The 144,179-nt window shown below is 45.6% G+C and overlaps 1 protein-coding gene across 9 annotated transcripts; it reads right to left on the minus strand.

Moving 5' to 3' along the window:
* Positions 1–416: 416 nt before the first annotated feature.
* On the minus strand, positions 417–113,503 carry KLHL13 (kelch like family member 13). Of its 9 annotated transcripts, XM_074278363.1 has the most exons (10): positions 113,073–113,198; positions 112,374–112,618; positions 107,971–108,145; positions 77,602–77,673; positions 28,245–28,386; positions 21,057–21,189; positions 20,442–20,638; positions 13,011–13,806; positions 6,290–6,403; positions 417–2,002 (listed from the first exon to the last, which is right to left on the minus strand). In XM_074278363.1, the coding sequence occupies exons 4-10, from the start codon at positions 77,649–77,651 to the stop codon at positions 1,515–1,517; spliced, it is 1,920 nt and encodes a 639-aa protein (XP_074134464.1). In that variant the 5' UTR covers positions 77,652–77,673; positions 107,971–108,145; positions 112,374–112,618; positions 113,073–113,198; the 3' UTR covers positions 417–1,514. The 9 variants fall into 9 exon arrangements, with proteins under 9 accessions (XP_074134464.1, XP_074134463.1, XP_074134456.1 ...); XM_074278362.1 differs by lacking the exon at positions 112,374–112,618 and having other exon boundaries at positions 113,073–113,503; XM_074278355.1 differs by lacking the exon at positions 107,971–108,145 and having other exon boundaries at positions 113,073–113,503.
* Between the last annotated feature and the right edge of the window lie 30,676 nt (positions 113,504–144,179).

A 144,179-nucleotide genomic window follows, 5' to 3' on the forward strand; every position in this document is an offset into this window, starting at 1 on the left:
CCCTCCTTGATGGCAGGAAGGTACTTAAAGGACCCCAGAATAACGGGCTCCTGTTTGGTTCTGCAAAATGCCTCCAACTTTAAGGCCTGTATGAGGGGAAGTGTTTTCTGCTGTCTCAATTTCCTCTTCCTGCTAGCTGGGATTTCTTCTGTAGGACCAGAGAACAGGCTATCTGCCAAATGTCTACCCTGAACAGCCACGGAGTGGTGCGTCCTGGATCCTTCTCTAGAGTGGGCTGGGACTCATTTTCTTTGCCCGAATGAATATCCCAAATATGCCCTCCTCCATGATGAACTCTCAATTACTTCAGCTCCTACCACCATTCTCAGCCCCCAACATCCACACACACACTCACACACATGTGCACAAATCTATGATGATGCCATCAGGAAGTAATGATGTGCCTGAGACCACAGTGACATTAAAAGTTTTATTGAACAAAAGATAAAACATGGAAGTCCAAGTTCACAGAGAAAAGCAGCTCTCTTGCTCACAATGTATCTTGTGCTAAATAACCTTATTAATAGTGACCATGGAAAGGATACAGAATATGTAAAGTTACGTCAACAGTCGAGGAGAACAAGGAGGATCTGCGAGGGTTGGAGGGACAAGGCCAAGATGAATCTATCTGCTTAGGATGAATATGTTTCTGTCCCTTATCCCCTAAAATCCAATCCAGCCACATTGACTGCCCATGAATTATCAATTGGTCTAAATGGAAATTGGTTTTTGGCAGATTTTTAAAAATCTTGCTATTGATTTGAAGTGTTAAGCCAATGTTTAAAACTTAAAATGTCTTATATTTGTGCCAACATGAAGGAAGGTGGGCACTGACATTTGGGGTGGCAGCCCAGAGCCTGGCCGTTGGGATGAGGCCGAGCTGCTTTCTGGAAGCGTGTTTTGGCAAGTTCACTTCCAGTAGTTGGAATATACCTCACCCAGCTGAGCAAGAGAGCGAGAGCGAAAGAGAGAGAGAGAGAGAGAGAACAAGAGAGAAAGAGAGAAATGGCCAAAGTACTTTACGGACAAAAGGAGGCAGCATGAGAGGATGGCCTCCCTTGCGGTCAAAAAACCAGAAGCAAATATGTTTCCGTCTTAAAGCACAGAATACGTGGGGACACGTGAATGGCGACATCCCACTGCCAAAGGGACTGGTTGGGCTTCTTTCCCCGAGCTGACCCCATGCCGCCCGCCCACCCCACTGATGTACAAAGCAGGGGTCCACAGAAGCAAAACGGTTGCGAGACAATACCTTGCTTTTTCATTGGTTAAACATTTGGCTCTGATGAATACATGTTCAGGATGCTTTTGTTAACCACAGATAAACATTCTACAATAAACAAAGGTCACAAATAACATCAACGCTGGTTGTTTGCCAGTTATGGGACTGAGTGCTGGAGGAGAGCCCTAACAAATACTACTTAAGAACACCAAGAGTAACGAGAAAAGGAAGAGCATCCCCAGCCTCAGATTCAGAGAGGATGGCAGCAGCCCGTAAGCCCACAGAGTGGAAGTTAAGGGGCTGACAGAGGTGACTCGCGAGAAGGGGACCCTGCAGTGTCTTCTGGAGGAAAAACAGTGAGGGTGCAAGCTCGGATGCCACCAAGAGACTCGGGAAGGTCAAAAACTTTATGCCACTCATCTTTCTCTGGATCGTATTTCTGGACTATCTCTACCATACAGCGGTTGTTCCAAGAGTACCCGCCCACCACATAGATTTTATTTTCAAACACGGCAACCCCAACATCACTCTGGCCTCGTAACATAGCAGCGATTGGAGTCCACTGATCGAGGGCTGGAGAGTAGTATTCACAGCTGAGCACATCGTCATAATCACTGGTTCCTCTAAAGTGGTTGCCACCGATCACGTAAAGCTTTTCTCCGACGGTGCACATGCAGTGGAGGCCTCTGACTGTGGTCATGGGAGCTTTCTGAATCCACTTGTCTGTGTCTGGGTCAAAGCACATGAGCTCTTTTTGGAAAGTGTCGTGAGTGATTCCTCCTGAAGAGTGAAAAAAAGAGGCATTGAATGCTCCCTGTGTGAACACTAACATTCATTTCTGAATCGCCCTAAGGTGCTCGACGGGAGGCGTCAGCATCTGACTGGCTGGGAGAAGGGGAGAGGGCCTTGCAACTGGGACATGTGGGGGCTAGCAAAGCCAGAGATCTTTGCACCTCGTACTTCATTTGCAGAAGGGGCTGACTGCCACCAAAGCAAGCCACCAGCAGAAACGTCACACTCGTGGAACTGCTGCCAGAGCCACTGGCCACTAAGCTACTTATCCCACCCCCTCACGGAGAGAGATCTAGGAGAGACGCAAGCTGTGGTCACAGCTTACCCGGTCGTAAGAGCGTATGAAAGGAGGTCCTTGAATCCCCGTGGATGTTTCGACATTCACAAATGGATGAAATGAATATTTTTTTCCTTGGGAAAGCAGACTGACATGCTCCTTTTCCAGCAGTTTCTTGACAGCTATTTCCAAGGCTCCCGCCAAAGGAAGTTGAGCCAACAACAAAGACCCTCTGTACCTTCTCCTATCCTGAGCACCATCCGCAGTGCAAACCTGCTTCCATCAATGGTCAGAGGGGAGTGGGTTATTTCGGCACACCCTCCTCCACCCCCATACTGCACATGAATTCACAGAGGGAAACTGCTCTGAGTGATCTCCAGACAGGGGGGCAGTGGGGAGGCTACAGCAGTAGCCTACTTCTGAGTGCTGGCATGGGCCACGAGAGGCCAAGAAACACTCAGAAAGGCTGTGTTTCTACACCATCACGAACAGCATTGTGAGGAGGAGACTGGAATCTTGGCCAATCAGACTGGAGAAGGAGATTTTCACAACACTCACTTGTCTCCCTTAGATTTGCAACAAAACCGCTCATAAAACGCGACCCACCCTGGCAATCTCTAAATGGTGACAACAGCCAGGAAAGGACATGAAGGTACATAGCCAAGAGATCCTCAATTAACCAGACTCCAACTAACAAGCACCCTGCTTTGATATTCTTCCCTTGGCAGAGACTTTGGGCTCTCAGGGGGCCACTACGCTAAATGGCATTTGTGAATTAAAATGTGTGCTTAGCCCTTAGTCATAAAGACTCTGGAAGGGACCCCCACCTGAGAAGTGTGAGGCGGCCCAATGCACCACTGCTACGTGAAAGAGACCAGCAGACGGCAGTTTTCATTGAGCTTGGCCTGCACTGGCTCTGTGAGCTACCCCTGTGCATGTAAAGTCTTCTAAGGTGTTTATTAGTATTTTTTATTATCTACCTAATTAATGTACGCTCTCTAGATCCTGCCCACAATGCACCTGGCCTAAGCAAGTCTCCAGTTAGTCATTCCTTTGCACCTCGTACTTCATTTGCAGAAGGGGCTGACTGCCACCAAAGCAAGCCACCAGCAGAAACGTCACACTCATGGAACTGCTGCCAGAGCCACACAACAACAGCAGAGGCTTAGGCCCCATTCAGACCAAACTCCTAGTCCTTTACCATTTCCCTTGCCTGTATGGTGATCAGGGGTGCACAGAATGACAGTGATCCAGAGGCCCCGCTCGATTGCCAGGCACCCAAGAACTTCCTGGTGGTCCATGAGAATAAAGTGGGTTCGGCTTAAACCCGGGTTTCTACAAACTCTCACATCTTATTGTCCCTAAGCGCTGCTGACCATCAAGGCTGTCCTAGTCTGTGCTTTCTGAATGACAACTGAGGACGATTCACTAGCAGTCCCAACTGAGCATCACATGGAGGTCAGGGATGATCCCTTTGGATCCAGCACGCAGACAGTGTTCATGAACAGCTAGAGACCGACAGCCATGGAAACTTCTCACATCCATTGATTATTTCTGCTGTGCTTGACACAATTGTCAGGATGCCACCTAAATTACAAGAGGCTCCTGGGGAAGAGAAGACACTGCCCTCACAGGTTTCCCATTTCACTTAGACAACTCAGCCCCAAATATAAGGCGCAGAGATACCAAGACACATTATGGGTGATGCACACATCCGGAGACCAAAGAGCTCCATCGCAAAGACACCAGCCCAAGACCCCGCAGACAAATGTCTCAGTGCAGCTTCTTTAGGAAGGCTGGGGCAGGAAGGACAGCCACGCTCAGAGTAGCCGAGTTTATCGGCCCCAATACCGTTATTTTGCCTTTATTTGCCATTTTCCTATTATTGTGCATGCCCTTCAGTGAGTGCTCCTATCTCATCCCTACCGCGGGCCCAGCCCAATCAGTCTGTCCAGAAAAACTCATCTCAACTCCCAAGTCATTCACCCAAATATCAGCCAACAAGGTCAGGCCAGGGGGTAGGAAAAAGCGCGGCTGGGCTGTGTCTGGATGGGTCCCCTTTCTCTGTCATATCTGTTTTTGGGGTCGGAGAAGGGGTCAGCACTATTCTATGCCCTACTCCTGTAGACTGGGCACTCAATCCCTAACAGTGTACTTACTGGAACAAAACCACCTACCAAAACAACCCGAGGTGCTGCTTCAATGAGTTAATGCTGACGGACATGGAGCACTTGGATTCTCGTACCTAGACCTGATTAAGTCCACTTGGGGCTAAACATGAGCTGAGCACAGTGAGCAGTGGATTTCTCGGGGACTCTTTAAGAGAACAATTCAATCTTTAACTCCCCCAGTAAGTCCTAGAGAGCCCCAATTTTCACAAGCGCACAGGGCCGGCCACGTCCTGTTGTCTCCTTCGAGGGCACTGTGGATACTAAGTGCTCTACCTGCCCCGCCTGCCTAATGACACAACCAGATGCAGCTCAGTATCAGTGAGGCTCATCTCCTGACCTGACTGACAACAGCTTTCATCCAGGGGAAGAAAACCTGGCCAAAGGAGGCCACCCTAAAGGTCTGGGCCTTGGAGGCCCCAACGGGACTTTTCAACCCATCAGAATGGAGAGAAGAGAGCCCTCCCCAAAGAGCTTTGCTTCCCAAAGACATGAAGGGAAAATAAGATATCCCAAGCACAGCAAGTGCACCAGTCAGGGCTTGGCAGAGGGCTGGTTGCAAGAGTCTAGCCCGGACAAAATGAGCAGGCTGCCTCTATGAAGTCGCTTAATCGAGCATCAACATGGGACCCTATTGTTATAATGCTGGTGTCAGAGTCCAGGCTGGGCAGAGGGATGGCCCATGTTTCTCTGGCCTTGCAGTACAGTGTGCCCCAAGGCAAGTCATGGAGCAGAGGATTTCAAGACTCAAGGAAACTCAGCTAAGCCAATGTGACTGGGAAATGGGAGAAGGCAATCCCACACAGCTAACGGGAACGGGTGGTTTCCCAAGGCAAAATACTTGAATGTTTGAGCTTGACATCCCTGACCTAAAGCAACTCTTTCATTTTATAGGTGCAGAAGGGAAGTCACTCACTTAGGGTCTCTTGGGTAGGAAGAAGTGTGGACCAGATCCCAGGCTAGGGCTTCTGCCTACACTGTACCACAGTGGAGCCTGTCAGGCTATTCTGGAAGGCAGCTGCCCATTCACCACCCCCTGCCCCATTTTTCCTTTCCTCTCAGTTGAGTCCTCTCTCCCTCTATCCCCTTCCCTTTGGGCTAAGCAGACATTAGCAGAGCTCATTTGTGATGATGTTCAAGGCTAAGAGCATCCCCGCCAGCTCCTGCTCCACTTACTTAGTGGTTTCAATGACTAGATAACCTCTTTGAGGGATGTTCTCCCTGGTCCACAGCATTTGAAATGGAGTTGAAATTGTCCACTTTCATTTACACTGCTAAACAGGGGAAACCTCTACTGTCAACGCTTGATCATCGAAGAGTGAAACATCTCCAAAAAGTTTTATTTCCAGATCCTTAACAGATCCCTTCCCTCACACACGAATTCTCACTGACACAAGAGAGAGAGAGCTTCGTTTGCTGCCATTTCAGTAGGGGCCTAATCAGCAGATCAAAGAAAGCCCTCTCTGGCCCAATGAAGAAAAGTACCCCTTTCCTGGTGTATGGCATGTATCAGTCTGGGAGGAGACGCTGTCCAATGGTGGTAAGCAATAGTCATCTGGGAAATGGCGAACTGCAAAACTCTGAGCTTTCTTCTCAGATATTTATATAGAAAATAATTTGCTTCCAGCATTAGCAAATCCCAGGCGACTGTATTCAAAAGTGAAGATGAGATACTTTCCCAAACTACAGATACATTATCGAGGCTTATCCAACTGCTCTAGCTTGGGCAAACAAACACTCCTGTCTACGAGCAGGGAGAACGGAGACGTCACCTTCTTCAGAGCCTCTAGAGTGGGCAAAACACTCCCGGATGAGTACCGTTGACCTTACCTGAAATATACATCGTCCCTCCATACACAGTACCGGCATGACCATAGTGGGGCTCGTTCATCTTGGCCACATAGTTCCATTCATTCATCCTTGGGTTGTAACACTCCACTGTGGCTGGTGTGACAAGAATACAAGATCTTTTTAAAACCTCAACTCGTACCATTGAGTCATTTCTTCCAAGAATAAGTTTCTCTCACATACACATGCATAGGTGCGCACGCACACACACACACACACACACACACACACACACACACACCCAGAAACACATCCATTATGCATGAGGGGTCCCTTGAAAAAGATCTTCTGATAATGCCAGAAATGACATGAATAATTTAGATAGCCTCACTAAATTGGGAGAGTCCCTGGAGATCATCTGGTCCCCTAGGCCAACCTCCTCCTTTCCAGCTGAGGCCAAGAGAGATTGAGTGACTGGTTTGGGCTCAAAGAGCTGCTCAGTGCAAGCGCTGGACCTGAAAGAGAGTTCTCAGTATCCTATTAAGTCAGTGCTAAACCAGAGCAGGGAAGGCCACATTGGTTCATTTACTCATCATTCCCAGTATCAAATCTGGTATCATTTGGATACTGGGTATCAAAAGCTATGAGGGGTATGGGAGACCCTAAAAAAAATACCCGAATTTCAAAGAGCTTCAACTCTATGCCCTCCACTTGGACAATCTCTACCCAATCTAGTAGTGGAGACTAAGCCCCACAAAACAGGCTTTCAAGGTGGCCAGAGAGGATGTCTCCTCATGTGGCTCTCACCTATCGTCTTCCATCTTCAAAAGCCTCTTGGAGCAATCCAAATTTAAGTTAAATGGATGCCAGGGACACATGGCCTCGAGTGCTTTGTCCACGGGCATCTCCAACATCACTGACACTACTTTATATGCTCATGACTTGAAGATGCTTAGAGGCAAAACCTGAAAGGCCAAAGCCAAAAACGTGAGAGTGGAGTGCACTCTCTCACAATAACGGATTTGAGAGAAGTGGCCAACAACTCATTCAAAAATCTCTACGCCATGGAAAGCAGATGAACAACTCTAAAGGAGAGATGGGACTGGCACCATCTAAACCAAAGCAGTGAGATGTCACCTGCACATAAGGGGGAGGGGGGCCACAGTCATTTCAGGCCCAAATCTGAGGTAAAAGGCTGTTATGTGTCTGGATGGCAGAGGCGCGCACCCTCTTGTCATCTGCCAAAGGCAGCATGTGCTAATTTCCCTCTCCTTTTCAGACTGTGCCCATCAGAAACATGATGCTCCGGGGACACTGAGAAAAGCTGTACTATTATCCTTTGGAACTCTGATAGCCATCCAGTTGTTGCGGTCTCTTTTGGCCTTGACTCAACTACCCTCACTGGCTTCATTTTTCTTGGTTAAGAGATTTGAAATCCTTGTCCAGGTGTTCACAGATCATCTCTCACACACACAAACACACACACACACACACACACACACACACACACACACGTACACGCACGTTCGCACGCACACACACACATCACAGAACCATCCATTGGAACGTCAATAAGAATTTTCTAGAGAGCAGAATCTGCCCGCCCCCCCGTCCCACATGGAATGGTTTAGTTAGGAGTCACTCAATCCAATTTCAGATCTAAACATCCCATTTTAAGGCAGGCCGCATGGACATCCAGAGCAACACCAGTCAAGGCTGCACTGCTGACTTACAAACTGCCTCCAAGGCCCCCACCCCACCTGACCTGCCCAGCCCGGCCAGCCCCACCTGACCCTCCCTCCAACCCTTGCTGCTTCACTAAACTGCAGCATTTTCATGCCCATCTACCCAACAATAGAAGGTGTTACCAAGACCAATGCCAAGTACAAACTGCCATCTCCTTGAAGACCGAATCGCCAATGTTACTGTCATCAACCCCTGTTTCTTCAGTCTATCTCCCAACTGTCTTTACACAGCTGAACTCTGGGTTATCTAATAAACACAAATGCCAGTGAGTTATAGGAGCATAGACTTAAGAGCTGGATGGTCCTTTAGTGGCCACAAAGTCCAGCCTTTAATTTTACAGACGAGGCAACTGAGGCCCAGAGAGGTAGAGCAACTTGCCCAGAGTCACACAGCTGGTAAATATCTGAGGCAATATTGCAAACTTCAGTGCATTCTCTCCTCTCCCTATACTTATGGCAGGGCCCAGTAGATTGATGACTATGTGGTACCAGCAAAGAAATGAATGGGATTGCTTTGGACAAGTGAAAAAGCAGTTTGAGCAGAAAGACCAACTCCCGAGAAAAGGAAGAAAGGGAATCCCAGACAGGTTGTCTCCACATGTGGCTCTCACCTATCCTCTTCCAGATGCCTGCTGCTGTCGCCATTTCTAAGAGGAGAAATGCCACACAATTTGATAACCTATACCAGCACATGAAAGCCCCTCCTTATGTCTAATCACCAGCAAGCTCGCTATAAGGTAGACGTTTGTATGCTCAGTCAGTTTTTAGCAGGGACGAAGGCTGCCAAGCCAGCTGCTCCGTACCTCTCTCAGCATCGCTGGAGGCACCTTGATGAATGACATATTGATACCAGAGAGAGAGGCAAGATGGCCTCGTGGAGAGAGAATGGAAGTGAGAGTCTGGAAAACCTGGCTTCAAATGCAGTCTGTCCAGGTCTCCCTCTCACCATAGGAAAGGCACTCCTTGAGGCTCAGGTACCTTGGAGAGTTCTCTTTTAGGCCAGTTACACATCAGTAATACCCAGAATGCCAGTGACTCAAGGGACGAGAACCGAGCCACTGTTCGGACAAGTCTTCTTGTTTTGTTTACGGGCTCTATATGCTCTCCCCAAGTCCTTGCTCTCAGGAAGGGTGGCTGACTTTTCAACTCTATAAGAAAACCGTAGGGGGTGAGTCACCCCTAGCCTTACCTTCCTCCAATTATCCAACTCCTATCATTCTCATTAACTTCCTTTGGCTGTTTTCTACAGAAGATTCCCTTGACTAATTCTCTACTGAACTCCCTAGAGCCATGTACTTGAAGCAAAGGTGACTCACACTCTTGCCTGGCATGTTACTTACCGGTCATCTCAATGTAGGGCGCCTAGTGACGGCAGTGAGACGAAGGGGGAGGAGCGAAGGGGGCCCACTGCCAAGCATGCATAAGGGAGCGGGCACAATGTGGCTCTCCAGATTAGCTTCAGAGCTAGCATGGCACTGAGGTACCTGCATACCCACCACCTCCAATAGCCAGAGAGGGCAATCTACATGAGTGATCCAACAGTCTGACTAGGCTGCCTAGCGCAGGGGATAATTAGAGTGTCTCATTTACCCGGTCCCTCCAAGTGAATGGGGTCTCCTTGGGGGAAATGGAAGACACCAAGGACTGTCTGACCCTATGATTCCAAGCAGACTTAAAGCAGGGTTCAAGGGGGTGGCGAGAAGGGCTGGCAAAATATGAGGGGCTTGCACCCCATTTGAAGGCACTATGTCACCCAGAGAGCCCAAAGCCATAAAGGAGATTGGAGCACTTCCTATGTTCTGGTGGGAATTTCAGGAGCAATCTATTTGCAAAGCCAAAGGAATTCACTCAACTACTTCCTGTCTTCAAAGCCTGACATAATAACAGCTAATGTGAAGTACCAGAGATCTCAGCTGTCACCTCTGGTCTACAACAGAAACTGGATCTCTTATGCTACACAATCGAAAGAGATTGCAGTGAGCAAGCAGTTCCTCCTCCACGGGAGCGATGGCTACCATGAGCCGCTCTAAGCTTCCCAGTGTGTTCTCAAAGGACAAGAACCATTTCCAGGAGTTCCTGGGACTTCCAGCTAGGAAGCCAGACTCCTGCATGGAAGCCAGGGCCTTTCTGAGTGACATGGCTCTGGCCTTTCCTAATCCTTTGCAGAGACCTGGTGAAGAGAGAAAATGACATACACCTGGAGAAACATGAGTAAAAAAAAAAACACAAAAAGGGGCATCAAAATGTAGCTACAACAGAGCTAAGGGAAAGCTCAAGTTAGCAGGAGGCATTATTATTTCTGGAGTGCTTGGAGAGGGCAGGGAGGGTTCTGTGCTTGGCACTGGCCATGTCATGAGGCTCAAGCCCTGGGCTCTTAAGCTCAGTTGGAGCTTCTGGCCTACTCAACATCTCCAAACACAGCCTCCACCAAAGTACCACAGAGAGCTTGGGACAGGCAGGAAGAGACATGACCATAACCCAGCCAAGGAAAAACTCACAAAGAAGCCTAACTGTCCCAAAGGCCTGAGCTTCAAATGCTTGCAGGCGCACAAACATCATGGACACGGAAAGCTTTTGAAGGTAACTCAGCTAAACCACGTAAACGTAGGCCTGACATGAGGAAAAGCTTCCTGACAGTCAAAATTATCTCATGGCAGAGAGGGCCGCATCAAAAATGGAAGTGTGCTCCGCCCCCTCACTGAAGGCCTTCGTGTGGCAGCTGGATGAATGCCCGCTCATCAGGGACACTGCACAAGGGAATGCGGGGGCAAATTTCACCTGGATGAGGTGGCCTAGCAGGCTGCTCCAAATTCTGAAATTCTGCAGGTGACTGTGTCTGTGTATGTGGGGGGGGGGAAGGGGGAGAGGAGGGAGGGAGGGAGGGGGAGGGGGACAGAGGGAGGGAAGGAGCCAAAAAAGGAGAGGGAGAGGGGAGAATACTACCTGATTATACAAATAAGTTTAAAAGTAGGTAGAAAATGAATGGTAAATGAAACCCTCAAGTTCAGAATCTTGCTTATCTACATCTAAGAAAGGCAGTTGGAGATGGGATACAGACTGTTAGAGGGAAGACCTGGATTCACATCTGATCCCTAACACAAACTCGTTGGGTGACAAGTAAGACATCTGATGTCCCTGAGTTAAGCATCCTCAGCTACAAAATGGGGACAGTAACACTCACCATATTGACTTCACAAGGCTGGCATGGGGCCAAACAGCCAAATGTATGTAAAGTGGTTTGCAGGTTATTAAATGCTATTTGCATATCAACTATCATTCTGATTCAAAATAAGCAGCCCAAGGAGGGTACCTGGACAAAGGTTTAATGATGCCTTTTTGAATCCTTCAGGAGAAAATCAAAATTCTGAGCCCACCCAAAGACCCCGGTCCTATTAGTAGGCTCCAAGCTGGGACACGTATTTCCGTGGTGCCATGAGAGGAACGTTGCCGCTAGCAGAAGCATCATCACTCTTCTCACAGAGTAAGAGCTTACTAACGGTTTGTTGACTTGAACTAGGTGAGGCATGCAGTCTTCATCTTGTTTTTAGAGATAGGGAAGCACTAAATGAGTAATTAAAGGCTTCCGCCAAAGGAGTTACTTACTCTGTCAAGTTCTTGAATTTGCTCTAATACTTTAGACCAACTGTACAGATTGCTCTGTAGGAAAGGGCACTGGCACTGTTAATAACAAGTGGGCTTTCACCAAATGAACTGATGCTGATTTCAAAGGGCTTTGGAGAGGACACCCAAGGGAGGAGGGAGCCAGCACTTATGGCCAAAACACGCCTACTCACCTTAAGAGGTAAATCCACTAACACACTTCTCTCATGAAACTAATCAAGACAAGATGGCGCTGCTGAGCATCCATCTACACAAGCCTGATTTTTTTCTAGCATGGCAGTACCAATGACAGTCCCAGGGCCTTTTCAAACAAAGGCATTTGTGAAGCAAGAAGTTGGGACTCAGACCACAATCTAGGGTATGACACTGGTTTCCCTGGGATCCCAATCTGACTCACTAGGCCCAACAAAATGACCTTATCAGTACCACATTCTAACCCAGTTCACTAATCATAATGCTTAAGACAAAATTAGTTCTTCATTTACAGGCATTAACTACTAAAAATGCTCAAGCTGGTATTGACGATATACTTTTACACCTGTCATTGATCCTTTTTCTTTTTTTTAAAGAGATATAATATCAATAATTAAGTGTTTTATAGGGTCAGGCTTTTAATTTACCAAAGGGGAACAATGGTCTTCCTGATTTCCCTTTTGTAAAGCCTTCTTACTCCAATTTGATTTAGAATAAGAAAATTACACCTTGTATAGTTAATTACAGGCAGCCAAAGCACCAATACATTAAACTGTAATCGCGAGCAATCAGGGCTTAGGAAGAAAAAAAAAATAACTTAGCAACATAATCAGCCCAAGTTTTCATCAAGAGAAAATGTTCTCCAAGCATCAGGTAGACAGAGTCTTTCAGAAGGCTAGGAATTACATGAAGTAAATCACAGAACATGGCCAACTCTTCTACTTCAGCTATTCAGGAGCTTACCTTTATCTTATTGTAATGTTTCTAAAAGGTAACAGAGAGGGAAAACAGTCATCATTAATCTACTAGAATGACTCGCTTTGCCTATTCAACAATATATTTGCTAAATATGGGGGGGGGGGCAATATCAATACGGGAACTGAGGGTCTGATCCAACTTCCTGCCAAGTTACTATTACAATTAAAATTGCAATCATGGAATGATTCTGCCATTCAAGTTATAACTGCCCTATGAGACAAATCAAGTCATATGGAATCTAGTGGTTGATTTTCAAACTATATCTGAAATGGAGCCAGGGGCACAAAGACAGGTAAGGTACAGAGATGATCTCTGGCAACTTCTTAAAGAGAAGAATTTTCCATGAGAAAAATAGATCCCTGTTTTGGCTTCTCATTTTAGAGAGCTGCTTACTTTTGAACTAGACAGCAAGATCCAAAGAGAAACAAGTCCTCCTCCAAACTTACCCAGTTCCCCAGCTGCATTGCGGCCACCCACGGCGTACAGATGGCCCTTGAGAGCACTCAGGTGGAAGAAGGTGCGCTTCTCATTCAGCGATGCGACTTGCATCCATTTATTGTATCGAGGATCAAATCTGAACACGGTGTCAACTGCCGTTTTGCCTTTTGTGTCATAATTACTCTGGCCTCCAACGACATAGAGGAAGTTTCCGATGACCGCGATTCCATGCTGATATCGTGGGGCGTCCATGGGGGCTAACGATTTCCATTCTTGGGACTTCTCATCATACATTCTCAACTCCTTGCTGACCACCAGCTGCTGTCTCAGGACGCCTCCCAGGGTGACAAGGTGAGTGCTGTCGGAGCGGATGGCGGTCCTCTCCGACTGCATCACAGGCTGCATGTAGGGCATCATTTGGTAGTTGCTGGCTTCCAGAAGCAAGTTTACACAAGTATTGTCCGTTCTCATAAAGTCCACAGCTTGCACGTAATTAATGAGATCTTGTGGTGACATCATAGGGAAGCGAATATTCTTCATCAGCTTGGAAGCGAACTCCATCCGCAGATCATCCGAGCGGAGCCAGCGACAGGCGGCCTTGAAGAGATCGAGCTCACTGCAGTGTTTTAGGCTGTTACTGGAAAGCACAAAAGCTAGCCGTTCAAAAGGGAGTTTGACAAATTCACCACTGTTTAGTATGGAAAGGAAGTTCTTCAAGATGAAGTTGTTCACGTATTTGTCCACTTCTGTAAGATTGTAGGTATTAGCGATGCGCCCCACTTCAACACAGTTGTCTAAAGAAACCTGTTAAGGAAGACAAAAGGGACCGTGAGGCTTTGGGGGCGGGTGTGCACAGACATATGGACGTGCATGGTATGTGTCGGGACAGCAGAAACTGCATCAGAGCACCCAAAACAAAATAAGAGCATCAGTAAAATGTTCATATGTCAGTAGAATGATGGGCAGAGATTTCAAATCACTTTTTTGGTTTTATTTGGGAAAATATTGGGAAAAAAGAAAGCTACTAGGTAATCAATGAAGGCAGAAGAATGCTGAAACTCAGTAGGACTTGACAACTCAAGCTATTATTTTTCCTCACTCAAACATCTAGAGCCTAGAATGTTTGAAAATCTGGTCAAATTCAAGTTCTGAATATATTCAGAAGAGTTAGAATTTTCTTCTCAAGCACAAGTCCGATTCCCCCATTTTTAAAAACCAAAAGCAACAGCATCTTACACCAAGGTGATTTCCAACACTGGCAGAAGCTCAGCAGCAGCCTCCCTTCCATCTACCTCCACCCCTTCCTCCTGGTTTCCCTAAAAGGTCACGTTTCCCTTGGGAGCACCATTAGGCAACGGCCAATACAAAAGTGATGCTATTCGTGGACCCAAAAGTGTCACTACTCAAACCCCAAGAAAGAATCCAGGGTTCCTCCATCTGTAAAAAACAAACTATCTGGGCAATAATCTCCACGCTCAACAATTAATACGTTGGTATAGTAAAGGCAATGGAATCTTTTGGGGCCATAGAAGTAGGAAGTATGGAAAGTCGATGGATATGAAATGGTACTTATTGACTATATCACTTCTTTAGAAATAAGTTTTAAGGGGAAAACCAAATCCAATCAATTATCCAGTCCCACTGCTTCTCCCTTGCTGACATCTCATGCACATGCCCCCTTCTTTCTCAGACACTGTCACTACCCTGGGTCCATGCCTGCACTATCACCAGAGCCTTACACTTGGCTTTCCTGCCTCAAGCTGCTCCCCACTCCAGTTCATCCTCTGATGAGCTGTCAAATGGACCTGCCTAAGTAAATGCCAGTCTGGCCACGCCATCCTTTTACTCAAAACTCCACCGGCTCCTGATCTCCTCCAAGAGCAAATACAAAAGCCTTGCAACTCCTCCTGAAGTGCTCGGCCCTTTCCTGTCTTCCCAGTCTTCTGGCACTTCGCTGCAATTCAGAGATCTCCACTCTTCCTCACGCACAACACTCCACCTCCTGTGCATTTGCACGGGCTATCTCCCATGGCTGGAAGCACTCCCTCCTCATGTTTGTGTCCTGCCTGCCTTCTCATCTCAGAATCACACCTCTGCTTTATCCTGTCTGTATCCTGTTTGAACCTGCCTGCTCACATCCCATCTCCCCCATTAGGCTGCCAGGTTCTACAGCTTTTTCCACACCTTTGTCTTCATCTAGGCTAGTAAAAGAAAATAGGGTATGAGCCGTTATTTGTAATTATCAGTACTGCTGTCTGCTTCCATTAGCATGTCAGCAATCTTACTATCATTGGTTTCATTTTGCTTTATCTACAACAGGTTCTACCTTCTAGCAGATCGTAATGGGCCACTGGGGTAGAGTCAGTTTCCTGTCCCTGGCAGTAGTTGGCAGACCAACTCAAGGGGACGGTGCAAGGAGCTTTTTGGCCAGCCAAAGACGGCTTGAAGGTCCCTTCCAACTTGAATATTCTGGGATTCGAAGAGAACACAAAGTGTAGGCCAGCCTGGGTTTCCCTGAGGGGAGGAACTTGCAGTGTGGAAACTCTTTCCACCAATGCAGCTCATCAATTCCTCTTCAAGAGACAAGTTTTCTCAGATACTCAGAGGCCAGTTGATTCTCCCAGTCATAAAAGGTCATGAGCCATCTCTCTTTTTTCTCTCTTTGCTGATTTTCTACATCTCAGCTTAATTCTGTGAAAGCTGTTTTGCCTCCTCAGAGTTTAGGATCTCCCATGAACAAATACACTATTTTAGTTGGAGGGAGAGAGGGAAACTCTGTGTAGGCTGGCTATTTCTGAGTTCTGAATGGCAGGGATGGCAAGGAGTTGGGCAGAGGGGGTAGATTTGACTGATCCCTGGCTCCTCCTGTGCAAGACCCTTCCCAAAGGAGCTTTGTTGTTCTGTTCAGAAATCTCAGGACCCAGTAAATACAAATAGCAAATTGATGCAAAAATTCGATCCCAAAGCCTCACAGTTTGGCTCAGTTTTCTTTGACAGGTGGAGAAAATCGGGCATACCAAAGCCCAAGCCACAGCCCACCTCAGAACCAAAGCAGGACAAAACAAACCAGTATTGGCTACAAATTTCGAGTACAAGAGAATCTGCCAAGTCCCTTGACTTCAGTGTAACTGGATTTGGTCTAGAGCTGTCTGGAATGAATGTGTGTGTATGTATGTGAGTGAGTGCATGTGTGTGTGTGTGTGAGAGAGAGAGAGAGCGAGAGAGAGCGAGAGCGAGAGAGAGCGAGAGCGAGAGCGAGAGAGAGAGAGAGAGAGAGAGAGAGAGAGAGAGAGAGAGAGAGAGCACGTGTGTATTCACCACAGTTGGTGACAGAAGAAATGGAAGCTTTGTAGATACTCAGAGTCTGCCAAGAAAATGGGCCTCTTTCTCACTGCCCTTGGGAGTTGATCTTTCAAAAGTGGAAATATAGCCCAACAGAGATTTCAACTTTAGAGTTTCTGTGAGCAGCCCTGGTTCACTAGTCCCCTCATTTCTTCCATTTCCCCTCTCCACCTTCCCTCCTCCTCTTCCCCAGTCATTTGCATACTAAATCTCTACTTGAAGAAATGAAATGCATCGGCAAATGTCATGCTGGGGATAAAGTCGGCGAACAAGGCCAGCATACAAATATGCCTATTAAAAACTAAGCCATGAGTAATTGAGTCAGGGCCCTCTTTACTCTGATATTGTGTGTCTTCATAATGTCACACAAATCTTAGATGCAAATATCATAGGAGATTGGCAGATGGCTAAGACAGCAGCAGCATGGTGGACAGTCAGGCTTTTCCTCCTGTTAAAAAACTAAGAGGAGGCGAATGACAATGGATAGTATACCGACTAAGGCCCTCCACAAAGCACAAAAGCACTATTTTGTAAAAAGAACGTCATCATAAACAATGTTCAAAGAATGTTTATGCAAAAAAACGAGTTCAATTCTGGGTAACAGCTCAGCAAACATTTTCCCTTACTCAGAGTCAGGCTTCTGCCCTCCTTCTTGGCAATCAATGCTGCCCAGGGGAGAAGGAGCACCCCACAGCCAGAAGCAGGGAATTCCCAAGCGTAATCCAGCAGTTACCTAGCCCTACCATACACTGGATGGCAGATTTGTTTGCTAGACTCATCCCCAGAAAGGAGGCTTACACCTGCTATTCTGATGTCTCATTATTTTCGGAATCGTTCTGATTTTAGTTATAGGAAGATCTCCATGGCCATGCACTTGGCTTGCTAAGTGGCAGAGAGAGGGCCATGGCAGAATCCTAATCCTACTGCAGCAGCAGTCTGTGTCAAGGCTCCCTTCCTTTTTGCATACTCGGAGCTTAGGATCCCCACTCAACAAATACACATATGGACACAAGCAAACACACATACGGACAACATGCTTGTCAGGGAAGATTTCTAGATTTTCTCATAGGATTGAGAAAAAAAATGAAGTGATGATGGTTAGTTTCAAAAGGCACATAACTACCCCACCGGTTGTTAATCACAGATTTTGACAGCTACATTGGGATGGAAAATAAACAAATCAAAATCCAAGAGGAAAATAAAAATAAAGGAAACTCAGACTATATAATTTAGAAATGAGAATTTAAAAATAAGATCCTAGCACTTTTAACTCCTTCCCTTCCATTTCAACTTCTTTGGATTAAAAAAGGGCAAAAAAAAATAAAAAGAGAGAATAAAGGAAATTACATAATAATTAAAGGTGCTCAGAAAAGTACTTGTACATGTCAGTATCCTCCAGATACAAGGACCTGGCAACAACCAGGACAAAGACAGCCAATTCACAAAGACAGCTGCCGTAATGTGCGAACTCCCAGAATGCTCCCTTCCTGATGGCAAGGACTGAGCCTTTCAAGAGCTCATATACAACAGCAAGTGTGCTGTGGGAGGACAATGAGCATTCATTCGTGCTACTTCTAGCAATAAAGAAATCCAAAGATGCAAAGAAGGGACAACTAAAAATAAAAGGCCCATATTATTAATATTCAACAGTTAATAATTGGTAGTTATTCATTTGAAACCATCACCCAGGTAACATGAGATAAAAAGAAAAGTTCCTAAATCTAGTTCTCTTATATAGAGAGCCTTTCAGCTACAAGAGTTCATGTTGGTGCAGGAAGACTAAAGTAACACCAAGATAAAAGAAAAGCAGCAGGCTGATGGGGGTGGGGAGGGGGGGAGGAGTCCAAGAATGAGCCATGGCAGTAGCTGACCTGTTCTAGATACCAGACCACATGGTAGAACATTAAAATGTTAGAAAAAGCAATGTTCAACAGCATATGTGGCACTCAGTTGAAGTGTCAGTCAGCTTTGCTAGCATGCTTCTGTTGTCATTATAAGGGATGGCTCCATGACGAGAGAGAGAGAGATTGCTAAATCAGAGTTATGTAGGAAGGTGAAGTTAAAACTAAAGCTGGCATTGAAAATAAATTTAATAAAAAATAAACTTTATGTACTCGGGGGGGAAAAAGGCAAGTTTAGATAATGTGAAGATGGAGAACACTAATTCCCTGTGGACATGACATTCTGGTCATGAAAACTGGCCAAGATAACTAGAAAATAGAGATTTGACAATGGAGGTCAAACAAGGTTTGGAGGCAAAGAAATAGGACCAGACATAATGCCTTGCCAAAGAAAAATAATGAGGTCATCTCCAAACATCTGAATGGATATTCCCATTTCCTTGGGGTTCTTCTGTCTTTAAGCCTGGTTGGAACCCAGCTAGAATACTTCTGGGTAGCCCATTTTAGGAAGGACACCATTAAACTGCATCATATCCAAAGGAGGATGATAAGGCTGGCGAGGATACTTAAAACCATTCTACATAAACGTAGGCCGAAAGAATTGGAGGCCTTTTGACTAGAGAAGGTGAATAGGTCAGGAGAAGGGAAGGAACTCAGTTATTAATTGTTCCAATTTAATGCCAGAGAGCTTTGATTATCTAAGTTGTGTGGGGCCTCATCCTGTGGCTGGGGGTACAAAAAGGAATAAAAAGAAAAACTGTTTCTAGTCCTCAAGGGAATTGGAATTAAAGGACTATCACATGGGAAAGGATCAGACTTATTGTGGTCAGCCTGAAAGGCTAGAAGGGGCACCAGCAGGCCTCGAGGCAAGGAAAAACTTCCTAAAACCAGAGTTCTCTGAAAAGGGAGGGAGGGAGTAGATTATCACTTAAGACCTTCAAAGACTGGTCACCACTGGGTGGGGCCATTCAGGAGCAGACTCATGTTTATGGCACAGATCTGAAAGAAGAACCTTTTAGGATCTCTCAATGGGAGAGCTCAGGATCGTTCCCATTATTTTATCTGAAGGGATGATATAAGCTACCAGATTGTATTCCTTTCAAAGCATAAAAATATAATCCAAATGCAAATATAAATGTTTTGAAAGAATGAAGAAGAGCATTTGTTAGGTACTGACTGTGCCAAAAGCACAGTACTTGGTGCATTCTTTGATACTCGACACTGTCTTTGCCATAGTTGCTCTCCAAAAGCACGGCGCGGCAAGAATCAACCCGTAGAGCTCTCTGGGGCATGCAAATTGTACTGCTTCTGGGGGGCAGGGGCAGTGAGCTCCCGACGCTTTAATGTCCTGCTTCATTATAAATAAATGAATGCTGTTCTGCTGCCCAAAGTTTTGCACTACAGCCCACAGCTACATGCCAACAGGACCAAAAGTAGTCATTTCTGAAAAGAATATGAGGGAAATGCTAGCCAACATGAAGACTGGGTTCTTTCATACTTTCAGTTTTCTAGAGCAGCTCAAGAAAGAGCCTTAATCCTAAATGTGATGATTTAAGATTGGACTTTCCTATTGGATCTTTGATTTGAAAAAATATTGTTATTATTTTTTAATCTTCCTTTGAAACATATCATTGGCAACTTGAAGCATGCAGCTCTTATCAGCAAGGAAAGCAAGCAAAGGGACCGGTTTGAAATTGCACCGGTTAGCTGAGATGATCCGGAGAAATGAGCAGATTTACAACTGACACTGCCCTTTGAAAGAAGAGAAAAAATGCCTGGAAGAAAGACAAAGGAAAAGATGGGCAAGAGAGGCAGAAGTATAATGAGATAATTTCACAAATGGGATTTGGTCTTCTAGGGAAAGATAGCCATCGCAGGGGTCATCATGCAGAAAAAAGAAGGGAAGCCTGTGGGGTTGGCTTTAGGCAGAAACTGGAGTCCCCTCCCCTATATGGTGAGGGTACGAGACAAGATGGTCTCTGTGCTCTGTGATAGGTCTACATTCCACAATTCCCTCTCTTCAGAGGAGTGCTGAGTACACAAGAGTCTTTATTCAAAGTACACATATAAAGAGAAAAATCAGAAAAAACAGCAAAATCATGGGATGACGGGCTGTTCGCAGGCCCCATAGAGGAGAGTCTGGAACTAGAAGTGAACATGTAAACCACAACAGCAACAACACGCCAGAATTCTTACCCCAGATATCAGAAACACTTTGCAGAAGTCCAGGATGGGCAGAATCTGGAGGAAGCTTGCAGCTTCCAGTGTGTCTTGAAGGTTGTCCATGTTGAGAGAGAGTTTTGCAGTGTAAATGAAATCAATTATCTTCTTCAGCCCTACTTTATTCACCCCATGGAGTTTAATGCACATCAAATCTTGTTCTTTCATGCCACCTGGAGAAAAAAACAATGGGATAAAGGGAAGGGGCTATTTTAATGAAGGCAGAACTCACTTCTACCAATAACATCAAGGAAAAGCCTTCCAGGGTACAAGCACGAGTATCCAAGTTATCTTTAGTAATTGCCAAAGGATGCCTATGGTACCACCAAAAGAAGACAGAGCCAGCATTTCCCAAAGGATCCCACTTAGCCCAAGCAGCTTTTGTCTGGGGAAAATGCTTGTAAGCCAATATGAGAACAAATGGAAAATCAGCTTACATCTAGTTAGTTGCCAGGTGAAATCAGGTCTCCCTCAATCTTACCTGATGATTTATTCTCTTCCCCAAAGAGCATCACTGTCCTAAAGAATGATCTTTCACATTCAGGAAACAATAACTTGAAATTAAGACAGAAAATTCAAAGAGCACTCTACCTGTGAACATAGCCTTGAAGTAATCACTAGCAGACGCCATCATGGCCCTGTGAACAGGGAAGGCTTCATCTCCATCTCCAGGGACGAGGCTCACATCACAAAGCAATCCTTCAACACGGAGTTGGTCAAAGCCCTATCACGAGATCATAATGTCAGCCATTCAATCCTCAAGAAACAAGTGGAATAAGCTTTAATAAGAAAGAGAGAGAGGGGAGAGAGAGGGAGGAGAGAGAGAGAGAGAGAGAGAGAGAGAGAGAGAGAGAGAGAGAGAGAGAGAGAGAGTGTGTGTGTGTGAGAGAGAGAGAGAGAGAGAGAGAGAGAGAAAGAAAGAAAGAAGAAAGAAAGAAAGAAAGAAGAAAGAAAGAAAGAAAGAAAGAAAGAAAGAAAGAAAGAAAGAAAGAAAGAAAGAAAGAAAGAAAGAAAGAAAGAAAGAAAAGAAAAGAAAGAAGGAAAGAAAGAAGGAAAGAAAGAGACAGAAAGGAAAGGAAAAGAAAAGGAAAGGAAAAGGAAAAAAAAGAAGGGAAAGGGAAAGGGAAAGGGAAAGGGAAAGGGAAAGGGAAAGGGAAAGGGAAAGGGAAAGGGAAAGGGAAAGGGAAAGGGAAAGGAAAGGAAAGGAAAGGAAAGGAAAGGAAAGGAAAGGAAAGGAAAGGAAAGGAAAGGAAAGGAAAGGAAAGGAAAGGAAAGGAAAGGAAAGGAAAGGAAAGGAAAGGAAAGGAAAGGAAAGGAAAGGAAAGGGAGAAAAGGAAAGGAAAGGAAAAGAAAAGAAAAAAAGAAAAAAAGAAAAGAAAGAGAGAGAGAAAAGAGAGAGAGAGAAGAGAGAGAGAGAGGAGAGAGAGGAGAGAGAGAGAGAGAGAGAGAGAGAGAGAGAGAGAGAGAGAGAGAGAGAGAGAGAGAGAGAGAGAGAAGAACCAAGTAGAGTGCGGGTGACCTCAGCAGCCTCCTGTTCATTTTGCTGCTACGTGGGTAGATGAGGGATCAGGCTCACAGCAGAGAGGATGCTTCAGACTCCAAGAGGCTAGTTAATAGCAGCAAAGGTGCATTTGGGATTACCAAAAAGACCCACAGAATCAAAGCAATTTCAGAATCCAGAATAACTAAGGGATATTGAATAGCTCCCCAAGCTAACTATAAACAGTAATAAAACTAGACTAGTTGTTTTAGGGGGAAGAAATAATATTGTGTCAAGCTTCAGTTTTGTGCTCTATGAAATATGTGTGTGGACATGTATTTATGTATATATGTATACATCATTTCTGGGAGGAAGGGGAAGACGGTCCAGACCCATAATTTCATTAAGCAGGGGAATACTTAGTATGCAAACTCCTCCCGCTGATACAGAACAACTACATAGTAAAAGTTACTCTCAGAAAGCTGTCGGGTACTGAGAAGGTAAGGGATTGGCTCATGCGCACACAGGTAAGATACACACTCATCTACAGATGTATGTGTGTGAAAATCTACAGCTCTAGGGTTCCCCGGAGACCTACTCAGATACCCCATGGCGATATGGCAGCAACCCAATGAAACACCAATTCTGGTAGGGTCATGGTGAAAAGGTTGCCTACTCCTCTGGCCCCAAGTCTAGGCAGAGAGGTCAGCTGACCATTACATGATGGAGAGCTATCTGCTATGACACAGCATGGGGCTAGATGGGAAGGCCTGGGGCTTAGATCTGAATCCTGGCTCTTCCACTCAGGAGCTGCTGTGTGACATTTAGTAGCTCCCTCCCTCCCTCTAAAATTCAGGTTATTCTGATGCACTGAAGGAGAGAGGGCGGTCTTCATCAATGGGTAGGGTAATAGCCACGCTGTTGAAATCCCTAATTTTGTTTTGGCATTCTGAATCATCTCTATTGATATCCCATAGTGGGGAAAAAGGAGAAAGAAGCCTAAAAAAAAGGCATACCCCATTTAAGGTAAATTTGTTCCCAGCCTTCTGAGGTTAGAACAGACATAGCACAGAATGCAAGGACCTTAGAGAGCATTTAGTCCAACCCTGTTTCACTGAGATACAGAAAGTTAAGGCCACGTAGCAAGCAAAGGCCATGTAGGATGACAATTTAATCTCTAAAATCAGAAGCCTTCAACTTGCAAATTCTTCAGGCAGGTAGAAGGGAAGCCAGGTGGTGCCAGAATGACTGGAACCCCAAGGGCCAAGGCCTGGCCAACTGAGGATCCCAAAGGGGTCTGGGCTCTCTCTATTCCCTTCTGTCATTTTGAAATGCCATTCCTCTTGAGCTCACCCATCTTTCCTCTGAGAAGATTCCAAGACCCCATCCACACATACAGAGGGCTGGCTTCTCTTCAGTCCCCTCAGCACTTGAGGCCCCCACCCTACCCCAATCTTCTCACATTACTACGTGGCCTTCTCTTTTTCTAAACTGCTCTCTTTGGTGAGAGATTTCTGGTGCCCTTCTTCCACAGCCGACCCTCACCCAAGTTTACCAAGCAGCCCCTCTGCCCTTGACACACCTAGAGATGCTTATTCTTGTAACCTATGGGCTACCTTTCTCCCAAACCTGAGTTTTCAATCCATCTCATTTGCTGTTCCCCTATCCCTGTCATCACATGCCCCCTGCGCCATACCCCAAGATCTTTTCATTGCTATTAAATGTCAGTGGCTTCTAGGGTCAACTAATCATGTCAGCAAACATGTATTAAGCACCCGGTAAAGAAGAGCATAGTGTTCCGGAGCCAAATGGATGAATGGCTGGGACCAGAGTCCTTGCTTCTGTGGTAGAGGCCTTCACATCTTTAGGTGCCCCAGGTCCCAAGGGCCACAGTCTGCTCAAGTGCATGGACCCTGCCTCCCCACCTCAGAATCATGGTTTTCATGGCATCAAATAGAATGGGCCTCCCAGTGAGGTGACAGGATCCCTTTCTCTCACTAAAAGGTCTATGAGCTGAAGCTGCACAATCATGGGGCACTGCTCTTCAGGTATGGCCTCTGCGGTCCCTTCTCGTGCTAAGAGTCCATGGCAGGAAGAACACGTCAGCCATAGGAAAGCACAAGCAGACAGCTAGATATATTATACCAGTTTGGCTCAGGATCTAGGAGGGAATAAAGAAAGAGCTAAGACTGGAAAAGCGGGGCAGGGTCAGATTGGGGAAGGCCCTGAATGCCAGACTAAAGAGTCTGAACGTTAGGTAGAAGGTGGTAGAGTCCTTGGAGAGTTCTGAGTAGAGGGTTGCCCCAACCAGCTCCTTGGATAAGCTGGGGAAGAATGACCTAGGGGCAGCAGACTGTCAAACTTAAGCGACAAGGTAGGAAATGACTGCAAGCAACCAAGCGAGTGGCAGTAAGGGTCTGGGCCATTCTTGGCACCCACAGTGTCCCTCCCTCTATCTGGATGGGAATCCTACTTGTCCTCCACAGCTCAGCTCCAGGCCAGCTAGCTCCCCTGCTGACTTTAGGCCTTCCTGTCCCCTACATCAAAAAGCACCCGGACAGGGAAAAGACAGAGACAGGAGGCTGTCACATCTCATATCTCCCCAGCTCCAAGCCTGGAGGGCAGCAACCCCACCCCACCCTTCTGGACTGCCCTAGTGCCCAGCTACTTCCCATCACAATGTTGTCTCCTTTCTCTCCCTCTGTATTCCCCCTTCCACCATCTACCCCAACTAAAGGCTCTTACTTGCTGCTGACTGCTGCTGCTATGGAGTCTGACCTATACAATGCAGAACCAGTAGGGGTTGGGGAATATTTTTTTTTCAATTTTGTCTAGGTTCTTGGCCCAAGATGGGGACAGCACATTGCCGATTCCTGCACCAAATGGAACCCTATTTTGGCCTCCTCACTAAAGGTGGCTGGCAGAAAAAAGTGGCTGGCACCTGTACAGCATGGCTTACCGAGTCCTTTACGTACATCGTTTCACCATAACCCCATCAGTGAAATAGGAAGGGTATTCTCATTCCCATTTCACAGATGAACAAAGTAAAGTTCTGAAAGGTAAATAAATGGATCTGGCCAGAGCCCTAAAGGTGAAATCTGAAGCCAAGTCTCTTCTGTATCCAAGACCAATACTCCTTCCACTTCACCATGCAATCTTAGAACTCATCTAATGTATGACTTATGAAGATCACATAGCTACATAGTGTGCCAACAGTCTAAAACCCAACTTCTTTTTCTATATGACTCCCAGTTCCTTCACCAAACCAGTCTGGCACATTCGCCATTTCCTGTGGCCAAATCAACCATTCCTCAAAAGAGGAAGATTTTCGACTGAGTCATTTCAGACCAGGCCTCTCCCCGATGTCGCTAGGTTTCGGAATGGACGGGGAGCGGCTCTCCAACTCCTGCTGGCCAGACTTTACAGCTTTCAAAGGATGCCGAAGCCCATCAGTTTGGGGCCACTTAGAGACCCATCACACACTTCCTTGATTTTTGGTTTGGGGGTTAAGTTCTATTTCTTCATGGACCTGAAACAGAATTGAAATCTTTGCTCACTGGATTGTGAGTTACTTTAATTTTCCGCCCATGAGTGTCCTCATCCTTAGGGGGCAGTCACTCATCTCTATGGGACCCCAAGGATTCTCAGTCCTCTTCACCTTACTTGGGCTCCACCATTCTCTATTATTTACAGATAATGTGACTGAAAGCTTGGCAACAGCCACCATATCCCATTTACTTCCTTTCTCTTCTTGGCCCTTTCTCCCTCACCTCTTTCACCAACCTGCTCAGCATCATTAATGCTCAGGCGATCCTTGGGCAGAGCCCTGCCCCTTACAAGTCAGACTCTCCCCCAAATGCTCCAGGTCTATAACCTGGTCCCGCAGCAACTCTGGCATCTCCTGAAGCTACTATAAGGGCTCCCAGTGTCCTCTACCTCTTTGCCTTCTTTGCTCCTTCCTCTACAGGTCCTACTGCCACATGAGCAAAGTAAACTTTTGCTTCATATCCTGTGTGAGTTTTTAAATCATCTGAGGAATTGAAAATTTCCTCTTCGGCTTAATTGGGTCCCCCTGAGCTGGCCACACAGGCTCATTTCCCCCTGTTCTGAACTCCGGGGGAAGGTACAGATCGTCCCAGGCTCCCTCTACAATATCAATTTAAGCCACTCCTCAGCCTTTCTTTTTTCAGCTCAAGTTAATTTCGTTTCTTTAACCTTTCCTCATTAGGCCAATTTTCCAAACGGTGAAAAATTTGGCTGCTTGTCTTTAGATGTTAGCATATTTCTCGACGGAGACATCTCGGATGACATAGACCAAAAGTGGACCTGATAACAGTGGCTTTTCGAGCTCCAACGACCTAGCTTAGGGACAAATAAATGGAAAGTATTTCTTTGCCCACCGAATAGTAAACACATGGAGCTCATTATCCTGAGGGAGACCATAGAAGCTGAAAATACGATGTCATCTAGACTCGTAAAGCCCTCTGGCAACCAGCCAGCATGTCCCAACGATCAGTAATTGAGAAGATTGTGCCTGATTGACTGTTCTGTTCCCAACCAAATGCTTTAACTGATAGCTCCTATTTGTATTTGGGGTCCATTAGCACATCAAAATAGTGTTTATTGAGCCTGGCAAAGGGCTGATCATTGTCAGACAACAAAAAATGAATGGTTCAGGGAGTTGGCCCAGGAGAGCTAGTAAACTCTCCAGAATATAATTCTCAAGACACAAAGGGAAACTGTTCTAGTGAGGAGAGAAAATGGTAGCTGGGTGAAAACACTGAAGGGAACTCACTAGATGACTGAGATAAGCAAGAACAGGTGAGAGGATGAAGTGAAGAGCAGAGTACAGTCCTGCAAAAATGGTAGTGGGAACACAAGAGAGTGGTGAGGGTAATTACAGACAGCCAACAGGGTACTCTGGGAAGGGGCAACTCTACTGGAGGCAAAAGGAAGATGGTGGAATGGAATGGAGAGGACCACTGCCTGCAAGCTGATGGAATGATAATGCCCTTCTCCTCCACTGAAGGGAACAGACTTTGCCCTGGAAAAGACAGAACAAACAGGCCAGCAGAGAGATAAGTAAGGAGAGAGCAAGCTCCCAATCTCAGGATGCGAACAACAGCCCAGGCAGCATCATTTAAGGGGAAACTAGAAATTAACTGGAGTGTTTGCAATCACTGCATGGTGGATGTGCATTTGCAATGGTGGTGATTTCTTCCTAGGTCATGTGCCATCAATTAGGACCCAAGACCATCAGTGAAGACCTTGGTGGTGGCCTTGGGGACAAAGACACAAACTTCCTAATACCATCACAGAGTAAGAAGAGCAGCCTGTACCACGCAATTATGTCTCGTCTTTAAAAGCAAATTTTATTAAAATAGCTAAGCAGAAATGTTAGGTAGTGCTACTAAAAGCGTATTTAAACAGAATATGCAACTTAAAGCAAGATTTAACGAAGTACACTTACCTTAGTCATTAACAATTCTTCCTCCTTAATCCAACTGTGGGTCCCATTCTAGGCTCTACTCCCTCATCTCCAATCCAACATCTCTGGATCTGAAAGCTTGTTATGCCCTCTCAGGACAAGCTAAGGGCTACAGGAGCACATTTTGGCTCCAGTTATATCAAGAGATCCATCTCAGAAAATCTAGTGGGCACATACAGCCTGCCATTCCCCCACCATCCCTGATTCCAGCTTGCAGAGCGTTCTTTGTCATTTACTATTACTTATCATTTGTAACATTTATGAAATATTGAGCAAAGAAGTATTTGATTGTAAGGGAAAGATTAGATATCATATATTAGAGGACTTAACTGGGAAACAAAATGGGCTAAAACAGCATTTTACATAAACACAGTGTGGGAAGTTTCACTTAGCTATTCCGAATAAAGGAGGAGCAGCTCATTGGTTGGGTACTCGGAGGAAACGGGTACCGTATAGAATTAACTCTGCAGATGACTGAAGTCATCGATACCCGTGAGGGCCAAAATTTCGTTCAGCTAATTTCAATGGAAACCTTTCCAAAATGCATTATGTATTCCCTTCCTCTACATGCACCCACAAAGAAATGGACTTTTCAAGCTAGGGCCCTACACATATGGCCTAGGGCCCATGCATCTAAGTAATTGCAAAGCCCAAAGTAGCTCCCACAGTCCCAAGATGCCACGTAACGTATCTTTCCCCAACGTTAATTTGGAGGCATTGCTAAGATGGCTATAGTGGCCCATTACAAACATTTCTCAAGCTTGGTATTTCAGAAGTGAGAGAAAGATGGAGAAAGGAGAGGCAACATTACCTGTAACACCACAGAACTGTGGGTGTTGCTTGAGAAAAACCGTGTGGTTCCTGTCTTGGATGACTGCAGGTGGGCAGACATGCCTATATCGCTGTTAACAAGAGATACCTTCATGTGAGGATCCTCCTCTTCTACCAGAGATCTAAAGAATGGGAGGGAAAAGCCACAAATTTATTTATTTTTTTATTTTATTTATAATTTTTGACAGTATATATGCATGAGTAATTTTTTAAATAACATTATCCCTTGTATTCATTTTTCCACTGGTGCTCCTTCTTGCTTCTCTCCCCCTTGCTTTTGGGCCACTGGGCTCATCTTGTTCCCTCCAGCACCACCAGCCTCTTGCAAGAATCGCCAGAGACCCCCTTAAATTTCAAGGGATGTGTCTGAACTTCTGCCTCATCGTAAAACAACCTGCTTGTCTACTGCTTCAGATTGGATGATTCTAAGTCAGCGGGTATCAGCAAACCATCAATTGTACAAAAGCCCTGGGCCAAAGCGAGGGGCCCAAAGCGAGGGGCCCAAAGCGAGAATCCCATGCTTTTGGAACTTTCCGAGGAAACTCAGAGAGGTTATTGCGGGTAGAAAGAGAAGTTAACAAATGCAGAGGACTGTGACGAATGCAATGGCAAAGTCCAAAGGGGAGCCATTCCTGGATGGGGTAAAGAGAAGAAGGCTTCATGGAGGAAGCAGCTGTGAATTCAGGGGCCAAAGGGGAGGAGAGCTATAGCTCAGATACACAAGGACAGAACAAAGAAAGAGGTGGGAAAGCACAGGGGGTTGGGGAGACACAGAGCTGTTCATTTGGTCTACAACCCAGACTGCTTAAAGGAGACTAATAGCAGTTAAGGCTAGAAAGGTAGGAGAGAGCCGGACTGTGAAAGGGCCTTGAATGTCACTCAAAAAAAAAAAAAAAAAAAAGAAAAAAAAATTTCACTCAAAAAAAAAAAAAAAAGAAAAAAAGAAAAAAAAAGAAAGCTCAGCATCATCAATGGACCTGGTTTTATCAATGAAGGAGGTGCATTGCCATCTCTCTTGCTGCTGTACCCTAAGGATCCCTGGGCTTTTCCACTTATACTGCAGCGGAACCCCCTTAGGGTATAACCTCCTCCAAAAGGGTGAGCTCCTAGAGAGTAAGCAATATCTTGCTGTCTTTGTATAGCCCGTGTCTGGCAGAGAGCTCAGCACCTAGAAAGAGCTTAATAAATGCTTTTTATTCATTCATGCATTTCTCTGACAAGAGGTCTTTGAACTAAGAAACATTTAATGATCAAAGAGGAAGCAATCTCTAATTGAAGAAACATGTCACTTAGGCAAGATTACTTAACAATGAGGAACTGAATTTTCCAGATAAAACGAAATCTGATCCTTAAAGCACTAACTAGTTTTGATGGGGGAAAAATGCACGGCTCATGCTTCCCTGCCCTCATACTCGAGTATCCTGATGACTCAGGGCCAGCTTTAGGAGTCTCAATTATTGGGCACAGTGAGGCATACAGGGAAGTCTGCTCCATGATCCTGGCTCCTCTGCCTCTCCTTTCGCTCCCCTTCCGAGGCTTTCAGCACCTAGCTTTTGGCCCTTCCAGTCCCCGTGGCTGTCAGAGCCTCTTCCATTTTTAAGGACATTTCATTGTCCACCCAAGGGCAAGTGAATGGGCTGGAGCCAGTCCTTCTCCGGTGGCCTCTCCTATTCACGCCTGTGTCAGAGGTGGCCTTGAGCCTGAGCAACAGGATGCGGGATGGGGGGTGGGGGGTGGGTTCGGACCAAGGACTCTTGCCCTACTCAAGAAATCTTAATCATTGGCTCAAAACAGAGGGAGACAAAGGAAGGTACATTTTTCTTCATCAGAAATCCGCTGGAAAGAAGCATCAGTGTCTTGTGTGCCTGCTCAGACTTTCCAAACGAATTTGCAATTTAAAAGAGAAAGGAAAAATACTCATCAAAGGGGTAGCCTTTTTTCCCTCATTACAAGAACACTATTACAATCCAGGGTTGTCCCTCAAATAGTTAGTTCCTTGTCCTAGCAGAGGGCCCTTAGTAACAGTGCTCTGTTGATCTGGTTACAACACACATTTTCTATAATGAATAATTCTGGACAACTAAATGCTTTCTTTCTCTGACCATTATCTATGCAGCATGTAGCCACCATCAGGAAAGTACAGAGGGGAGGGGAAGTCACCTCACACAAGTCCTCAGTTTGGATTTCAGTTGCTTTTCCCTGCCCCTGCCCCGGCCTTGCCCCTGCCCCTGCCCCTGCCGCCATCTTCCGCACATCCCAATCCACTGTTATGAGCAAAAAAAAGCCCTGGGAGCTTGGAGGGGGCCCAACATTACGGTATGTGAGGCAGGTTCAGGGTTCTTTTTTTTGACTCCAAAACAAGATGACCAAGTGGCTCCAGCAGCATCCGAACCACACCATCAGACAATTCCACAATGGAGAACGAATTAGCGCTCTCCTTGGACTTTCTCATGAAGAGAATTAACGGAAGAGTCCTCCCTAGCCGTTTCTTCACCAGGGCACACTACAAGCAAGCCAGGACGTCTGTGCACAGAGGCCCCAGCCACCAAGTCTGGGGGCAGGGGTGGGAGGGGTTGTGACAGTAGTCTGGCATGTGGGAGTCCCTCCTAGGAGGCACAGGCTTCCCCTATTGACCTCTGCTTCCTACAGCTGGGCTCCAGGGGCCCTGTTCCTGCTGCTGTCAAGAGTCTTTGTTCAGGTTTTCAGCCCAAGAGCCAGCCAGAGAGCTGGGGGAAACAGTCCCTTAATGAGCTCAGGTGCTGAGAATAATGGGTCAAACAATGAGAATGGGCTCTGTGTGGGGAAGAGGAAGGGGAGAGAGGAAGAAGAGACTCCACATCCCTGTGAGGCAGACTCATGAACTTAAGATTATAGTTTGAGTAAGGCTGTTGCTGAATTGGGGAGCAGAAATGTGGGAGGGGTCGCTTCAGCAGGAAGGGGAGGGGATGCTCCAGCACACCCTTCTGAGAATGGGGTTCTCAAGCCCTGATTTTGGCTCCTTGGAGCTCGATGATCTGTATATCAGGGATCAAAACAAAATATTATGTGGACGTTTGCCAACAGGGAGAAAAAAACAAACTGGTAGTAGACAACATTATTGGGGGGGAGGGCACACTAACCTTAGAAAAATATCATTGTCAGTATTTTTCCACAAGTATGTTCTATAAGCTTACAGCCTCAGGCCTGATCTAACACTGGTTTTCATGAACAGATTCTATAAGCTACAGCCTCCCCTTAATGAGGAACTGTCATGATGGTCTTAAAACTATCAGGATCAACATTTGGTTCTAGAGAAAAATTTGGTGCCTTAGTAGCTTCCTATCTATTCTTCTTGCTAACTAGATGCTAAACTGTTCTAATTTTTCCATTTAAGAACTGCAAAAGCTTTTAGCCCCCTCTAAATTCCCCATCCTGGGACAAAGCTCCAATCACCCTACCCTGGTTACACAGTTCTGTCCTTACCATACAGCAAGCTGATAAAAGACAAAATGTTTCTCTTTCAAAAACACTCGGGAATGTTACAAATGAAATGTTCTAATATATAAAACGAACCCAATCCTAAGCATCAAGAAGCCAGAAAGCCTTAGTCAAAAATTCGGACTTCTTTTTTCACTCAGTTATTAGCCCCTTGCAAAATGTTGACTATTCCTAAAAAAAAATTTAAGATTTTTTGCCCCTCACCCAAGTCCTCCCCTGCAAACAAAGAAAACTCTGCCGGCAGCTGGACAGCTCCATTTGCTCAAGGGGCAGCCACACAAATGGAGAGAGGGAGCTGTCTTTTCCCCTGGAGCTCTGAAGAGATAGGAAGCCCGTCAGGAGCTACATTTTACCCCAAGATCCATATGAAGCCTAGGATAGCTAAGGGTCAAAGGACGTGAAAATTCCATCCATACCTAAGCAAGTGTGCTTGTGCGTCTGTGTCTCTCTAGCTCTTCCTCTGCCTTCCTCTCCTTCTCCCTCCCTCCCTCTCTCATGCTTTCACTCTCTATCTCCTATCTCTCTACCTCTCACCCCCAGGGAAAGAAGCCCTAGCAAAACAGATGAAATAAGTATATCCAGCATGCCCCTCTCTCCTGAGCTTCAGTTCCGGATCTGTATCATCAACTGCCTACCGGCTAGCTCCTCCTGCATGTTCCACGGACACCTCAGACTTAACGGGGCCAAAACACAACTCATCAGCTTTCCTCCTGAGCCTCCATCTTTCCCACCTTTCTTTCTAACGGGTCACCATCACCTGCATGACCTCGGAATCGATCCCAACTCTTCCCCTCTCCTTGTACCCAATTTCCCGATCCTGCAATGGCTAATTCCTCAATGTATCTGCCAGCTGTCACCTTCTGCTCACTCACATGATCCCGCACCAGTTCTCACCTAGCCCTGTCTACCTTTAAGGTAGCCCCTAGCCCATCCATCCTCCAGGCATGTCCCCAGCTGATCTTCTCCTTGGGGCCCAGGTCTGTCTTTGTCAGTCACAGCTTAAGAAGCTTCAGTGTTCTCTCTCGCTTCTGGGATAAAAGATAAAGTCCCCAGTTAGCTATGTCAAGTCCCTTGCAGCTGGATCTAATTCATCTTTTTGACTTTTTATACCAGATTCCCCCTCCCCCCTACCTTATATTCCAGCAGAACCTGTAGAAATGTCAACATTTTCTGCATGGATTTCACAGTCCTCCCCAAAGCAGAGCCATCCCACCTGGCTAATCTCCTGTGAGCCCCTTTCATCATAACCCCCCAACTTTCTTCACAGACAAGAGGTTGCAACATCGACCGGTAATTGTGTGTTTTCCAATAAGAAATGCTGATGACTATTAGAGACCACGTTGTAGTGATTCCTAACACTGGAGACGATCCAGCTTTACTTGAAACAGCTTATAAGACTAATGAGATAAATGGCAAATAAAAAATAAATCTTCTACACCCAAACTGATCAACTCACCCTCGTCATACAATTCCAAATCATCTAAGTTACTTGAAATCATCTAAGTTGAATTAAAATTAAAATTGTAAGTAACAAACTATTCAATGAAATCTTCACATTTTATCATTCGTCTATTATTACCGTTTACCAGCTAATGCATTCTTAGACCCCTAAGTGGAATTCTATTAGAGAAAGCTACATTTCATAACAATCTCCTCGCCCTCTCCAAAGAGCACTTGCTTTTCTTTCTTTTTTTATTGGGGTCTGGTGTAGCGGGTAGGCCAGAGGACCATGGAATTGTAGTGCCAGCTTCCCTAAGGTTACCTCCCTAAATTGTAAAGGGATTGTCATCTGCGTTGGAGAGGGAAGAATCACAGAACTGTATGAAGACCCCAAAGTCAGCATGGGACAAAGGCAGAGCCTGCATTCGGGTCCTCCCGGTTATAAGGCCAGCCCTCTCTCTGCCTTGTCATATTGCCTCTCCAAGAATTGTCAAGTACGACAGACTAATAATAGTTAAGAAAAGGAGACATGATGTTTGAACCTAAGGATCCATCATAGTAGTTTATACTTAGTGAACAATGAAAGTACTTCTTGGTATTCTAGTATCTGCCTCATGGACACCATCCCAGCCTTGAGGTTTTAAACAAAACTCATTTGTAAAGTAAAAGGGGATATGGATTCAGGTACTGCCATCTTCTTCTTTAGTCCCCAGAGGCTCATCTGTTACGCCACAGTTCTCTTTATTCTCCTGATTCAGTTCCTCTAATTATCCTAACTCAGTCCAGCCTTAGTTTCCCTGCTTCTCAGTTCTGCAAAACCTCCCCTCCCTCTTTATCAGAATACTTGATAAGGATAAAAGATTTTAGAATATCAGAATGCCTCTTCCCATCCCAAGCTACAGGAAAGTCAGATACCATCTTATCAAGATGCCTCTCCCCAAGTCCAGGGTGCCTCCCCCTGATTATGAGATGACATGTGGTTCACTGTGCTTCACTCCATCCTGTCAGAGTCCCTTTCCAGCAATCAGTACCGTGACTCCGCCCCTGCCTCAGTCTACCCTCTGCTTCTGAGCCACTTGTATATATGTCATTGAGAACTCTGATTGAGTCTTGGAGACCATAGTCTCATTCAGCCCTGGGACCAAACCATGAATCCATTTGATCCCAGTATATCTCTCCATTTAATGAATTAAAATACTCTCTAATCTTGCTCAGTTTCTCCGGCATTACACATCTTAAAGCAAAGCTCTCTCTACACCCTCTTTCCAAGTTAGAAGTCTTTAGTGTGGTCCTATAGCTATAGAATAACACACCAACTCCCCTGTTTAGTGCTAAAAGTCTTCTACAATATGCGGCTACCTTTCCAAGCTTACTCCATTGGATCCAATGGATCCCTCCATTCCACCCAACCGGCATGCTAGTAGCACTACGCTATTTCCCGTTGTCACAACTTTGCACATGTGAATCGATGACTAAGTATTACGTGGTCTCCATGTCAGTAATGAATTCTCTCTTCCTCTTTGACTTTTAGGATAATAATAATAATAATAGCAGCTCATATTTAGATAGGACTTTAAGGCTTGCAAAGTGCTTTGCAAATACTATGTCATATTTTATCCTCACAACAATACTGAGAGACGGGGGTTGAGGAAATTAACGAGCGGTAGTTGGAATTGAGTGGACCACATTGATTGAAGCCTCCCGCTCTGCTGCTTGGAGACCCTTAATCAAGGGTCTCGGTTATGCTGAGCAGAAACCCACCGAAACCCAATGCTTGATGCCAAAGAATTCTCTCACAACTGGCCAGCTCCAGAAATTTCAATGTCTTAGCCTAAAACTGCCCCACATTCATCCATCAGGCTCTATTTCCATGTGCCTTTGTCAATACAGACACCTCTGTTTACTCGTTTAGCATTCTAAGACTAGGAAATGTACCATTCCAAAATAAAAGCCATCAATGTTTACGGAAGGAGAGAACTTTCCCTGTGATAGACTGGAGAACACAGTGACCCCATAGGGCAGTCAGAGCAGCTCTTATTTTTATTTTATAGATAAGAATGCTGAGGTTGCTGGCCCAAGTCATGTGACATAACTGACATCAGAGAGCTGTACAGCTAGTGTCTGGAGTTGGATTTGAACTCAGGTCCTCCTGACTCCTGGCTTCTATCAGCCACACCATCTACCTGGCCCTGCACTGTCCAGCTTCCTTCCGAGGCCAGTTCAGGCACCAATTCCCATGAGGTTGCCCTGTGCCCCCACCTCAAGCCATCAGTGCTCTCCCACTCTCGAAACCACTCTGGATGACTTTACATGCACTTTGCCTTCCCTTCTCTTTGTACCTGTTCTTTCTACCAGTAGAACTTAAGGATCAAGAGGAGAGGAACTGCTTCTTTTGTGTCTTTGCTTCCCCACCACCAAGCATAGTACCAGGCACAAAGGAGGCTTTTAATGAGTATTTGTCAAATTGAACTGGCCAAACTGGCAGAGCTTCAGAGAGCTGGAGGCAGGAGGATGAAGGGCTCAAAATGCCTCATCAAGGTTGGCTGAAGGGATTTTAGACCAGAGAAGCCTCAGAAAGACCGTGAGAGCAGTCTTCCAGGGCGTGAAGGGCTGTCACTCCATTTGCAGTCTCTCCCCCCTCCCCCCCAAGGCAGAATGAAGAGCAAGGACAAGTGGCAAAGAGGCAGATCTGGTCTTCGTGGAAGGAAGAACTTGTCATCAGTTGGCACTAACCAAGAGGGCCAAGCTGCCTCAGAAGGCAGGGGCTCCCCTTCACTAGAGGTCTTCCAGTAAAGGTGATATGGCCACCTGTTGGGAACTCCACTGGGGGCATTCATGGTAAGCCTGTAAAGTCCTTCCAATGCTGATCTTAGTTATGTCACATGACCTGGGCCAAGCCATTTGAACCCTAGAGCCTCCTTCTTATTTATAAAATGGAGATACGAGCTGCTCTGACTGCCCTATGGAGTCATTATGTTCTCCAGTCTATCACAAGGAAGGTCCTTTTCCTCTGTAAAGGTTCATGCCTCTTATTTGGGGATAGCAGATTTCCTAGTCTTAGAATGCTAAATGGGTACTCAAATGTGGTCAAATTCATGGCTGCTGACTGTTACTTCATGGCAGAAGGTAAACGTCATGCTCCCTGTAATTAAAAACTCCAGGTACTTCTATTTTTACCCACGCTCCTATCACATATGCTAGTACCAAACTCTTGGTTCCTCGAAGGTGAGAGCCATGCACTCCTGTACCACATATAATGCACTCCGACAACCTCCAATTGCTCCAAGGACACTGGTAAATTGAGCTTCGATAGTATGATTTTTTTATCCTTTGTAACACCATCAGCCACACTTGAAAACCTAATGCTTCTCTCCAACCATCCGACTCGCCTGATCCATTTAGCCCAGACCCATTTCTCCACCATATTTTCACAATGCTCCTAATTCCATTATCAACACTGCCAATGTACAGGAAATAGAATGCTGCTTTACTAGAGACCTTTCTGCTTCATTTTCATAGCAATTAATTAAACACCTCGATTTTCTCCGAGTTAACAGTACGACTCTGGAATGTGGATGGAGCCTCTGACAATGCGCAATCCCCCTACCACACTTGAATGTGTTTGGCCAAGTATTGATGATCTAGCTACATGCATGTGTTTAGCCTGCTGCCCGTCACATATGCCTGAAAGATTAAAAGGCAGACATGGGACCATCTTGAAAATATACATGCAGTAACCGGACTTTCAGATGCTCCCATATCCCCTCTTTTCTCAGTTTGGTCATCAAAGGCTATAATCAGACATGAGAAACCCAGGGTCAGAAATTGGCATCAGACAGTTGGGCTAGGGGCAGGCCTGGCCCAGGTACCATGCTCCTTGAGTGCTCAGCCAACTTCTGTTAGGAAACTTCGAGAAGGGGAATGCTCTGCTTCCTGAAGCAGTCCCTTCCACTGTGGGAGAGCTATGGTCACCAGGAAGCACTATCAGTCAAAACAAGTTACTTCTCAATCTTCAACTCACTGGTCCCAGTTCTGGCCCCATATACTCAACATATACTAAATCTAAGGCCTCTTAGACCTGACAAACTTGCAAGTATTTCTTTGAAGTGAGCCTAAACATAAAGAAAAATGAGCTAGCACCGACTACCTTGAACACCCATCTCGGAAGCTAAGTCCCACCAGCTTTAGGTGTGGCAAAGTGAAGGGATGGAGTAACTTGGATTGGAAGCAGACTGGGCTGCTGGGAGTCAACTCCAGGAGGAGCAAAATTCATTCACAAACTGTCAAGCGCTTGCCATTGACATTTTAAAGATCCAGCAGATAACTCATCCTATCCTGACTACTAGGAAAACATTTCAAATCTGCCTAAAATGCCATACATTTACTTCTCAATAAACTCTCAAATTAACCATCCTCTGGTTTTTTGCCCCTAAGTAACTTGGGAAAAACAAGTTAAAATCAATTGTCTCCATCTTTGAGACTCTCAAATCCTTAATGGCCATGATGGTCCAGGATGGGAGAGACACCAGGGAATCCCAGGAGTCTTCTTCCCCCTTGGGGCAAATCTCCCTTTGAAGTAACCAGAAGCCACATTCAAGAAAGAAAACCAATCAATCCAGAGAAAAAGCTGGTTGGTGTTTTTTTTTTAATCTGAAGGTCTCAAAAACACTCAGTTTTCTTTTTCACAAATGACAACTTCAAGAAGCCTGAACACTCAGGGACACACAGCTGGTATTATTTTCTATCCCATTATATTCCAGGGCTTCAGTTCGAAGAGTTTTTCAAAAACCTACAAATTTGGATTGTTTGAGAATGGTTCAGTTTTGAAAGTTTGCAAATAGCAAGAGCATCCACTTGGGACGAGATGGCAACAAGCAATTTCTGCAGTGAGGAAACCTAGGTCCCACATGCAACTCTACCACTGGGCACATGTGTGCTCAAGGGAACATGCACCTTCTCCATGTCTCCATTTGCTTACCTAGAATAAATGAAAAGGATCTCCTTCCCCTAAGATATTCAAGAGACCGAAAGATAACTTAATATAACAATGACAGTTGTGAGGATGAGAACAGTAAGTCCTCTGGAAGGAACCATTTATCCTTAAATGATCTCTAGACCCAAGCATGAAGCACTAAAAATATTCATGTATATGTACATTTTTTTAAAAATTTCATTCTACCATGTCTGTTCAGGTGCAGGATGGGGGAAGATAACCCCAGAAAGGAGTTTATGTGGGAAAAGACCAAAGGGTCCAAGGGGACCACAAGCTAGACTTAAGGCAACTGTAGCTGCTAGAAAAATTACTGGTACCTTTCGCTGTAGGATTCCAAACAAGAGAGATACTAGTCTCCCTATACTCTGTACTAGTCAGATTACATTTGGAATATCACTTTCATTTCCAGGTATCATGTTGAAGGGGTGAGCCTGACAAACTGATGCTCATCCCAACAGTGACAAGCCGGCACATATCCAGAACCCGTGACCAGGAAGAATCTAGACCACACAATGATAGATTCAGATAACTAAGAATGTTTATCTTGGGGAAGAAAAAACTTAGTGAAATCTCAAAATCATTATCAGTTTTACAAAATGTTTAGGATTTGGCTAACATGAAGTTTCGGGGGACAAACCAAGGCCCACGTGTGTTCATTTCAGGGTTTGACTAAAGGGCTACAGCCTTATATTCAAAAAGAGGAAAAAACTTTCCAACAATTACTGGGTATCCACAAAACAGGGAGCTGCTTTGAGAGGTAGTAAGCTCCCCCTCACTAGAGCTATTCAGCCAGAGGATAGATGGTCACGGATCGGAAGCAAAAGGACAGATCTTTGAGGGCGAGGGGGTGCTGCAGAGGTTGGAGTAGATCAGCATTTCCCCAACAATGGGAATTTTGACTCTCCGTAAAACCTTTATGAAAACCTCTTCAAATTTAAAAAAATGACTCCTCCCCCAGCTCTGGCTCCCTGAGGTGCCCAAGAGGAAAAGTGAAGGGAGGAGGTCAGCTGCCCCCTGGGATGAAGCTGCCTGGGTCAGAGCTATTTGCACATCCCAAGGATGGTTTGGCTTAGAAAATGCTGGACTACACAATCTCAAATCCTTTCTGGTTCTGAGTGTCCAGGTCTTACCACACACCAAAATCTGGGCCAAAAATGGCTGCAAACTTGGGCTTGATGACTTATATTAGTCGGTGATTTTCCCACATAATATAAGCATCCCCACCGGTACATGTGAAAAGAGTTAAAGCCAACCAAAGTAAGCCTGCTCCCAAGCTTCCAAATACCTAGCATTGTTGGGAAAATACCCATCCCTTAAAGCTCAGAATGATGTTTTGTCTCTCCACCCCGCCCCCATACTTGTATGTACAACTGCACATCTTCAAGGAGGATTTGGCGTCGCTCCTTTGCCATCATTGTGAAATGTTTTACTAAATGTGTTAGTAAAGGGGGTAATACTAGAAAAGGCTTCTAAAATTATGCAAAGCAAAGCAAAAAGGCTTTGGGGACAAAACACAGGGAAGCCAACATTTTAAAATCTATTTTTTAGTTGTTGTTGTTGTTTTTTTTAATGCCCACCCAAGTAATAAGAAACATGTCTGCAGACAGTAGAGTTCTCCTCTTCCCAGGAACAAGTTGGCAGGCAAAGAGAAGCACTGAGTTCTACCAACTCAATCACAGCAACTTTCTCAATATTCATCTACGGGGTAAGCTGGGTCTCAGGACACAATCCGGGCCTCAGTTGGTAACTGTTAATGCCACAAGCCTTTCCAAAAGGAAATCAACTGAACACTGGGGATCAAAGCAGACAATGTTTTCTTTAATGACATTCATTAAACCCGTGGTCACAAACAGAAACTGCTTTCATAATCATTGTTTTAGAAAAGTTACACTGGAAGAGAGGCTATCTTGCTTCAATCTTCCATTTTGTCATTTCCAGGACATTGTTTCAGGCTGGGAAAAAGTGGCCACCTTCCTCATCCTCATCCTCATCCTGCTCTTTAATGTTCGCCAAGCCCTTTGCATGCCTCATCTCATTCTGTCACTGTTTCTCCCCCACCTTTCTCTTCGGAACCTAAAAGGTAAAGCCGTGATGACTGCAAAGAACTCACAGTTTACAATACATGTCCTCCATTTCCCAGGATAGCCAGTATTAGCCATTGTTAGCCCAATGTTCAGTGGAAGCTGCCAAGGAACCGGGAAGGAACCACTTAATGTGTGAACACACTTTCAATTTCCTGAGTGGACCTTTCTTGACTGACCTGAGAAGTCCAACTGTTCTCACCTGCGGAACAAAGCCTCTCCTCTGGGGATCTCTTTACACAGAACAGAAGCCAGCTCCACAGGGTAAAGCTGGATACCAATTAATCTGCTGGTGGGCACTAGCTGTCAACAGATGACCGACCCCTCCTTTTCAGGTGGACTGCCCTACGCTGCCTGATTTGGGGAACAGAAGTGAAAGGCAGGGCCATAACTCCCAAGATCCAAATTGAGCCCTTACGGATGCATCCCCCCCAGAGCTCCCTGTCTTGTCTCCCCAGAATTTGAGACATTCAACGACGTCCCCGTCGACCATCCCAACAATTTGTTGAGCAGGCATTTATTTCCCTTCTTTTCAGTTCTCGGCGAGGCAGAAGTCATTTAGCAGGGCCCACACAAACTCCTGAAAGGGTAGAAAACTGACTGAAAAGCTGCAACCCAGAAAACAAGCACAAAGCAGTCAGACTCTCAAGTCCAAAGGCCTGAAGAGGCTTTCCGTTTTCTTTCCAGGCTTCAGTAATTATTCTATCATTGCAACCGACTTTTAATGAAGCTAAGAAACCTTCACACTGACATCTGCAGAGCGCAACTGTTGAGAACACGGCAAGATGTACCTTGAGTAAGAATTGGAGAAACATCGAGACCTGCAGCCAAACATTTCCCCCCACCCCTACTCCCACCCCCAATGAAGGAACTCTGCTCAAGAAGATGCTAACGTCTGAGGGGGGGAGGTACAGAACAAATGGGTTTTCTTCTGCCGTGCTTTGCCGAAGAACACCAACATATCCAACTTTATATGGACCCTTATGTACAGGTGATTACTGCAACTATTATTTCACAACCTGTCAGTGTATTCTCCTTGGGGCCAAAGGGCCATCTTTTCAATTGGATTGCAAAATCTTCAGACCCTATAGATCCAAAGATGGGGGCGGCTTCCCATCGCCCTTTTATTCCCCCCCCCATAATGGGGTGGAGCACTCCCAGCATCACGCTGGGCCTACGATGATAGCCAAGGTAATCCATCTGTACTCTGCCTAAGAAAGGAAAGCCTGCTACCACACTGTTTTCTCCAACGAGCTCATGGGCTTCAAAGTGGCTGTGGACACACAATCGCTAAGTAGGAAGAGAATTCTGTCGGGGCATCGCAATAAACTTTGCTCAATAAGTCTCTGTGACCAAAACCCTGGAATTCCCGAGTCCCAAGGGGAGCGTCAGGCTCCACGTCCCAGGCTTTCCACACTGTGCCTGCAAATATACAAGCCTTTTCTGTCCATTTCTGTGCAAAGAAGCCAGATGTGCCAACTGACTAAGAGAGTCCACTACCATGGCCAAGTGCTCTTGGGGTAACAGGAGACATGCAATTGCATTTGATATTCTACAGATGTGCTCCCCCTGTGCAGCGATCGGCACACAGGAGCCGGACTATTTCTCTCAGCTCGGCGGTCCAAGCCAATTCGCTGCCTTCCTGGGGTCAGAGAAGCTGACGCTTAAGCAAACCAGGGAATTCACAGGGAGATGCTGAATCTGGTCAGACCCGACTGGACAAATAATACAAAGAGAGCAGTACAATTTTTTAAACTGCTTAATTTTTCTCAAATCTGGCAAGAGTGTTTAAAAAAAAATAAGCTGCCCATTTCATTTTGAGGGTAGCAATGCAAGAATCAGAAATCAGGACTCTGAGATGAAATGAGAATTACTGATTTTCATGCCCTCTGGAGAAGTTTGTCTTTGGCCTGCCTGGCCACTTTGGAAGAGTCACATCTGATTAGCTCAGGGGCGTCTTGTACATTGGAGCAAGCACACACACACACACACACACACACACACACACACACACACACACACGCCCTGTTGAGGACATTTCAAACCCTTACCAACCTGTCACTTTCCTCTTTTCCCACCACACTGCAATAATTCTAGGGCTTATTTTTCCATCAACGAAGCTCATCATTTTAAGGAGAAAGCAAAATCATTTTCACATATGTTCAAGTGGAATACCTTGAAATATCTCTGAGAGAAAATATGAATAATAATCTGCTAAGGAAAAGATGGGAGAAGCTGGGGCCAGAAAGCCTGCCAAGTTACCCCAATTCCCTGCTTCCAGGACCCCAAGAGAGGACCTGCAAAGCTGAAAATCTCAAGCTGAGCCGAGCCTCGGCGGCGGCAACGGCAGCAACGGCGGCAGTGGCAGCTTTGGGGCTTCGGAGCATCCCTCACAATCAAGATGTGGCCGGCCATCCACGCCCGAGAAGAGGGGAAGCAGCAAGAGGAGGCCGCCAAGCAGAAGCCCCGGCTCCTCAAGCTGCTCCTCTCCCTTGATCGTCAGCGGGCACGGCCATCTGAAACGGCAGCCGCAAACATAACTGAGTTTTGATTCCAAAGCCATCTTTGGAAGCAAAGGGAGAAAAAGAGGAAAAGGTCAGGTTTCTCCTCCCCTCTCCACCATGGACAGGACAGAAAAAGGACAGTTGATTACGTTTCCTGTATTTTCTTTTTTGCAGGCAGAGCTTTGTGCATGAAACCCACCAGACAAATGTTTTAATAATAAAAACAAACAACCTCCAGTAAGCTATCCCCAAACCCTCAGGACACGTTTAGTTCCGATCAGCCGGGTGGCAAAGCAACATTTGTATGGCAGGCATGTGGACCCAGCACAAGCACACCTCTGGGTAGACAGGGCATAAATGCCCCAGCCTTACCCCTCGAGGCTCTCGGCATGGTGATTGCAAATTGAGCAAACTTTGAGAGCTGCACCACAGCAGAGCCGTGCAACTGCGTCTGCTCTGCCAGAGCGATACCACCCGGCAGGGGAAGGCTCACTCGCTCCCAGCCCCTCTATACGTTTGCCAGACACCGTTAAAGGCACCGAAGCCAGGAGGCATCTGGAAAGCCAAGCGCCGGGCGATGGGCCCCGAAAGGCCCCCAGGGACGCCCGGACCCTGGGAACCCGAGCGCAGCTTTACAAATCACTGAGAAATATTCGAGGTTGGCTCGCCACAAAAGCGTCTCCCGAGCCGCCGTCTTTGCATTCGACTATCCTGAGAAAACCTTCGGCGCCCGGAAAGTTGAAGGCGTTGGGAGGCAAAGCCACCCTCGGGAGAAGGTGCCCGTGCCCGGGTCTCTGGAGAGAGCGAGCGGGGCTCTCGCGAAAGCCATCCCACCGGAAGACCCTGTTTGCTCACACTTACATGTACGCCGGCGAAAGTGGCGATGACCTGGAGGTTTTAAGCACAGGAACGGGGAATTTCCAGATAGCAGGAGAGCTGGTTTTCCATTTCAAAGGCATGTTGTCACCACGGTACTACAATAACAGTAAACAGCGTTTCCATAACACACCAACTAGCGCCTGGTTCCCCCGCCAGAGCAGGGCTGCCGCCGCCGCCGCCGCCGCTGCTGCTCCGAAGCAGCCCAAGGTGCTGCCGGCACCCTCGCCCGCGCCTCCCCGCCGCCCGAGGAGACTAGCCTCCTCCTGCTGCCGCCGCCGCCGCGGCCGGGGAGCCGCCTTTTGGGGAGCTCACAAGGAAGCTTCAGTTCCGAAAGGCGGCTCGGCCGTGCCCGGCTGTGCCCCGGCAGGAGGGCTCGGGCTGCGCTCCCTCTTAACCTGATTTCTGACCAATAGAGGCAGGAAAAAAGCAGGGCAGACAGGGGACCGTGGCCAAGGGAAGCCACACACCTACCTACTCAGAATGCACTTGTCATCCTCTGAACAATCTTCCTGCGAGCTGCAACAATACAAGTGGGCTAGTAAGCTCAGCATAGCCTTGGGCCACCGTCCGACGGCCGAGCCGGGCAGAGCTGGGCAGAGCTGGGCTGAGCTGGGCAGAGCCGGGCTACCAAATGCAGCAGCGGCCGCCGGGGCGCCTCGTATGTGAGCTCTGAACAAGCACCCCGCCTGGCTGTGCCATTAAGGAGAGCGCCCAGCGCCCCGGCGCCCGTCCTCCGCATCCATTGTGCGACCGAGGCCAAGTGCGGGCTGCCCGCCCCACCGCATGCCCAGCTCTGGGCTGCTCCGGCCGGGGGCTCTCCTGTGCCCGGGCTGATCCCCGAGCGCGATGAGCCCCCGCGCCCGCATCTGACAACATCTGGGCCGGTCCCGCGGACCTCCCTCCCCCGCTCCCTCCCTCCCCCTCCCTAGCTCCCTCCCCCCTTCCCCACCTGCCTGTCTACCTCCCGCAGCACAGCAGCAGCAGCAGCAGCAGCAGCCCCGGGGCTCTGCTCTAATACCTTAACCCTGCCCCATCCTAGGGCAATCCCCCCTGCTCCTCGCCAGGGAGCCCACCCCCACCCCACCCCAAAACACCGTACCCTGCCCGGGGGAGAGGGGAAGGGGAGGCGGGGGAGCCCACCCGACAGGCAGCCGCTGCCCTCGAGCAGGTGTCTACCAGGCTGGGAGGGCGGGGGGCAGGGATGGACACGGGGTGGGAGGCAGGCGGGGCAGGGGGGCAGGGAGGCAGTCAGGGAGCAGGGATGGTGAGAGGGCAGGAGGCAGGCAGGGCAAGAGGGATGGAGGAAGGGAGGGAGGGGAGCGGGAGGGAAGGAGGGGCGGGGGAGGGGGCAGGAGCCAGCTGCTGACCTCCGAGGCAGGCTGGGCAGGGCGGCGGCGGCAGCGGGCGGCGGGCAGGGCGGGGGCAGCACAAAGAACAGCTCCTCCGGGGGCGGCTCCGCTCACTCGCTCCTTCCAGGCTCCGGCTGCGCTCAGCGCAGCTCCCGAGGAGGGGAGCCGGGGTGCAAGGAGCGGGCCGCTGCTGTGGCGGCTGCCCGGCGGCCTGGGCCACGGCCTCGGCACACAGCTGCCCCAGGAGAGCCGCCCGCCCGCCCCGCGCCTGCCGCCGCTGCCCCCTCCGGCGGTGCCGCCTGTGCCTGTGCCTCCGCCGCCGCTGCCGCCGCCCCCTCTCGCGGTGCCGCCTGTGCCGCCTCTGCCGGTGCCGCCTCTGCCAACGCCGCAGCGGCCGTGCCGGCAGGCGAGCGCAGCCCTCCCCTCCCTGGGCCTCAGTTTCCTTCACTGGGCTCCAGCTCCAGCTGGGAGAGGCCAGGGACCTGGCCACACCTTTAGGACTCTGGGGTCCTAGGTATCGGCGTCCATTGGAGCCGGGAGGAAACTGAGGCTGCTAGTGCAGGCGCAGCTCGCAGGGGATGGAGTCTGACCCCGCCATTACAGAGGAGGAAACTGAGGCCCAGGGCTGCCCAAGGCGGGCTGGCCAGTAAGTGGCAGAGGAAGCCTGAGCCGGGGCCTGCCCGTCCTCCCCACCCTCCCAGCCAGCAAGTACCGTGGGAGCCGCCACAGGGGCAGGTTCAAGTTGGTAGCCAAAGGTCAAGGTGGGCTTCCAGCTAAAATGGGCTTCCACTTACTTTCTCCAATTATTTATGAGCTGAACATGGAGCTAATTAGAGGGGGGAGGAGGAAGGGGAGGGGAAACGGTTTTCTCATACACATTTTAAAGACACAGTGGAAGAGCTGGCTCAGCACACACCCGCTGGCGACTCCCAGAAAGGGCCGAGGGCTCCTTCCCAATTCCGAAGCGGCCCCCACAAGGGCTCCGGGAAAAACCAGAGTGGACCCCAAGCCGGCCCGCAGGAGGAGAGGCAGGAGCTGGCCCGCAGGGCCCCATTCAAATTCATCTTAACCCAATCCACACAGCCCGGCTTCCAGCCCCCTCCCAGGAGGAGGAGAGCTCCTCCCAGCAGCGCCCCCTCCTCTCCCCAGAAAAGCCTGGAAGGAACGGGAGGGGAGGCCAGAAGCCCCAGTGGGACTCCCAGGTGCCTCTTACTGCGCAAAAGCAGTTACAGGATGAGGGAGGGCCCAAGGCACAGGTGACCCAGCCTAAGGCAGGAGGAACAGCATTAGGGGGGACCTCCCAGGTTCCTCTGGGGCAGAACCGCCTAGCTGTTCACAATGTTCCCCACAATAAATCTCACTCATTTGCTGCTCAGGCCTGTTTTGGGCACACGATGAGGCAAACTCCGGGGAAGAAAAGCCAGTGCTAAGTGCTCTCTCTGATGGAGCTCTTCCTTTGCCACAGGAGGAAACTGAGGTGCCAGCCGTGCCCGCCTGCCAGGGCTGTCCAGCCCCCTTTCCCAAGCGTGCCACAGAACGCTGGTCTCCTCTTCGGCAGGGCAGTGATCACAAACAGCCACCGTCCAGAGGGAGGCCTCAAAACTGCCAAAGCGCCACAATGGAGAAGGGGGGGAGGGCACAGAGCAGAGTCTATGGGAAGGTGAGGACAAGACTGCAGGAAGGGCAGTGGAGGTCACTGGTATTGTTCAAAGGGACTCTCAACATTAGAGCTGCAAGGGATCTGAAATGGGTGTTCTCAGGTCCAACCTCCTCGATTTCCCCACCAGGCCCAGGACCTAGTTATGAGAACACACAAGAAGCAAGTTTACATGAGTTATGACTTGAACTCAGGTCTCTTTCTGACTCCAAGCCCAAAGTTTTGTTTTTCAAACTTCAATGGTAGAAAATGCCACTCTGTCCGACAAGCCAGTCCTTTCTCACTCTGTTGGAGCAGCAGGCCACAGGGCACAATCCTCAAACTTGGCCTAGGTGTGCAATGGCCAATCCTGACTCCCAAAGTCCATCCAGTTTTCCCAGAATCCCCAGTCCTCCCACCTCCTCAGAGAGGCCGACACTCCACAGGTTCTCTTTTTCCCAAACCAATCAGCTCAGAAACATTACCATGGCCCCACAGAACTCCTTTGTCCCTCTCATTTTCTTAGGCCAGTCTCAATCGAATTAACTGAGGGAGGCCCAAATTGCTGGGTCCCAGTCACAAGAACCCATTCACAGACACATGTGGACCTTTCCATCTCCTGACTCCCAGGGGAAAATCCCAATAAACACCACAACTGAAAGGGACCAAAGGGATCTACTGTACCCTAGCCATTTGACAGAGATCTTTCACAAGTGAACAACACAGCCATCCTCTGAAGGTCTTCAAAAGCAGGCTGGACAATGGAGCACTCTGTAGGCATGTTGTGGAGGGGAGGCCTGCTCAAGCATGAGTTGGACAGGATGGGTTCACATGGTCCTCCCCGTTCAAAGATGCAGTCAATCACCAGCCAGAGCTAACCAAATGAAATCGCTCTACACTTGAAAGGCCAAGGGCTCTGCTAAATCATTACACTGCTGGGCCTTATCCTCTATTCTTCTGTCCATATTCCTTTTCTACCCAGGAAGTTTTTCAACCCTGTAAAAGCTCAGCTTCCTGAGGAAAAGAAGGAGTCAAGGCTTCTGGAAGCAGGTCACAAGTAGCCCTATCCAGAACTACATCCCATGGAGACCCCCAGACTCCTCTGAAAGAGCCTGGAATTGTGCTCAGCTCAAGGGTCCACTGTACTGATAATGTAGGTGATTAGTATGGAATATGAATGAGAAGTCAAAGGGTTCGATTTTGTAAAATCCAAAGGTCTCCGGTCTCCTATGGCCATGGCAGAACAACCACCTTTACTCCATGGGGAAAATGGGCATCTGTTTATTTCTTATCAGAAACAGTACCGATAAACACATGTGACTTAGAAGAATTTGTACACCGGATCCTTTCCTTGCTGAATTTTTCACAAGGTAACCAATAAGCAAATGAGCTGGAATTGTGCAAGTTAGCAATAAATGCTTCCTTTCGATGACTTTTTATAAATGACTACCAAATCTTCCATGCCTGAAAATTCTACTTCCCTCACAAGACACGTTCATTTTGAACTAAGTCAAATTATTTGTGTTCCAGGGAGAGCTCAGATCAGAGCCTTTGAGGGCCCCACGGGGGGCTGGATTTTCAATCCTCACCTAAAGATGTATAAATGCCTTGTCCCACCTCTATTTCAGAGGAAAAACCCTCTCATTTGGGGCAAAATGGCAATTCTCAACTGTCTGAAATGTAAGAATTTTCTTTTGCTAAACAACCTGTCCTTAACTCAATTTTTCTAGTCAAACTGTATGGACATCATGTACCCAACAGTGTCTTTTAAAAAACATGTTGTGATCAGATACTATTTCTACAAATCCCTTTTCCCCTTTCATAGCTCCACTCCAATCCATAATCACAGCTCACAAGAGAACACCAGGTCACATATCCAGACATCTGTTGACATATACCCAAACAGGAGAATAGGCACAAGTATGACAAGGTAGGAGCCATCAGTCAAAATCTAAAAGGAGAAAGATATATCTCACTTCCGTGCCAGTGCTGGAAAACCAAAGAAGAAGGAATGGCAAAACATCAGTGATGATTATTAAAGACAAGCTAAGAGGTTCATTGGAAAAGAGTGTTGAGGGCGGTAGCCCCTTTGGTATTCTTTGTTTGATCTCCAACTTCTTTTGGGACTTGGACCTTTGATACAAGATGTGGTCAAACTAGTTTGGGCTATCTGAGGTGGCCAGGGTTTTACAGCCCCCATTCTAATCTGCTCAGATAGACCAAATGGCATCAGGAAATTCCTTTTGGGAAGAGACTGCTGTCTGTCCCCAAAAGATAACAAGAGAGTCCTTATCTTAATTTACATCACTCTCAGGAACCTCCCTCCATCACTGCATAAAAGAGAGAACGGGAATCTTCTCTTTGCAAATGGCCTTGTACTATGCAACCATTTTGCCCACCGGCTCTCCGGTGTTTCCATTCTAATCAATAAAGACTATGTTTCCATACAGCATGAAGTAGCAAATTCCTTTGCTGCCGAACCCGCCATTGGTTACTTTGGGGAAGGAAGGAGAGAGAGAAAAAGAACAGAACCATCTCGGTTTAGACCTCAGTTTACTCATCATTTACTACTCATCATTAGGACGGAATGGATGCTAAAAACGGGGCACAAAATACAGGAAGGAAAGAGAACAGAGGTAAGAAATGAGCAAGGTTGGATGGCCAAGGCGGGAGAAGGGACAAAGCCACACAATGCAAATGGCCAGGAGAACAATAAGACCCCAGGTGCCAAGGAGATAATCTCCTATAGCTTCTTCTACCTCTTGCTGTGTCATTATGGCTAGAGGAAGCAGTAACTGAAAGGAGAACCCGTATGAAGACACCTTATCATAAAACCATAGGAATTAGCATTTCAAATGACAAATCCCTGAGAACATTCTCTATCACCTTATCAGACTCCTTCCGAAAGAGGCCAGGTCAAGCTTGTAGCATTCCCCACCTCACCCTGGGAGGCTGCTGAGAAAGTCACACCAGGAAAGTGGCTGAGATAACTTCGGAGAGCTGCCTTTTGGCCAACACTACCAGAGGAAGAGGCCAGGCTTAAAGGGTTGTAGCCTTTGATGGCAGTATAAAAAGTCTATTTTCTTTCCCTGAACGATGGTATTCTATGTTGAAAAATCATCTGAGCACTCCAAAAAGCTGATAAAGATGACAACTTTTCTATTTGTGAAGGAAGATTATAAACTGAGTTGGCTACACAGCCCAATCTCAACAGTTTCTCTCAATCTGACTAAAATGGTTCACTTAATCTTTATTTAAAAAACAAACAAACAAAACCCTCCTCCTAAATCCAGATGACTAGATTTTGCATTATATAAAGGCAACTTCAGTTTCCTAGGCAGTTTAAAGAATGGGAATCCCGGTGAATTTCTGATCAAGTGGGGATTCATTACATAGAAGATCTTTCTATTACAACTTTTTATTTTTCAAAATCTTTTTAAAGTAAAAATTGATCCACTTTCCCAGGATACCAACAACTGAAAACTCCGTCTCTCTTTGATCACGGACGATCATTCTGTGTTCAGGGCAATATTTCTGAACACGATTATACATTGTCCTTCACATTCAAAGACCAGAATGACATCACTATTCAGAGTCAACGTACAGAGTACCCAACTGTGGCTGATCAAACCACCATAAGCTCCAAAGGTTGTATCACAGGTCAGGAATAAATAGTCCACATGAACATTTGGAGCAGAAATGTTTCTAAATCTCACGTTTCTTTTGAGCTACTGCTCTTTGGTGTGGGCATGCTATGCCGAGCCATCCTGCGCCACCGTCTCCCTTGTCGCAAGTCAATTCCAAAGTTCTTTAGGAAGACCTTGAGAATGTCCTCATATTCCTTCTTCTCATCTCCGGGTGAGCCTACAGTGAGTTCTCCACACAATAGTCTTTGAAGTAAATGTACCCTTGACATTCAAGCCCAACAGAGTTGTGCTGCTCTCTACAGTGGAGTTGGAATGCTTCACAGTTGAGCTCAAGAAAGGGCCTTCAGAGTCTGGTATCTTCTCCTACCAGGGGATCTTCAGAACCTCCTAAGAAAATTCAAATGGTAGCGATTTTGTTTCCCAGCATGGCACTGGAAGACTGTCCAGGTTTCACACGCATGCAACAATGAGCTTAAGACAACGGCTCTGTAGACCTTCCGTTTGGTAGGCAGCTAACACCTCTCCTTTCCCACTTCCTTCACAGCCTCCAAAACTCTGAGCTTGCTCTGGCAAGGCATCAACCGGAATAGATACTGCCAAGATAAGTGAACTTATCCCATAGCATTTGCAATTTCTCCTTTCACAGTATATTAGATGGGAGAGAAGCTATTGTTATTAGCATTATTCTTCTTCTCTTCCTGATTCACAGGGAACCCATCCTGGGATCTCCATCTCTGGCCATCATTCTGTACATGTCAACATTTGGTAGACAGGAGCACAGGTGGAGGAGATGGTGTCAGCCTGACATCAAGTAACAGCACTGCTATGGCTTCTTACCTTCTCCAGGCTCCCAGAGGGCACCTTTGGGACAATTCTCAGAGAACATGGGGCTGCCGCGGGACTGGCCCAGACTTCACCTTGTTTCTCATTCCTCACTCCTGCTTCAGCTCTTTCATTCCATGTATCTGGGAGAGTCCGAGCGCGTGACCACTAGCGGGGACTCCTGGGAATCTTTTTCAAGGAATCCTAGAGTATCCATACTAAGGGTCCTGGAGCACTTAACCCAATCAACCTTTGCAGTTGGGACAACTGAAGCCATGCCATCATTTAGTTTGCCCGTGTTTTCCTCAATCCTAAAAGTGGACTATAAGAACAAAGAGGGAAAAAACCCCCCAAAGACCTGGGTTCAGATTTCATCTCTGCCACTGATTAGAGAAGTACCAAGGTGTGGTAAAGAGAGAAACCTTGGGTTCAAGTCCCACTTCTGCCAGATACTAGTTGTGTGATCCTAGACAAGTCATTTAATCTGAGCCTCGGTTTCCACATCTGTAAAATAAGGTGGAACTCAGTTAGCTTCAAAGGTTCTGTCTGAATCAAAATCCAAGATTCTATGATTATTGCAAGTTTTACTCTAATTGAAGACAATTCAAAAATTTAAAACAACTTACTTTTTGGTTACAGTAAGCATAGACATTTGCTGAATCATCCAGAGTACAGAAGTTTGCTGCTCTAGTAAAATCAGCTAAATCTGTTCTTTGGGGTCATGGCAATGCATCTTCCTCTAACTCCTCAACTGACCAGAAGAATCCCGTCAATCACGTTCACGTGTATTTTTTCCCATTCGTTTTAGTAAATAAAATGAGCCACCAATCATCGTTTTGTTTTCTGCAGAAGACTATGAGAGGAAGACAAAGCAGAACTCCTCATAACTAAGTCGAAGACTTGACCTGCAGGTTTTCAAATCACTGGTTTTTGAGACGTCACAGTCGAGAACAAAACTCTACCTCCATCTAGGCCACATGTTGGCCAAGTCCCAAAGGAAGTGTCGACTGAGGCCCCCAGCTCTTCAGTGGGGAAGTCTGCTTGGCCTGGACCACCATGTTAGGAGGGTCCCACCTTTACTCCCAGCTCCTCTGTCCACTCTCCTCCACTTCCTTACAATCGCCATACCTCTGGCCCCTTCCAGCTCCCCTTTCCCCATGAGAATGTAACCTTCTTGAAGGCCCGGCCAACCTAGCATGCATCTCTAATGCAAAGCAAAGCGCCTGCACTATCTCTGTCCTCAATCGATGTTGTTTTCTCTTATCCATCCAATCCCTAGAGCCTAAGATGGAACTATCGCTCTTGGCCTTGCCTCCCTCCCAGGTGCATGAATACATGAAAATGCATGAGAAGGTACTCTACAAGCTACGTGGAGGTGCTCTGGAGGTATAGAGGATGCTCGTACTTATTCTGGAGCCCATGCTGGCTAACCCCAGGATTATATTGTCCAAGCTGCTGAGATGTCACCAGTCCTTTACACAAGTCTCAGCTTTCAAAGGACCAGGAAAAGGCCAGTCCCACACACTGAAATACGAATGATAAAAACAAAGGCATTTGCTTCTTTCTTACCAACATGGCTATACTGTCCAAATGAACATATTCACCATGTTTCTGAGAAACCTAGGAAGAACTATAAGGCACCATTCAGTTTCCATTCTAATAGCACCCCAGAAAACACATGCAAAGGCATTGGGCCCACACTGCAGGCCTAGGCCATTTCAGCAACTCTGACACTAAGTTTTGTTCAAGTGGAGAAGCTCGTTAGAACGTCACCAATGTGATTGCTTTGGCTATGCCAATCAAGGCCAAGGGATTCGCCCGAAAGAAGCTGAGCATAAATTGTGGGTTTTCGGAGACTACGTTGCTAACTAAGGCTTTGTAGGGTCTTCGGGGTGGTATTTCCAGATTGCAACCCCCCCATTCTAACTGGGAACAGCGCGACAGAAGGCTTGATGCCAACTCTGGTAAGCTGGTACCTATCTTCCCAAGACTGCTTGGGCCATCAGTCTCTTCTTGGAGATGAAACATCAAGCAAACCAGGAGGACCCTGCTGAGCTACACACTCCAAGCTGTGCTCTTGATGGAACTCAAGGGACTTGCCCAGGCTGACCTTGGAGCTGGGACCAGAGCCTGGCCAGGCATCCTCCCTCTTCCTTTGTAAGTTCTTCCCATTGGAACACATCAGTCCTTTTCTGGAAACTGAGGATTATGAGGGTATGGGGTTGGGGAAATGCTCCTCTGCTGCAAGGTAGAGAAAGAAATTTCTGCAAAAACTGCAGATGGAGAAACCCCAGCAAAAGAGTGAAGACAGAGAAGTCCAAGAACCCATGATGACTCCTGAGCAGAACTGACGAGTGAACCAGACCTCCTCTTCTGACCACCATCCTCCCTGCCACCAAAACCCGAGCAACTAAGTCAGCTAACTTCTTCCCCTGCCCTTCCCAGACAGCCACACACAATGGCGTTACCCCTTCAGGGTCCTAAAGGAAAGAGAAGTTAGCTAGGTTCACTGTGCCTACAGCTATGACAAAAGACAGAATTTCTTTAAAACCCCAAGACCAAAAGGCCTCCCTTCCCCCTTCTTATACAGATTAGTCATAGTGACAATAATGATAACAAGCTCCCCTTGGGGAACCAAGGCAGCAGACTCTCAGAAAGCACTGGCCTCCCATGATTTCCTGCCTTCCAGACACGACACGCAAAAATACTTAAATTTGTTGTGGGGAAAAAAGGTTGCTCTTCAAGTCAAGCTGAATTACTCATTAGGTGTTGGGATTTCCTATTAAAAGCTTCCCGAGCTTAGACAGTAAACTTTAGCTGTGTGTGTGGCTATTCCAACATATGGGCATGTGTGTGCATACATGTACACACATGTATGTATGAGCACACACACATACATGTATAGCTAAGTGTACCAATTCTCACAGAAACTCAGAACCAGAAGGGAGCTCAAAAGTAGGTCATCTAAGCCCTGCCTCAGCAGGGAGGACTCTCTTTCCCATAATCCCCAGGGAGCCATTACCAGGTGAATGGCCGTGCTTCCACCCAGGCAGCATAGATCCGTTGGGGACAGCGCACAAATGATATCCAGCCTCAGTTGGTCTCTCCTGCCTGTTTCATGTCTTGCTCTGCAGTTGAGCCAAACTAGTCCTATAGCAATATGTGCATGCTTTCATGCATATACACACAAACATTTGCATATGCATGCACACACACACACACACACATATACACCCTTCAAATACTTGCAAACAGCCCTCCTGGTCCCCCTTATCCAAAACCGCTATTTCTTGTTTAAAAACGCTTCGTATAAACTGAAGAATTATTGAAGGTAGGAAAAGGGATCACATGAGTAGACAAGTGTCAGCAGTTCAACTTGAGATCGTGCATCCACGGTGAGATGAGGGAATGGACCCAGTGCTGGGCACATATCAGGAAGCCCAAAGCTCAAATTCTGCTTCTGAAATTATGACCCTGGATAGGTCACTTCTGCAAGCTCTGGGCCAGCACATGGGACTATACTAATGGAGTATATCTCACTGAGTCCAACAGTAGGCAGGTGTCCAACATCCCATGCCCCACATCCCACAGTGCTACTGGATATGAATATGTAGAGAAAGTACAAAGGGGATTGGATATGCTACTAAAGCACAAGAGGGCACCTGTTAGATTCTTACTAAGTGCTAATGAGATAATGAGATATTAGGTTCTTACTAAGTGCCAAGTTGGTACTTAACAATTCTCTAGTTCCGGCCTTTTAAAGGGAGTTTTACCCCTTTGAATTTCTGGGGAGGAGCTTAATGTTTAAAAGGAGCAAGTTCATTGGTAGAAGTAATCTTCCCACAAGCCCTTGTGTTATCCCACTCCCATTCTCTGGGAGGATAAAAGAGGGTGGCACTCAGGAAGAGGAGGAGTCTACTCTAGGCACCTAAGGGTGCACGGTGTCTGGTACAAGGAGAACAAAGAAGACTCTTGGGTTTTGCCCCTCTCACTGAGGTGTCACAATGTCACCCTTCCCCAGGGACCCACATTTAGTGTTAGGGAACATATCTATAATTTGGGCCAAGCTTTATCACAAACAGCGTGACCCTGTCCAAGTCACAATCTCCGTTTCCTCAACTGTAAAATGGGGATCCTAATGATATCTACATTGCAGGGTTGTTATAAAGATCAAATAAGATACATATAAAGCATTTGGCATGATGCCCAGCTTTTTCCCTTTTTTCCTTCCTCCCTCCCTTTCTTCCTTCTTCCCTCCCTCCCTCCCTCCTTCCTTCTTCCCTCCCTCCTTCCCTCCTTCCTTCTTTCCTCCCTCCCTCCCTCCTTCCCTCCCTCCTTCCTTCCTTCCTTCCTTCCTTCCTTCCTTCCTTCCTTCCTTCCTTCCTTCCTTCCTTCCTTCCTTCCTTCCTTCCTTCCTTCCTTCCTTCCTTCCTTCCTTCCTTCCTTCCTTCCTTCCTTCCTTCCTTCCTTCCCTCCTTCCTTCCTTCTTCCCTCCCTCCCTCCCTCCCTCCTTCCTTTCCCCTGTGCCCTCTTTTTGGAGAATCTGTAGCAGCAACAACTTTTCCTATGTCGTGGGCTGTACAACATTATTGTGAGAAACAGATGAGATCACGCATGTATAATGAGTTGGGAGACATATAAAGTGCTTATACATCTAGATCTATAGCCTACGTATATGTATTTATATAATATATATGCATATGTACACATAAAGGATCAAGTGTTATTATGGAAAAACTTTTTAAAAGGATTATTCCACTTTTCCATGTAAGCACAGGTGACAAGACAGAAATGAAGCTGCTACAAATGCTACAAAGACTCGTGCAGGGGGAGTCACAGACATCTGGGTGGGAGGGATGCCTGCATTTTCAAAACCAATCCCTGCTACACATGCTTGATGCTATTGGCAGCTGCCTCCACCTCCTGACAATGAGATTCATTGTAAAGAAAATGGATTTTTGGGACTTCCAAAAACCACACAAAAATCCCAATTTCATGAAAGCCGGACAAAAGACTGACATTACGTAGAACAGTTATTGGTATTAGCTCAAAAAGTCTCAAGCGGCCAAATCAGGGAACAAGGAGATCATTTTCTAGAAAGTCTCCAATCCACCCTTGAAATGCCACTCTCTCTGTCTCCCTTCCTCCTCCCCCCCCCCCAATTTCTGCTTGCTCTCTCGTTCTCCCTCCCCTGTCTTCCCTCATCCCTCTCTTTCTTCCATTCCTCTCTCCCTAAAGGTCAAATCTTTGCTGATACACTGTTTAGCCACCAAAACCTGAAAGTACATGACATCAACTAGAAGCCTTTGGAGAACAGATGGCTAATGAGCTTCCAGCTCTATTTACTACCAATTTCTGACTTTCTTATCTGCTATATAATTAATAGAAACATGCAGATCAGTCGCTTTCCTCAGAATTAGGGTGTGTGTGCGTACATGTATGCATGTGATGTCCCAGCACGGTCCTTGCCGGGCCCAGTACATCGTCCAGCAGATCAGCTGACCCACGGCCTCTCGAGCTGCCTTGAGAAGGCTGGTTCTAAACCACCTGATAGGCCCTGGACAGACCCCAGACTGCCTGTCACCAGTTTTCCCCTCCTAAACTGTCTGCCACTCCTGAAGTACTCCCAACCCATCTCCACAAAGCACCGTGCAGGCTGCGGAAAGCAAAGATCCGCCATTAACTGCTCAGTGTCTTCTCATTTGATCAATGACTTTCTCAGAGCAGACTGCCAGTTTGATCTGTGAAATTAAGTTTTAACCTTGCAGTGTTTCTGCCAGGCCGGAGATCACCTCATACAAATTAGATGAAGTTCACAAGCGAACAAAAAGCAACACAGTCCAAAAGGAGCTTGCATAGATGTTTACAAATATCCTCAGAACTCCAAGCTCCTCCACAGAAAAAAGAGATGGCAAATTTCTGCTTTCCTTCATGAAGTGACCGGCCTTGGATTGAGAGGAAAGGGGGAACAGTAATTCATGTTATTTCCAGTATAGTCTCACATATTAGTCATCAGATCATTGGCCCCCATGAGTAACAGCTACACTGGATCTATTGGATCCTTTGGATCTATTCATTTTCAGCCTGAAAAACTGGATCGGACTGAGGACTTTACAAGCCCATTATTGCTCTGGTTAAAAAAGATCATTAAGATCTCTCCCTCCAGCTTCCTTGCCATTCCTCTTATTATGCTGCCCTTTGCTTGTGTCTCTAAGAAGACACGAGTCTGCCATCTTCTGGCACTTCCCAGAACTCCACAGTTCCCTGTCTGCTTCCCCTAGAGAGCCATCTGGCTGTGGCTGAAACTCCATAAGGCCCTTCAAAGCACAGAAAGGGCCCTCGGTGCCTTTCTCTTTTGCCCTTCCTCGGGTTTGGGGACTAAGCCTCTCAACAGTCTAGCAGCCAAGGGAAAGCCACCCGCCAAAGGGACTGGGAGCAGAAGAACCAAAAAGGACACAAGAGAACACTCAAAAATGCAGATTACTGAGTAGAAAGGTGGCTCAGCTCAGGGTTCAACCTCCCACCGCTTGTCCTGCTAGGGCAGGCCCCATGTCCAGGGGCAACTATTCCAAAGTGACAGTAAAGGAAGCTGTTAGTGCTGAGGCACAGTGCCCCCCCAGGGCTATGGGTTGGCACCACAGACTCGGCTATCCCTGCCACCACTCTGACCCACTGAAATAGCAGAGGGAAAACCCCAAGTCAAGAACAGCAAGCAGCAATGACTTTGGAATAAAGGCACGACCATGGGCAACCTAGACCACAAGATGAAGGGCCAGCTAGCGTTACCCATTCATCTCCTGGGAGGTCAGCTGGGACATACCCAGGTTGGGAACACAGACTTGCAGGAACACAGGCTGACTAGAAAGGGACTTTTCTTCTTCTCAAGTGACATGCAAGTGCACACACACGTGCAACACGTGCATGCACACACACAGCTCCCTGTTTTGAAGTCTTGTGGATTTTTTAAACATGTCTTGCAGCAGCTTATTCCTTTCTCTGTTCACTGGGCCATCCATCATGTAGCCCCAAATGAGGCTCCCTCCTCCATTTTCTCCCACATCAAGCTACTTATCTAACTAATCAACTCCAACATGTACATGGGAACTATCTGCCCAAGACTGAGTGGATCCTGTCGCCTCCTCCAGCCCATCACCTGCAGCTTCTACTGACTGAAGAGGTGGAAGCGGTCTTAAAGAAACCATTCCTGCAATCCCCTCAATTTGAGAAAATAAGAGACTGAGGCTCAGAGAGAACTGACTTGCCCAAGATGAGAAGCACATTATGACTGGCCCACATAGGTGCTCACTAAATGTTTCTTGATTGAGTTTGCAAAGTCAGGATTTGAATTCAAGTTCTTGGCCTGTCATGTCAATGTTTCCTGCCTCGGTTCTCTCTGAGCACCTCCTGTACGTAGAATCTCTTTGGTTACCTTCCCCTAACACTGCGTAGTCTGGGAAGGGCTTACTCTCCCCAACTAGCCCTCACTTCTCTCCCAGGGCTACAAACCTAAGGAAGAGCTCAGAAAATATTCTGATGTGACTCAAGAGAGAAGCTGAGGAGGAAAGTATAATTGGGGTAAGGAAGAGGAAGGGTACCACAGCATGCGGCTGAGGAGAGGGCCAAGGAAACCTTTTTTCCCATATCATTACTCATCCTGGATAGAAAAGCGCCCCCCCCCAGTGAAGAGGGTGGCACTCCAGGGCTCCGGGTGGTAGCCCAGCGAGGCCGGAAGAGGAGGGAATGGGCACGTTATTGCATTACTCCTTGTAAAACATGACACCCAGAGATTCTTGCCATGGACCATGAAAAACCAAGAAAAAATCTGAGGGCCAAGAAGATATCAGGAAGAAGGAGATGGCCTGAAGGCAAGAGACAGGAGGCTTGCGCTGCCCCCAGGATCTGTTCAAGCAAAAGCACTGGACACATGTGAGCAGAGGAGATAATGGCTTACCATTGGGAGATGAAGGAAGGCCCTTGTCTATGAGGCAGGGGAGTGATTATCCCTTGGTATAGTCTCTCCGGGGGCAATTTCAATGCCATATCCCCAGGCTCGGCCTGGAAATGGGCATTTGGTGAAACCCACATCACACAAGGTCTTTGCGTCTCCTGCCCACAAAAACCCGTGGGATTTAGGTAACAATCCCATGGGTAAAATTAACATCTCAGCTGCACATCAGTCTGAACTGAGAGAGCTTTTCCTCCACTATTCTGTAACCCTGCTTCTAATCCACCCAATTAATTACTGCTTGGCATCATCAATATCTCATAGAAACTTGTGCACAGCCTCTAGCATACCAGCAATGCTGTGGATTGAGGGGGGAGGGAAGGGGCACACCTAAAAAAATTTTGAATTAAATCTTCTCATTTTGAACTGTAACAAGAAGCCTCTCTTCTTGTTCTGGGACATAAAGGGGGATATGAGTCTGTCAAGAGACTAATGGAGTGCCTGGGGAAACACAAGTACAAATGATTAAATTCATCAGCTGTTCAGAAGGAAATTTCCATCCCAGGTCGAGAAAAGCAGAAGCGCTTTTTCCCCATTTGAGTTTTCTGACAAACCAACTGTCAAGGTCCCACCACTTCCTTTGGTGACAGTGGCAGCAGGCCTTACTGGAGGGATTCAAAGAGCTTGTGATTTTAAGATGGTGTTAGAATCGATATCGCAGAACAGCGAGAGGCAGAAAAGTGGCACCTTGGAGGAGGAGGACATGAGTTTAAAGTTTCCTAGCAGTGACCGGGGGACCTGAGACAAAGTCCCTTCTCTTCAATGAAGGCACCGTCCTAGAGTTCGGTATATGGAATTGCAGGGAAAGAACACCAGAGCGAGATGTTAGAAGACTTAGGCTTGAGCTTCTGACTGTGATTCTGGCAAGTCCTTCATTTCTTTACTTAGTTTTCCTCATCTGAAAAATGGGACTCAAACCTCTTAAGAGTTGTATTGAAGAGAAGCAAGAGAGAAGAGATCTGAGAGTTATTTTAGAAAGCATAAAGCAAAAGCTATGAAAAGTCTTCCTGGTATTCCTCCACATAAGCCTCTTTGCACTAGCACTCTCCCCCTCATGTTACCAAAATGCTTTTAGATGAATGGACATAGCTATAGAAAACACAGGATGTAAAAGACAGAAATGAATTAGTTCTATTCTAGGATCATTACCAAAGGTTACACCCAAAGGTTAGCAAATTGTTCCCACTGGGGAACCTAGATGCCAAGAGTCAGCTGGGAAATGTCAGGGTGTGGCCAGTGATTGATGGGAACCTCCATAAAGGCTCCCTTGGGCCCTTCTGGTCTGGGGTAGGTGATGTTACCTGAGATCTGCCAAGCAGCCCACCCAGGGAAAAGCTGGCAAGGCCTGGTGAGTAGGCCTGATGAGGGATTGTTTGGCTGCTGCCTGAGGAACAGCCCGGTGAAGGTAAGAAATCGACTGGTTCTTGGACACAGGAAGAGGAATCCTCTGGCCATGGCACCTTTCAAAAGTCTAAGTTGACGAAGAGCTGAGATCTGTTTGGGTGGAAGAGAAGGAATGGGATGTCTAGTGGTGAGACCACAGGTCAGTGAAATGGCAGCTGGGAGGGAGGAATCTAAATGTTCCCTTTTCCTTCTTAATTGATTAGTTTCTCCTCGTTTGTGAAAGTCATTTAGTTTAGCTCCATATGGTGCCTTTGAGACAGATGCTTTCTAGCTTAATTCTTCTGAAGCGTTAGCTGACCTTTCCCATTTGGGATCCTGGCTTCAGCATCTCGCTAAATTTCGTGCTCTCAGAGCCAGCGCTGACCCTCATTCAACACCATGGGTAGTAACATGGTTCTTGGTTCTGCTGTAGAATGGGATGGTGTCTACCATGTTGTCCCTAAAGGCCTGACAGACAATGCTGGCTCATGGAGGGCTGTCCAGGTGATGGCCTGCAGTTTGGAGACCGGAGCTCCCATGTTACTGACTTCTTTTGGTCTCTCCTAAATGTGTGGGACACTAGTGGTCTGTTTCAGGGGCTTACAGCTCTCTTTTTGCCTTTAAAAATTAGTGGGGACAGTAAGAGAGCTTCATATTAATGCTCACATGTGAAGTGGGATAATGCACGTCAGTAGTGATGTTTCTGAGCAGCCCAGATTTGTAACCTTAGTCCTTATGGTTTGGACTCCATGGAGCTTTCCAACTGGGCTTTTCCAGCCACTCTGCATCAGCTGTCTTCGCTATCTATAATGACCTTAAGTTTGCAAGACATGGTGCTTTTGGAGTTCTTTCTGCTGTAAGAGACGTAAAAGGAGGAGGCCCTTCTCCCTCAGAGTCACAACAATGGCCTGAATGACTGGGCCTGATCCTCCTGAGCCAACTTATGCAGAAAAGAGGAGTTGGTCTGAAAGTCCTTCCAAAGCATATGGAAATATATAGAAAAGAAAAAAAACTTCCAATTTGAAAAGAACATTTTGGATTTGTTCTGCAGTGTCCAACTCTTTGGGACCTGTTAGAGGGTTTTCTTGGCCAAGCTACTGAAGTAATTTGCCATTTCCTTTGTTTAAGTGGCTTGCCAGGAAGTAGCCCAGGTACCACATTGGAACTTCGGTTTTTCTACCTCTGTCCACTGCACTGCCTTGGCACTGAGTTCTACGTATCCCCAGATCATCCCGGAAACCTCGCCTATTCTCCCTTTCTATATTTTGCCTTCTGAGAGCCCATCCATTCTTCTTTTCCCTATTTATGTCTTGTTACATTTTGAGCTCCAAGCTGTCTCCCTCTCTCCCCTCAACCCTGCTGAGCTGTCTCCATTTCATAGGGTAAATCAGTTCATCAAATTCTGAACCGTCTCCATTTACCTACTGCCACCCTCATCCAAACCCAGTCCTCTCCCAAGAGTATTTTTTACAATCAAAGTAGCTTCTTAGTCTCTGAGCCATTCCACACACATTCATCATATTCATTTTCCTTGAGATTCCACTTCTCTCATGACACTTTCTTATTTGAAAATCCTCAATTCCTCAGTGCTGCAGGAGCAGGGCACAAGTTTCTGCTCCAGCTGACCGCATCTCCTTCCTTTCTTCTCAATAATCCATAATCCTTCTCACTTCCAAACCTCTGGCACTATCCCAAATGCTCTCTCAAGCCACTTTTTATTCCCAACCTACCCACTGTGCAAGGTCTTCCTCAAGTCCTCATCTTATTTATTTCCATAAAGTCTTTCCAGACTCCTCAAGCTTATTCTCCAACTCTGAGAGCACTTAGGGTCTGTCCCATCAATTTGGGACTTCCTCTGCTACTGGCTCATATTGCTCTGCAGTTAGTGTATACAGGTCTTGTTTCTCTGTGTTAAAGCGGAGGGCAGGGACCTTCCCTTGGCTTCCTTGCTCTCTAACACTGTGCTGGGCATACAGGAAGCTCTATCGGTCCCCATTGGCCACGTGGATTTTATATGTCTTCAATTTCACTGACTAGAGAAAGAGGAAAAACAACTGGAAAAGGGGAAGGAGGAGATTTCCTCTACTTGCATCCCATCTGTTTTCTTCTAAAATGTAGCATCACTCCTTCAAACCTGAAAGACACTGCCAAGTATCCAGAATACTAGGGACAGTAGCCCCTCATTTTCAAATGAAGACAATGAGGCAAAAATAACACAGGGGGCCATGACCTCTATCCAAATGGTCCCAATAACGCGAGAGAGAGAGGAAGCCGACTTATTCGGCTCTTCGACGACCAGCCCAGGCTAAATCAGAACAAGACTTAGCCTCTCTTTACAGCAAGCCTGGTTGTGACACAGGGTTGGGAGGGGAGAGGAGATTCAGAGGGGGGAAGCACTGGTAATACAAAAGAATTAACATAAACCCCACAATGCTCTCTGCAATCATTCCCATTAAACAACTGCTCTAACTTGGGATGAAGAAATCCTCAAGTCCAGAATTCAGTTCTGACAATCAATAGTCCACTAGATGGAGCCAAGAGATGCGGAGTGAAGTGACCCGGCGGCCTCCTGCTGCTTCCAGCTGCATCATCCGGATGGAACTGCCCCATCTGGGACATAAATCCTGTGCAGGACACACCAGGGGAGGGAAACGTGTTGGGGATGATGCCCAGGAGCAAACAGAGACAACAAGTGCTTCCAGCGTGCCCCTGCCCCCAAAACAAGGGAGGGGAACACCTGCGATCAACGACACCGGAGTTCAACCATTGGACTCTGGGGGCCCAGGTTTCACAATCAAATCTGAAGAAAGGCCCAGTCCAAAGTCCAAGTCTCTCCCAGGTTTCCTGGGCCCCTGCTGTTTCCCAGAGCCCTTTTGCGGGACCCTTACTGGGCTTTCCTTCTCCTTGCCCAGAGAACCTGGGTATGTGTTGCCACTGGCACTCCTTAAGAGGAGGTCTGGAGGTCTGCACCTCTGGGGTAGGGGCCCTCGGGCAGAGAAGGAAGCCTGAGGAAGGCCAGAACAGCTAGAGGCATGCTAGCAAGTCCAAGCTTTCCAGAGGGAACGGGCTCTTTGAACATGACTCACCTCATGAACATTTCCAACTTTCCAGGGGACCACAGGGCTGCCCTGCAGCTGGGATGGCACAGATCCCCAGCTTTGCTTCAAGAGCTGCAGCCGGCTGAAGCTGGTCACTGAAACAACGCCTTGTCAGAAGGAAGCTGGCTGGCTTGGCTACGGCCATTCTGGTCACCTCAACTGTGATGATGCTGGGGAGACTTTTGGGCCAAGGTGCCGACAGACTGGCAGCCAGAGGCCAGGGCTACTCACAGAATGCAGACTGAGTCACTAAGAATAAGGCAGTGGGCAAAAGAGACCAAGAGTTAGAAGAGGTAAAATGATTATGGGAAGATTAACAGGAAGCAAGCAGAAGGAACTGGGATGCTAGCATATAGTCCAACTGGTAAGGCTGCCAGCCTAGAAGAGGGGAGGAAGGGCCAGCACCCCGAACAGATCCCCAACAGAGGAGTGATCCTTCCCTGACCTGTCACACCCATTCTGGTACTGGGGGAGCCACAAGGAACAAAGGGAGCTGGCACATCACACTACCTACAATAGAGTAATAAATCCATATGCTTACTCTGATCCATTCCAAAGCATTCACTGTACTCACTCACCACACACAGGGCCCTGGGCTAAGCACAGGGCATACGGATACAAAACAAACATCCCCTGCCCTCCAGGAACTGACATTCTACCGTCTGGATTGTGACATATTTACAGATAGGCCAGCCCAAGTCACATGCCAGATAAATACAGAATGACTGGGGGTTAGAGAGAGCGGTGGACTCCAACACTGGGGGAATTAGGAAAGTCCTACCGAAGGAAGTAGGGGACGTCTGTCTCCGAGTACAAAGCACATCCCTTCCACAAACCTCCCGGAGAAAAGCCTGTCCACTTTTTCCAATAAACTGTCCACAGAGACTGTAGCCAACACATTGGGGAGGTTTCTGGGCCAAGGAAAAGTCCAGCACAATCAACAAAAACATATATATTCGTTGTGCAATCATAAATGCATACAAATATCAATATATAAATAAATACAAAAATCATACAATCAATTGTAAACACTCATCAAGTACCTACTATATACTAGATACTGTGCTAAGCACTGGAAATGCAAAAGAGGCAAAAGATAGTCCCCACCGTCAAATAACTTAAAATCTAAAGGGGGAACCAACAAGTAAACCAATATATCTAAAGCAAGCTCTCTATGGGACCTCTCAACATGCACAGTACAGACCTGCCTACCACCATCCCGGGTAGCATCGGTTCGAAACGTTCACCTTCAGTCCAGGACACCATCGTCTTTACAGTCACACAGGTTGCCAACCTCAAAGACAGCTCAGACTCCTCATTGTCCCTCACCTCCTCAACTCAGTCAGTTGCCAGGTCCCATCCATTCGACTGCCACAATATCCCTCTTCTCCCCCAAACAGCCCCCACTCTATTTGAGATCCTCACCGCCACTGATCTACACGACCGACTGCAATGCCCTCCTCATTGGGGTCCCTAATTCCTCCTCCTCCCCTCCAGCCCACCCTCCTTCCCTAGACATGCAAAAAGATCTTCCAGAAACATGAAGTTTGTAGCCACTGCCATGCTCAAGAAGTTCCAGAGGCTCCTTTGTACTTTTCACAAAGATACAATCTCCTCTGTTTCATAGTATAGTTTTTTCCGTATTTCCATATAATAGTATTAAAGTCCTTCACAATCTGGTGCCAACCTTCCTATCTTGCCAGGCTGAGTACCCAATGCCTAACCCAATGGTCCACTTGTTCTTTTCCCATGCCACGCCAGCTCTTCCTCCTCTCTGGGGCCCAGGATCCCCAGCGTCCTTCAGAGTTCAGCTCAAGCACAGTCTCCCACAGGAGATCACTGGGATCCCTCCAGTTGCTGGTACTCTTCTGGAAATCTGCCCTATCCCCCCACCCCCACTAAAATGTTAGGGCAAGACTGTCTCCTTTGTATCTCGGGGGCTCCAGCACACAGCTCAGTGCTGAGCACGTTGGAAGTCTATTTGTTGAAGGAATACATTTTTATCCCATCGCTCCTCTGGTCAAATACGTTGGTATTGCTACTGAATCCTCACCATACAAAAAAGGATATTCATCTTCTTGAAGGGCTTCAAGGCCTCTTCCGACCACATGACCCCACCTTACTCAGCCAGACTTATTTCCCTCTAGAGACAATCTCCGACTCACAAACACCCCACACATGCAAAGACCATTCCCTCCCCTACCACCTCGCTGACCATGAGAGCTACTGTGAGAAGTAGTTGGTGTTATCTCCATTTTACACTTGAAGTAAGAGGCAAGCAGAGGTAAAGTGACTTCCCAAGATAACACAGCTCATAAGGGTCTGAAACTGGATTTGGATTCAGGTCTTGCAGATCCCAAGGCCAGCACTCTACCTGCCTTGGCCTCGCATGTCCCTTCCACGCACGTACTCTACGTGCATGGTTCCCTCTTCGCACCAATGCTCTATGTATTTATGGGAGAATGCATTCTAGGTTCGGGGTGGAGGGGGGAGATATTCTGCCGTTACTTGGCTAACTCTTAGCCATACTACAGGCTCACAAGTATAATAAAGCTATCCAGAGCATCTGAATGTGGCTGCTACCCTGGGGAGCGTGAAGGCAGATTGGTTAGGAGGGGGCTGAGAGGGGGATCTCCACTACAAATCTCTTTCCCTAAGGAACTGGCACTTTTCAGCCTGCCTGTCGATTTTTGATGCTATTGGAAATTCATCAGAGTTATCATTTTTGAAATTATAAGGAGCTCTCCAACTGTGAAACTATCGTGCATTTATATATCATGAGTAGTTCAAGTGCCTTAAGATGTCTCTGTACCCACCATCAAGCTGAGACATGGATATTGGCAGGGAGGTCCATTTTAATTACAGGAGAGGGAATGGAGATCATTTTGGAGCAGGGTATACTTTGGAAGGACCCCACCCACCCCCATCCCAGCAAAATGCACTTAAAAGTGCACTTCGAAACTGAACTTATTTTTATGAAGCTTGTGTTAGAGGTCTCCAGCAGATGCAAAGTTGTGAAACTCTTGGAAACTTTCAGGGTTTATTTTTTACAAAACAAACAATCCTATGCAGACACAGGGCAAACGTCATGAAAAGTGGGAAAAAGCTTTGGGAAAAGGACAAACATGGCTACAAGTTCCTTCTTTTCAGACTTAAGCCATGTAGAATAAAACAGAAATGAAGAGGAGCAACATGAAGAGGAGACGGGAGGAAGAAGAAAAGAGGAAGGGAGGGAGGGAGGGAGGGAGGGAGGGAGGGAGGAAGGAAGGAAGGAAGGAAGGAAGGAAGGAAGGAAGGAAGGAAGGAAGGAAGGAAGGAAGGAAGGAAGGAAGGAAGGAAGGGAGGGAGGGAGGGAAGAAGGGAGGAAGGAAGGGAGGGAGGAAGGAAGGGAGGAAGGAAGGGAGGAAGGAAGGAAGGGAAGAAGGGAGGAAGGAAGGAAGGAAGGAAGGGAAGAAGGGAGGAAGGAAGGAAGGAAGGAAGGAAGGAAGGAAGGAAGGAAGGAAGGAAGGAAGGAAGGAAGGAAGGGAAGAAGGAAGGAAGGAAGGAAGGAAGGAAGGAAGGAAGGAAGGAAGGAAGGGAGGGAGGGAGGGAGGGAGGAAGGAAGGGAAGAAGGGAGGAAGGAAGGAAGGGAGGAAGGAAGGGAGGAAGGAAGGAAGGGAGAAAGGAAGGAAGGAAGGGAGGAAGGAAGGAAGGAAGGGAGGAAGGAAGGAAGGAAGGAAGGAAGGAAGGAAGGAAGGAAGGAAGGAAGGAAGGGAAGAAGGAAGGAAGGAAGGAAGGAAGGAAGGAAGGAAGGAAGGAAGGAAGGAAGGAAGGAAGGAAGGAAGGAAGGAAGGAAGGGAAGAAGGAAGGAAGGAAGGAAGGAAGGAAGGAAGGAAGGAAGGAAGGAAGGAAGGAAGGAAGGAAGGAAGGAAGGAAGGAAGGAAGGAAGGAAGGAAGGAAGGAAGGAAGGAAGGAAGGAAGGGAGGGAGGAAGGGAAGAAGGGAGGAAGGAAGGGAAGAAGGGAGGGAGGAAGGGAAGAAGGGAGGAAGGAAGGAAGGAAGGAAGGAAGGAAGGAAGGAAGGAAGGAAGGAAGGAAGGGAGGAAGGGAGGGAGGGAGGGAGGAAGGGAAGAAGGGAGGAAGGAAGGGAGGAAGGAAGGAAGGAAGGAAGGAAGGAAGGAAGGAAGGAAGGAAGGAAGGAAGGAAGGAAGGAAGGAAGGAAGGAAGGAAGAAAGGAAGGAAGGAAGGAAGGAAGGAAGGGAAGAAGGGAGGAAGGAAGGGAGGGAGGAAGGAAGGAAGGGAGGAAGGAAGGGAGGAAAGAAGGGAGGGAGGGAGGAAGCAGAAGAGGAGAGGGGAGGAGAGGAAGAAGGGGGAGAAAGGAGGAAGGGGGAGAAGGGAGGAAGGGGAGAGGAGGAGGAAGAAGGGGAAGAGAGGAGGAAGAAGAAGCACATACTAAGTGTTAAAGGGAGTGCTCAGTTTAATAGGCAAATGAATGCCTTCTCACTAGAGGTAGTTAGTTCTGGTCTTTCCCTGGGCAACTGCAAGAAAAACCAAGAGTTTCAAAGGACCGACAATGGCCTCAAGGGCGTCCATCCCTGTGCTGCACCATGCTCCCAAACCCAGAATTTTTTTAAATGTTCTATGGAAGTTATTCTTTTCAAACTGAGAGAGCCAACTAGGAAAAATCTAAGGCAAGATTACTCATCCGGGACCTTTCCTACAGAAGGTGGCACCAAATTGTAGCTCAGCATCTGCAGGGTTCTAAAACTTCCCAAATGGATCTTTCTTTCAAAAATGTCACGCAGGTGCTAATAACGTCAAGCCAGTTACAATTTAGGCAGCTCACTGAAAGGAGGCTGCTTTCATGTAGGAAAAGTATCAGCCACAAAGCCGAGCTTTCCTTCCCTGATTTGGGACCGTGAAGCCCTGGGGCCGCTTCCTGAGCAAGGTTCTCAATATGGAAGCCTGCTTGTCTCCTAATGTAATGGTGGGAACTGATCAGGATACAGGTGATCAAGTGATTCTCAATCCCAAACCAGATGATGTAGTTAACAACAAGGGCTAAAAAGAAATGCAGAGATCTGTCTTCACCCTGTCACCCTAGCGATGAAGGCCTTCCATTGGCTTTTCCAGATTTCCTTCCTATCATCACTCCCCTTTACACTCTCATACTCTGGTGAAGGTGGTCTGCTAGGTTACAGCTCCCTTGCCCCTTCTGTGCTTTCTCCTAGGCCGGCCCCTCTCCTGGCCGCCTTCCCTCCTTAGTCCACAGTCGGGGGACTATCTCCCAAATGAAGCATCTCTTGATTCCTTCTACCTCTCCTCCCCCATCCCCACCTCCATCCTGTCCTCAAAATACCTCTGATGTCTCTGGGACCGGATGTAAATGATGTTCCATGGCTTTAATGAGTCCAAGAGTGTCCCCACAAAACAAGCTCATCTTTTTAACAGGACTATTTTTCTTGTGAGCACCCCAGAATCCCAGTCTCACAAAATAAATGAGATTTGCCCGGCATCTCAGAGGAGGAGGGAGCAGAGCACAACGTGGCGCCAACGAAGAAGTAACTGGAGACCCAGCCTACAAGAAGGCCGTGGATGGGCTGCGATGGGAGCACCCACCCGCTAAGGGGATCGGTTTGTCAAGTTAAGCATACGTTATATTCTCTGGTTGGGAGAGAAGTTCCTTGAGGACAAGGACAATTCCATTTGGGTCGGTCTCCAGCCCATCGCACAGCACGTTGCCCAACTGGATTACAAACTGCGTGACTGTGTGCGTTTGGTTTGCCTAAACCAACAGGCCATGGCCTCAGGGTTAGTAACTTAATATTCTACAGACACGGACTTCCTCTATACTGCTCTGGTGGCTGAGCTGTTCTGGTCCCAGAATGCCAGGGACAAAATCACTATGGTGCAGGAACCATGGGAAAGATGTCTTGTCTGAGACCAACTTGGCCATGTTTTCAGGACCCTCCTGCCTTACCACTGAGCACCAGGGTCTGGTGGTAGGCACTGGGGATAGCACCAACCTTAATCCCTGCCTTCTCCCCAGAGTAGCAAGCCTGCCAGTTTGCATTGCCTGGATCTCCTGTGCTTCCTTGCCCTAAGGCTTCTGGGTATTTCACAAGCATCAAACATCTCCCCAACTTGCTTCCCCATTTACTTCTGGCCTGTGTCTCAATTCTCTTAGCTCTGCCTCACTTTGCAGAATCACATGCTCTCAAGGGCCCAAGAACACAATGAAGATTAAGAGAACATTTCAGAGAGGGGAAAGTGAGCAGCCAGTAGAGAAGGTCTCGAGATGGCAAATGAAACTCCAACTTTCCAACCCTGTACCTCCCCAACCAAAGCCACGGGACCAATATATTTGAACTCCTGACTGATCAGCCGGAGAAAATCTCTGAAGAGATCAGCAAAGCAAGCACATGTGGAACACCAGGAAAAGTAGAGGAGAAGAAAGAAAAACTTCTCTTTTCTAATCCAGCAAGCCCTCAAGCTATGTGATTGGGAGAGAGACAATGGAGATTTGGAGGCTGGGAGGAAAAAAGGAACTCTCCAACCTAATTAAGTGTAATGGAGGCCTGCCTTCTGGCTGCTAAGTGAATTTCTGAAGGACTGAGAGGAAAATTTTTATCATTACTAAACTATTTTTGCAATCAATAGGCGCCAGTTCAGAAAATTACAATACATGAGGGGGAAGCAAGAGTGTCCGGAGCAGAGAGAGAGAGAGCAGAGTTTACATTTCCCCTTCCACAGAGTTTGAGATTTGCTGCTGCTTAATGAAATTCCTTATTAAAGGCTCTAGTCCCATAAATTTCATCATGGATAGCTCAGGAATTCTCTTTTGGGAACATCCCATGATTCCATGTGGAGTGTCAGAGCACTGGATGCTATCAGCCAGCCATCACAACCCAAATTTAACTGTCACAACTTCCTTGAGGTGGCTCTCCCTTCCCCCAAACTTCTGACTGGTCCAGACCCTTGTGATTTAGAGTATGGCTTCTACTAGAGGACTCCTCATTTCCACACAACTTTGATCCATCACACACAAGGCAACTAGAAATAACCAAAAAAACCAAAATAAAAAACCAAAGAAGGAACAAGGGACTGAGATGGGTTCCATGCTTGTCATTGTCATTGTCACTGTAGAGATGGCACTACAGGAAGTTCCCAGACAGACATGGAGAAGGGGCCTCATTCTAACCAAGGTATTTACCAAAGGTCTTCTCCAATGCATCAGAGAACGGGACCTGGAAACCATCTTCGAAACAACCTGATTTTCACGGATCCCTAGCGTGCTTGGTCAGGTTCAATGTGTTGGGTAGGGTCCATCTTAAATGATACCCGTGCACAAAGAGAACTTAGAAGAGAATTTAGTTGTGAGCAGCAACTCGCTTTCCCCAAACAAGAAATCCCCTTTTCCTGTAGGGAAGGGCTTCTTGAACTTTTTTCACTCGTGACCCCTTTTTGCCCAAGAATTTTTACATGACCCCAGATATAGAGGAATATGAAACAGGTATACAGATCAAACATTTAATGATAATAAAAAATTATAACTTCACAACCCCCACATTCACTTACAAGACCCCATATGGGATCAGGACCCACAGTTTAAGAAGTTGGGCTCTGGGGTGCTGACAAGATTGTTAGCTAACCAGATCAACATATAAAAGAAGCTTTGTTTCTTAAACGTGCAGTAAAGTCTTCATAACTGTTTAATCTTTTAATTTACCTTCAAATGGCACAAAGGATATTCCCCATAGCAGTGTTTTTGAGAAGCAACCTTCTTGAGGCCAGAAACTATTTTACTGGCCTGAATTGATGACTTATTCTTATGTCCTCCATCAATGAAACCCAAAGCAGCATTTGGGTCATGCTGCCCTCTCACTTAAGCTTCCCCAAAATGCTGTTCAAGATTTGTTTTATTACAGTTACTTAAATTTCAGTCTGTTTGGAGAGCCTCAGCCCCAAGGATCACACACACCCTGGCCAACTGCAAAACCAGCACAGGCGATCAACGCCAAGGGCGATCTCACCACGATGCTCAGAAATGGTCAGCCAAACGCCACAGCTAAACACAAACAATGTTTCAAACAAACCATCTCATACACAAGGACAAGACGCCAGACAACAAGAAAACGGTACGAGAACGGGTTACAATAAAGCCTGTTACTGAAGTGATGCCCATGATCTCAAACATTCCCTAATCTGATCCACAGGATCCCTCAGTTGTCCCAAGTCTGGCATCAGACAACAGGAGGCCCATGGAATCTGCCAGACTTCAGCAGCTGGGGGAAGGGGGACGCCCTGGCAAGAAAGCAGCCAAAAACAGCAAAAAGAGGCAAGCAGAGGCAAGGAATGGCAGCTAATACACTGTGATTGGCTGGCTCCCAGAAGGGAAGGAATGAGGAGAAGATCTAGATGCACAGGAGAGAGAAGTAGAAACAGAAGAAAGAAGAAGAAAGGCCAGAGCATAGTGGCAAGGGGGCAACAAACAGCAAAGGCAGGGCTGGAGGGAGCAAGGGACCAGGCTAATGGGTTGAAGTTCTGAGTGAGATCCTGGGAGCCATGACCAACACTGACACTGATGATGAAAAGGGGGCCCAGCACGGCAGAAGCCAAGCAGCCTCACAGGAGCTCAGAGGGACTGAAAGGTCTCAGTTTCAGATAAGTTGTCTTCTGAGAAATTGAAGAAGAACAATCGAGCAGTGCCACTGCAGTAGGAGCCATGAGGGGTAGTAGGACTCAGGCAGACAGATTGGGGGAAGGGGTGTTCAACGGTGCAGAGCCCCCAGAAGAGACACATTTGCAGCTGATGGCACTACAATGCAGAGAGCACTGGGCCCAGATTCAAGATAACCTAAGTTCAAATCCAGCCTCAGATGCTTTCTAGCCAAGTGACACCAACCAAGTCACTCTGAGCTGACCGGGGGGCAACTCCCAGGGTGGCTGCTGAATCAGTGACGTTGCAGAGATCCTTCATGCTTTGCAACAGAAGGGCTCTGGTACAGTTGTAGGCCTCTTGGCTTCCCAGCCTTCAGGCCTCTAGTCCTGAAATGATCTTTCTCTTTGGAAAAGATCATTTCCATCTTAGTATGGTGCTTGACACACAGAACATGCTTCCTAAACACTTGATTCTTTCATGTCTTTTGTTTTTAAATCCCCAGGATTCCAAATATAAGCTTCCCCTGTTCTGCACACTAAGCCCTCCCCTCCCTTGCAACAAAGAAAACAGGCAGCTCGGCAAAACTAACACATCACCTAATTATGATGGCGCAGGCAGTGCTCCCCCACCACAGACCTCCACATCTGAAGAAGGAAGGGACATTTTCTCAGCTTTTCATTGGGGGATAAGCAGAGTTATTATACTATTAATTAGTATCAATTATAATATGTTATATATATTAATATACTATATATTACCTATATAATATCAACATAGGTTGTATACATATAAATTATAATTAATAGTTATTATAATGTTGAAATGATCTTTTCCTGGAGGCATAATGAAAATAGAGAAAATACCTGGGTCAAATTGTTCCTTAGCTTACTCTCCGTACACAGTAGAGAATATCTTATTTTTTGAAGAAACTGAGATGCTATAGTTTTCCATTTGTGAATAATGGTCACCGTAGCCAGCATTTATAGAGAATTTTAAACTTTGCAAAGTGCTATATAAATATGATCTCATTCAATCCTCATAACAACCCTGGGGTATAAGTTCCATTATTTTTCCCATTTTACAGATGGAAGGAAGCTGGGGCAAATAGAGGCTATGTGACTTGTCCGAGTGTCAGATATTTCTTGCCTCTAGGCCCTTCTATCCACCACACCATAGAGACCAAACACAGACAAAATGGAGCATCAGAGAGCACGTAGTCTAGGCAGGGGAGCCTGGGTTCCAAGAATCCTGCCTCTGCCATATCCTGGCTGAGTGACCCTTTGCCCACCACTTACCGCACTGACAGAAGGAGCGTCCTCACTGGGACCTCAAAATTAAACACCAACCCCAAAAAGGCTGAGTCAAATAACAAATGGCTCAGAACGCCCTTGAACACTGCCGGGGCGGGGGGTGGTTGCGATCCTGCCAAGCTGCAAGCTGTTCCAGTTGAAGTACTGCTAGGACCACAGGGAAAGGGAGTGGATGGCAAGCCTGCAGGACCTCGAGATGAAATAACAATGGCGCTCTACAAAGTCACCAGATCTGGAGCCATGTGTCTGTCTGTATTTCCCTCTCCAGTTATCCAAACAAAACACATCAGAGTTTACCTACTGCTGCTAGGTAAACAGCCTGAGATAAACTCATCTTTATAGGCAATTCCAGCCTGAGACTTTCCCTTCTGATTCACTGTCCTGGTTTGACCTAAGCAAGGATAAGAAGTCCACAAGCTTACATGCTAGAAACAAGTCTATGGCTATAAACACAGCCATTGCCTCAAAGGGCCACGATGAGCAAGTGCTCAAAACAGGCCCCATACAGCCACCCTCCTGAAGGCCACTGAGAGGGAGATGGGGAACTGCTTCTAGTTACACATCTTGAGCACCTGGCTCCCTGTTTCCTGCACCTCCATCGACAATTCCAGTGATAATTCAGACAGCAATGGGAGCTTCTGCACACCTTCAAGCACTCCATAAACAGCAGCCAGTCTTACTTGATTACTAGCACATCACCATGTGGGATCCTGGTCAATTGGACAACCCAGCGTGACAACAGTATTTACTTTCCAGAGGCGGGGCACTGGGACAAGGTAAGATGTCTCCTAATACCCTCCCTTTGCCATGTGAAACAATGGAACTCCAAAGCACAATGTTCAATAAAGTAGAAAACCGATTACTTAGGGAAAAAAAAACTTATTTAATCAAAATTACTGGGAAAAGTAGAAAGTCATCTGGCAGAAATGAGGCTTAGCCCAACCCCTTACACCATATTCCACAATCCCTTTTAAAAGGATATATACTCTTAATATTAAAGACCAGACTATAAAATAATCAAAGAGAAAGAGATCAGATCCTGCCATAGACATCAAGAGGCACCATATACTTAACCAAACAAGTGACAGAGGTACTGACTTCCATACAGACCAAAGTAAGGTAGCAAGGAGAAGAAGGGGAGTGTAAAATGGGGGACAAAATCCTGGTATCAGATTTCTCTGATAAGTGCATGCTATCCAAGATATATCAATATTGAACACATCTAGATCTAGCTCGATATGACCATAAGCCATTTCCCAACAGCTAAATGGTCAAATGATAGAAATAAGCAGTTCTCAAAAGAAGAATAGCAAAATATTTACAACCAGGTGAAAGAAGGTCCAAATAACTGATAAGAAAAATGCAAATCAAAGCAGCCCTGACCCCACAAATTCGCAAATATGACAAAAGATGGGAATGGCCAGAAGTTGTGGGGGCCACTGGAAAGCATCACACTGATACACAGCTGGTGAAGCAGTGAGTTGATACAATCATTTTGGAAAGCAATTTGGACTTAGGCAAATAAAATGATGAAAGCATCATTTCACCTACATATACTAAAATTATACCCCAAGAAAGTCAATGATAAGAAAAAAGTCTCCATAGATGCAAAAAACATTTACAGCAATCCTTTTTGAAATAGCAAAGAATTAGAAACAAAGTAAATGTCCATTAACTAGAAAATGGCTAAAGAAATTTTGGTACAGGAATATAATGGAATATTAGTATAATATTCCCTTGTTTTCATAACCCATACTTCATTCACCTATTTCCCAATCACCAAGTAGTATTTACTTACAGTTCCTTGCTACTTAAAAAAAACCTGCTACTATCAATATTTTTTAATATTCCCTCTATCTCTATCCTTCTTGAATTATATGCCAAAAGTGTTATGGAATTTTAAAGGGTATGAATGTTTTAATAACTTCTTAGCATAATTCCAAATGATTTTTCAGAACTATTGGCCAACTTCATGGCTCCACCAAAAGTGTATCAAGTGTACCTACTTTGCACATTTCCTCCAACATTTAACATTTTCATCCTTTTTCATCTTTTTCATTCTTATGAGAATAAGTTGAAGCCTCAGAGTTATTTTAATTTACATTTTTAGAGACTTGAGGCATGCTATCATGATGTTGATAGCTTGTAGTATTTCCACTTCCTATCAAAAAAGGAAGAATTTAAAAAGAAACAATGAGGCAGAAACTGTTTCAGCCTTCTGTTAGAATGAGTATATTCATACAAAAATATTTATAGCAGCTCTTTTTGTGATGATAAAGAACTGGAAATTGAGGGAATATCCATCAATTGAGAAACAGCTAGACAAGTATATATTGTATATAATTGTAATGGAATATTATTATTATGCTATAATAAATGGCATACAGAAAAACTTGAAAAGATATGAACAGATGCAAAATGAATTGAGCAGAACCAGAAAAACATTGTACACAGTAAAAGCGATTCTGTATGATAAACAACTGTGAATGATTTAGCTATTTTCAGGACTACAACAACCCAAGGCAATCCCAAAGGGCTCACGATAAAAAAAAAAAAAAAAAAAAAAAAAAAAACTACTATCTACTTCCAGAGAAAGAACTGATGGGAATCTGAACTCAAGACAGAAGCCAACTATTTTTTACTTTCTTTTTTGGGGTTTGTTTTGTTCAAATTTTCTTCCACAAAAATGACTAATATGGAAATGTTTTACATGATTGCACATGTATAACCTGTATCAGACTATTTATCACTTTAAGGAGGAAGGAAGGGAGGGACAGAACTTGGAAGTCAAAACTTAAAAAAAAATGTTGAAAATTGTTTCTGTGTGTAATTGGGGAAAAATAAAAAATGAAAAAAGAATGAGTGTGATAAATACAGAAGTACAGACTTACACAAATAGATGCTGAATGAAGAAGAGCCAAGAGGCTGTACATAAGGATTCCCAAAAGGCAAATAGAAAAAAATTGCAGGTGAATGAGGCAAAATTACAAAGAACACTTTTAAAGACACCAAAGAAGAGCTGCGAGAGACCCCCACCCCCAGCCCCAAGCATACCTCTCTACACAGTTGGGTGGTCCTTAAGTGTGGAACATATATTCAAACTTTTTAATTTTATTGATCAATTATGCCAATTTCCCCCCTTATTTATGTCTTTAAAATATTTGTCATCTCCAAGATGACTCCGAGAGAAAGAGAGAGATATTGAGGAAAATTATAGCAGTGTAAAAACACAAAATATATCAATAAAAATTTATTAAAAACACTTTGCCTTCATGTTCACATAATACACATATCAGCATTTTCAAAGATTTCTATTAAATATTCAAAATACATTAAGACATTTCCCACTCTCAGATATATAACACATGCATTTATATTTTTCTTTTTCTCTAATCAACAGTACTTTATTTTTTTTCCAATTACATATAAAGTTAATCTTCAGCATTCATCTTTGTAAGATTTTGAGTTCCAATTTTTTTTTGCCCTCCTTCCCTTCCTTCTTTGCTCCCCAAGAAAACAAGCAATCTGACGTAGGATATAGATAGATAGATAGATAGATAGATAGATAGATAGATAGATAGATACACACACACACACATATATATATATATAGATATAGATATAGATATATAGATATATATATACACACACACACATAGAGAGTAATTTTGGACATATTTCCATATTAGTCAGCATATTTATATTTAAAAGACAATTCCAGTCCCTAGATTGTTTCAATTAGTAGGTCCTAAAAGCACATTTGGGGAGGGGGCTCATTAGGCATCCCTCGGGATTACCTGGAAGGAATCAGCATTCATTAGCTGATCAAATTCCTCTGAGGATGATACACTTGGCTTATCTTGATTGAGATTTCCAAGCACAACCTAACCTCTCCCTTCACGTTAGTCCAATTTCTAACACTACTCTGACATTGACTGGTATCCTTGTGTCAGTCCAATCATAGCAGCATGTAGTATTTGGAAGCTATAGGAGCAGAAAGGTTGTGCCTGACCATAATGAGCCCTTAATGAATCCTTCATCTCATTTCTAAAATAACTACATTTCTAAACCTACCTTTCATTGATTAAAGATACCAGGTTCCCTCTGGGCAATGAATGGTCCATCACCTCTAGGCGGGTAAATGCCCTGTTGGAAAAGAAATAAAAAAAAAATTGAACACCAAAATTAACACAATTTGAAATGTCACATTGTCACCCTTACAATCTTATTTATATAACTAAAAAAAGGAAAGTTGTTCTCATGGAACCTGTCATATTATGAAAATAAATTCTTCTCTTAATACAAGAAAAAACCCCTCTGGCCAAGGTCCATATGCCAAACTGGCATTGGGACTGACTGTCCCCTGACTTCCACAACCCATCTGCAATCTCCACACCCTCCTCACTTCTACCCCTTCGAATCTCTAGAGGCTGTGGAAAATGAATTCAGGGAGTAATTAATTATTTTTGTCATAAGAAATGATCAGTGCGATGAAGCCCCAGAAGACTCCTATCATGTAATGTAATCACTCCCCAAGCTGAGGTTACTGAAAATGCTTCTGGGGGAAATGACTCCCATGTCCATGACATTTTAAGTACAGCTGAAGCTGCTGTTCTTCTCTTGCATCTCTATTGTAGCAGCCACACACACTTTCTGGTTGAACCAGAAATAACCGTCAATGCTTTCAGACTGTTGTTTCTGAGTGTCTGGGCATCCTCCCATGCTTCCCTGGGCAAACCAAAAAAACCTATCTTTTCCAGTTATCAGAGTTGCAACGCTCTTGGGTTTTCTTCTCCCCAATACCAACTTCAGCCACAGGATCTGAGTAGGACAAAAGGTCAGAAGTCATCTGTTCCATGACTTCTTAAAACTTTTGCCACTCACAATCCCTCTTGGTTGGAGAATTTTTTTACCTGATCCCAGGAATATGGGTATATAAAATAGGTACACAAATCAGACATTTACTGAGAATAAACCCAAATTTTGCAAGCCCACATTTAGTTACAGATCCCAAATGGGGTTGTGGCGAACTAGTTTAAAAAACTGGGCCTTACAAGTGTCCTCTCTACAACCTCCCCCGCCAAGAGGCCACCCAATCTCTGCCCCTCCAGGAATGTGTGCTGTGAGGTTCCAATTGCGCAAAAGTTCTGTCTTCCACCTTGCCCCAGCTTACCTAGTTGAGGCCCTGGCACCAAGGTACCACCCACGAGTATAGTCTGTGATCAGATTTAGAGAAAGCCAGAAATGGAGAAGCTCTCCCAACCCAGCCACACAAGAGAAACATGAACCCCACAAATAAGAGGCAAACACCTGACCGGGGCCACCCAGCAGCACATGGGAAATAGAGACTAGAAGTCCCAATGTCTTCATAGCACCAGGCCAGACCTTTTTCCACTCTACCCACACTGGGATCAGTGCCAGTCTTCATCCCACCCCATCACATCCCCAAGTAAAAGCTGACCAAATGATCTGAAGAAAAAACCATGAGGAGGACAATAAATCTGGAGAAGAAAAGATCAATCAGTATGCTGCTAGAACTCAAAAATACTAGAGAAAGTCATGTGCAAATGAAAGCCGGCAGGAAATCACCAAGTATGAGAAGTTTACAAAACCAGAACTTTAGTCTTCCTGAAACAGTTTGCTTTATATAAGTTCCTTTCTGTTTTCACTTCCAGAAGTGACCATAAACTCACTTGCCCAGTGCCCAGGATCCCTAGAGGCACTAGGCCCTCACAGCAAGGAGATAATGGCTCAGCCACTTCTCCCAGGAAGGAGCTTTTCTCCAGGGATGGGTCAGAAGTGGGAAGGTAACAAGGCCAGTTCTTTAATAGAAAAAAGCAGAAGAGCCAGGGCATGGCCCAATAACCACAGGGGCCCAGGCCAGCCCAAGTACTGACTCTCTGTGGCCGCTTCCTCTAGGAAGGTTTCCTCAGCCTTTTAAGGCCTACTGGGCAAGAGATCAATCTTGGTCCCTAACAGTTAAGGCTTCATTCCACTTTATCAAATGGTCTTGCTTCCTGGGGCTAATGACACAGAAGCTATCTGTCTTCTGTGTTACAAGGTTCAAACTCCTTTTTTAAGTGCGGCTATAGCATGGCAATCATCTTAAGAAAATGAAGACGAGCCAAACAAAGAAAATTTGCAAGCTGTGTGAAAAGCAAAATGCACTGAATGACATCTTAGAAAATGCCAAATCGCTCTTGACCCATCCGGGGGCAGTGTGGCAGCCACACAGGGGCTCAGCCCATGGCAAGGGCCCAGCTCTCCAAGGCTCTCCTCTGGGAACGTTTCATTATCTAAGTACAAAGGAGTTCAAGCCCAGAAGGATCCTGTTTGCAAATCAATTCACTATGGAGGGCCAGAAGCTCTCCAGAATGAAAAAGGGCAACAGGGTCAAGGAAAAGAGCACAAAAGGAGTTTAATTCACTAGATAAATTCAACACGGTACTGACTTGAAAGGAAAAGGCCAAAGTTCCATTTAAAACTTACCCCTTCTCCCCAAAAAATAAATGTAGCCATGAACAGCATGGTGATTTCCAACAGAAAAGATCCTTTTCTAGTGGGGTGAAGGAGCATGCATGCTACTTTCTGGAGGAAACAAGCATCGGCATTTGGACGCAGAGATAAGAGACAAAAAGCACTTTGAACCTCAAAGTATTTCATGAATAAAAAGTTAACTCTTGGTATCCTTCCTCTGCATATAGTATCATCATTTAACTAATTAGCAAACACAAGCCTGGAAGAAAAAATAAAGCTCTGTGGAGCAGTATTATTTTTATTTTCAGCAACCAACAACATTTATTTACATTCATATAAGTACGTATATTCACATAGGCAGATTGGTACACACACACACACACACACACACACACACACACACACAGACACATACACAGTACCACATTCAGGTGTGTAAAGTCTTCAACATACACTAATCTGGGGCAGAAAGGTATTTTAAATTCAAATGGCACTAGAAGTCGGGTGGAGATTTAATTTTGTTGTTGTCGGGTTATTCAGGTATGTTCTATTTTTTGTGATTCCCATAGACCATTCTATCCTCCATTATCTTCCCAAGTTCTGGCCAAGCTCCTGTTTGGTGCTTCCATGACACTCTTATCCATTGCATCTCTGCTGCCCCCTTTTCCTTTTGCTTCCAATCTTTCCCAGCTTCAGGGTCTTTTCCAATGAGTCCCATCTTCTCACTATGTGGCCCATGTATTTAAGCTTAAGCTTCCGTATTTGATCTCCTTGCTGTCCAAGGAATTCACAAAAGTCTACTCCAATATCACATTTCAAAAGTGTCTATTCTGTAGCACTCAGCTTTCCCTGACATAGCAAATTCCAGGTGTAGAAACTCCCCTCTCTCAATAAACACTGGCACATTATCTGTAATAATTGAGTCTCAGAGAAGTACCTAGAACCCTATTTACAGAGGGTCACCTGCCGCAGGCCCAGAATGCCTTCTCCTACATCCCTTTACCTTGTCGGACTGTGGAGGCTGCTTTCTTCTTCAATATACAGTTCAAATATCACCTAGTGTAAGAAGCCTTTCCTGATCTCCCCAATCTCTAACACTCACCTCGCTACCTATTCTCCAAAGTAACTTCACATTTAACTACTTTGTATTGTATATATTCATACGGATTTACTTCCTACTTAGACTAGACATAGTTAGGCTTCTGTTGCCTCAAATACTAGAATGTCACTTCTTAGGAGAAAAAAAATTTATATCAGTAGGACTTAGCACAAGGCTTGGCACTGAGAGGGCACATGGTGAATACTTGCTAATCAAGCGGTAGAAATAGTTATAAGGGAAGGAGGACTAGTGAACAAGAAAGGAATGGACAAATTTGGTCTGAAGAGCATTTGAACCCAAGCCTCCACCGCATCCCCCTGATGTTTGTCATGGCTCTTCTGAACAGGCATTTCATTCATCAGGCAGCTAACTAAAGTCAACCAGAAGTGACAGCAATCAGTTTGGAATCAGCTGTGTGCCCGGCTCAAGCCACAGAACAAAAGTCTAATCCACATTAAAAGAAAAAATGGTCAAAGTGAGAAGACAAAAGCAATTCTGCTAAAGTAATCTAGGCCTCCCAAACTCTCATTTCTTGACCAACAAAGTCAAGGCATTTGCCTTGCGCCATTTCTTGGAGTCAAACAGCTACCATCTTGAGGAGGCTCCAAAGCCTTAGAAATCTCCTCGATGGGCAAACAACATCCCTGGGCCAGAGGCAGAACAGTCGTTGCCAAGGGCAGCAGAGAAACAGGAGCACCGGGCTCTGCTGATGGTTAGTGAGTCTAAGGGAAAAAAAGTCAAGTCTACCAATTTTTTAAAAATTAATAAAGAATAATGAAAGACTAAAAAATGGTATTATATTACCTAAAAAATAACAGGAAGAGTTGTGGAAGTTGAGAGAGAGAGGTAGAGAAAGAGAGAAAAAAGAGACAGAGACAAAGAGACAGAGATATAGAGACAGAGACAAAGATAAAGAGACCAAGACAGTGAGAGCCAGAGACTAAGAGAGACAGAAATAGAAGAGAGAGAGATAAAGATAAAGAGACAGAGACAGAGCCAAAGACAGTGATGAAGATAAGAGAGAGACAGAAAGATAGACACCAAGACAACGAGAGAGACGGGGAGGGAAAGAGAGAGAGAGAGGGAGGGAGAGGGAGGGAGGGAGGGAGGGAGAGAAAGGCAGAGAGACACAAAGACAGACAGAAACAAACAGTGAGAGACAGAGAGAGAAATCAGGGAACTTGGCAAGAAAAAAAGCTAAGTCAGAGCCTCCTCAAGACCTCAGTGGGGGGACCTGGAAGGAGGCAGAGTGGTGGAATGGAACAGATACCCCAAGGATTAGTGTCCAGTGCCTCCCTACAGCATGTGACCTCTATCACCCTCCATACCTACCCACATGAGGAAGCAAGGGCCCTTGGGAATGCCCAAGTGGCTGGACCTGACCAAACTGCGAGTAGAAGTCAATGTTAGAAACAACAGTAATAGCTTGAAGCCTGATTTTCCAGATCTCTCAAGATGAGTAGAAAACAATGGGAAAAAAGCTGGGTAGTTTTTTCACCTCCTCCCCCAAAGGAAAGCAAACCATAAACAACAACCACTGATCCACAGACTTTCTTTTGTCATCTCTAGGAAATCAGGAGGCTGGTCTTGGCCATTGGACAGTGGCTTCCCCTTCATTTCCTCATCTCATGGCATTCTTGCAGGAACACATGAGATGATGTACGTAAAGTGTTATAGTGAGCCTCAGTGTGCCGCAAAAGAGTCAGCTCTGGTTATTATCACCATCAGGTCACCACTGTCTGTGTCTGCACCACAGCCCATTTTCCCAGGCACAGAACTGAGAAGTGGAGGACATGAGATCCTGCTGCAGCTATTGTGGGGAGGAGGGCAGTATAAAATAGCCTTTAGTCCTATGGAACAAAGGATAGCTTCAAGGCCCTCCTCCAATTGGGTGGCTCCCCATTTGTGACATGTGATGAGAATAAAAGCATTTATTTATGCCAGATGTGACCATGGAGTGCATTTGGTTCAGTGATTCCCTTGGAGTCACCACCAATCAAAGCAGACAACAGAAAGATCACTGAGGTCATGGAGAAGTCGCTCTGCACAGAGGGCAAGACAAAGAAGGATCCCTGACAGATTGTGCTCCCCCCTCGCCTTCCAGAGAAACCTGTGCTGCCTGGATCGAACCCTGAATCCCACCAGGCCCCATCTGGGGCATGGCTCCTAACCATTTCTATATCGTGGGCCCCTGGACAGGCCGGTAAAGCCTGTAGACACCAAACAGTGTTTTTAAATGTCTAAAATAAAATACAGAATTACAAACCAATCATGCAGAAATGCAGTCGGTACAAATGTTTTCAAAATCAAGTTCCCAGGTCACAGTTTAAGAAGCCCAGATCTAGAAGAATCAACTTAAACATTCACATTGAATAAAAATTACACATTGTGCTTGTACTTGGGGTGACTGAAAGGGGAATCCTACATCCAGAAGTGCCTTAAACACGAAAAGCTACAGTCCTCTAGTTGTATTGATCTTCAATTTAAGTTTTAGTTTATGAAAATCATCTTTAACATAAAAAGGACAAAGCAAAGTGCCCGCTGCTCAGGTTAGAAGCTACAGTTTCTTGGGCACCTGTTGGGTACATGGCGGGTATACACTGCATACAGACGACAATGCGCCAGACAGAAGACCGAGGAGGAAGAGAAGCTAAAGCTGGGCCATGTTTGGCAAACTCCCCAGTGCTTTCACTGATCCCAAAGTGCTCAGTGCCGAGACCACCTACTGTCTGATCAACAATCTTCAGGCAGTTCCACGAGCTCAGAAAAAGCGCACATTATTTCTGGGCGGAGGGAAGATCCTCAGTGGGTATAAAGAGGCACAAACACGGTGCTAGGAATCGCTTGGGCAGGAAGCTCAGCCCTCAAGGTACCCCGAGTTGAGTCTCTCCTTGGTGCACTTGAAGTGCCAAAGTCAGCTACGACCATTCCCCATCTGTTCTGTCCCCTCCTCGAACCATTTCCATGAGCCTCCCCAACACTTGGCACAGCTCCCCCTTTATCTTGGCCCCAGAGTCTTAGCATCTTCCTCTAAGGCACAGCTCAGAGAGAGACAGAGACAAGAGAATGAGAGAGAGACACACACACACACACAGAGGCAGACAGACAGACAGAAACAGAGGTGAGATTCAAAGAGACAGAGAAAGGAACAGAGAAAGAGAAACAAAAATAGAGACAGAGAGAGACAGAAACAGAGACAGAGAAAAAGTGAAAGACAGAGAGACAGACGGAGAGGGACAGAGGGAGAGAGTGAGTGAGAGACAGAGAAATAGTGACAGAGAAAGACAGAGGGAGAGACAGAGACAGAGGGAAGGAGGGAGAAAGTGAGAGAGACAGAGAGACAAAGAGACAGAAAAACAGAGAAAGAGACACAGAGAGACAGAGAGATAGAAATAAAGAGAGTGAGAGACAGAGACAGAGAGAAAGAGAAAACAGAGACAAAGAGTAAGAGAGAAACAGAGAAAGTGAGAGAGAGAGAGACAGAGGGAGAGTGAGGGAGGGAAGGAGACAGACAGATAAAAACAGTGAGAAGAGAAAGAAAAAGAGAGACAGAAAGAGACAGAGAGAGTGACAGAGACAAAGAGAGACAGAGACACAGAGAAAGACAGAGGGGGGAGAGGGGGGAAAGGGAAAGAGGGGAGCCAGGGAAGGGGGAGAGGAAGAAGAGAGAGAAGGGGTAGAGGGGAGAAGGGAAGGGGGGAGAGGGAAGGGGTTAGAGAGACAAAAGAGGAGATAAGGAGGAGAGGTGAGAAGGGAAAGGGGAGAAGGGTAGGAAAGAAAGGGGGAGGGGGAGGGGAAGAGGGAGAAGGGAGGAGAGGGGAAAAGAGAAGGGAGGGGACAAGGGGTAAACGGAGAGAGGGCAGAGGGGGAAGGGAACCGAAAGATAGGGAGAAGGGAAAGGAGGAAAAGAGAAGAGAGAAATAGAGGTCCTTTCCAAGTGCCCAGGAAAGTGGGATTCTATACTTACAACTTCGCCTTTTCCCTCTGCAGGTCTAGGGGATTGCCGAATCCTGGTCCCAAGGAGGCTGAAGCTAGCTTACACCACCCAGGGGGTTTTGGCACTTCTGAACCTGCCAAGGTCAGACACCCAGAGCCAAGCAGCAGACTGTACAGTGCGCACAGCAACAGGCTGGCCTCACTCTCACTGGCCAATCAGTGCAAAGAAGTCCTTAGTTACTTTACCTTTTCCCTGGCTGGGGGAGGTTTTGTACATCGATTTTATCCATTCAGAATTAGGGTTAGAAGTTTTAACCTCAATTTGACCCTGGTGTCCTGATGCTGACCTTGGCTCTCTTGCCCTGATGCCGAACCCATGCTATGGCTGTAAACACCTCCCAAGACCTGAGCAAAGACAGAGAAGTTTCAAGTCAAGCTGAGGTCACGGGGTGAAGCCCTCACTCATCCTCCACCAAGTCAGGAAGACTCTAACCTGAAGGTAGTCCCTAAGGCCCCTGATATCAACAAGTCCTTGAAAACAATGAATCCACCCAGCAGCCTCGGCCAATTTTGGCCAGCCGAACTTCCTGCGAACCTCCTCTTTAAGCCAACCTCCTTTTGTCAGCGTTGCTCCCACATCTTGCTAGGACACACATCTGATGCTCTTGGTCCCTTTTTCCTTCTTTCCTTGGCTTCTGTGGCACTAACTTAGTACCACCTTTTCGAAGGTTCAACAGTGGCCACAGGCCAGGAATCCCAAGAAGGCAGATCTGAATATAAGGGGAAGGTTCTTACAGACTAGGAGAGTCCAGAAATGAAACGGGCAGTGTCCGGAAACACCACAGAACCTGCCCCTTGCTTCCAGCAAAGGCTTGCTGGAAAATGTCCTAGAGAAGAGGTGTCTGGTCACTCGAATTTGGCTTCATATTCAAATGTGACTGGAAAATGTTTAACCTAAAATCCGTATACAATTGAACAAAGATTGCATTAATGCGGAGTTCTCTAAGTCTATATGCCTTTCAAGGATCTTCATGTACTCAACTGTATATACAGCCCTTTTTGTATCAGAGTTTTGACACTGGACCCTCCTGTCCTAAAGGAAGGTCACAGCCATGCTGTTCAAGGAGTATACAGAGAGGTTCCTTACTAGAGAAGGATTCTAATTCGATTCACCACTCAGATTTTCTCTCGATGCCTTGATCCTAGTCTTCCTCAGGAGATCCAGAGGCTTGCCTTCTTCCCTACACGTTGCCTTCTACCTGACCTCCTGCAGTAGTTCTCTCTCTTCTGAAAGGACAATGGCCCTCCATTATATCCCTCCACAATATCTATCTAGCATAGCACTCAGAACAATCAACATTGGACCTGTAGAGAGATCCACAAGGCATTCCTACATTGTACAATTCTGTCAAGCAAATGCAATTTCCTGTCAGGACATATTGTCAAGACCACCTTTGTGTCAGCGCCTGTGTGATCTACCAAGATGGCTTAGGATGGCCCCTCAATCCAAAATTGACCACACACAGGTCAGAACTTGAAATCCCACAATCAGAACTTCCTTCCTTTGCCACCACAAGGATTTGCCTTGGACATGCCAATATCTCTAAGAGGAATCAAGCAATAAGCATTACACAGTGCCCACTATAGCCAAGCCCATAAATAAACGTTACATCAGTCATTCCCCTGTGACTACCTTCTGAGAGGAAAACTGAAAGGGTTAGAAGTATTTTAAGTACATTTTTACAGCCTCCCCCACAGACCTCGAGAACAGAAAGGTATGAAGAGTGATGAATTAATTAATATGGGAAACTAGCTGCTAAAGTGCTAAACTAGGAAAGGGTGGAACTCCAGAGTAGGGCTTGGGCCTAAAGGAAAGAAGCAAGGGACTGAAAACAAAAGAGAAGGCTAGCCCAGAATTAATTGGAAGGCCAGAAGAGATTTAGAGAAGTAGCCTCTGGCAAGGGCCTATGAAAAATCACCAGATCTACAGAATGAGTGAAAAGGGTAAATAAAGTACCTGAGTCAGACATTGATGATCATCTTCAACCAATTCCTGTAGCCAGAAGGACAGGACTGACTGGGAGGGTGTCTCTGCCCAGGGTATGGTGATGGGATTGTCAGCTCGATGCATTCAATCTCATATTACATGTTAACACGTTTGATTGGGGCTGGTGTTCCCTAGGTATACCTCAAATCCTCAAATTAGTTTAACATGTCCACTGACTAAACAATTATGGATTAGACTACTACAAGATTGGGTGGCAGATTGGAAAAGCTAGAATTGGTAGAATTGGGTGGAGGTAGCCCGGGATGGTGTGGGGCTATGATTTCAGGCCTTGGGTCTTAAAAAAAGAAAAATCTTCTTTACAATCACACTCCCAGGCCCTTAGAATCCTTGAGATTTGGTTGCATTAGTGATAAGAGCCCAACTTTAACTTAAAGTTCAAAGTTAAGAAATAGTCTAGCAAAATGAGAAAAATAAAAACAAACAAACAAAAAAAGAACTTGAATATAAAAAGCTACTGTGGTAATAGGGAAGACCAAGACACAAATTCATAAAAGGACAACAATAGGAAAACAGATACAAGCAAAACCTCCAAGAAAAATACTAACTGGACCCAAAATCAACATGAATTCCTCAAAGATTCAAAAATGACATAAAAGTAATAGAGGAAAAATTGGGAAAAGAAATGAGGGTGATGCAAGAAAATAATGAAAAGAGAATTAACAGTTTGGGAAAAAATATTAAGGACAATAACACCTTAAAAACAAAATAACACAATGGTAAAAGAGGCATAAAAATCACTGAAGAAAAGAAGGTGTTTAAAAAAAATGAACAAATGGAAAAAGAGGTACAAAGGCTCACTGAAGAAAATAATTCCTTAAAAATTACAATTGTGCAAGTGGAAGCTAATGACTCCATGAAACATCAAAAAAAAAATCCAAAATCAAAAGAATGACTGAATAGAAGAAAATGTGAAATATCTCACTGGAAAAACAATTCACCTGGAAAATAGATTCAGGAGAAATAAATCCAAATAAATCCAGTTTTTTTTTTAATTGGTACTATCTGAAAGCCAAAGTCAAAAAAAGAACTTTGATAATGAAGAGGAAAAGGTTGGGGGAAGTAAGAAATGAACAATGTTTGAACCTCATTTTCATTGGAATTGATTCAGAGAAGAATACACAGAGATACACAAATACACACAACTCAGCTGGGCATTGAAATGTAGTCAGAAGCAAAACATACTTTTGAGGAGTGACAGGATAAAAAGAGAAAAGGATAAACAGAAGTTAATAGGATGGAAGGAAATATAAAGTTAGTAATCATAAGTGTGAATATGAATGAGCTCACCCATAAAATGGAAGCAGATAGCAAAATGGATTAGAAACCAAAATCTAACAATATGTTGTTTACAAGAAACACGCTTGAAACAAAGACACAGAGAGAGATAAAATAAAGGACTGCAGTAGAATTTAATGTGCTTCAGTTAAACTTAAAAAAAAAAAGGCAGGGGTAGCAATAATGATCTCAAGCAGAAAAAAATCAAAGGGAAACTACATTTTGCTAAAAGCTATCATAGATAATGAAATATCAACATTTTTTACAGCAAGTTTCTCTGATAAAAGCCTCGTTTCTCAAATATATACTGAGCAAATGTGAGTCAAATTTTAAAAATAAAAGCCATTCCCCAATTGGCAAATGGTCAAAGGATATAAAGAGACCATTTTCAGAAAAACTCAAAACAAGCTGTACTCATATGAAGAAAGTCTCTAGATCAAAACTTCTAAAAACTATGGGTCACAACCCCACGTGGAGTTGTGTAACTGAATGTGGGAGTTGCAAAATTATAATCAGTACATGTTTTATTTGTATACCTATTTTATATTATCTATATACCTGGAGTCATGCAAAAATTTCTCGGGCAAAAAGGGGTTGCAGTATAAAAAGTTTAAGAAGCCCTGCTCTAGATCACTACTGATTAGAGAAAGGGATAAGTTAAAACAATTCTGAAACGCCACCTCATACCTATCCAAAATGACAAATGCTGAAGGGGATAAGGGAAAATAGGTACACTCATGAACTGTTGGTAGAGTACTAAACTGGATCCAACCATTCTGAAGAATTTTTAACTAGGACCAAAGGGCTTTTATAAAACTCTGAACACCCTTTGGGCCAACAATGCCACTATTAAATCTGTACAATAAAAGGACTAAAGAAAAAGGAAAAAGATGTAAATGTACAAAAATATTTACAGCAGCTCTTTTTGTGGTGACAAAGAATTGGAAACCAAGGGAATGCTCATCAATTGGAGAACGGCTGAACAAAGCACAGCATATGATTGTGATGGAAGTACTACTATGCTATGGAAAATGATGAAGGGTATGGTGTTTTAGAACAACATGGCAAGCTCTATGTGAACTAATGTGAAATGAGAAGAATCACATCACTGTGCACAGTAACAGCAAAGCTGCCATGATGATCACCTGTGAAAGACCTAGCTATTATGCTTAAAACAATGATCCAAGACAGTTCCAAAGGACTCATGATGAAAAAAAAAATCATTTGCCTCCAAAGAGGAGTGATAAACTCGAAGTACAAATTGAAGTATAATTTTCTCACTTTATTTTCCTTGATTTAAAAAAATATGACTAATATAGAAATCTGTTTTGCCTGATTTCACATATAGAATTGATATATTGTTTGTTTTCTCAGAGGATGGAGGAGGAATGGAAGGGAAAAGAAATGATTTGGAACACAAAATTGAGAAATAAAAAACTTCAAAAATAAATAATTTTAAGGAGCAAAATATATAAAAGCAAGCTGAAGAAAATAATTCTTTAAAATTTAGAAAATTTGAAAAAGTATACATTTTAAAAGCCCAGCTAAAAAAATTAGAAACGTTGAAAATTAAAAGAGGAATCAATAAAATTTAAAGCTAAAAAATGGGGGGAATAAGTAATCTGGGGAGATTGAAAAAGAAAAAAGGAAAATAATTGAAGTGACTCAGAATGTGAGAGCTTCAAGAGACCTTGAATATCACACAGTCCATCATCTTCCTTCAAAATAGGAAAACTAAGGTCCTTAGCAATAAAGTGACTTGCCTAAAGTTGCACAGAAAAGACAAGGTCAGAAACTAGACCTCTTGCCTCTGGAGTTGTCACCACTGTACCATAGTGCCTTAAATGGTTAGATGGAAATGAAGCCATTAACATTAAAGCGTGGATTTTCCAGGAAATGTATATGTTTCTTTGTAGAGATGGCCTGGAATGGTGGCCATTACATTGGGCTTCTTAATTAGGAAAACGTGGGTTCAAATCCTAGTAGCCAAGAATCTAGACCCCTACTCAACCTTAGCGTGGCTCCTGGCGTTACCTCAGGCTTATCTCCGGGCCATCCCTATTGCTGAGTTTACCCAGCTAAAGTAATCAATCGTTTGGTTGGCCTTTGGTTGACTGCCATGTATTTGTGTAGTGCTATCACAACAAGTCAACATCAGGGGAACACAAGGCCCTCCAGATCTTGGCTTGGGAGGGGGGAAAGGGGAATGTTCCCCCAATACTTGCTTTCCTCTTCCTGTTTACTCTCAACAAGAAAAGCCAGGCCAGCTTTCCTCTGAATCCTCCCTGTCCTGTCACAGTTCCCACATGATTTCCCAATTTAGCCTGAATTGGTCTAAAGGAAGAAAACATCCTCCCCTCCCCTCCCCTCCCCTCCCCTCCACTCCCCATTAACTTTTAAAAGAAACTGCTCCCATTCATGCTGGCTTCTTCCCCCATGTAAAAGTGGAGGCTCTGGAGACCAAGCCCCGGCAGGGCCTTCTCTGGGCTCCCAAAGGCAGCCGGTCCTTCCTGGCTGCTTCGCCTCAGCCCAGCCCAGGTTTGGCACGAGTAGCAGAATGCTAGCTGCACCCTCCCCGCCCCACCCCCAGGTTCAAGCCAACCTTCTTTAACATGAACCCCATGAACATGATGAAGGGAAGGCTATGACGACGAGGAACTACAGCTGGCTTACAAGGTGGCACAATTACAGGACTGTTCAAAAATTTCTAATGCTATCTTTGTACTCTGAATTAATCAAAAATGGTTTGAACTTGGGCTGTTTTTACACAAAGCATATTAACGATATTTAAAGAGATTCAAGTTGTTACATGCTTTTAAATTTGTTAATACATGTAGCTGCCCCTAACCTTTAATTTCCTCAATCACTGGAATCTTAAAAAAAATAAACTAATAGTCCAGGACTGATTTCCATATGTGTAATATGTGCTCCATGACTTTCTGTCCTCGGGATAACTCACTTCGCCTGCCTTCTGACTCCCACTCCAAGTGTATAAGAGCTAGGAGTCTTGTCGGGAGGAGGCACTGTGGCTGGCCATCAGATCAGGTCCCAAAGCATCAGGGCACCTTCTCATCCCACAGTATTCTACCCTGTTCCAGTCCCTAAGAGTCCAGCCTCAAATCCTCTCCCAAGGCTTCACCCAATAGGCTGGCAGCCTTTCAGCTCAGGAAGACCATCACAGCAGCACTGAGGCAATCTGGTTTTTGGTTATCCTCTATTTCAGGAGTGGCCCAGCCCGCTCTCATGCTCATGTCTTCACTGATGTCTCTGCAACCATGTCTTGCACACAAGGCATCACTGGGAATAGCATGATTCAGTCTACTTTGGCCACCAGTACCCTTTGGGGTTGACCTCTAACTCTCCCGAGTCCACGGTACTCCACCACGATGCACACTCCTACAGCATCACCCAAAACATCCTGGTATTAAAACCAACAGCTATCACAGCATCAAGAAATCCAAAATAACCAGATGTGCACACCTGACCTCCTCGGTGACAAACAGCTGCCTGGCAACGTGGAACACCTGTCCAAGACGACTATGCCAATCAACCCAAGGTGACACACCTGACTACAGATAAGGTGTTTATCCATTTTGTCCAATGTGGACAGTTGGACACATCACTTTTTCATTATCATGGATTTTACTGAGGGGATTATCATTATTATGAGACTTAAAGATTTCACACTTGTGCTGCATTGGGGGGAGGGAACACGTGTTGCAAAGTCGAAATACAGAGAAATTGCAGCCCTGGAGCCACCTGTCCTGCTAGCTTTGTGACTGCACAGATGTGGCCACTCACAGAAAATCACCTGTGAAAAGCTGACAATTCCCTTCTTGTATTTTTCTAGAGACAAGAAACCAGCCGTATGGGTTAGCTCTTGTCAATGGCTTCTTGACCATCTGATATTTAACAGAAGCACCATCTGTCATCTCTGCCATGCCCTTTGTAATCTTTCCCTCTGTGGAATATAAAGATGGATCCCTGGGAGCCTCCAAAGCTGTCACTTTTGCAACACTCTAGAATATTCCCAATTGTCTCTGGAAGTTTGATGCCATGAAGTTGTCTAAAAAATGTTAAAATCAGATGAACTTTCAAGCATTCATTACATGTGCAGAACAGAAACTTGGCAGATGAGCCCTGAAATCAGACACAGCCTATAGTATTCCACCTTCCGTGAGGTTACCAATTACCATTCTCATTCACTTTTTCTACAACCAGAAGTGATATTAGAAAGAGAAGAAACTCCTGATTTCTTTAACTTTTCCCAAGTTTTTTTATTTTTCCAAATACATGCAAAGACAGTTTTCAACATTCACTTTTTTGTTTATTAAAAGCTTTTTTATTTTTCAAAACATATGCATGGATAATTCTTCAGCATTAACCCTTGCAAAACCTTCTGTTCCAATTTTCACCCCCTTCCTGTATCCCCTTCCCTAGATGGGAAGTAGTCTAATATCTGTTAAACATGGTAGAAATATGTTAAATCTAATATAGGCATACATATTCATAAAATTATCTTGCTGAACAAGAAAAATCAAATCAAACAGGAAAAAAAATGGAAAAGAAAATAAAATGCGAGCAAACAACAACAAAAAGAGTGAAAATGCTATGTTGTGAACCACACTCAGTTTCTACAATCCTCTTTCTGGGTATACATGTCTCTCTTCATCACAAGACCATTAGAACTAGTCTGAATCATCTCATTTCAACATTCGCTTTTACAAAACCTTGTGTTCCAAATTTTTCTCCCCTCCGTGCCTTCTTAGTCTCTCCCCTAGACAGCAAGCAATCTGATATAAGTTAAATATGTACAATTCTTCTAAACACATTTCCATATTTGTCATGATGGGCAAGAAAAATCAGATCAAAAAGGGAAAAAAAACACTAGAAAGAAAAAAGTAAGCAAACAACAAAAAAGGTAAAAATACTACACTTTGATCTCCATTCAGTCTCCATAGTTCTCTCCGGGTGCAGATGACCCATTTCATCACAAGTCTATTGGAATTGCCTTAAATCACCGCATTGTTGAGAAGATCCAAGACCACCAACATTGATGGTCACATAATCTTGTTATTGTGTACCATGTTCTGTTGGTTCTGCTTACTTGACTCAACATCAGTTCATTTAAGTCTTTCCAGGCTTTTCTGAAATCAGTCTGGCCCTCATTTCTTATAAAATTGTAATATTTCATTCCATTCATACACCCTAACTTATTCAGCTGTTTTCAGTTTCCAGTTGGCCATCCACTCCATTTCCAGTTTCTTGCCATTACAAACATTTTTGTAACCCTCTTTTAAGATCTCTTTGGTATACAGACCCAGCAGTGAGACTCCAGGATCAAAGGGTATACTGCACAGTTTGATAGCCCTTTGGACATAATTCCAAATTGTTCTCCAGAATGACTGGATCAGCAAACTTCTGATTTTAAAGGAGATTCTTACCACCCTAAGAAAGAATGTTTCAAGTCATAAATAAGAGAAATGCAAATCAAAACAAACAGAAGAGTTATCTTCCCATCTGCAAGCTGTCAAGAATGACCAACAATAGAAACAATCATGGGGGGGGGAGGGGGAATGGCACACTAACATACAGTGGATAAAAGCCAAGATACTGTCTTAACAGCTCCAGGAAGGAACTTATTACATCAAAATATTTAGAGCAATACTTTTTGTGATAGAAAAGAACTGGAAACAGAATATGTGCCAATCAGTTGAGAAATGGATAGATTATGGTATATGACCATAATGGAATATTACTGTGTCATAAAAAATTTTATATACATATATATGTATATATATATATATATGTGTGTGTGTATGTGTGTGTGTGTGTGTGTGTGTCTGTGTCTGTGTGTATACATGTCTGAAAAAAAAGCATGGAGATGCAAGTAAAGATTATTATAAATGAATGCAACGTGAATCAAGGAAAACCAAGATAACAATATACACAAGGACCATGGCAAGGAGAATGGGAAAAGCCTCAAAACTAAGGAAAATGAATGCTGTGCAATTTTAAGGACCAAGATGGCCACAAAGAAGAAGGCAACTCCCTTACTCTATTTCTTTTTTTATTTTTGCTTAAGTTGTGGATTATGAATGTGGAAACTGGATGTTGTATACATGAGACTCAGTTTTGCTTTGTTTCCCTCTTTTTTATTATGAGAAGTGACTCTCTGGAAAGCAGAAGGATATATTTGGAAATGATGGTGATATAAAAACCAAAGATATCAGTAATGTTTTAAGAGAACTCCCAAGGTGTAGTTGATTACATCCCTGTGGCTCAATAAACTCCAATTGGTCCCATTTCCCCTAATATCAAGTACAAAATCTTCCTGGATCCTTCCTCCATTTTTGTTTCCCTCTTCAAACTCTACATTCCAGCTAGCCTGATGGTCATAACAGACAGAAAGCTTCTGGCCTGGCCCGTCCCCATTCTTGTCGGTGTCTCCATGCCTTTGAGTTAGCTGTCCCCCATGACTAGAATGCACTCCTTCCCCCCTCCTCCAGCTCTAGGAATCTTCTGACTTACAAGACTCAACTCAAGCTCCACATCCTACAGGAAGCTGCTACTGCTCCTGACCACCCTACTGCTGGTAGACTCCTCCCTCCCCAAACTACTTTTCATTCATTTGGCATAAGTCATGTAGAGAGATATTCAGAGAGACTATCTCAAAAAGTTCTGGTGAAGTCTCAAGCTTGAAGATTAAAAAACTGATGATCTGATTTACACCTTTTGGAAAGGCATACCAAAAATAAAGCTTCTATCTTAGTGGATAAAAGTGGCAAATTATTCCCAGACAACAGAAGCCTGGGACCAGGAAGGGAAATAGACAGCTGTAGGGGAGAGGGTGGCATTTAGGATAAGAGTGCAGCAGCTTCTTCTGTTTGTTAGAACAACAGAGACAAGAGCTACTGGTGACACCCAGTACTGCTGGCTTCCCTCACCACCCAGACTGTCACCTTGCATACAAGGCCTTTCCCAGCTCCCCACCTCTCAGTGCCTTCCTTCCCCTCTAAATAAGGATATTTTTCATCCATTTCATATGTTATCACGTATGTAGGGATGTTCTAGTCATTAGCATCTCCCTATTAGAAAGGAAGTTCCCGGAGGGCAGGGACAGTATTGCTTTTTTTGTATACTTGGTATAGTCTCTAACCTTGTGACAAATGACTGATTTATTCTACTGTAAAAAATAAAATTCTATAGCATCTTTTCCCTTCTAGGAACCATATGATAAATAAATATTTAATTCTTTAGCTTCCTGAAGTATAGGATGAAGTGTCAACACTATTCCGATGCTTTACCATCTGTATGGGCATGTGCTAGCTCAACACTATCAGCAAGGGAAAGGAATAAATGTTTATTAAATGCCTTCTATGCACGAGGCACTGTGCCAAAAGCTTCACAATTATTAATTCCTTTGATCTTCACAGCACCCCTGGGAGGTAGGTGCTACTGTTATCCCCATTTTACAGAGGTCCATGGAGGTTAAGTGACTTGCTCAGGATCATAAAGCATCTTAGGCTGGATTCTAACCCAGGTACTCCTGACTCCAGAGCCAGTGTTCTATCCACCACCATTCAACTGTCTTCTAGCATATAAGGTAGCATCCAATATGGGCAGTTCTACCAGCTACCGGGCCATGACAAAATTTCTTTTGAGCAGATCCTGATACATTAAACGGGGCCACATTTATCTGCGACGCTACAACGTTCTATAACAAACACTATGGGGTCAGGTATGTGTGAAATCTTTGAGTACCCAGTGCAGAGCTGACACACATCAGGGCTTCCATGAATCTACATCGTGCTACAGGTGCTGTCACATCCCTGAGACCATCAAGAAGCCAAAGAACCAAGCCTAAGAGCTTAAGAACCAAGCTTAAGAGAATTCTAAGCCGCGGTTGATTATATCCCTCTGGCTCAACAAACTCCAGTTGGTTCCATTTCCCCTAATATCAAGTACAAAATCTTCCTAGATCCATATTCACACAAAAGAACGATATCAGAGTCTCTGTGTCATAGGCCCAGAGAGTATGGATCTTTATAGGGGACAGCCAGCAGGATCCTCGGGGCTCAGGAAAGCAAAAGCAGAAGCTCAAAGTACAAAAAGCCTAGAACACACCTCTGGGGCCCTCAAGTTCCAAGGCCTCTTTCACTGGATCCCATGGATCAACATTGCAGGCCAGGAAGCCTCAACCCTGAGAGCACTTTTGTTGGGGGGAGAGACAGAGGAGACATAGAGTGAAAGATGCCAGGGAAAACGATGAGAAAAATAAGCAAGGCACAGGGAGTGTCATCAAGGCAACGCCATTGCTTTTCAGCAAGCACCTGGGAGAACAGGTAACTGCCAACAAAGTTTGCCCTCCTTTATCTATATGCAGCACCAAGAGGAAGAGAAAAGGCCCAAAAGTTGTTTAGTTTATAAAAGTAATCAGATATATGGTCATTTAGATGAATAGCTTATCATTCCTGGTTAGTTACCCTACGAACAACAACTATTCGATTTACCAATGTGTCAAATGAAGTGGGTTAACAACTTTTATTTCAATGACAGCATTAACTTCTCTCTTCTTCATTGTTCGTGGCATAGGTTGACAACTCACAACTTAAAGTTACAGCAAACGCTGGCAAACATTGTGTAACAACACATCACCACCAGCAAATGGAAAGAAAGCCAGCAGACTGAGAGGCTTACACCAGAGTATCTTAACTGCACAGTTACCACAGCCTCTGGAAAAGGAAGTGGTGACTTCCAAAGAGCCAGCCTGGCACTATCAAGACCTGGACCTGCTAGACCAAGCTGGTTTCTCATTGAAAGAATGAATAAATGAATGAAACAAGCTTTCACCAAACACCTGCTATGTGCTAAGAGCAGGAGATACAAAGATACCAGCAAAATTAGTCTGTGGCCCAAGGACTGGATATTCTCACAGGGAGAGGAGGCAGGGGGCATTGTCACACATACACATGATAGAAATACACAGTAAAAAGGGTTCAGGCTTTTATTCTGATTCAGAAGTACATAAACCCCATGGCCAAAGAGTACTCGTCTACAGTTGGCAGGAGGAACAAAATAGGAAACCTCCCACCCCCAGGAATAGCATCAGCCTCTGCCTCTTAAGCAGCTCTTGCCCCACTAGGCACAACTGACCTCAACAGAAATGGTCATTTAGCCCTGGCACATGCAGCTCTGCAAAAAGTGAGTTTTGGCCCTGACCCCTAATGCTAAAAAGCCTCCCTGCCTCCAATCTCTCTCAGCACAGGCAGCCACTTCTAGAAGTCAATAGGCCACTGAATGTGCTGTCCTATTCATCATTCTCAAGATAGTATCTGTATGAGAATCTATCCAATTGTCATTGGACCAAAGCCCTCTAGATGGGCTCTCTGGGGGGGGGGAGGGGGAGACTCTCCTCAAGTCTCTCTCCTCAAGTAATCTGTACCTGAGGGCCCAAGGGCTTAAATGACAATCTCTCTGAAAACCTTATTAGATATGAAAAGCATATGTCAGAAAATCAAACTACCTTGGAATCCCTAGTACATTAAAATTCCCCTTTGGCCTAAGGCCCCAGGCCAAATGTCACTCTCCTGAGGCCCACAGGCATTTACAAAGGGCCTCCCTAACAGCCCGGTACAAAGGAGGGGAAGGAAAGGGAGGAGGAGGGGAGGGAGAAGAAGGGAAGAGAAAGAGTTAGGGAAGGGGGAAGGGGGGGAAGAGGGAAAAGGGAGAGGAAAAAAGGGGGAAAGGAAAAGGAAGTGGATCAAACAACAATGGAGAAAGGCAAAAAGCAAAGAATACATAGAAAGGAAAAAAGTTCCAGGAGGGAGAGGAACTCAGAGATAGAGCCCACCAAATAAATGACCTATGAACTTTCCAATTAGCCTCCCAGAAAAGAGGCCCAGCCTGGGCCTCACCCCCTGTAGTGGGCAACCCAAGAGAAATCAGCATCAGGGAAGGCCATCCTGCATCTGTGCCACAGTCTAGGGTGTTACCCCCCCCCAAATCCAGTAAAAACTGGGAACTGTAAGCCTCCTTGGTGGCCCTGGGGTGTCCTTTCTGTAATCATGTCCTGTCATCACTAGTGGCCATCACTGCCCTTTTTTGATCTTGGAGACAGGATTGCAAGCTAGGAAGTTCAAATTCATTAGTCATCCAGTCCCAACCTTGCCCATTTTACACAATAAGACACTGAGGCTCAGATTTCCTAGTTTATTACCCACCCACCCTGGTAATATGTGAGAAGAGACAGGATTTTAATTCAGCCCCTCGGGCCCAGCCCCCACTGGCCGGTCGCGCGCCTCCCGGGCCTCACCAGCAGGCCGTGCACCTCAGCCGTGACCTCACCAGCCGGTCACGGCGCGCGCCTCGGCACCTCGGCACCTCGGCTTTAGCCGGGCCCCCAGCAGCCGGTCGCGCGCCTCCCGGGCCTCACTGGCTGTTCGTGCACCTCAGCTGGGCCCCCATCAGGCCGATCACATGCAACGGCCGGCCGCGCGCTTCGGTCCCGGCCCCCAACGGCTGGCCGCGCGCCTCAGTCTCGGCCGTTGCCGGCCGCGCGCCTCGGTCCCAGCTCTCACTGGCCGTCCACGTGCCCCTCGGCGCTCCCTGGCTGGCCGGCCGCGCGCCTCGGCCCCCACCCGCCGGCCTCGAGCCACGCCCCCCCCTCCGCCTCAGCCCAGACCCTCCCAGCCACACAACCCAAGCCACACATGCCAATCAGAGCTAGGAGGTGAGAGAGCCGCCTTACTCAACTCTGCTGGTGCTTTAGTTTCTTGGTGGAAGAAGTAATTGCAAACTGGGAAGAGCTGTAGAGAAATGAGGCATTGACTTAGGCCTTGACATTCAAAGACAACCAGTTGGTTGATAGTAAATGGCTGCCCAGGTGAGGTGCCCAGAGATCTCCAGTCAGCAGCCCTGGAACCCGCATCTGTCCTGTTGGCAAGCAGGTGGATGACTGTGTGTGTTCGCTCGCCCTCCTGGCAACCCACGGGATTCTAAGAACACCAGCCAGTGCATCACAATGCCAGTCCTCCGGCCTGCCGGGAGGCCTTTCTGGGCAGTTCAGAGCAAAGCTTCTTAAACCATGGGTCCTGACCCTATATGGAGTTGTGTAATTGAATTTGGGCGTCACAAAATGATGATTTAATAGCAGTAAATGTCTGATTTGTATCCCAGGATCACATAAAAATTTCTCAGATTAAAAGGAGACATGGCTGGAGAAAGTTGAAAACACCCTGTTGTAGAGCATCTTGCCCTCACGGTGAGGAGATGCAAGGTGCCCCTCAGTGCAGCTCTTTGCCTCAGGCCATCTCTGGGTGCCTTCCTGGAGAAATCTCTCAGAGTCCCCCCACCCACATCTCAGGGCTTGCAGAGAGTCTCAAAAGATCGGGGAGCCCACTAACGTAGCCCAGAGCAGGAATTCCAACAAAGGGTCCCCCATCTCCAATGGAACACACCCTCTGAGGAAGAAGACTGGTCTCTCCTGCCCACAGGGCCCTTTAGCTCAGGGACAGCTCACCTTGGTAGAAAACATTTCTGCCACTAAGTCAAAATCTCCCTTCCATGACACCCCCTCAGACCCCCTCATCGCCGTCTGTTCCCTGGGGCCACGTGCGGCAATACATCATCATGATACCCATGCCGCTCCTCCTCCACGGAGGCATCTCTGGGCTAGGCTAGACATACCCAGCTTCCGCTGGCATTTGCTAAGGATCCTCACTTTGTACACTTATTTTAGAACAAAAGTTTTGATTACAAAAGTCTCTTCTCTAAAGATTTTTCAAGCTTTTGTACAGTTTGGGGGAAAGATTTAATGTTTGATTTAACATGTATTGGTCAACCTGCCATCTGGGCGGGGGGAGAAGAAGGGAAAAATTAGAACAAAAGGTATGGCAATTGTCAATGTTGTAAAATTACCCATGCATATATCCGGTAAATACAAACTATAATTAAAAAAAAAAAAAGATTGAATGTTTGCCTCAAAGCTTACTCTCCTTATATAAAAAGCTCTCAAAGATTGGACAATGAGCCCTTTTAGGAGCTAGAGGCTTAGAGCCAGGGCCCACGTGTGGGATGCCATGGCTAATGACTGGGCCTAAGACATTTTAACCTCTCCAGGCCCCTGATGTAAAATCCAAGTGCTAGACTAGCTTTTAGCATCTGGCCCCATCATTTCCAGGCAAATAGAGGGAGAAAAAATGGAGGTAATATCAGATTTTATACTCTCGGTCTCAAAGATCACTGCAGACAGTGACCACAGCCATGAAAAGGCTTGCTCCTTCAAAGGAAAGCTCCAGCAAGTCTAGCTGGCATACTAAAAAGCAAAAACATCCCTTTGCAGATGGAGGCCCAGACAGTCAAAACTATGGTTTTTCCAGGAGCGATGTATGGCTGTGACAGTTGTACAATAAGGAAAGCTGAGCACCACAGAGAGTCCCTTGGGCAGCAAGGAGATCAAATCAGTCAATGCTTAAAGAACTTAATTCAGGCAATTCACTGGAAGGTCAAATATTGAAGGTGAAGCTTAACTTCTCAGGCCACATAGGGAGAAGATGGGACTCACTGGAAAAGATCCTGGTGCTGGGAAAGATGGGAGGCAAAAGGAAAAGGGGACAGCAGAGAGGAGACAGAGAAGAGCATCATGGAAGCACCAACAGGAGCTTGGCCAGACTCTGAGACACAGGGAAGGATACAATAGAAGGACCTGCTGTGCTGTGATCCATGGGGCCAGGACTGAACAACTAAACAACAGAGGAGTTCATCTCTCAGCAGCCCTGGGGACACTTCTAAATTGGAGGCACTTCCTAGTCTCCATGCAAGGAGTGTCCAGGCGCTGCAAGCTCAGTTTCCACAGAACCTTGCAGGATCTATGTGATAGACAAATGGATGAAGACCAGGCGGGAGGAGCAGAGTCACCGAAAGGAAGAGGCTGAGGGTGAATCAGGCTAATCAGACTTCTCCCTTCTCAAGGGTAGGAAGGTAGAGGCAGCCAAGAGATGGGTCATTACCACCATCCCTATCCCCACTACGTTGACAGCTTTGAATGCCAAATTCAAATGCTATTTCCTGAGCAAAGGGAAAGGGGCTCTATCACCAATTAACCCATTACTTAGAGCAAGTCAAAGTAACAGTACTCAAAGAAGGGTAGAGGCTGCATGGATGTTTTATATACTTTAATCCCATGATTATTTTTCTCTGCCCCCTCATCTCATTCCCTCTGCTCCTCCTAATCGATGTCACTGAAAGTAAAACTGAGCAATGGGCCTTCCCCAAATCAGGGGCTTGTGCTATGAAGCAAGAGCAAGCAGCTACCTGCTGGGCTACCCTGAAAGCCAGCTTGCCAATCGCTCTTTCAAAGAGACCTGCTCTTGAGGACCAGGCTCTGTACTGGCTGCAAGGCAGAAGACCAGAGTGCAGGGCTCATTCTGGCATCAGCGGGGAGCACCCCAGACACACTTAATGTCGCCATCTATCATTTGACAGATGATGTCTATGTCACACAGCTCGAAAACTCAGTTTCTGTGCTAGCCATATTCTTGGAAACTGCCTCAAGGACTGATGCTTTTACTTTCTCCCTTTCAAGGTTGTGGTTCTTAGTTTAAAATTCACCTTCTCTTGCTCATTAAATACCATTTGTATAAAATAATTCTATAATGAGATCACACAGTTCTACATTACCCACGACCAATAATAACAAAGCAAAGTTTTCCAAGAGGTTGGTAGGCAGGCATGCCTGTTCCATGCTTTGAGGAAGGCCCATTCATAGGATGGGAAGGGACTTGTTTAAGATCTCTCAGCCCCAAGACCTCCATGGATACATGGCGGGGGGTGGAGGGCAGCTGAACACTCCTAAGTCTCATCTCCAGCTCAAACTCCCCATTTCCTAAAAAGACTTGAAAGCATGGTTCTGAGAAAGGAGCCATTCCGGGGCCTTTGGTAGACAGAGTGCCCAAAGGTCCATGGCACAAACAACCTGCTTTTGTCAGAAGGGGAAACTGAGAGTGTGGAACAGACAGGGTTTTTTTGTTTAAGGCCACACAGCCAGGATTCCGAAGTACTCCAAGTCCCTATAGGCCTTCCAAGTAGCTATTTTACACCTGATGACGGAGATTAGAAAGAGTTTGCCCTCAACACTCTGGGACTGGATCGGTGGTATGGACTCCCCGGGCACACACTTAAGTGAGGAGGCGGCCTATGTGGCTTCGCCCATTCCCCAAATCACTCTCAGGAAGGCCAGCTCGCTCCCCTCAAAAACCAATTCAAGTTGTCCTTTGCCACTCAACTGTGAGAAGAAAGCAATGGGATATGGGGCTCCAGCACACCTCCCTCTTCCCAGCAGGGGGTCATTTAACAATTGACCGACAGCCAGGGTGCTAGGAGAAGCCACATCAACTGATTTTCTGAGAGGGAATAGGAAACTTTGCCAGTTTGGGCACAGCAGGCAGAAATACTGAACCCAGAGCTCGGACACACTGATCCTAGGGACTCATCCTCCTTGCCCTCCTTCCCCCTTCCTCTTCCTTGTCTTTCTCCTCTCTTCCCCTCACCTCCAAGCATTTTCCCCCCATCCTATCATCTGCTCTTCCAAACAATCCTGCCCACTAGGTGGATAGGGCTGGAGATGAGACCCCCTTTTTACAGATGAAACTGCAGGTAGAACTCATACATAGAGAAGTTTGTATATTTCTAAAATAGGACAAAGGAAGAAAGACAGATTCAGGGCCCCTTTACCATTCCTTAATATTTCCCACAGTGCCTCTGTGATGAAGCTTTCAGCTTTGGGTTCTCCGTCAGGTGAAGGGTTTGAGTGATTTTGTTCTTCCTCCTCATCCTTAAAGCACTCCCCACTTACCCCTAAATCCTGTGGTTGCTCATGGGCCTACCAGAAGTTGTGAGGGGGGAGCCAGGTAGAAGTCTGATGGCACTTTGGGAGAAGAATTGGGAAACTGGGGATTGGGTTTTTTGTTTATTTTTTATTATTTATGAAAATAAATGTTGAAAATTATCTTTACTTGTATTTGGAAAAATAAAATACATTTTAAGGAAAAAAGAAACAAAAAAGAATCTGTTTTCTGATCTAGCTGCCCTGAAGTTCTCACCTACACTTTGTCTTTCCTACTTGAACTGCCAACTCCACGAACATGTAGAATGGAGCTGTTAAATATCCCTCCCTCCCTCACTACCTCGAACAGTGCTCTGAGGCATAACATAACCACTGTAATCAACAGGGTCCGTATTTAACCTGCTCAAGGCTCTCTGATGTACTTCAATTCAACATGCTTCCTTGATATTTTTCATCTAGGCATAACTAGCTAGTTTCTCCATTTCACAATCAATCAGTCAGCACACACCTTGTTTTTTAAATAGAACACAAGATAAACACATGCTCTATTAGAATTTATCAATACATTCTTACATAAGTTATCATAAAAGTCCCAAGCAGGTAGGCGAATGTATCATTCCAATTTCTGTTGGAGGTCTCAGTTTCTATGAAACAGATATTCTATTCATAGCTATTAGCAACATTAACTGAAGGGATGAGAGCATCCAAAGGCCCTGGACCTAAACCAGTCAAGCTCTGGTCTTAAAATGAGCTAAAGTGGGAGAGGATCTGATCAGGGCTCCATCTCAGGTGGCTTGCCCATCAACCAGCCACTTACTCTCATGGTATAGAGCATGGTCCCCAGCTGTAACATTGGGGTACTAATACCAGTAATAGCTACCCATATTCATCTAGAAAGAATATCATGTGAGCAAATGAGAGGACTACATTAACTGGGCTTCAGAAGAAAAAGGCTCCATGAAGAAAAAGCTCTTTCCATTGTACCTGCACTAAGGAACTATGGGTACATACAGTAAGGGCTTTTTTGCTCGCAAACAATTTTAGAAACACATCCTGATTCTTTTTCAGGTTTAAAGATACTATGTCTTCTGAGGGTGCCTGCAGCTCGAGCTCACTAGGCCTTTGGAGGTAGGCAGTTTACAGCAGTCCAGGGGGTCGGCAGACCCAACAACAGGAAGTGGGCCAGGCTCGAGGAGCCCACTAGCTCAGCTCTTCCTCAGAGCTTTCCTCATGGCCTCACTAGATGGATGACCAAATGTAAACATTTGTTTGCCACTCTCATTCAGTAGAAAGTTCTAGGCTTTCTCCTGGGATGGAAAAAGATTTGGGCCTTTTGGATGGGATAGGGAGAAATAATGACCAAGGGTTTGTTGCACTACATGTGCACATGAACGTACATGCACACACACTGCGTGTACATACACACTCACAATCAGGAACAAGATCAGAGGATTAAAGATGTGGTACTACAGAGACCTAAAGAAAGGAAAGCCACCAAGAATGGATGAACTACAAGTCCTCTTAAAGTTTCCTTTTCCAGTGAATCCAACTTCTATTTCACAGATGAGGAAACTGAGTGAGAGGAAGTGACCTACCCAGGAATGTACTTGAGGAAAGCAAACATTTGCAAAAAGGTCCTCCAAAGGGAATGCTTTGGACATGGAGTTATGCTTCTCTTTAGGCCTCCTTCAACCTTGACCTTTCTCAAGTTCTCACCAGATGTCGTAACCCAAAATTAAAGTGTCCTAAACTCAGCTAACTGCAAGGCCCACACATTATGAACTGACTGATAATAAAGTGGCTTCGGTGGTTCTTCCTATTAGTACTTTTAGCCTGTCGCACTTTTGGGGAATAACCACATTGTCTTACCGCTGCAGCTCTAGACCTCGCATTCTCAACCAAGTACTTAGAACTAGCTATTGGCAAGAAAACTCCCCCTTCCCTTCAAATTCACAGAACCCCAGGCTCAACCACTAGAACTAGTCTCTAGGACTTGTATCAAGAATACAAGCAAATCCACTGGAGATGATATACATTTCTATAGCCAGCTCGCCTCCAGTAGTAAAGTCTACATGTTACCGCAAGCAAAAAAGTGCAGGGCAGCATTCCCTCTTGAAACTGAGGCTCCTCGGCCTTCGGAGAGAAGATGAACTGGGAGTCTACTATGCCCAAAGACATCATATTTAAATCCCATCGGCCATCAATCTCCGAAATTTCAATCCAACTGCCTTTTCCCTAGATAGTCAACAGATTCTCCCTCTCCCCTTCAGCAGCCTACTCTAACAATGCTAAGCTTGGGCAGTGCCTATGAAGTAGCCCCTCAACCTGGAGAATGTGTGTTCTCCATACCCCAGCTCCACCTTCCTTCCCCTGGGCTCTCTCTACTTCCTCCCCTTCCCATTCTAGAGTGGGTTGCACTACTGATGGCTCTGGAGAGCCTACCTCCCCTTCAAACCCCCTTAGTCCCTTTTGAACCTCAACTCAGCTTCTCCAGAAGTATTTTATCAACCACAAATCATATGGTTCTTAACCACTTTTCCTCTGTCAGCTGGAAAAAGTATCATTTGTTAAGCCAAACTAATAATGGCAATTTTCCCCCAATGGCTCAAAAAGCTCAAAACTGCAATTTGATACTGAGTGTGTGGGAATCCCAGGCCATTATGAACCAATCCAAATTCCCATTCAAGGGAGTCAATCCATCAGAGTGACAGGCAGCAGGAAGCAAGTAACTTCTTTAGGCCTCTTCCCTATCACCATCAGCCGCTGACAGGTAGGACATACTTTGAGATTCAAATGAATAATTAATATTCCTTTTCTAAAGAATACGCTTCCTTCCCGCTACTGCTTCCGGGAGTACATCTGTACAGAAAACTGGATGCATTCTAAGAAGCACACTGTTTGCAGGCAAATGAACACGTACCCAGGATCCAGAAGCATCGATGCAGTGGTTTCATTCTCCTTACCTTCCAGGGAATTAGGGGAACTTTCTAGATATTCTGAGGGGGTTTTGTTAAATGAGCATGCCCTTGTACAGGAAAGGGCCCCAGAAAGAAAAAAAATACACTACATCGGGAGGCAGAAGGCCTAACTTCTCATCTTAGTTATGTCATTAATTAGCCATGAGACTATGGGCAAGTCACTTATCCACTCTGGGCCTGTCTCCTCATGTCAAAAGTAACATGATCTCTAATAAAGATGGGGAGGAAGGGAAAAGGTAGATGAAAAGGAAGAAGAAAGGAGAGGAATCATAAGATCTCTTACCCCTTTGCCTGAACATTCACATAGAGGGATGAGATAGAAGGGCAAGTGATCATGGCACGTGTCTGACAAAGCCAATCCATATAATTAGACAGGTGGAAAAAGCAAGGGCTAAATCAGGTCCTGGCCAAAAGGGAGGTCACCCAGAATCATCTGACTCTTATGGGGTCACTATAATATACCAACTACAGTACGGCATTGATGATATAAAGAAATGCAAAAGAATCTGCTAGTCTTTTGGGGGAAGCAGGATATATAGACAGATAAAGCCAACCAGATGCCAATTAGCAACAGAAGTGCCAAGCTTGAAGAACGATGACTGTGTCCTCCTTGTATCTCTCAGCACTGTGGTGCCCAGCTTGCCCATCCTCACCAGTAAGCATTCATGCATTAGGCCCTCCGGGAGGACTTGAATAAGAACCCCGGTGTGGCAATAGTGCTTCAAGCTGAGTGGTTCCCCCAGCTCCACCCCCACAAAATGGGCAGAGGGGAAACTAAATCTCAGGCTACTTCCTTCTCTCTCTTCCCCTTAAGCCTTCAGAGAGTTCTAAGCCTTGGGAGGTCAGGAAATGCTGCTGATGGCAAGGAGGGAGGATGGCAAAGCCCCATCATCACCCCAGTCCTCAAATGAATCCTCTAAAGCCTTGCTCTATGGTAGGACCTCCAGCTAAGGTCCTAGGGAGTAAAGTGAATACAGGATTCAGATGAGGGATTCACCAAACGAGCAAGATGAAAAAGAGAACTAGGAGAGAAGTCACATGAGACGGAACAAAATGGTAGGTTCTGAACAGAGAGATCACCATTCCAAAGGGTGGAGGTCACATTGTAGGCCTGAACCAGAATGCAGGACTGGGAATTAGGGAGGCTGCCCAATTTGAAAGCCAGGCCAGCCACTTGCTACCAGTGAAACTTGGACAAGAAGGGTGGTTGGCATTTAGGAGGCATTCACAAGATTCACAAAGCACTTTACATATAGTATCTCTTTAGTCCTCACAAAAACCCTGGGAGGCAGGTTCTATGAGGATCTCCATTTCACAGAGGAAGAAACTGAGGTTCAGAATGGCTAAGTGACTTAATTGCCCACGGCTAGGATTTGACACCACTTTAGCAGTTTTCCCAGGTTCTTCTTAATCTGTTTTCTCTCCTGTAAATTGGGGTCATAGAACAAGGCGAATTATAGGATCCCTATGAACTCCCAATCAATGACTTCATGAACCCATTTTTAAAAATATGCTGATGCCAGGTGGCACAATGGATAGAGCACCACCCCTGGAGTAAGAAGGCCATGAGTTAAATCTGGCCTCAGCCACTTTGTAGCTGTGTGACTCTGGGCAAGTCACTTAACCCTGTTTGCCCCAGTGTCCTTGTCTGTAAAATGAGCTAATGAAATAAACAGCAAACCACACCAGGATCTTGCAAGAAAAGCCCAAATACTACCTAAACGATTAAATAACAATGGAATGACCACAAAGATGAGGATCTGACCTCTGTTTCCAACTCTTATGCTGCCTCCGTCTGAGATCTCATCCAGGTAGCTAGGTGGTGCCCCGGCAGGAAAATCTGGGCTTGGATTCAGGAAGATCTGATTTCAAATTCTGTCTCAGATACTTTGTTCTTGTAGGATCCTGGGCAAATCACAACCTCTCTGATCTTCAATTTCCTAAATGGGGAGAAAGCTGGCACTTGAGATGTTATATAACATGGGGAAATTGCTTTGCAAACCTTAAAGAGCTAGAGAAATACAAGTGAGAAATAGTAGTAATAGTATCATTTCTACCTCAACAACCTCCCTCACATCTCTCCTCTTTCTTCTCTTCCCTTCACACCATCCAAGTAGTCTCATCATCTTTTGACTGCATTACTAAAATCTTCGTACAAGCTCTCCTGCCTTCTACACACACACACACACACACACACACACACACACACACACGCACGCACACACGCGCGCACACACACGCGCACACACACACACACACACACACACACACACCCCATCCTCCCAGAACAGAAGTTTCTTGAGAAATGGGGATGGTTCATTTTTGCATTCTTTCGGCCTTTATTCATTAATAAATATCTGAATGAATGAAAAAGCCATTTCCCCCTTTTTAAAATGTTGTCAGGTTTCCTATAATATCAACAACAAGCCAATTGGAACCGTAATCTGAACGTGATTTGTAGAAAAGGCAAAAGGAAGCCAGTCCTGATCTTTAAGCATTCAGGCACAGGTGCAGCCCCAATCGCTTAGAAACTGAGCTTTTCCCAGAAAAAGAGAATCTCAGGCAATAATAGTAAGAGCCAACAGGGTGGCCCAGTGCCAAGGCAGTTGGCGTTGTTATTGGCACTGACATTAGGAAGAACTGAATTCAAGTCCTACCTGTGATAGGGTTGTGCTGCTCGAGGCCCTAGAAGGCTCTCTCAGAACAAGTAGTCAAGAGAATTTCACTAGGTGAGGAAACTCTCACACTGGGAGTTTCTGCACCAGTAGCTCCTCCCACCAACAAAAATCAAAGGGCTGCCACTCCCCCTTCCCCAAATAAAAAACTTGCTGAAGGCCAATATCTTATACAGCCCCAAAGGAAATAAGGCTCAAGTCATGCCTTCATGCATAAGGAAAAACATTCAAAATTCTGCAGTAAAGCATTGCTTTTAGAAGATAAATATAAAATAAACCTTGAAGTTGCAAGCTAATAAACACTTCAAAAATACAGATTAACATCACACATCATTAGAAACCTAAAAAAGTTCAAATGAATAATAGTCAATGTGATTCTTTTTTAAAGTAGCTTATTTTATTAAAAGAAAAAAAAAAACCTCTTGACTACTAAGAACCCCCATTCGCTTGGGAACTCATTAAAGATTGGCTTTCTCTAAAACAGGATTTTTTTCCTATTTTTAAAATCTTTAGCCTCTGTGTTCAGACTTCAGATCAGAAAGTGTAAGTGTCTTAGATAAAATATCAGATTAACTCTCTGGGTTAAGAAAACTTCAGGTTTGACCAAATGATTTAATAACCTCCCTTCTCTCCCTCCAAAAAAAAAAAAATAAAAATTGGAGCATTTCTTTTTAGCTATCTCTGAAAATGAGAGGTAGTCCAATTGGATAAGTTTGAGATAACTAAGCTAAAATCTGGGCTTTGCAATTTAGTGGGAATTTACTTGTCTGCTCAGGAAAGCAAATCCCAGTCCCCCCATGAGGGCTGCAGGGCACCATTCCAGGCCACATCAAACAGTTAAAGGAGGAAGCTTGGTTTAGACCACGTTCAAGGTGAAACAACTTTTCTCTTACCTTTTTGTTGTGAGGGAACTCTTCTAGAATCAGACTTTTAATGCATAGGATCACAAAAATACAATTCTCAAACTATTCAAGCAAACAAACCAAAAAAAAAAAAAACAACAAAAAACCCCCACAACAAAATCCAAGGTCCCCTCCTCTCCTCCCCAAGCAAAGCACAACTGCACTAATTCCTGTAGGACTGTTTTTTGTCAAAAATTCTATGACCCTATAAACAAAAATCAAACCAATTTACTATAATCTCAAACCTTGCGGCTTCAGATCAAACTATAAATTTAATATTTTAGTTTTAGGAAAACTAAATCATAATTAAAATGGGTCTGACTACGTGGTAAAATCTGTTCAAATCATAAAATTCATAAAGACAAAATGGAAAATGCCTCCTGGCTTGGGGGAGAGGGGTGTGTAGGTGTGCGTCCTGTGAACAGGAAAAACTTACATTTATTTCAAGTGGCATCGAAGCCACCAAGTTGTGGAGTCTCTGGCAAAGAGAGGGATCAGCCCAGCCAAACTCTGTAAGGAGCTTCTTTTCCTAATAGTAAATTATTAAGAAATAACTCGATGTAAGGAAGGTAGGATGCTGTTGGCTCCCATAGAATAAGTCCAGGACAAAAGAATACAAATAACTTACACACTTCTTAGTGGAACTCGGAAGAGTTCCTTAGCACAGCTGTTGTTTTTTGTTTGTTTGTTTGTTTGAATAGTTTGAGAATTGTATTTTTTGTGATCCTATGCATTAAAAAACTGCTTCTAGATGAGCTCCCTCACAACAAAAAGGTCTTATTGTAAGAGAAAAATTCTCACCTTGAGTTCCTTAGCACGGTAACAGATGGGTGAAATCTTTATTTCGAACTTCACATGGATCAAAATAATTCCCAAAATGTCTTGAGTTTCTTTGCCCGATAGAGTGACTTTTAATCAATCCTCCTCACTGTCCACTCAATGCCTAGTTCTTAGCTTGTCTGTGTCTGGAGAAAGGTTTGTCGGCTCGTTAGAGCTTGGGAAAGGTGGGCCCATTTCTGGGCTCAGTCTCCTTGTTCCCTGCACACCCCCAACCTTCATATTACAGTAAAGTCATTCGTTTCCCTCACGGAATGAATGGGAAATTACAAATTCTTCGTTCGCCTGTGATCAAACTCCCTTGAGAAGCAACGGCCTGTACCAGTGTCCTGGGAAGCCCCTTCTTCACAATTTTCTCCTCTGCCTATTCCCATGCCAAACTTTGCAAAGCGTGTCCAGAAGAAATGGCAAATGAGCAACCTTGGAAAGGCCGGGCTTGGATTTGTCCATAAGAAAACTACAGCCTGAGCTGCCCAGTGTTCCCCGGCTTCCCTGCCGGTGACACTCATGCTCTTCAGCTCTGTCACAATTTGGTTTCTCTTTTGGGAGCGCCCCGGGCCGGTTCACTGTGCAGTGGGCTTTGGGGGGCGGGGAGGGCAGGAATAACTTTTTTGAAATATGCCCCTGATGAGATGCTATACATACTTGCCCCATTCAAATTTCCTGATTTTTTTCTTAGTGCAAAATGTAACCGTAAGCCAATTGTTTTTAAAACTGCAGCCCCGCACTTGGCTACCAGAAGCCCCCGTTCTTCTTCACCTTGGAGGGGGGGAGGGGGAAGCGGCAAAAAGGGGGGGGGGGCAGGAAGGGGATGAATCACTGGGGCTACAGCTGTTGAAAAGGGGGAGTCAGATGGAATACTACCGGTCCGAGTAGGAGGGAAGCCCAATGGTGGGATTGGGCCCTAAGCCCGAGGGCCCCTAGAACAGAGAAACCAATGATCCACCTAAACACTGGGGTTACAGGTACGAGAAGTGGGAGGGAGAGGACTGGATTAAACACCAGGGACGGGGGTGGAGGGCATGGATGGAACATTAGAACTATGAGTCTGAAAAGAGGGCAGGGAGGGTTGTAGGGAACACTTGGGACACGGCGTTTCAGGGGGGGAGGGTTGGATGGAACACTTAGTACACGGAGTGGGAAGGGGGGTTGGATGGAACGCTAGGGACACGAGGTGGGGGGGGGGGGGATGGACTACTAGGGACGCAGGATCGAACCCTGAGCTGGAGGAATCCAGAAGGGGGAAGCCGAGCACCGGTCCTGCTAAACCCTGGCACTGGAGGGAATAACGGGACAAACACGAAGCGGTCCCGTGCAAGCGAGCGGTCGCTATTCCCCTCCCGGGGAACTCTCGAGCCGCCAGTTTACAGAGTCTGGATCTGGCCACAGCGCAGCCAAGGATACTCACCCCAGACAGGTGCCGGGCCAACGAACGGCGCCTTTTAGTCTCCCCCATTTAAACACTAATCACACCATCCTCTGTGCTTAAGTGCTTTTCATAAACATTTTTTTTTTAAGTCCACACCAGTATAAACGTTTGGGGGACGCGAAACCAAACCGCCGAACCCCACCCCCCCGCCCGGGTCAATTTCTGCCGTTCCCTTGCCGCCGCTCCCCACTAGCCTGTCCAAGCCCCCCTTCCCCCTCCCGGGCCGCCCACACCTGAGGGAGAAGGCCCAGGTACCCCGATACTTCTAGGGAAGTTCCATTTCTCCCACAAAGGCGCCACCCAAACAGAGAAACTTGATGAGTACCTTAGGTGGTATCTATTCAAGAACCACTCCATCAAGCACCCACCCCACGGGATCCGAAACCCGACTCAGGAAAAACGCTCGCCCAAACTGAAGCCACTCGAACCGAAGCCAGGAACAACCGTCGCTGAGAAGGGGGGGAAGCGGAAGGGGAGTGAGAGCACTCAGGCCGGCCCGACCCCCAAGTTGCAAGGGGGTGAGCGGAGCGCTCGGGACAGCGTACGACTCGCTCCGGGGTCCGAAACGCTCTGAGAAGAAAAAGGGGAGGGGGGCGCGAGAGTGAGGTGAGGTCTCGAGACACCTTGGTCTCCCGCTCAGTGCTCCCACCCAGTGTGCCGAGGTGAGGGTACAGAGGTGGGCAACAACGCGGAAGCCGATTGGGAGGGCGAGAAGGAGGCTAAGAAGGGCGGGGGGGGGGGGGGAACGGGAGAAAAGGGGAGGGGGTAGCAAGAATGGGGAGGGCAGGCAGAGGGGGGGAGTGAGAGGAGGCGGAGAAGGAACTTAGCCCGAGGAAGGGGGAGAACCAGAGGAGGGGGAAGCCAAAAGACGCAGCGGGGTGTGGGGGAGCAGAGGAGGAGGTTCCCTGGGGATGTGGGCTCCGGCTCCTCTTCTCCAGCCCGTCCACTCCCCGGAGCGCTTCCCCCTCCAGCCTGGCAGTTCTCGGGTACTCCCACACCCCCTGTCCCAGCGAGGAGCACTCACCGGGGTCTGAAGCGTGGCCGTCGGGCCGCCTCTCGTCTGGGGGCACTACTGAGTGGGTATCGGGGAGCCGGCACCCGCAGCTCAGGGGTAGAGGAGGGGGACCGACAGGCTGGCGACCTCTTCCCTAGCCCCCCTTGCTCCCAGCTCTTGTCTCCCTCGGGCTTGGCACCTCCGCTCGCTGCCCGGACTCTGGGGGTCCTGCGAACAGCGGGCGCTCCGCTTCCCGTGCCCTGTCCTGTCCTAGGCGGTCGTGCCGTCCCCAGCCCCGCCGATAGGTGCTGGACTCCCGGAGCCCGAGCCGGCCCGGCGGGCGCTTCGCTTGTTCGCCCCGAAGTCCCCGTCCTCGGCAACCCCCTAACCCGGGAGCCGCCGCTGCCGTCGCCGCTGCACCTCCGCCTGACCTCCCGGGGAGTGGAGGGAGCCTAGGGGGGCCGGCCGGCCGGGGGGTGGGGGGGAGGGAGGAGCGGGGAAACATGGCGGCGGGGGCGGCCCCGGCGGCGCTTGCGCGGGAGGGCGGGGGCTGGGAGGGGCAGCGTGCTGTCCCGCCGTGGCACCGGACCCGGGACCAGCTGTGGGGCCCCCAGCGCTCGGGGACCCGCACTCCCCGCGGTCTATGAGGCGCGGCCGCCCCGGGGAAAACGGCAGTCGGGGAAACTAGTGTCTCCCGCGGCGGGCCCTGCCAGAGCAGGGGCAGAGGTCTAGGCGGCCGTGCGGGGCTCCCCCCTCAGGCTCGGGCACTACCAGAGCCAGAGCCGCTACCACCGGCCCCGGCGGCAGCTACACACGCAGGGTGAGGAACCGGGACCCGGCAGCCCCCACCCCCACCCCGATCTTCTGCGTCCCCCACTGGGGCGGCGGCGAGCACGCCCTTTGTCTCTCTCTGCCGCCGGCTGGAGGGCGGGGATGGGCTCAGGTGAAGGGTGCACCCCTCCCCCCGCATCAGTGGGGTAGGGTGGCGGGGTCGCCCTCCCAGCGGGCTGTGGAGCGTGCGGGTCGCCCTCGGGTCCCTGGGAAGGCGGCCCCTTCTAGCGCCTCTCTTTGTCCTCTCCCCTGCGGGCCCGGGGCCGTTTCTCGGGGCCACCTTCCCGTACCTCGGCTTTCATCTTTTTATTGCTACTACTAAGGTTCCTCCTGGCAAAACCCAAGAGCCCGCCTTTAGCCGGAATCTTTGGCCTTTTTTCCCCCACTTTAGGAAGTCAGTTGATGGGGTGGGGGCGATGTTGGGTCCAGACACTCTGGGTTAAGTAACCACTTACTTCTTCCTCTGCTTTCCCAGCCAAGGTCGGGTTTCCCGGTATCGTTTTTATTACCCACCACGAGGGGGGGAAAAAAAAAAAAAAAAAAAAAAGGTTCGGAGATACGAATCGGGCTCGTTCTTTTTTTCCTCGAACCTCCTACCTTAACCGCTCTAGGGTTTTCTTTGGCTCCCCATTCCAAGCCAATCAGAAAGCCAGCCCTGTTAGCCATCGGGCAATGGATGTTAATGGTCCCGGGGTAGAAATACAGAACCCCAAATTCGTGTCTAATCATTAGAGTTCACCTGACTACCGGAAATCCCCCCTCAATTAAGGCCAGAACAGGTACAGGCTTCCCGACTAGATCACCACTCCCTGCCGGGAAATCCCTCCTGCTCAACCCAGCCCCATCTAGGACCACAAGCCCCTCAAATTCTCCTCAGAACTTTGTGGCCACACACACACACACACACACACACACACACACACACACACACACACACTTTTTACACCTTATTACATCTTCCGTTGTGCTCCCAGATCACTTTGTATTTAATGTGCAGGGAACTTTTTAAACTTCCTGCTCCGTGTACATGTTCTCATTCTTGCCTTTGTACTTACACAACTAGCCCAGTACTGAGTGTGTAGAAGGCAATTGATATAATAAGCCCTTTACTCCCATCTTAGGATCTCAATTCTTCGAAGAAAGGACCCATGCTCCCCTAATCCCCCCCTCCATTTGAGCCCAGACATTTCATCAGAAGTGTGAACTTTCAGCCAATTCCGCCTCAGCTGAGCTAAGGTGGACCCAAAAGCTCACATGGCAGCCTTATAGATATGCTAGATGTATTTCACTCCACTGGGGAGAGGCCTACTTGGAGAAGTCAAAAGTGCTCTGCTTAAAGTCAGAAAGCCCTGGATTCAAACCCTGCAATGGAGATGAGTTGGGTGACTACCAACAAGTCACTCCAATACTCTGGGTCTTGGTTTCCTTAGTTGAAGATGGAGATAAAAGGGAGACAGGCAGGGCAGAAGGCTCAAATGAGATGTCTGTAAGTGTCAAAAGGCCATCCTATTGCTATGGTTTTCACTAAAAGGTTAACAACAAATAGGATGTGGAGAGAATGGACTAGATAGAGCTACTGCCCTCCAAAAATGAGGGTGTTTCAAGGATGTTTGGGGCATGATGGCTTAAGGTGAGAACAAGCTGTTCCTGTGCTGGGCTGTGCTTAGAGACCCTGAACTGTAACAAGTGTAAGCTCCTGGGAATAAGAGAGCATGACCGTTGGCTTTAACCTGTGTTGCTGGGTACCGGGGCACAGTTGGCAAAGCCGGAGTGCATCCCCTCAAAAGCAATGTTTGGCTCTAGTTTTTAAAAAGTGGAATGGCCAGAGCTGGCTAGATCTGAAATCAGAGGGCCTGCTTTCAATTTGCCTCTGACACTAGTTGTCTGATCTTGAGCAAATCACTTAAATCTCCCTAACCCTGTGCTCCCTTGTCTGCACCCTTGTCTGCTTTGCAATCTATGATCTGAGGCTCCCATCCCTGCCTCACTCTGCAAATGTTTTGGATTTAGGTTTTGTTTTAGTCCAAATTAGTGATATCATCCATGGGGAAAGTTTCCTAGATGAGAACTGACCCAGATCGGATAGCTGTTCTGAACAATTTAGGAACATTGCATACAGGGATGGAGGGATCAGGTGACTAACTCAAGCTCACACTTCTACTATCTGTCAGAGGCCAGATTTGAACCCTGCCCTCCCTACTGTCCGAGCCAGCCCCCAGCTACTGTTGTCCTGCTGCTTCAGAGTATTTCAACCTGGAGCTACAAACATAAGCAAAACAGTGAGGATTCAGGAGCAAAGGGAAAAAAACCTGAGGAGGAAGGGCAAATATTGTTTACAAAAACCCAGTAAGACCTTGGTAATATAAAGATCTGGCTGAAGAGCCAGCTGGTCACACTGCATGCATTTCAGATGTCGCCAAGGGTCCAAAAAGAGGTTGAGTAGTTTCAATTATCTAATTCACTCTCCAGAGACTTTATATGCCATAAACACCTAGCATATTCTTGGGGCATCATCAGTCAACAACATGGCCGTGCCCGCCGTGTATCTGACAGCTGGGAAACCAAAGGTCACAACTGCATTAACACTGATTAAGGAACAAATTGAATCTCGTTGTAGTGCCTTTATCCTGTTCCTCTGGTCAACTGCATTAACCGGGTACAATCATCTGGGCCATTATTGAACTGAACAGACGTTTACTGGGTACTCATAGGGAGTCTGGAAAGCCACTTAAACAATGATAGAGAATCTAGAGAAAAAGGAGCTGGCTGTATTCCTGTGGAACACAAAGTCGTCTAGACAAACCAGGCAAGCATCCAAAATGGAGAAATATGTAGATGGGTATGGACTGACGGAACCAGAGAGCTGACTGTCACAGAATTGCGAAGAGCTGTTCTTGCTGACTCTGGGAGAATCAGAGAGAGAGTGACCTTTCCCATACCTAGAGCTTGGGGATGGCACCACTAGGCCCTCCAGCCTGTTAGTTACACCGACATGAGCTGACCCCCACCCCCATACTCCATTAGTAATAGAAAGATAAAAAATCAGAGGACTTGGAGGCAAATCTCACCTCATACTACTTGTCTGACCTTGAGAAAATAAATCATTTAAATCTCCCTCAGCTTCTGCTTCCTTTTCTTCCAAGTGAAGGGGATGGACTAGCTGACCCCCAGGGCCACTTCTGCTTCTAAATCTATGATCTGTTCTCCTTAATATCCCATTTTCATCTCTTTACTGAGAGTCACCATCCACTTCCTAAGGACCCAATCGAATGGTTTCCTCACTGTTCATTCCTCAAGAACAACCACCAGGTCATTATTTTGGTTATAATTCCAGAACTCAGCATACAAAAAGCACCTAATAAATGCTTTTGGATTATGGCTTCTCCCCTTGAAATGCTTCTTTCCTTTGTCCATGACACAATTTACAATTTACTGACTCCCTCTCTTTCTGATCATTCCCTCCATCTGCTTTTCTGTGCCCTCTTCCTTGTTCTCCCGTAACTAGCCATGTTCCCCCAGTCTTTCCTCCTCTGCTCTTCTCTCTCTACACTCTTTCTTTTGGAGGCACCTCATCTGCTCTCACTGGCTTTAACTATGTCTGCCGTGGAGGACTCCTAGAATTTTTTTATCAACCCCATCTCTTTCCCGTCTCTCAGGTTTTGTAGCCCATGGGGGTACAGAACTTCCTTGTTCCCTTGAGTTTGATTAATAGTAGACCCAATGTTTGATGGGTGAATTAAAAGTAATTGAAATGGCCTAAGAGCCCTTAGAGAATTGGGGAGTCCTCTGGGGAAAATGTATTAGCTTCCCAGTAGAGTTAGAGGGATCCCGGAGGTGGGGTTACCCTAATTTTGATGCCATAACCTGTGATAAATACATCTTACTCAGTGCCAAGTTTTTCCCCCCAGATCAGCTTGCAGCTAGATGATAAAACCCTTGGGGTCCCCTGCTAATCCTTACCTGTTCTCTCAGTCAGCTACAAAAGATGGATCTCCTCCCCACCCCAGAGTCCCATCAGCACCTTCAGCTTACCACTCTCTAGAAAACTCTCCCCTTCTCCATTCTCTACCTCTTATTTCAGCCATCTGAGGAACTCCCAGTGTGGAAATTCATGGCACTGATAAAGATGAGCAGCTCTCCTAGAACTGGTAACTGGAGTCAGCACAATATACCCCAGAACCAAATTTTGGAATAGCATGGAATCAAGAAAACCTGAGTTTGAATCCAGTCTCAGACATTTTCTGGCTGTGTGACTCTTAAACAAGTCACCTTCCTCCCAGCCTCAGTTTTCTCATCTATAAAATGGGGATATTATTAGCACCTACATCCTGGGACTGTTGTAAGGATCAAATAGAATAATATCGTAAACCACAAAGTGCTATATAATTGCTAGCTATTAGGATTATTTTGTCCTCCAAGGCCAGCCCTCTACTTCTCAAGCAATGGACTGCCGTTCAATCATTTCAGTCATTTCCAACTCTTTGTGACACCAGTTGGGGTTTTCTTGGCAGAGATACTAAAGTGATTTCCCAGCTTTTTCTCTAACTCATTTGACAGATAAGGAAACTGAGGTAAACAGGGACTTGCTCGGGGTCACTCAGCTACCAACTCTGAACTCAGGAAGATGAGACTTCTAATTTACCACAGAGCCATTCCTTGAATTTGAGTTTTCTGCCTCTACATCTGAAATGATTGTTCCAATCCATGCTCCTCTCTGTGCTGAAGTACTCTTTACTTCTTTTGTGTCACTGTGGTGTCTTAACAGTAATAAAAGCTTTATTAATAATAGACATGGATTTCTATGTGTCCCTTACACTTTGGGGCTGCTCCTGAAGACACATTTTTACCCACAAATCTAATTTTATTTACACTTAGAAAAGGATCCTGTAATTGCACATATTTAGTCTATATCGGATTTCTTGCTGTCTTGGGGAGGGGCAAGTAAGGAAAGGGAGGGAGAAAATTTTAGAACACAAAAATTTTACAAAAATCAATGTCGAAAACCATCTTTGTTTGTACTTGGAAAAAAAATTAAAAACGAAAGGATCCTGTAACTAATTCTTACTTATTAACTTCGATCAGTTGCAAAGAAGGTTATTGTGTTTGTGAGTTATTGTTCAGTTGGCTTGGGTATTTGGTCTTCTATTGTTTGAAGAGATCTCTTCAGTTGTAGATTTGGAGTTGGAAAATGTGTGTGGGCTCTGCCTCTTATGATTTATGGAAGCTCTACAGGTTTCCAATTGTGTGACCCTGGACAATTCCCCCGCCCCCCACTCTCTAAGCTTCAAGTTCCTCCTTTGTAAAACGAGGGGTGGGGCTGGATGTGCGCTAAGGTCCTAAATTTGAGGACATAAAACAAGCTATAGAAGGGATCAGGACAGAAGTAATAGGGAGGAATTAAAATGGACTAATACTGGCCTTGGTAAAGAGTAAAAACATGATCAGACAAGTGTCTGTTTTGACTAGTGCGTTGCCCAATATTTCACTACTAAGATAGGCCTGATAGGTCCATATTTATAACCACAATGGCAGAGATGGGTGCCATGAAAAGGACACTAGGCTTGGAGTCAGGAGAAATCCAGATTGGAATCCCAGCTCCAAAGCCAGCCAAAGGGATTTTTCTCTAAAGCACGGCCAGCCGTGTCACCCCCTACTCAATAAACTGTGCTGCCTCCTGATCTCCTCCAGGATCAAATCCAAAGTCCTTTGGATTGGCATTGAAAGCTCTCCATGAATTATGCTTTAAAAAATTGCATATAGTTAACATATATCAAATTGCTTGCGGTCTTGGGGAGGGGGGAGACAAAAAAGGAAGGGAGAAAAATTTGGAACACAAAGTTTTGCAAAACTGAATGTTGAAAATTATCTTTACATGTATTTGGAAAAATAAAATACTATGAAAGAAAGAAAGAAAGAAAGAAAGAAAGAAAGAAGAAAGAAAGAAAGAAAGAAAGAAGGAAGGAAGGAAGGAAGGAAGGAAGGAAGGAAGGAAGGAAGGAAGGAAGGAAGGAAGGAAGGAAGGAAGGAAGGAAGGAAGGAAGGAAGGAAGGAAGGAAGGAAGGAAGGAAGGAAGGAAGGAAGGAAGGAAGGAAGGAAGGAAGGAAGGAAGGAAGGAAGAAAGAAAGAAAGAAAGAAAGAAAGAAAGAAAGAAAGAAAGGAAAGAAAGAAAGAAAGAAAGAAAGAAAGAAAGAAAGAAAGAAAGAAAGAAAGAAAGAAAGAAAGAAAGAAAGAAAGAAAGAAAGAAAGAAAGAAAGAAAGAAAGAAAGAAAGAAAGAAAGAAAGAAAGAAAGAAAGAAAGAAAAAGAAAGAAAGAAAGAAAGAAAGAAAGAAAGAAAGAAAGCTCTCCACGACCAGTCTGTTGTGACCTTTCCAACCTTGCTACTCTTCTTTGCACACATTCCAATTCCATGCTGGCCTACTTGCTGTTTCCTGGACACAACTTTCCTGCCTCTATACCTTTGCACCACATGTTTCCCCTGCCTGGAATGCCTTTCCTCCCAAACTCTTGACTCTGAATCCCTGATTCATTTTTAACTCGGTGCCCCTCCTCCAGGAAGCCTTTCCTGATTCCCCTAGGTACCAATGGTAACTCCTTTCAGGCTCATCTCCATTTTATGTATTCATTTCAATACACTGTCTCCCCCTTGGAAGAGAAACTCTGAAAATAAGGCCTAGTGTGGCTTTTTCACTTAACCCCAGAGCCAGAGCAAGGTGCTTGGCGCACTGAAAGAACTAAATTAAGGTTTACTGACTGACTCATGGATGACCAATGGCAAGCTACAAACTTTCAGAACCTCTGTTTCCTCCTCTCTATCATGGTAAAACTCCAGCTAGAGTGTTTGAGAGTATTACAAAAAGCACTTTGTAAACCTAAAAGCCCCTAAAGAGATATCACCTTTTGAGTAATTATGGAAGAAGGGGAAGTAGGGAGTGAGGCACCAGGCTAAGGCCTGGCTTCCTTTTTATATTTATAGGTCTACCACTGGGCACAGTCTCTGGCACACAATAGGTACTTAATAAACGGTTTTTCCTAGATTCACATGTGTTTGCTTGTACTTTCCTGCACACAGCTGGCAGCTACAAAAACCAATTCTCATCATTTTGTAGAATCACAAAATCTCTAAATCAGAAGGGCTCTCAGCAACCATCCAGTCTGTCCTATACCTGAGCAAGCGATCCCTCTGGGGCCCCTCCAAGGGGTTCTCCAGCCAGTGTGTGAAGGCCTCCAGTAAGTGGCCCAAGAAAGCCCATTCCTTTTGGAGATAGTCCTCATGCTTAGGAATCCAGTTTTATTCCCAAGTATTCATTAGGAGTGAGGAAGCATTTCTAAGTCGCCTGAATTTCTGAAATTGCCTCTGCAAATTCCTCCCCAGCTCCTCTTTCTGCCTTCTCTGAGCAAAAGGAGCAAGTTGAATAGTTCTTCCCTCTAAGAGGGATGGAACTAAAACAGCTATTCTGTCTTTTCTTCTCCAAAGTAAACATCCCCAGTGCCTTCAACTAGTCCTTGTATGGTATGGATTGGAGAACTTTCTTCATTCTAGCCTCCCCTCTCTGGAAAACATCCAGATTATCAATGTCCTTCCTAAAATGTGTTTTTTAAATATGACTACAACCCTCATGATATGGAGCCATTGCTACTTTCTTCCTGAAGGTTCTCCTTCAGTAGTCACGCTATGATCTTCCAAGTGTTTGGGGCTGGCACACTACTGTTGCCTAACAGGGAGAATGCAGGCCACCAAAAGGCCCAGATGAACTATTTAGCCACAGCTCTCCCATCTTGTACTGGTGAGAGTGATGGAGGACTTCTTCTCTCTCCCTATTAAACTCCATTTTATTTGGTTCACTCCAGGCTTTGAGGCTGCAGAGATCTTTTTAGAATCCATTCAGTGTCATCCAACACATTCAACTGCCCTATTAGCTATCAGCATGGAGATGGATATAGCGTCATGTGGTGAAAAGGACATTGAACTTCTGTGGAAGCAGAATTCGAATCTGTTTCAGAGTTATCTAAAGCGATTTTCATTCACACTTTTGATATCTATACCATCTCTGACTTTAATCAGCTACAAATATATAGACATATATATAGATATAGATACATATAGAGATAGATAGATAGATAGATAGATAGATAGATAGATAGATAGATAGATAGATATTAACCAGCACTGGGCCAAGCCCAGTTTCCTGGAGCATTCTATTGGAAACCTACCAAGGTGGATTCAAATATTGATGACTCTTCTTTGAGTCGACCTGATCAGGTTTGGAATTCATCTAATCATATTGTCCCTTAGCCCACATCTTTCCACCTTGTAATCAAGAAGAACATTTAAGATGACCAAATGCTTTTCTAAAAATTAGATTTTTAACTATTTCTACAATATTCCCCTAATCTGTCCCTAATTTAGCAACCCTGCTCCTAAAAAAACACAAATATATAAAGGTATTCTGGCATGATTTGTTCTTTTTTATGTTTTGTTCTCTATTGTTTTATTTTCCTCACATGTAAACAATTCTTTACCATTCATTTTTCCAAATGTTGAGTTCCAAATTCTCTCCCTCCATCCCCTCCCTCCTTCTTGAGGAAGAAGGCAATTTGATATGGATTACAAAATATAGCTTCATATTAGCCATGTTGCAAAAGAAACCACAGACCAAAAAGACCCCAAGAAAAATAAAGAAAGCTTAAAAAATCTGCTTGGATTTGCTTTCAGGCTCCATCAGTTCTTTCTCTGAAGGTGGATAGCATTTTCCAGAAATAGTCCGATGGAATTGTCTTGGATCGTTGTTTTGCTGAAAATAGCTAGATCATTCCCAGTTCTCTTCCTTGGTGCTCAGTTTCTGGTGAACTAACTTCCTTTTCACTTAACTATCCTTTGCTTTCAACTTAAATTCATTTGTGGTTCTCAGGAGAAGGGAAAGGAGATAAGCACTGCTATAACACCTACTATGTGCCAGGCACTGTGCTAAGCATTTTACAAACCTTAATTCATTTGATCACAACTCTGTGAAGTAGGTACCCATTTATCCCCATTTTACAATTGAGAAAACTGAGGCAGATTCAGTGATTTGCCCAAGAACACACAGCTAATAAGTGTCTGAGGGCAGATTTGAATTCGGGATTCCCTGACTCAGCAATCCAGTTGCCAAGAATTATTATTCCCTGAAACCCAAACAGAAAACCCTCTAGTGCCTCCAATAGTCCAGTGGTCTGTGATCTCAGTGATGTGCACGGTCTCTTCAGTGATACAGACTGAGATTCATCTATGCCTATCCATCCTGGGTTTGTCTTCCAATGAGACTGCGCAGGGACCACCCAATGGGCAAGGGCCCTTCCTCACTTTATCATCACAGGGATAGCAATGGAGCAGACTGGCAGCCCAATGATTATCTTTCCCTCTTGCCACATGGTAGAGTGAGGAGCGGAATTAATCCAGAATTACAAGAATTTCCAAATGGAGATGGAATTTTGCATCAGTGCCTTGCACTATACAACATGTAGTTTGTACCATGTTTTGGGGGGGGGGGTAAGTGTGTGTATTTTTACATATGTGTCTGTGTATAATATCTATATAAAATCTCATTCGATCCTTATAACAGCCCTTGGAGGTAAGGTACAATTTTGTTGAGACGGTGACTTACCTCAAGCCATTCAGCTAATAGGTTTCTGAGACAGGATTTTAACTTGGGCTTTTCTGACTTTAAATCCAACACCATTCCTGCACCACCAAGCTTCAGTATGCTATAGGAAACATATTCAAGTCAGGAAGATCAACCTGCTTCTACGGCCTAGGAAACTTACCTGATTTAAACCCTGATGAAAACATCTGAGCCATAATCAAACTTAGAATTGGATAAACAGATTGTGTATCAAAAATATACTTAATATGCAGTGCGATAAAAGTGTGCTTTCATGGTGAAGAATTTACTGTGAAGAAAGTAGAGTGCCCAAATCTTAGGAACTCAAAGCCAGAAAACAAAGTACCGTAGCAAAGGGAGAAAAGAAACTGAAATGCTGTTAAAAGTTGTAAGATTTCTTGCATGTCAGGAAATTGCATTATTTTATTTGATCCTATCTATTTGTATACTCCTGTGTCTGATTCCTCATTGTAACCCATCCTTCTGTGACCCATTTGGGTGAGCCTCCCTTTCAATTTCCCAGAAGGCATCAAAAAGATAAGTTTTTTGTTTCAGGGAAGAAAGAGGTCTCGAACAGAACTTGGCAGTTACCAAAAGGCAATCATAATCAGAACTAATGGTTCCACTACAGCATGAACAGATATGAGCTCCATTTGAGGCACAATTTCCCCAAGTGAAGAGAATGGTCTCCAGAGATAGTGCTTTCATCCTGCCCCCACCCCCACCTCCACCCTCATCCCTCTTCCCCTGGAGGTCTTAAGCCCTCATTTGTAGGGGATATTGTAGAGCAGATCCACAGTAAGGAATAGATGCCATCCTTTCAAGCCTGGATGATGTGCAGGGAATTGCCCTCTCTCCCTTCTCTTCTTTCAACTTTTCCCTCTGAGAGACTTTAAAGAACAAGCTGATTTTCTACAACAATCCTGAGAGGGTGAGAGCAATACCTTCCTTTAAGGAAGGGCTTGGTCAGATATCCCTTGACATGCCCAGAGAACTCTTCAATTAATCTCACGAGTTCTCCAATCAGCTGCATGAGATTGTCAGGAATGAGCATTCTGTGAAGATACATCCCCATGGGGCCTTCGGGCCTGTCCAGTGAGCCCTTGCTGAGGGGATATGCAGAGCAATCTGCCTCCAAGGTGACTGGCTGGCTAGGTCTCAGGAGGACTCCAGGGTCCATAGCAATGGTCTACCAGAGGGCCTGGACTGAATTTTTTTTCCCTGGACTTCCCCTGTTCTGAAGGCAGACTAATGTTCAGCAGAGCAGATCTGCTTACAGGAGTGGGGGTGACAGGGATGGTGGAGGAGTGCCGGGTGTCTATTTGTTCATGGTTTCTTTCTCCCCCAACCGGTAGTGGCTGCCTTGGGGCAGGAACACACGGGAGTTGTATGTACATGCCCACTCAGGCCCAGAAGAGAGGTCCTAAGCATTTACTTTCCCAACCCAATATATAAAACACCAACCAAGGCCTCGGTAGAGTTCCTATTGAAGCATATGGTGCCCGCTCATTTGGCCTGAACAGGAAGTTCATAGACAAATGTGTCCATACCCAGGACTCCCATGTGGAGAAGGGGTCCTTTTGAACAGGCAGCAGAACCCCACAATCTGAGATTCCTAAACTTGAGGATCTGAGCATTGGATCTTTTGGAAAAAGAAGAGGATTGCCCCCAGATTTGGAGCTGAAGGAATGAGTCAGAGGAGTCAGGCAGCCTCAGCAGTTCCACCCCTCCTCTTGACAGTGAGGAACCAGGATGGTGAAGGTCAAAGAGTGCTGCTTGCTGACCTGTCTCGAGATGTCCTGACCTTTGGGTATGAGTCTAAACCACAGGGCCGCTTTAGGAGTCTTGCAGGAGATAGAGGAAAGACTCAGAATGGCAAAGTTTAGTCCCCTCTGATGAAGGGCTACGGGCTATCAGAATATTTGAAATATTTGGCTTTTTGTGGACTCTTGTAGGTTTCCCCATATTCTATGGAGAGGAATAAAGGCCAGCTTCTCCAATCCCCTTATTGTTGCCTCAAGTCTTTATGAAGGAATGAAAGGGAATGGCCTTTATGAAGTGCTTCCCATGTTCTAAGCACTGCAAATACAAATACAAAAACAAGCACAGACCTTACCATGAGGATGCTTACCTTCACTTTGGGAGATGTCCCTAAGCCTTGGTGATTGGGGAACTTTGGCTGGAAAAGTGACCAGGATGTGGAGTGGAGCTCTTGACAAGCAGCCCCTGTCGAGAACAATAGCAGAGCTGATTCGATCGTGTTGGAAGAAGCCGGTGTGGAGCTGGGGAGGGAGAAGAAAGTGTGTAAGTCCACTGGCAAGGAGGTTGGTTAAGTTTTGGAGGAGATGGCCAGAGAAGCACAGCTGCGGCTTTCCTGAAATAAGGAACCCTTTTACCCACACTTGGAGAAACCTAGTCATGAGCTACACTGATGCTATATTTACGATTCTATAGAGATAGGCAGATTAAATAGAGCGATAGAGCGTTTGTTTAGTGCTTCTCATGTGCCAAGCACTGTGCTAAGTGTTAGGTGCTTGCATTTGAATGGGGTGAAATAACACATGGAAGAAAGCTGAGAAACATTAACAGTAAAATAACACAGAGAGGAAAGCTAAAAAGGAGAGGACTGAGGGATGGCCTGGAGGATGGGAAGAGCAAGAGATGGATACTCCGTGGGGACAAGTGGCAAGGAAAGAGAAGTCAGAGAGAGGATGAAGGCATGCCGGAGGCAACACATGACCATGGATGACTCTCATCCATCCAAGGAGGCAGTCACTGCTCCAGAGAGTGGGGCTTTAAGTCCGAAGCTTCTGCAGTGAGGGGAGGAAGGGATATCTAAAGAGTGAATCTGGGACTTCCGTGAACATTGCTTTCAAGCTAAAATGGAGCTTAGGGGCATCAAGGCCATCCCTTTAATTTCACAGAGGAGAAGAAGGTGAAGTAAAAGCAGCTGTCTAGGGTCCCACGGCTGATAAGTAAGTTTCTGAGGAAAACAACTCCAGGGCTGAAACATAAAATCTGACCCTGTTGGAGTCATGTCCTAGGAAGAAACCCCAGCCTTCTAAGAGCTAAGGGTCTTGGCAGGGCTCTGGGTCCCAAGTTATAAAAACATTAAGTCATACAAAGTGGTTTGGGGGCTTTCCTGACAAGTGAACATTTAGATTTACAAATTAGATGAGAGAATATGCATTTTCAACTACAGTCTTTCTTTTAGCAAAGAATTTAATGTTGCTTTACATATTGAGCACAGTTTTTTTGTTTTGTTTTTTGCTGAGGCAATTGGGTTTAAGTGACTTGCCCAGGGCCACACAACCAGGAAGTGTTAAGTGTCTGAGGCCATATTTGAACTCAGGTCCTCCTGACTTCAGGGCTGGTGCTCTACCTACTGTGCAACCTAGCTGTTTTATTGTTTTTAAGCTTTAAATTTAGAAAGAAAAACTGAAAACTGCATTTAGACACATTGAAAACTGCACTAAACCTTTTGGGACAACTTGGATTGTGAATGTGGTTCGAATTGACCAAACTGAGAGTTTGATCTAACTTTCCAGTGCTGCAACAGAAAGTGCTGGATTTGTAATCAAAGGGTCTAGGTTCCAATCCTTACCTATACTGCTGTTACTCTGGGTCTTTTTTCCCTCTCTTTCATTCTTGTGGCTATGGTAATAAGGTAATTATAAGGTAAATAAGGTAATAAGCCAAGGACTGGATACGCAATCAGATCTCTTCTAGTTCTAAATCACATTCCCAGCATACTTTTAAGAGTGGAGGTCAATCATTCTACCATATTCAGATGAGAGTCCCCTCTATTAAACCAATCCATCAAAGACTAAGAGTGAGAAGTCCTTCGTCCTGGGGGAAGTGGAGAATTCAAAACTATTTCAAAACAAAAGATAGGAATAAACATTTATTATTAGAGATAGGAATAAACATTTATTATTAGAAAAGACAAGTCCTCCATCAGTTTGGAAGGAGTGAATGTCACTGGATAAAATCAAATGTTACAAGGACGGGTTAAGGAGATTTATTTGAGAAGTTCCAGGCAAGCTCCTAACAAAGAAGCATCATGGAAACGTTACAGTCTCGATGTACTCTCCCCACCTGGATCCCAAAATGTCTTTGTGAGCTTCGAAACGGCAGAAGATTTTACGACTGTAATATACACCTTTGCCACGTGGGCTCTCTAAGCATGAGCCCACTTTCTCCTGAACTCTGCATGTGTTTGTGGCAGTGTGTTTCAGACTTTGGGGGAAATCTTTTACAAGAACTGTTCTTATTGTGCTCCCTTAGTAAATACCTTTTTCTAAAAGCCATTGACACTAACCAACTAAAATTATTCTCAGATGATCATCTTGAAGGGCAGGCACACTGTAGGAGCTCAAGCTGATGGCATTAGAATCACCTCTGATCCCCCAGTGTTGTAGATACTGCTTCCTGTTTGTGATAGTGAGATTAGGAGATATACTGGCTATTCATTTTTTCTTTACAATCATCATCCGCTCTTCCCGTCTTATGAAAATTGTCAGAAAATCTATCTCATTTGGGGATTTCAAGGTTCACTGGTACTAGATTAGCACTGGACTGGGGGAAGGGGAAGAGGGGTCTCTCAGGTAGCTCCTCAACTCTATAATTTGAGCACTTACCTTTCCTGTCTCTTTCCTAATCTATAAAATAGGATAATGATACTTTGCACTTAACACTTCACAGGAAGATTGGGATGATTAATGAAGTAATAGCTTGAAAGTACTTTGAGATCTTGAGATGAAAAGGGCTACATAAGTGGGGAGTGTGATTACAGGGCGGGCCTTTAGTTTTGGTAAGAGTGTCAGGGAAAATAGCATCTTTGTTTTAAAAGAACTTCATCTTCTCTTCCCTCATGTTTAGTTCCTGAAAAGGGGGGGGGGGCAGATTTCAAGGCAAGAGCAGCGATAGGGGGAGCAAAAGAATTCCTTGGGAGTGAAAGATCCAGCTCCATAAACATGTCACCAGTAATAGGGACAAAGGAAATCATTATGACTGGTTCTTTGCCAAGAGTTAGGAGCTGAACAGCTGCTGAAAAAGTTTCCTCCCTTTCTCCCTCCCCAACCATTCTTTGAAAAGCCACCTTCTCCAAATTTTCATCTGCTTCCGGAGCTGCCGCTAGCCATCATCCATTCCTTAAAGGAGCCCGGTTACTCCTGGGTGAGCCCTCTACAGCTCATGAGCAATCACCAGAGTAGGAGGCAGCCAGGATGCCCATTGGCCTGGGTAGCCAGTGCTAAAATACACAAACGTAGCTTCTGGAGGACGGGCATCTGAGTGTGAACATACCAGGAAAGTGCTACACCAGAAGCTGTACTTACACACACATGTGCACATATGTGTACGTGTGTGCAAACCCAGACGCAATGCATACATGTACACATACATGCACATACACAAGCTCAAAGCCTTTACTCTCTACCTGACACCATGCTAGATGCTAGAGATGAAAAGAGAGAACAAAAAATAGACTCTGCCTTCAAAGAAGGTTTTTTTTGTTCAGTCATTTTCAGTCATGTCTGACTTTTCATGACCCCATGGCAAAGATACTGGAGGGGTTGGCCATTTCCTTCTCCAGCTCATTTGACAGAGGAGGAAACTGAGGCAAGCAGGGTGAAGTGACCTGCCTAGGGACACACAGCTAGGAAGTGTCTTAGTCCAGATGTGAACTTGGAAAGGAAAGATATTCGGTTTGTTTACCATTTCTTTCTCCAGCTTATTTGACAGATGGCAAAACTGAGGCAAACACAGTTAAGTAACTTTCCCAGAGTCACACAGCTAGGAAGTTTCTGAGGCTGGATTTGAACTCAGGACTTCCTGACTTCAGGCCTGACACTTTATCTCCTTCACCCCTTCCCACCTGCTCCAAAAAATTTACTATACAGCATTTATCCAGAAAAGTAAATACAATATACATCGATGAGTGAATGAACCCTACTATGGCACTCAAGAGCAAGTGGGCATCTGCCAGGGGCCGGGGGAAAGTGGGCTAAAGCTTTGAGGAAACATGTGGCAAAGGGTAACTCACAGCTCCTGGAAATCCTTTTCTCCCATTCATGGAGCACTCAGGAAGAAGTCATGGGGGAACTTTTCTGCTGGGATTCTTGAAGAGTCTCGAGGAGGCTGTCCTTGGTTCCCACTGTCGGCACTACCATCAACTTCCTTGGAGATGCTGCTAGGACACCAATAGGAAGATGTGGAGATTTAATTCCTCCCATCTATTCGAAGCTTGCAGTCTTCCTTGGGCTAAAGGGGCTAAGAGAGGAGATCCTTTCCAAGTGATTCCCCCTTGGGTATGCTGGGAAGTAAGGCAAAGAACAATTTCTGGAATGATTCACCAAGCACTTGGAAATAATTTCAGAGGGAAGACTGCCATTAAGGGAGACTGGGAAAGGCTTCTTACCAAAGGGAGACTTTCAGCTAAAACTTGAAGGAAACCAGGAGGCAGAAAGAAGGTTGGAAAGAGGCGTGGAGGACAACCAGAGAAAATACATGGAAACAGGAAATGGAGTATCTATCTCTTTGTGAGTAACAGCAAGAAAGTGTATCATGGGATCATCAAGTTTATGTAAGGGAATTGAGTGTAAGAAGATTGGAAGGGTAGGAAGGGGTTTAAAAAGCAAACCAAGGATTGCAGATTTGTTCCTGGAAGTAATAAGAACCCGATGGGATTTCTTGCATAGATTAGAATGGTTAAACTTGTGTTTGAGAAAGATTGCCTTGATAACTGAGTGGAGGATGGACTGAAGTGGGGAGAGACTTGAGGCAGGGGGGCCAATCAGAAGACTTAAAATAGTACAAGCATGACGGGATGAAGGCATAACAATATCTCTCAGAGGAGAAAGATATTGCAAAAGTAGAACTGAAAGAACTGGCGATGGGGGATTAAGAAAGTGAAGAGTCTACAATCTAGATTGGGAATCTGGACTGCTAGGATGCTAGCACGGTGCTCTTAGATCTGAGGGGAAAGATAATGAGCTCAATTCTGAACATGTAACATGCCCTCCTGGCAGTTACAATTACCAGTCTGCCCTAGGCCCAACAGAGTACCTTTGACCACTGACCTTTGCAGGGTCAACTCTACCCGGCTCGCCTCCTCTGAGGCCTTCAAAAGTCTCTGGCCACAATCTCTTGAATCTATAGCTTAATAACCAGTAGCACGCTCAAGAACAGCCACGTGTAATCTTATTTATTATACCTACTCACATAATGCCCTGACTTGATGCCCTGACTTGTTGGTTCCCGAATGAACACCTGGTCAGAAGACCCACGTGTTCACTACCAAAATCCTTACCTCTCTGGGCTATCCATCCGTTGGCTCAGCTACCCCAGGTTAGGGAGCCAGTTTAAACAGCGCCAGGTTAAAGAGAGCAACTGCTGTCTGCAGTGGGCTTATAAAGGGCTTGTGAGGTCACACACACAGCCAATCAGCAAGAGAACTGTCACCCATTATGAAGCTATCTCTATGTGGCCAAGATCCCACCCACAGGGAAGTCCTAATATCCCACCCACTGGGCAGTCCTAATATCCACAGAGATTACTTCTGGGCCATTCAATCTCCTGTTGCACTGTGGCGCCGCCCATTTAAAGGGCCCTTACAATTCCCTTCTCTTGTTTTGCAGGAACCGCATCCTTACATGAACATGTTGAATTTGAGATGTCACCAGGATGTCCTGTTTGAAATGTCCCATAGGGAGATATGGAAAGACAAACCTGGAGGTCAGGAGAGAGGTTAGGGCTGGATATATAGACCTGAGAATCATTTGGGTAGGGGATGATAACTGAACGGAAGGGAGTGAATGCGATCACGAAGCGAATTAAGGTAGAGAGAAAAAGGAAAAAGTCCAAGACAGAACTCTGGGAGAGCCCCAGCCCAGCCCTACGGTTAGCAGATATAATTTGGCCAATCGAACAGTCAGAGAGGTCAGAGGAACCAGGAGAGTACAGTGTCACTTAAATAAAGAAAGGAAAACGTATCAAGGAGAAGAGGGGCATCCATAGTGTTGAAGGCTGCAGTGACCTCACTGACCCTCTTGGTCAACTCAAACAGGAATTCTAAGAATAGCATGGTAAAGAAAAAAGCTGTTTTCTTTGCCATAAGTTAATGGTTTCACCCAATAATTTAATACTTTCAGTTCGGTACAATTAATACATATAAATCATTTATTCTTACAATTTAGTGAAATATAAGAGACCTTGCTTTATTAAATAGATATAGGAAATTAGCACACGAATATTTCAGATACTGAATGAGTAAGTGTGCCTCCAGATATTAAAATCTTTGTAAAATGCTTAACAAGTTCATTTTCTTAAGTTGTTTAAACATTCCCCCCTGAGGTGCTATTTACAGTATTAATTTTCCTAATATTTTCTTTAAGATATAAATTTTTATCCAGCCTCATACTCCACCCCAATCATCACCAATTCCTAATGGCTAAGGTACAAATGCATGATGTTGGCTGAGGGTCCATAACTGGGTTACTTACCCTCGGTGCTGTTTAGCATCCCCTCTTGGCCCTCTCTCTCCCCCACTCCTATCCCTGGAGAGTAATACTGGTTTCTTCCAACTACTATTAATATTCAAACTCTGCATCCCTTCTAAATTCAGGTCTTGAGTATTTAAAACCCCTGAAAACCAGAGTTCTCTCTTAAAAACAGTTCCCACATCTACACATATCCACTCATTCTGATCATCGGCCTTTGGGGTGCCATTGTTGTTAAACCTCGTTCTCCTTGGAATGCACTGGCAAGCTGACCTTTGTGCTTAAATATCAAGGGAATATTCTTTCGGTTCTATCTTGACTGAAATCCCCAAAAATATTTTCGTGAATCTATAAAATACTCTGTAAATATGTTGTTTTAGTTATATTTAAGATGTCTCCCTATGACTCTAGCCAAGAAGAATGGCTATTAATGTTTTTATTTAGAGGGTCCAGAATTCCTAGGCAGTATTTCTTTTCTCGTTTTCATTAAAAAAAAAAAAAAACCAACAACAAGGTTTTACTAGAGTCATTCTTTTTTTTTATAGCACAGTCATTTCCTGATATACTCTCCACCATTCCACGGAACTGGGTCTTGTAACCAAGAAAAGCAAATCAATAAAACTGATTCCCAAAGTGACTGCAGATGTGGCATTCTGCACCCCTACCCCTCACCTCTCAAAAGGATGAAAACATATGGAAATGTGAGCAGCACAAGTCCCATGAATATCCCTGGCTTATTAGCAGATTATGTTTGTTTACGTGGCTGGAATCAGTGTCTATCTTGTTGCTCCCCCTGGATTTTCTGGCCCAATCTTTATCCAGCTGGATAAAGGTCCAATTCTGCCTCTCTGCTTGGTCTCTTTTATGGAATCCTATTCCTTAATCTCTGGAGTTTTCTAAGCTAAAAACATCCAGTATCTCCCTGCCTGTGACCTCATGGGGGAGAAACCCAATCCCATCTCTCTAAACAGAAGTCTTCCCTTCTCTGCCTCTGACCCTGAAAGTAGCCTGGACAACTGAATTAACTGAGTCACGTACTCCCCTAAGGGATGGCCCTAGAGCTCCAGGGAGGCCCTCTTTGTGCCATGGAACCCAGGGCTCTCTGGAGATATCTCCGCAGGTAGTGCTTCCCAGAACCATGTCAGCGGTATCCCTACTGTGTGGGGATCTTGAGGTGGTTTGCCTGAAGGCCCTAAATAAAAGGAGGTCAGCAGCTGCCAGTCACTTTGGCAGCTCTGCCCTCAAAATCAAAGACCTATTGCTTTGAACATTATTCACTGACTCCATGAATGCCTCTCTAAGCCCCTTTTAGGCCAAGGACCTGACCCTGCTGCCTTTTCTCTGAGGTCTGCCCACCTCCCACTTAGCTGCCTCACTCCCTAATCCATGGGCACCCACTTGGCTTTTTTTCCAACCACCAAAAAATGCTTCTCTGAATATTTTCATTTACATGTACTGAAGCTCTCTTGAGTTTGTGACCCCGTGGGCTATTTGCCTTCTAGTTGCCAAAAGCAGAGGTGAGGCGGGGAGGTAACAGATTGGATTTTTTTTCCCCATATGATTCCATATTATTTTCCAGAGCACCTAAACCAAGTCGTAGTTCCACCAGCAATGTATTAGTAATGCTGCATCTTGTGGAACTGCTTTGAAAAAATGCCTTTTTAGCTTGGTTTTCTAAAATGCAAAGGTGGAGTTTTCAGAGCGTGCACTTTTCTGTTTTTGCTGATGGGACTGCCTTGTTCGCCCCCTTCCAAGACCCAAGTGTCCCACTAGACTCAGATTCACACAGCAGGTGGTACCTTGAGGACATCAAAGAATGACCCTTCTCTTCCTGGTGGCTGTTATTCCTGTGAGGGCTGTTTTTTTTTTCTTTTTTTTTTCATTTCATTTTATTTTATTTTATTTTATTAATTTTTATAATTATAACATTTTCTTTGACAGTACATATGCATAGGTAATTTTTTTATTACAACATTATCCCTTGTACTTCCTTCTGTTCCAAATTTTCCCCTCCTTCCTTCCACCCCCTCCCCTAGATGGCAGCCATTCCCATACATATTAAATATCTTACAGTATATCCTAGGTACAATATATATGTGCAGAACCGAATTTTGTTGTTGTTGTTGTTGCAAAGGAAGGATTGTATTCAGAAGTCAAAAATAATCTGGGAAGAAAAACAAAACAAAACAAAAAAAAAAAAAAAAAAAAAAAAACCAATGCTCACAGTTTACACTCATTTCCCAATGTTCCTTTTCTGGATGTAGCTGATTCTGTCCATCATTGATCAATTAGAATTGGAGCAAGGGCTGTTTTTCAAGCTTTTTTGATATGGAAAATGGAAATTAACAGTGGGGAAAAGCCCCAGATAAATCAGCCAGCGTGAACAGTGGATGAGTGGCATTTCACAATGGCCCCGGGGGACAGATGTCAGGAAGCTACCCCAGAAGAAGGACAACTGGATCTAGACCTGTGACTTAATGAGAGTTGTTGGTGAGCTGGGAGGAAAGTTTACTGTCAAGCTATCATCCCCTCCCTGGCAGCCGGGCAGGAGTACCTACCTGTAATTCTTTACAATCTTGGACAAAAGAGACATCTTAGCCAGGTTCACTCTTAGGAAGAACTAGAGGCCAGATTCCAAATCAGGGCTTCTTACCCTTGCCCTTTCACCTTTCCACTACCACCAGAGGTCTTTAAAAAGAGGTAACCGAATTGAGCTTGGCCAAAAGGGGCACAACTGGCCTAACAGCCAGCAAGTGAATTTGCTTCAGGCCGTTGGCCCAGGACACAACTTTGAACTTCTCTGAGCTGGAGACATCACAGCTTCTAGGAGAATAGGTAAAGGACACAAGTGAAACCCAAGAGGTCTAGAAACTAGGGGTAAGAATCCTGGGAGGCCACATAAGGCTAGCTCATAGAGGGAACCAAGAGATGGGTCTGTCAGAGGAAGAGGTGGTCGTGATACCCTCCTGGGGTGATCCGAAGTCAGGAGGAAATCTTGAGGGCCAGCCATGGAAGCACATGCAGCCTGCTGAGAATACCCTGCATTGATGTCTGCTGGCACCTCCCTGCCAGCTCTGGGAACAACCACTAAGAAGTCATGAGAGTGAGAAAATGTACTCCCCTGGATCTGCCGGCCTCCCCATGGCTGTTTTAACTCGATTAGCAAATTGAACGATAATCAATAGGGGCCATATCGTTTGGAGCTCTCAGCTTCCCAGAGCTCCCTGCACTTGCACTGATGGAAAGGAGGAACCCTTCACACACTGGAAAATTCAGCTTTTCCTCTTGACTACATCTGGTTCCTTGTAGGAATCTAGGATTTCACTGAGCTGGGGACCCCCAGGATGGAACACACAACAGACTGCTCCCCAGGATGCAATTTAGAGCCTTGGGCACTGCAAGGGGATGCCTGCCAGTGTGGATGGGGCAGGCCTAGAAGCCAAGTCTTTCTGATTCTGAGCCAGGCATCCATCACTGAGTAACACAGCCTCTCCCGGCAGTTTCCAAAAAACACTTAAGGATCCTAAAAGAGGGTTTTGCATTTATTCCAGAGGCAATGCTCATTTATTTATTCACTAAATGTTTATTAAGCATCTTCTCAGTTCTGGCCTTCACATCAAGTGCAAAACTTACAAAGACAAAGGCAAAAAAAGAAACTTTTGTTTGTTCTCTGGGGCAAGGATACTTGTGCAGATACATTCCAAAGGAAACCAAGCCGGGGACAAACAAATACAAACTGTATACAAAGTAGATTTGAAGTGATTCTACGAAGAACATGCTCACAACTTTGGGGGGTGGCAGGTATCAGGTGTTAGGATTACCAGGTGAGAACTCAGGTTGTCAGGACAGTGACAAGGTGAGAATTCAGGTTGTCTGGACAATTACAAGGTGAGAACTCAGCTTGACTTGACAGTTCTCTGGCTCAGACCTTTGGTTTGGGCCTTTAAAGGGAGTTTACACCTTAGGAATTCTAAGAGGAGCAAGCTCATTGGTTGGAGTACTTCTTCCCAGAAGCCCTTGTATGATCCCACACCCATTCTCTGGGAGGATAAAAGAAGACAGCACTCCAGAGATAGAAGTCTCTGCGCTACATCAGGCTTGATGCGGCTCTCTGCAGGAAGGGAAGTCACTTCTCTGGACAAGAGTTAAGGGCAACTGTCTGGAGACAACGGTTCTCTACAGGAAGAAGAATCTGTCTGAGAGATTTGTGTCAATTGTAGCGTGCTGTTGTTTCCAGAAGCTGCCAATCGCTCTTTGGGAAGAGATCTGCTGTGTCAACTCAAATCTCCTGGTGATGGGAGGTGATGGTTGGTGATGGTGGGTGATGGGAGGTGAAGGGACTTCTCAGGGTAAGAAAGAGCAAGTAGGCCAGTATGGCTGCAATATAAAAGTATGGAAAGTATGACCCTGGGCTTGTTGTGGAGGGATGCACAGAGCAAGGGCCTTTGCTCCTGGAGGTCATAGGGAAGGGAATGACCTAGAAAAACTTATGCCCCGGGGCCAGGGGGCAAGCTGGACACTAGTACGGGCCTAACAGCCTCAGCCAGACTACTGGTGGCCCCCAAAGGCAACAGAGAATAGAAGCGATGAGGTGGTCGAACAGAAAGAGCACCAAATGGATCAGGAAAATGGAAGCTTCATGTGGTGGAGAGAGGGAGGACAGGCCTAATTCTGTGGGTGGAGAGGGGGAGGACAGGCCTAATTCAGACTCCCTTGGAGAGTGGGGAGAGGCACTAAGGAAGGGGAGCTCACTCCCCTCAAATCTCATATGATTAGTAGGAGGCATATAAAGACTGTAAGTTGTTCTGAGTGGCCCTAGATAGGAGGCGAGTCAAGGCTGGATTTGAAGCAAATCCTGAGTCCTGTATCATACCTCCAGCCAGAAGGAAAGACTCAAGTTCCACAATCTTTTGTAGAATTTGAAAGAAAAAAGGGTGATTGACAAAATGGCCAGAATAGCAGCCTACTCAAATTCTATGCATAGGAAGGGAAGCTAGATGACACAGTGGTTAGAGAACTGGGCTGGGAGTGAGGCCTAATTGAGTTCAAATCTGGCCTAAGATACTTACTGAGCAAGGCACTTCACCCTGTCTGCCTCAGTTTCTTCATCTGTAAAACGAGCTGGAGAAGGAAATGGTAAATCACTCCTAGATCTTTGCCGAGAAAACCTCAAACAGGTCCACAAAGAGTCAGTCACAAGTGAAACAATGACAGAAACAAATACATAGAAATAGGGAGGCATGTTGTTGCTCTCTAATTAAAGTGCTAGCTTTGGTTTCTCCCAAATTTAGGTCCAAATCCCACTTCTGACCATTACCAGCTTCGGTATGCCTCTATACCAGCTTCTATATGCCTCAGGCAAATCCCTAGAGTTTAACCAGTAAATCCTACACCAGGGGCAGTAATCTAGTTGGCAGGAGGGAGTTCTCCCACTGGTTGTACCCCTTGCTGAAGGCTGAACACAGTGAAGGAAAGTGAACATTTAGGAGATCACTGAGAAACATCAGCAGTTGAGACAAGTGGATAATTAGTGTAAGCAATGTAGAAGAGAAGAACAAATCTCTTGTAGGAAAGCTCATTCATTAGCTAGCACTCAGGCTGCCAGGAAAACATCCAATACAAACTAAAGTCTCAAGTGGCTGCCGGGATGGGGGCGCGTCACCAGCGGAGCCTTCCAACGGGGCATCTGACTGACCTAAATGTGCAGCCCAAGCAGCCTATGGTGTTAAAGATCCCCAGCTATTAAGCCATTAATACAAGGCCCGGGAATGGGATGGCGGCATGAGGGCCATGAAGGTCTAGTCAAGCTAAGCTCCCATTACCCATGCTAATGCCAATTTGTCCATCTCTAAGACCTCCCAACAAACAAAACAGTCCCCAAACAGCAGGGACATGTTAGGCCGCTGCCTAGGACTCCAAAAGGGAGGTTCCATTGATCACCAGGCTCCTCAGCCCGATTTATGCTTGCTCGGGGCAGACATTCTAGAGTGCTTTCGCAACTGGCATCAGCTCAAATAAATGACTGTAATATCTTTTAATACTCCTCTAGGCTCAGCATTTCCTTCTCAAGTGATTCCTTTACCACAAGTCCTCATTATCGCGCTAGTAAAGGTGTGATTAACCCCAGTTAGTCGGCCTGAACAGAGCTCAGCTATGTCCTCATTAGCATCTTCTCTCCTCCACCTTTCTTTTCATGGATAAGGAGCTGGAACCCAGTGGGGGAGACGGTTGGGAAGGGAACAAAAGGTGGGGAGAGGCATAGGATGGGCATATTTCACATTTAGCAAATTAGTCAGCAAAAACAAGGGTTACTGACCCATCACTGATTCTGAGCACTGTGGTGGGCCCTGAGGCACTAACATGAGACAAGGCTAAGCAACCTGCCGCGAGCTCTGACAGGTCCAGAGGTAGCTATGATGTAGGGCGCAGAAGTTATATGCCAAGAGAGGTCCTAAGACGCTGAGAGATTTGAGGAGGAAGAAGTCCCTCCCAGTCACGGGACTATGGAAAGCTTCATGAAACACAATGCCAAAGGTACAGGCACTGGAGCAATGCTCTCAACTCTAGTCAGTCCTCAGAGCTCCCGTGTCCTATCACCAACTGTCCATCAGACGTTTTGGACCACATATCCTGTAGGTATCTCCAACTCGGCACATCCGAAACAGTCCCAAACTCGGCCCTCTTCTCCAGTTCCCCAGCATGGTGGAAGAGAATGTCATCCTGTTGCTCGCCCAGCCCCACCACCACCCTCCATGTCATGCTCAACCACCTAATATCTAATCTGCCGTGGTCTCATCCTCCCTTATGCTAATCAAGAGTACACCTGGTACAAGCCAGGCTCTGTTTACAAAGAGGCCAGAGACAGTCCCTGCCTTGTCCTCTGGCGCAGAGCTCATCCTGTCGTAGGCCCTCATCCCCTTTCCTCTGAACTCTTGATACCAGCCTTCTAACTGGTCTCTCTGCCTCAAGTCTCTCCCCGTGCAATCCATCATCCACTTGGCTACCAAAGTCATTTTCATAAAGTGAAGGTCCGCCCATGTAACCCTTTCCTGCACCCAGGAAACCTCAGTGGCCTCCCAGGACCCCAAGTAGCAAATAGCCATTCCTCTTTTTAGTGCTGAAATCCTCCCTTTTCAGGATTCCTCCACTTGGTGCTTATTCCCATCCTTGATGATTTAGCCCCCTTCCTAGCAAATGATGTTCCATCTCTCAATTCCGCATTTTCAATTGGCTGTCCTCCATGCCAACAATGCTCTCCTTTCTGACCTCTCCTTCCTGGCTTCCCTGGATCTCTTCAAAGTTCAGCTCAAATCCCACCTTTTTCACATCTGCATCCCTTGGTGCTTTTCCTTAGATGTTATGTCCTGGTACACACTTGCACATCCGTGGTTATTTGCATGCTGTCTCCCCTATTAGAACGGGAGTTCCTAAAAGACAGGGACTGTTTTTGTTCTGCCTTTGTATCCCAGCACTTGGTATAATGCTTCTAAGTAAGTCTATTGTAAGTCACAGTAAGTCTCTTTATTGACCCGCCTGGAGTAATCACAAACGGGCAGCCAAATGCTATCCAGTAGGGGACACGTTCCAGGTCTCCAGACAGAATGTCAAAAAGGTGGACGACAAGCCATTGGAAGGAACTCCGGCCTTTCATGCCATAGGCACATCTAAGATGGTGATAACGGTGTGTTGGGACCACAGCAGGGCCAGGACATATGGCAGTCAATTGAAAGCAAGAGGAGATGGGAAGAGTAGCCCCCAATTGGGGCACAGGACTGGTATGTGGATGGGAAAAAACTTGAATGAGAAAAAAGGCTCTTCTTGTATGCTAGCCACTGTGCCAAGTATGAAGCAAAAAAGTAGTTAGCTTGGTCCAGGGATATCTTTGGTGGTTCTGGAGGTTGAGGTTAGCAAGGATACCACTTGCCAAAGCGTGGATTCAGGACCAGGGGTCCACACTAGAGCAAGGAGCTGCCTGCCAGCAAAATAACTCTCTGGCTTAGTCTACCTCCTGAGAACTTTGATCCCTTTATTGCACGCACTTGGGGCCCCCACCTAGCCCATCTACCTTCTATATCCAACCAACTTCCTCTTCCACCATGCCATGGGCTCATACAGGTTGGACACAGAAGATTCACACAGACCCAGACGATGTAATATATTTATGTGCAATAGTACCTATTGATATTTTGTGTTTTATGCACAGCCCTGATGAAATTTCCATTAAATAAAATGAATGAAGTTGGATAAATTTTTCCAAAAATTGTAGACTGAGCCACTTGAAAAATCAGGCACAATTTTGTTCCAAAATGGCAAGCAAAATTCCCAGTTGAATTGGAGGTCACGCCTTTTCAGTGTCACGACAAAGGCAGCTGAAATTACTTTGAGTTCTCTGAAAGCTGTCCTGAAGCAGACTGGGCAGAATGCCAAATGGCCAAGTGGAAGGAGAGACCTTACTTTGTTCAGCAGAAAAAGCAATAAAGGCAACGGAGTGTAAATGCTGAAAAGATAAGTCATCAGATAAAATGAGAAAGCAAGAAGGACCTCTCAACATCCAAGAGATTGTTGAAACATTGTGAGCCCCACGGTAGAATAAGTCCCCAGGCCGAGGGGGGCACAGCAGGCCTGGAGGAAGAAAGAAGAGGCCCACTGGATTTAAGGTTAGTGAGAGAATGGGGTGGGAAAGGGGAGAAGCCTGGGGCATGGCAAAGAACCAGGGTTTTCTTTGTTGCTCATTGGGTGATTCTTTTGAAATATTATTTTATTTTCTAGTTTCTTTATGAAGGTCAAGATGAGGATTTGTAAAAATTAGGGCCTAAAAGAATGAGTAGCCAAGTCAAGTTAGAGAACCTCTTAGCAGTCAGGCTGAGATCTGGCACTCCCAGTAATGGGGACCAAGTTTGATCCCAAGGGATTGGTGCCATTTTCCCCAAAGAGTCCAGACTTCTGACATTAATTTAAGAAAGTTTGACTTGGGCTTGGTTGAGACCACCACAACAACAAGGACAGAAGATCTAACTGTTTTGATCTCACAGAGCAATAAAGAGCTCAAATTCCAGTTACAGATGGGATGTAACTGGGTTGTTTTTTCTCCTTCTGTGGGAACACTGGAGGCTCAGTTGTAAATTCTTCTTGAAAAAAGAGCAAAAAGTTCCAGCATGGACAGCCCCTTTGGAGCCTGACACAAAACTGGATTTTCTTTTGGCAAACAAAGTCTAGCAAACAAACTTCCATGCTATATATATACGTTCTTCTTAATTGAATTATTCATAGATCCTGTAGGACTGGGGGAAATTGCTGTATGAGCTTGGCCAATTCATTGTTCCTCCTGGACCTTATTACTTATTACTAGAGTGAGTTGTATGGCCTTCCTAGTTCCCAAAATTCACTCTTCCCTTGGCTTCCACATCAGTACACTATCCTGGATCCCTCTGCTACCCCCTCCAACTTATCCTTAGCCATTTGCTCGCCCACCTGGTATCTCCCCTACCACCCTTGACCTTTGGCCATTCCCCAAAGCTCCACCCATGGCCTTCTTTTCATTCTATTTGCTCCCTGGGAGAAAGCATCTGCTCTCCAGGCTCCAGCTGTCATCTGTAACTGTAGCCCAGGACACGCACATCTAAAACTCCAGGCTTGACCTCCCTCATGAGCTCCCATCCTGCATCTCTTCATGGCCAAGTGTCTCTTAGCCACTTCCACTTGGATATTCTACTGTCATCTCAAAAACTAAACTACTCACTGTCCTCTGTGTTCCCCAACCCTTCCTTGTCTCTTTGTCAATGACAGAACCAGACTCCAACTCTGATGTCATCTCTGACTCACTTCTCCCCTTCATCTCTCACCTTCAGTCAGTCAGGAAACCTTTGCAAGGCAGCTGGAGTACAGCAAATATAGAGCTGGACCTGGGTTCAAGTCCTCCCTGTGACACATATTGGTTGTGTGATTCTGAACAAACTGCTTAACCTCTCAGTCTATTGGCTACTTTGGCACTAAATTCTAGGGCTACGTAGACAAAAACAAAAGTCTCTGCCCTTACAGAGCAAAGTAGAGATAGGGGACCATATGTACCCAGGTCACTGAGAGCCAAATCCTTAGAGTGAGCTTGGATTTGCCCATTTGGATAGATTCTATAGAATGGATGTGATACTCCCTGCCTAATTCCGATCCAACCCATGGGTAACAGGGGCAATCCCCAAGTGGAATAGGTGGTGGAGCCTGACTCCAGAAAGCCACGACAGTGGGAAATGGCAGGCCCTGACTCCCTGATTTGGAGCATACCTATTGTGTCCCTGGTTGCACTCCACTGACCACATCAGGAAGTCAGGGTTCAAAGATACTCCCAGACAAGAGGTGTCTCCCAGATCTGGATGACAATGGAGAAGGATGAAGAAAAATCCAGAGACAGCCATAAATCCATGACACCTCTTGTTTCTTTTGTGTTGGCTGTTTATTTTTTTCTGATCTTAAATGAATGAATTTCAGAGAAAGAACAGATCAGAATATGAGCATACATGCTTCAAAAAGGGAAGAAAAGGCACAAGATCTAGAAACCGGAGGCCACAGAACTCTGACAGTATCAGCAGCAGTTGACACCAGTGAGGAGCCATCCCTAGAGGGAACTGCACGAACCCAGAATAGCAGCATATCAACCTGGCAGCCAAAACCGTGTGTCCTATTAGCAAGGAAACACTTTGTCCATCAGCTCTGCCACACCCAGAACTGAACTGGCTGGAGTGAATTTGGGCAGTCACCATTTTAAATCTGTGTCCACCTTCCCCAGGAACCAAGGTGATAGAGAAGAGCAAGCTCTTGGTTTTGAAAGTTTGGGTATGTTGGTTCTCGTTATATCTTCTCAGGTAATATCTCTTTGTAAAAGTTAATTGATGTTAATTAGCTAAATGATATGGAGGAGGGATTGACTGGCCAAAATTATACTTAGGCAATAACTCCAGGAGATCAGTGTTATGGGTAGCTCCGTTTAAGAGCTTGAGAGTGATCAGAGGAGACAAATCCAATAATCCATGAAGATTGCCACTCAAGATGACGTGATACTGGAGAATTAATCAAGCTCTGAGGCCCTAGCCTGATAGTATAAGTGTGTGTTGAGAGAGTACTCAATGACTATATACTACAAAGAGTCAAAGAGAAAATCCATAGCTTTAATCTATCAATTTACCACATATCCTGGACAGACTCTATACAGGGACAATGAATTGGGATCAGATTTGAACAGGAGGAGGGAAGCGGGATGGCAAGTTCTTTTTTATTTATTTAATATTTTCCCCATTACATTTAAGCCATTTTTTATATTTGTTTTTTTTTTAAACTTTTTGGAAGCGGGATGGCAAGTTCTTTCTTATTTATTTAATATTTTCCCCATTACATTTAAGCCATTTTTTATATTTGTTTTTTTTTTTAACTTTTTGGAAGCGGGATGGCAAGTTCTTTCTTATTTATTTAATATTTTCCCCATTATATTTAAGCCATTTTTTATATTTGTTTTTTTTTAAACTTTTTGGAAGCGGGATGGCAAGTTCTTTCTTATTTATCTAATATTTTCCCCATTACATTTAAGCCATTTTTATATTTGTTTTTTTTTTAAACTTTTTGGAAGCGGGATGGCAAGTTCTTTCTTATTTATTTAATATTTTCCCCATTACATTTAAGCCATTTTTTATATTTGTTTTTTTTTTTAACTTTTTGGAAGCGGGATGGCAAGTTCTTTCTTATTTATTTAATATTTTCCCCATTACATTTAAACCATTTTTATATTTGTTTTTTTAAACTTTTTTGTTCCAGATTTTCTTATCCCATCCTCAACCCCCATTAAGAAACAACACGTGAAGTTATGCAAAACATCTTCATAAAAGTCATGTTGTGAAAGAAAACATAGATCTCCTGCCCTAATTTAAAAAAAAACCCTCAAGAAAAATAAAGTGAAAAAGAGAGAGAGTATGATTCAATCTGTATTCAAAATCAGTTTCTTTTTGGAATATGGATAGGATTTTTCATCAGCAGTCCTTCAGAGTACTCGTGGATCAGTGTACTGCTGAGAATAGCTAAGTTATTTATAACTGGTCATCCCAGAACATTGCTATTACTTTGCTACATTTCACTTTGATTGAGTTCATAGAGGACTTTCCAGGGTTTTTTCCCTAAGAGCATT

The sequence above is a fragment of the Sminthopsis crassicaudata genome, chromosome X, assembly GCF_048593235.1.
Source record: "Sminthopsis crassicaudata isolate SCR6 chromosome X, ASM4859323v1, whole genome shotgun sequence".
NCBI lineage: Eukaryota > Metazoa > Chordata > Mammalia > Dasyuromorphia > Dasyuridae > Sminthopsis > Sminthopsis crassicaudata.

Bases quoted from the DNA above. Each gene is read 5' to 3' on its own strand.
- KLHL13 (XM_074278355.1), bottom strand. From the start codon at position 112,405: ATGGAGTGGTTCTTGAATAGATACCACCTAAG. The intron at 77,674-112,373 runs GTACTCATCAAG...CTTTTCCAACAG, and splicing joins TTGAATAGATACCACCTAAG to GGCATTTACCCGCCTAGAGG. The intron at 28,387-77,601 runs GTAGGTTTAGAA...CCCATTCTTTAG, and splicing joins GTATCTTTAATCAATGAAAG to ATCTCTGGTAGAAGAGGAGG.